Raw genomic sequence first — 121,896 nt, 5'->3', positions numbered from 1 at the left:
TTCTTAAGACACAAGGTGACGACAGAGCTTCCAGTCAGTGCAACCTGGGAATAACCTCACTGCAAGGATGGAGCCGAGGTGAAAGCGCTCAAAGCGCTCACGCCGTGCCTGCTCGCCCCCAGGCGAGGGGCCGGGAGGGCAGTGCTGCAGGCCGGCTCCATGACGGCTCCTGATCCAGACCGCGAGGCACCTGCCCTCCCAGACCGACACAGGAAGACACACTTCGGTCACAAACATCCAAAGGGCTTTGAAATCTGTAAAACTCGATGGCAGCACACTCACTTCTGCACGGAGCTGCCAATCGTGGCCACGCCCTTCCCTTCGCGGGCCTTTATCACAAGCACTTTCCAGCGTGGTTCTTGTCCTAAGGTGACTTCAACAAATGTCCTTTGATGTCTTCGCTGGTTCAGATCACGGTCAAGTTTAAGGCTGGGATCTCCAGGGTCAACACGCTTTTCAGGTGGTGGTCTCGCCACAAGCCCCTCTTGCTCCTATAAATCAAGCCCCAGCCGGGTCCTAGGGGCCCTGGGTCTGGAAGGGAGCGCTGGCTGTGGATAGGGGCAGGCCCACGAGGGGTGGCCCTCTCCCCACCATTCCCGCCACCCCCCATATTCTCTGCTCTCCGGCCTCCCCGTTTTCTAGCTGCCAGGAGACCCCTCGAGGAGCAGCTAAATGCAGGCTGCGATCGAATCACAGCAGGAGGACCTACCATCCGAAAGCTATGAAGGCCACTGAAATTGCATATAAGTGACCTGCTAGGGGCACCCACTTGGTTAGGGGGGGGCGAGGGGGAGGGTGCTGAGAAGCACACACCGGATGGCCGGTGGGTCAGTGGGGGCCTCGGGAACACCGAGAGGGCCTTCAGTGGTGGGAAGGACTTTCCCGTCCAAGCACGAGATTCCCAAGGCCATGCTCCAGCTATGATGCCATCGAAAACACTCCCGTCTTCCGGTCGGTTCTCTGTGATCCTGGGCTTCTGAGGGAGGACACGTGGCCTGTGGACACATCCGACATGGACAGGCACCGCTGCTCCTTGGGCACAAATCACAACCTACAAAGTGCCACCAGCAATGGAGAGACAGGGCAAGACCAGAGGCTGGTCAAATACATTAAACACGGCTATTCCTTTCAACACACAGAAAATTCAAGTAGTTTATTTAAAAACTGCTTAATTTCATCTTGAAATATATGTTTGCTTTAGAATGATCATATTGCAGCATGATTCTCATGCATTTTAAAGTACTTTATTTAAAAAAACATCAACTTGAGGCAGCGAAGTATTACAATCCTCTCTCACTTTATCCGGGTAATGGGCGGGAGGCCTCCCTCTTTCTCCTGAGATCAGTAAACCTAGACTGACCGTTCCAAAGAAGAAAAGCAGAAACTGCTTAGTTATAAAGAGAGTGTGGTTTGAAAAGCATTTCCAAACAGCTGCAGCATGTGACGACCGTGCTTCCCCGGAGCCCGAGTTTGGTTCTCCGCTGAAACCAGAAACACCGCGCCGAGTTGACCCGTGGACCGGACCGACCTTCTTTCTATCCCAAGACCCACTTCTTCACTGTGAGGTGGCTCTGATTCCAGTGGCCAGCGGGGAGAGCAGGCGCAGAGGTCAGAAGGGTGCAGAGTGTCCGGCGTGTGGGCCTGGTGGTGGGGCACCAGAGGCAGAGCCACACCGGGAGCTCTGCCCTCATGATTTCCCCCACAAATGATTTAAAGACAAAGTGCAACGCGAGAATCACAGCCTCTCCAGGGAACTTCGGACAGGACGACGGGTAGGAGGGCTGAGCACGGGCAGCAAGCAACACACAGATAGGCCCGCAGGCAGGGGCAGGTCTGCTAGTTCAAGGGCTACCCCGGCGCTGGCGGCCCATCCCAGCCCGCTGGGCGAGGTGTCTGGAATTGGCCCTTGTGAATTGCCCTGGTCACCCCACGAGAACCCGGGGGCCTTGCCTCCTCCTGGCTTTGGTGTCACTACTACTGCTGCCCGCCGCCCACGAACAGGGCTGCCCGGGCACAATGCAGCAGACTCTGAGGAAAACAGGAGATAGATGCTGTTCTTCCAAGAAAACCACAGTTTCGGGAAGAAAAAAAAAAAAGAAGAAGAAGAAAAAAAATTGTTTGTTTTTTTTTTTCTAAAGTAATCATAGAGAAAAATACTCTCCAATAGCTGCAGCACCAACAAAATGTGATGAGATCTGACAGAACGTCCAAATACCTGTAGGCATCCACAGGGAAAAAAATTTGATAAAAATGTTTTAGTCACTGACTACATGACTGCTATCTGAAGAATTCAGATACGATATAGCAAAATACATCAGATATTTTTTGTTTTCAATTATAACTTTAGAAATGCAAAAATCTTATTTTTTTCTAAATCACTTATGGTCTATGTTGTAAATCTGGTTTATACTTTTAAAACATGCAGAATAATATACCTGCAGAGTAAAAGACAAAGTTGAAATTAAAAGATCTTTTTCGATTAAAAAAAAAAAGATTTCAAATGATTCCTTTTAATTGTGGGAAAAGTAATTAATGTGGTATTTTTGCCTAGTGGCGCAAAGCTACCCTACAACTACCAAGCCTCCACTCTGGTTTGCGCTGCCGCTAAGGCCACAGCAGCCAGCCTGCAGGGGCGGTGTCCCCCGCCTCTCCCTGCCTCCCTGCCCGCCCTGGAATGTGTGTGCACGGGGCGCGGCTCAGACCATCGACTCGGTCTCCACGAGCCCCTGCGGGCCCTCCTTCCGGGACAGCTTCAGGACCGTGGGCTTCTCGATGTTGCCGCTCCCGCCTTCGCCCAGAGCCTGGGAAGACAGGCCCTTCTGCTCTTCCTTGGCCTCTTCAGACCCCTCTGGGTAGATGACCAGGAAGGTGGCCGTCAGGAAGCCCAGGAAAGAGCCCACAGAGGCCACCATAGGGATGACGCGCACAGTCCCGACCGCATCGACCACGCTGCCCAGGGCGGAGGCCACCAGGATCTGGGAGATATAGACCTGGCAGGAGAGGATGGCACAGTCTATGCCAAAGCCACGCTTGGAGTTCCCGGGGCTGTGGTGAACGTACTGCAAGAGAGGAGGACACAGGCGTGAGGGCCGGGGGTCAAGCCGTCGATCATCCTTCCCGGGGTTTGAACGTTAGCTCAGAAGCGTGGACACAAAACCTGCCTTCCCCTCAGCCTGCTTGTCCCCGTCCCCACCCGACTTCTATTGAACATATAGTATTGGAGGTTCTGGCCATTGCGATAAGGCAAGAAAAATAAATTAAACCTATTAAGAATTGGAGTATACGTATAGCTGACTCACTTTGTCATACAGCAGAAACTAACACACCATTGTAAAGCAATTATACTCCAATAAAGATGTTTTTAAAAAAAAGAATTGGAGGGGCTTCCCTGGTGGTGCAGTGGTTAAGAATCCGCCTGCCAATGCAGAGGACACGGGTTCAAGCCCTGGTCCGGGAAGATCCCACATGCCGCGGAGCAACTAAGCCCGTGCGCCACAACTACTGAGCCTGCACTCTAGAGCCCACGAGCCACAACTACTGAAGCCCGCGCGCCAAAGCCCATGCTCCACAACAAGAGAAGCCACAGCAATGAGAAGCCCGAGGACTGCAACAAAGAGTAACCCCCTCTCGCCGCAGCTAGAAAAACCCTGCGTGCAGCAATGAAGACCCAACGTGGCCCAAAATAAATAAATTAATTAATTCATTAAGAAAAAAAATACAAATGAGAAACAGAAGTATTGTCTTTAAAAAGAATTGGAAAGCAAGAAATAAAGCTCATTATCCATGGATGATGTGACTGTGTATGCAGAAAGCCCAGAAGAATCTATAAATATACTATAACAATTAATAGAATACACCATATTTAGGGAATATCATAAAGGCTCAATACTATAAACTTTGAACTCTCTCTAAATTGATATATGTAATCAATGTGTTTCCAATAAAAAAAAATCCCAGAAGCTGATTCTAACATTTAAATGGTCAAGAATACCCAAGACAATCTTGAAGAACCAAGTTGAAGAACTTATACTACCAGGTTTCAGGTCCTATTATAAAACTACTTAAGACAGTGTAGCATCATCTGTCTAAGGACAGACAGACCCATGGAAGAGAATACAGAGATCCCCCCAGACAGACACCTGACTTATGACAATCACGACATGGCAGTGTGGGTGGGGACACTGGGTCACATGGCCATCTCCATCCTTTGTGGGGAAGCCATAAAGTTCTGATCTACCTTAGACCACACACACGAAGTCTACCCCAGGTAGGCCACAGGCCGAGGGTGCAAGTGCAAGGGAAGACGTGAGCTGGAATGTCCCATGCAGCAGGGCCAGTGAGAACCCTAGAGCCGCCCACAGCTGGTGACCCTGCCCCAGGACCTCACCCACCAGCCACCCATGCCCCCCCGGCCACACACCTCCTTGATGTCGTGGTACTGCCCGAGCAGGGCGTAGGGGCAGTAGGAGATGCTCATGGAGACAATGCCCATGGTGCTGATCATGATCATGGCCACGTAGACGTTGGCGAACATGGCCATCACGGCTGTGCCGACGGAGAAGCCCAGCGTCCCCAGCACGTAGATGACCCTGATGCTCAGGTCGTAGTTGTCCAAGTACTTCTGTAGCAGGGCTGCAGAGAGAGAGGCCACCACAGTGACTGACAGGCACCGCCCACTCGCTCCCCTCCCTCTACCGCTGCGCTCAGCCTGGCTCAGGAACCTGGTGCTATCCTGCAGCCCCCTGGGGCCTCCCTACCCTGCAAGGTCAGGCCTTCCTGATCCTTCCACCGATCCAGGCCCACTCGGCACCCTCTGGGGCCCTGTGCCTGGTCCTGCCTCGAGGACTGAGTTGTTGCTGGTTTTCCTCGCGAGCACCCACCCCGTCTGGGTCTGGAAGGACAGACTCCTGCTCACCCTTCCTGACCCAGCCCTCCTGAGAAGTCCTCTGTTAAAGCATCGGCAGCACCGTGACCGTCATGAAGGCTGCCCGCTGCCCCTGGCCGTTATCTTGGTCATCCTCAGGTAAGAGCACAGGCAGGGGGCCCGGCCCAGGCTCAGCCAGGAGACCCCTAACTGTGGCTCTGCCCTGTTTCCAGAAGGTGTGCCGGCATGTCGCTCCCGGGACTGAAGCCTGTCACTCCCACCCCCTATCCTCCAGGACACAGCTGAGCCCAGGGAAAGGCTGCTTGTCTCCTCCAGACACCCTGACCTCCGGCAGGGCCCAAACACACCGTATGCGCTCAGGCAGGACCCAGGATGCCTGCCTCAACCTCCCCCGGCGTCCTGGCCCTGGGCACAGCTCCTGCAGCACCGCCACCCCCCCGAGCCGTGGTCAGACCCCTCCCCGAGGAGCCTGGGCAGGCGCCTGCCCAGAGGACAGCCCGCGGCAGGTCTCAGGACACCGGTTCCCGGTATCAGGCTAAGGTGGCTTATTCCCAAGATGAGGATGAGTGGATTTCAACGCTGCTGTCCCTGAGGGGTGGCCCTGTCTGGTCAAGGCCCGCCATCCACAGAGCAGGACGCCCGCCGGTCTTTCCAGTCATGGAGCACGTCCAGGCAAACGGCTCACCTGACTGGGGGCCGCTTACCTGAGCAAGTCGCACCGGTGGCCGCGTAGATGACCAGGCCCCAGCAGCCCATCTTCACGCCTGCATTGTAGGCCTGCCATGCGGTCGAGTTGGATGGAGCCTGTTCCAGAAACGAGACTGGGGTTAAGGGGGTGGGGACAGCGTGCTGTACCTCCGGGCAAAGGAGGTCATTTACGTCGCAATTTACGTCTCGACGGCAGGCAAGCCGTGCACCACAGTGGCAGCACCACACGGAGGAGGAGCAGCCTCGGCCCAGGCCGGGACCTGTGGCAGATCGTTTGCAATCCCCCCCGGCCTCGCTCCTGCCCTGAGTCTGGAGGATGCGACTTGCAGCTCCTGCCTCTGCCCTCTTGGAGCCCAGAGGCCGCACGAAGCAGCTCAGACAGTCCAGGATGGTGAGGACCACGTGGGGCGGGAAGGCCTGAGCCTGCGCTGGGACCATCCCGGACCTCCCGACCCGACTCTGGGCGACACGGGCACAGGTGCGAGTCAGCTGATGCCGCGGGGACTAGGAGCCACGCCCAGCTGGCCTGGCCACGAGCCAACAACATCGCTGTTTTAACCCTCTGTACATGGTGTCTGTACACGTCTGTACGCGGCGGGAGCGGCCTTCCTGCCTCTGGCTCCTCGGCGCTCCGGCACTCGCCAAAGCCTGCCGTTTGCTCACCGTGGACCCCAGTGTGAATGCTCTCTCGGGCGCACATGACGACTCCCGACCGTGTTAACAGGGGCGCCCGCTGGCTGGCTGCCCACCATGCACCCCTGCAGCTTTGGGGGCGGCCCACTGGGCGCCGGGGCAGCAGGCTGTCACCACAGCCAGGCTCCGCCCCACCCCCAGTGCCCCAAGTGGGGGCCCCGGGAGCTCACCTTGGGGTCCCCCTCGAAGATGACCTGGCCCATGAAGTCGGTGTAGAACACGGCCTCGGCGATGACGGAGAACCAGGTGAGCAGGTGGCAGAGGCAGAGCCGCACCAGCTCCTGGGGCATCTTCAGCATGGACAGCCAGAGCAGCCGCACGGTGGTCTCGCCCTCGCCCTCCTCGCTCTCTGTGTCCCCGCTGGACGTGGTGGCCCCGCTCTGGTTGCGGCGGCGGCAGCGCTGCCGCTGCCGCTTCTGCAGGTCGTACAGGTCGCTCATGCTGCGTGAGGGCTTGATCAGGACCACGGCGTTGGCGCGCCGGTAGCGGTAGCGGTGGGACCCGGTCTTGCCGTAGTAGGAGAAGGTGCTGGAGGCCTGCCGGCGGAACATATGCCGGCGCCGCCGCCCGGAGCCCGCCGTGGCCGAGGGCTTCACGTCCACCTGGCTGCAGCTGCCCAGGCCGCCGCGGGGCGGGGAGCCCCCTCCGTTGGGGAGCCCTGCTGTGCTCAGGTGGTTCTCCAGCAGGGTCTCGTCCTCGCCGGCAGGCTCGCAGAGCAGCGGGGGCAGGCGGGGCGGCCGGGCCCGGGCGAGCTCCTGGCTGGTGTTGCAGGGGGTGCCGGGGTAGGAGGCGTCGTGGAAGATGGAGGGCTCGATGTCGTGCAGGAAGAGCAGCTCGGGCTCCAGGCCCAGCGTGGCGTCTGGCACGTGCAGCACCGAGTCGCTCTTGCTCCGCACGATACCCGCGTCCAGGAAGTCCAGGGCCAGCTCGTGCTCCGACTGCACCTCGTCCGGGAACAGGGTGCCGCCGTCCAGGACGCTGGCGCGGGGGCCGGGGGCCGGTGCGTCGGCCGCGTCCACGCCGCGCTCCTGCTGGGGGCTGTAGTGCTCCTCGTCGATGCTGAACAGGTGCAGGGCCACCGACACCGAGAACACGATGGCCGCGAAGAAGAAGAGCACCTCGTTCTGCGTCCGGAACCAGGCGCCCAAGAAGGTCTGGGTCCAGTCCAGCCCCCCCAGCACGTAGCCGATGGCCCCGCCGAGGCCTGAGGGACGGGGCGGGGCGGGGCAGCAGTGAGCGGCGCAGGCGTCTCGGCCCCCAAGGAGGGAGCCGAGCCGGGGGAACCCAGACGGGTCCCCCCAACAACACGCACGCACGCACGCACGCGCGCACGTCTTCGGGATCCCGGCCTGACAGGTTCCTGCTTCATGAATTCGGACAGAAACAGGCGGCTGCCCGGGAAATGCTCTCCGCACTAACCGCCATCCCCTGAGCTCACATTCCCACATTCCCGTCGGATGGGAAAGCTGCCCGACTCAGGGAGCAGCCAGCGCAGGGCCCTGGACTGGGGCCACCTGGCTAGCACGTCCCCCACCCCAGACCACAGTCACTTGGCCCTGCCAGGACCCCAGCTCACTGCCTGGCCCACCGGCGTCTGGGACAGCAGCCTCCGCCCGCCCTGGCGACCGCAGAGGAGCGGGGCAAGGACGGGGGATGGCGAAGGCAGGGCGGGGGCCTGGAGCCGGGCCGGGGGCGGGGGCGGGGGTGGCGCGCTCTCACCGGCAGAGAAGGCGTGGATGTTGAGGGCCATGTCCTGCTCCTCGCTGTCCACCACGTCCAGCAGGTAGGCGCGGATGGGCCCCTCGGTGGCGTCAGCGCTGAAGTCCAGGACCACCACCCCCAGCACCGTGAGGACGATGCCAATGGGCTGCCGGGTGGGGACATCGCCGAGGGACAGACCTGACAGGGCACAAAGCAGCAGCCGATCTCAGCCCGGTGGCAGGCAGTGACCTCCCGGGGAGACGGCGGCCTCCCACCCGCAGCCAGAAGGGCATGTGCTCCTCGGCACAGCCTCTCCTGACGGAAGGAGAGTTTTGTCTTTCCTGGCTCTGGGAAGGAGGCTGTGAGCCGTAATCACGCACCTGCCTCAGGCGAGTCTGGCCCTGAACCCAGAGACCAACCTGCACCCCTGACAGCTAAGCTAAAGCTGGTTTCACTGGATTCACCGCTGTGGGACCGAGGGGCGCTCTGTGCACAAAAGTGATGGGGGGCCCTGGGCTCGTGGTCTGGAACCCAGGACCAGCCCCTGAGCTCTGCAGATGAGGCGGGTCTCAGACACACCCGCCCTGCGTGAGGGCAGGAAACCTGCTGGCTACCTGGACCCTGCAACGCCCGGGAGCAACACAGGTGCAGCAGGACAGCGGGCACCGGGCCAGAGCTCCGAGCCGCCGCGTTTGGGCCACAGTGGGCCGGGCCCACCTGCACACACAGGTCCTCGAGAAAGCCGCAACGTGCCCTCTAAACTGTGCCCGCAGGTGCCAGGAGGGCGGCACCCCCGGACTCCTGATCCGGGGGCATCTGGATGGAGGGGAGGTGGGTGGGCGCTCAGCTCAGGGAGGCCTTCCTCGGCCGCCCCCACCAAGCTGGCACTAAGCTCGCCCCAGGCGGCCTCACGCAGCCTCTGAGCAACTGAGCGAGGCTCTGGCCGCACAGCAAAGTTTTCTGCGCCGCCCGCCCCAGTTCCTGAGCCTCTGGCGTCAGTGACCCCCGCCTGAACTGATGCAGACTTGGGGCAGGCTCGCCTATGTCAGAACACAGATTAAGCCTTCGACTTAGAAAGTCGTTGCCAGAAAACAGGGTTTTGTTTTTCACCAGTGCTGACGGTTGCTCTCAAGCAAAAGCTATTTTCCCACGTGCAGTTGTTTCAGTTGAAAACAAAACAACAACAAAAAGAAGCAAAACAAACCGCGAGTACACGAAACAAATAACAAAAAAAGTATCACACTAGGTCTGGACATTTTCAATACCAAGCCTAAGAAAAGGAGAAAAAAAAAAAGAGAAAAGATAATTTCTGAAATAATGCTGGAAACAGGACGTGGTGTCAGATACGCATTAAAAACAAACGGATCACAACAGGAAACGCTCCCTGAGAACAGGTTCCCACGGCGTTCCCACGTGGGGCCCGTGGCCTGGCCACCGCCCGGGCGCCCAGGGCTCGGCACAGCTGCCCAGTCTGGGACCAGCCGGTCTGAACTCTTTAAACCTGCACATCTTATCGAGTCCCGGTCAGGGCTCTGCAGGACACTCACCGATGGCAGAGCCGTTAAGGAAAAGTGCCACTCCAAAGAGCACGCCCACGCACAGCACGAGGATGAAAGGCCGCCGGCGGCCCCAGCTTAGGGTGCACCGGTCACTCGCGGAGCCGATGAGGGGGGTGAAGATGAGGCCAAGGACGGGGCTCAGGAACCAGGTGAGGCTGTAGTACTGCTCCGGAAGGCCTGCAACAGACACGCGGGCCGTTACACACGTGGGCGGGCGCGCTGCAGACCACCTGCCCCAGGCAGCTCGGGCCACGCGCACACACCCCTGCCAGCTAGAGCGCCCCCAGGCAGACGTCCCCACCTGCCAGGCCCGGTGTCTGAAATCAGCCAAAGCCCAACGGGGAAGCATCAGGTGGGCCCAGGCCAGAACTGGGCCGTAGAGCCGGTGCCCTGGGACCTGCCCAGGGTGCACTCGGCAGGCGGGCACAAAGCGTATGGCGCAGGACACAGGACCCAGCGGGCCCAGGGCCGCCGTGCACATGTGGAGGGGCTCCTGCAGGGGCGGCGGCACGAGGGCAAGACCCTCTCATTCCTCTGGCCCTGACCAGGGCCTGGGGTCTCAGGGGCTGCTCAACGCCACCCTCGGGGACCAGGCACTGAGCCCGTCAGCCCAGAACAAGGCGGGCGGGGGACTGACGCTCCACTCCCGGGATCCTGGGCCTCACAGCTGAAATCTATCACGAGGGTCCTGCAGAGGGGCCTCGCAGCCACTGACACACTAAATGACCCCAGCAGCGGGCTTCTGAGTGGCTACCGAGGGGCAGCAAGAGGGGAAGGCTCAGTGTGTGTCCAGCTGGAACCAGGGGGTTGTGTCTGGTGCTTAATCCTCCTAACTGCCCAGGTAGGCAGGGATTACTGTATCCATTTCACAGGTGGGCCATCTAAAGCTCAGAGAGGTTTAGGTAGGTAATCTGCCCTGGGTCACAGAGCGAAGAAGTAGGAGCCTAGGACTTAAACCCAGGGCTGCCTGATTTCAAAGTCTACGTACCCCCCGGCCCCACTCTACATGCTTCCTCTCTATAACACAAACCCGACGCCCATCGCCACTGGAACAACGAGAAACGAGTCTGGCTCATTCATACGCAGGACAACACGGCGGAATCCCGCACATGCTGGGTGCACAAGGGTACACACTGTGGGTTCCATTTACATGATGTCCAACGGGGCTAAAGGAGTGTCTGCTGGGAGAAGCCAGGGCGTTGGTCGCCCCTGGGAGGGGCAGGGGCTTCGGGCTGGTATGTTCTGATCTTGATCTGGATGGGGGTCCCTGGTGACAACTCACCCATCTGGAGACTCGGATCATGCACCTCTCTGTATGTCATACTACAATGAAGAGTTTACATAAAAAAATAAAAGCGTGCCTTGGCACGCCAGCGATTGTTAGCTAATGTTTTACACCACCAAAGGCGCTGAGAAATGGAATATTGTGCTGAACTACTAAGAAAAATAAACTGTGTAGGAGGAGGAAATCGTTTTCAAAGGAGGAGGGAAGCACCTTTCAAAATCGTTGCTAACGTGCCCATTAAAATATTTATGCGTTCAGCCTAGAATTCAAGGTGTCAGCCTCGACCTTTACACCACACAGAACCTTAGGAAGGGCGAATTCTGTTCCTGATTCAAGTCAGCAGAACGTACTGGTGTTTCAGGAAATGAGAAGCCTGCCGAGTGTGCTCTGCTGACAAGCGGTGGTCTACATGGCAGGCCCGGGTCCTCGGCGTTCACTGTCAAAGTCAGGCACCGGGGAAAACGACAGCGGTACCGCCACGTCGGCCGCGCCGACACTTCCTACGCTCAAGAACGCACAGTGTCTAAGCATCAGGCTTCTCAAAAACGGCTCCCGCACAAAACCATTTAGCGGGTGCGGTGTAGTCGGTTTCAGAGAGAAAGGAAAGCATTCTTACCCCAATGGACAGACTCTTAACTATTGCTGGGCTTTTCAAAGGTCACAACTTCACTAACAAACGGTGACTAGCTTGGTGACGGGGCTCCGAGCAGAGCTGCAGCACGCACGCACTTGCACACACACGTCGACTCCCTGCCGTGCCTGCCGTCTCCCCTGGGGGCCTGGCCCTCCTGCTTCAGGCACAAGGAGTGTTCCTGACTTCTGCACCTGCTGACTCTCACCTCCCTACCTGGTGCCCCTCAGAACGGTCACCCACCCAGGAGGCTCCCACTCTGAGGGGGTCACCCACCCAGGAGGCTCCCACTCTGAGGGGGTCACCCACCCAGGAGGCTCCCACTCTGAGGGGGTCACCCACCCAGGAGGCTCCCACTCAGCCGGGCTCACCACCGCTGCTGTAATTCCCCACCTGCTGAGCCACCTGTACGCGTGCCCGAGAGACGGGCATCCCTGAGGGCGGAGACCCACAGAGGCACCAACGACTGTTGAACTGAACCAAACCCGAGGGGCACCTGCAGCGGGGTCAGCCTGAAGACCCCAACCACCGACCTCTGACCCTGCGCACTGCTGCTGGCCGGCCCCCAACCCGGGTCTGATCTTCAGCTGTGGTTGGCCACCCCATCCCCCGGTGCCCTCACCCGCCAGGCCTGCCATCTGCCCCAGGCCGCCTTCCCCATCCCCAGCCAGCCCACCACACACATGCCTCCTGGCATCAGTCATCTTGGCTCCCGGTCTTGAACGCACTCAACACTGGTCCAGGAGCAGGGGGCCCGGGCACACGACACGCCTGGGACCGGCTGTGCTTGCCATGCAGTGGGGCAGCGGTGGTTCCTGGCCTCGGCAGCTTCCACTCCCAGGGACACGGGCATTATTAGCAAACTCACCAGGCAACAAGCATCTCAGGGTGACCCGTGGCGCTTCAGGGACTGAGCGGGTCGGGAGGGCAGCACCCTTGAGTCTGAGGGATAGAAGCGGATGGGCTGCCGGGCAGTGGGGGCAGAGGGGGTGGGTGTTTCTCTGGCCATGGCAGGTGGAGCTCTTTACAGAGGAGAAGGCCCTGCGACCCCGGCCGGACCTCTCACAGGGGACAGGGGACAAGGGACCAGGGACGGGAGGTGCGGGACCCGCAGCATCATCCCACGCACCTGCCTGGATGTCGGGGACTCGGGAGGCGTCAGCGCTGGATCCCTCCTGGCACCTCCGCTGGGCGTGGCCGGAGGGGGGCTGCCGGGCAGGGCGGCCAGCAGGGCCCCACTGTCATCCCATCGCTGCTCGGAGGAAAGGTGTTCGTTCCAACCCCTCTCCCTTCTCAAGGTCAATGCTCTGGAACACGACTGGGCAACTCTGCGGCCCCTTTTTGTTAAGAAGGTCGCTACGTTTTTTAACGGTCGAAAAAGATCAAAGTAAGAACATTTCCTGACGTGTAAAAAGTGTCTGTAAATAAAGGTTTATTGGAACGAGGCCACACTTGTCCGCTGATGAACGGCTGCTTTGATCTCCATGGCAGAGCTTGGAGCTGCTACAGACACGCGGCCAGAGCGCCAGGAACATTCACTCTGGCCCCAACAGGAACCGCCTGCCAACCCCTGCTCTAGATGCAGCGCGGTTGTGTGTTGTCCAGGGTTTGTCTCCTTAGTTGTGCTCAGTCGGCCCTATTACTGCGGAAAGAGGGGTGTGAAATTTCCCAACAATGACTGCGAATGACTGTTGGAGTCTGCCCGTCTTTGCTTCACCCGTGTCTTAGGCTCTGTTCATCAGGAGCACACGCACCTCACTCCTGAGCCCACCCTTCCATCCTGTGAGCTGCCCTCTGTACCCCCGGCAATGCTTCGTCTTTATCTGGGGTTAATACTCCCACCAGCCGACTCAGGCTGCCTGTTCCCACCTTTTCACCTCAACCCCTCGGCGTCAGTCACGGTGTTTTACGAGAAGATGGGCGGGTCTCGCTGTTCCATCCACTCTGGTGTGTCTCCTCGCTGGCGTGTTTCGTCACTTACATTTAGAGTAACTGCTCATGTGGGTGACGTCAGGGCTGCCGTTTTCCTACTTGCTTCCAGTCTGCCCCCTCCTGGGGTCTCCGTTCCTCTTGTTCCTGCCTTCTTTTGGTTAACTGAGTATTTCTCCACATTCCATTTTAATTTACACATTGGCTTTTTAGCATTATTTTGTAGTGGCTGCTCTGGAGACTGTATTACATGTCAACTTTCAGTCTGTTTGTGGATATCGTTCACGTCACATAAGAAATTAGTGACTGTCTGTGCCCGTTCACCCCAAGCCCCTTTATGCTGAAGCTGGCACATACGTTTCATCTGCAGCCACGATAAACCCCACGCTGTGCTGTGAGTTTTATTTTAAACAGTCATTTTAAAAGAATTAATAGGAAACTGGTCTTTTATTTTTACCCACCCATCTTACCATTTCCATACCTTTCCTTCCTTCTTCCTCGAGATCCCAGTGTTCGTGTGGTATCACTTCTCTTCAGCCTGAAGAACTGTCTGTAGCTTCTTCAGCATTTCTCACAGAGGTCTGCTGATGACAAATGCTCTTAGAATTTACCTAAATTCTCTTTATTTCACTTTTTGTTCCTAACAAGATATTTTTTTTTTTTTTTAAACATACCATCTCTACCACTTATATCTCTTTTTTTTTTTTTTTTTTTTTTTTTAAAGGATTTTCTTATTTATTTATTTATTTATTTTTGGCTGTGTTGGGTCTTCGGTTCGTGCGAGGGCTTTCTCCAGTTGCGGCAAGCGGGGGCCACTCTTCATCGCGGTGCGGGGACCGCTCTTCATCGCGGTGCGCGGGCCTTTCTCTATCGCGGCCCCTCCCGTCGCGGGGCACAGGCTCCAGACGCGCAGGCTCAGCAATTGTGGCTCACGGGCCCAGCTGCTCCGTGGCATGTGGGATCTTCCCAGACCAGGGCTCGAACCCGTGTCTCCTGCATTAGCAGGCAGATTCTCAACCACTGCGCCACCAGGGAAGCCCCTAACAAGATATTTTTGCTGGATACAGAACTCTGGGTCAACTCCTCTCCCCGCCAGAACTTCAAGACACAATTCCACTGTCTTCCGAGAAGGCTGTGACAGCCCACATGACTGCATACATGTCTTTTCTTCCTCTGGTGCCTTCGAGATTTCCCCTTTGTTGCTGCTTTTCAGCAGTTTGACTATGGTGAGCCTAAGCGAGGCTTTCTTTACATTCATCCTGCTTCACGAAGCTGTAGATTTAAGCTTCCACCAAACTTAGGAGGTTTTCAGTTATTTCTTACTTCACATTTTGATGCCCCATTCTCTTTCCTCTCTTCCAGGACTCCAATTACACGTATATTAGACATTGTCCCACTGCTTCCTGAAGCTCTGCGCATTTCTTTTTTCAACCTTTGTTCTCCCTGTTCTTCATATTAAGTCATTTCTACAGACCAATTTCTCAGTGCACTGAATCTTCTCTCATCATAAAGGTTAATTTTTATTTCAGATACTGCATTTTTCAATTCCAGAATTTCCATTTGGTTCTTTTTTTAAATAGCTTCTATTTCTCTGTTGAGATTTTCTACTCTCCACCTAGAGCCTGCTTTCCTTTATGTCCCCGAGCAGAGTCAGAACGTGTCTGATGATTCCAACACAAGTCATCATCTTGGGGTCAGGTGCCTTGTGGCCTTTTCTCTGGAGTGAAAGTCATGTTTTCCATTTTCTTTTCTCCCCAAATGTCTAACAGTATTGAGTTGTAGCGCAGACATTGTAAAACGATGTGTTGCAGAGACTATATTCTGTTACATTCCTTCGATGAACAATGATATATTTCCCCCCACAAAGGTCAATAACTGGACTTTGATGAATAATTCTGGTAAAAGCGTTTTTGCACAGATATGCAGGTATAAAACACATATAAAAAAATGAACATAAAGACTCCTTCTCTCCTTAAGTACATCTTAGAACAGCCATGACTAAGCTTAACTTGATATGTATTTCAGAGCTTAAAAACCCAAGAAATTAATAACAAATTTTTGCACAGTTTAACTTGAGGCACACGCGTATATTGTCCTAACACTGGAAATACTTTGACATTTGATTTGATACTCTTATTGGTTAAGCTTTTGCCTTTTAAAAGTTTTTCTAGGAGAAAATACAAGAAAAAAGTATCTATCCAGATTACCCATCACTCTTTGAACATTACTTAGGAATAACATGATCTTAAAATAGGTCAATTTTGAAAAACACTGACAAAATGCTGGACTGTTATTCTTATATTCAGGATCTCTTTTTGAAAAAGAAATGAGTATAAAAAAGTCATTTTGTCCTGACATTGGTGGGATGAGATACATTCGTACTGTTCACAAATTCAACACACAAGACTGTCTGTTTTAAATGAGATCAACACTAATAGGTAACAAGAAGTAGAGAAGCCAGCTTTAGGAGATGCACTCATCCTACCCAATCCCTCTCGGGTTTTACCAGCGTTGATATTTTTGTTTTAACAAACAATTAACTTGGCTGGACTCGAACTCAAAACTGTCTCCCCTGTTTTTTTAGCTTTAGCTAAAATCTGTCCCATTTCAGGAATTGCCAAGAAATATGAGCAGAGATGACAAATGGGATTTGGGGCTCCCCGGCTCTAACTCTGCCCTTGGGTTCGGATACCCAGCTGTGTTTTAGCCCCTCTGGGCGGCATCATGTGAGGCCAATCTTCAGGGGAAAAGCCATAAGACAATGAGAAGCTCACCGGGTGCCCGGCCCTTCTCCTATTTTGGATGGTCTCTAGTGCTGACAGGCACTAGAGGGGAAACTGCACGGATAAAACTGTTCCTTGAAGATTCGGCCTCTTAGCTGGAGGGGCACAGACAGTGGCCAAGCGCTTGCTTCTGGCCATGGGCTCATTACCACAGTGGTGACCATGCGCTGAGAGGGGCTACAGGGCCTGGTCACAAGAGAACTGCTTGTCCACACTCTCTCTCTCTGGCCTACACAAACATTCTGTGAACGTCTGTGAGCTGCAAGGCTCTGCGTCAGACAGGAGTAACTGAAGACTGACCGCAGAGGACACAGGGAGTGCCTGGGAGACATGCCCGGGCCCTGGCTCGCCCTCGGCTGCTAAGTGCCCACCGCCCACCCGCGACCGACTGGGCCGGCAAATGTGGGACACACAGGGTCTGGCCGATGCAAAGCCTGTGCTCTTCCCAAGTACATGCTACGACATGGACACGCGTGGAGAGGCTGGCCATGCAAGGCGACAGAGAAAGCCATCTTTGCCGAAGGCGCCCCCTGGAAACCTGGGCTTCTCGCCCCTCCCTGGGAGGGAGCACGGCGTGAGCAGTCTGCACTGCCCCGGGACCGCCCCGCGCCCGACAGGAGCCCGAAGGAGCCCTCACGTGGCAGCTCACGCTTCAGCACCCGACAGGCTGACCCAGTGCCAGTTCCCCTCGGGGAGCGGCACTGACATTCCTGGGGCCCCTGTGCCTGCGGGCCGTCGTGTGTGTACTTTGCCCAAGGAGCTGCTGCGCTGAGGACACTGCCCTGCCCGGGGAAGAGCGCGGCTCACCCCGCACGCAGAGCTTCTGAGGTTCAAGTGCGCGTCACCAGAGTCACACTCCGTCCCGTGTGCCCCTGCTCGGGCTGGAGTGCCCGCCGGCCCCCCCAAAAGGCTCCTCTGCACCGAGCTGTGCCCTGTGCTAAGTTTGCTGAAGGTGGCCTTTCGGGGCCGGGCTGTCGGGGGAGCCTGTGCTCTGTGGGCGCATCCCCTTAGACGCAGAGGCGACCTCTGACCTGTGTGACAGTACCAGGGTGAGGTACGAGCTGCACAGACGTGAACTGGCAAGTTCTGTCAACCTCCTCTGAAAACATGCATGTAACTGAAATTAAAACGGGCACGCAATTTAAAGTGACTCTTAGGAAGTCATTAGGAAAGTCGTCAAGCTGGGTGCTGGTTAGCAATTCACCCCAAACCCATGTCCTGCTCGCCCAGAAACACCACCATCACCAGGCTTCGCGCCACCCAGAGCGCTGGCCGCCCCAGGAGGGAGCTGGAGGGGCTGCAGGTACGCGTGGATTACCCGCTGTGGAGGCTCCCTGGAGCCTGGGCCACCTTCACCAGTGCACCGACCCTGAGAGACCAATGGCTCGGGGCTGGCAGGGAGTCAGACCCTCAGCCCAGCCGCCCCTCAGCTTTGCCCTCCGCCCCCGCCAGCTCCAGCCTGTCCGTCCGTCCGACAGCTGCCGAGGCGGCCGGGCTGCACTTTCCTCTGGTTACGGTGCCATCGTCGCCCCCCACCCGACCCTGTTCAAGCGACTCCTTCCTCATCTCCCGTTCCCTCCCCCTACTGCAGCCTGGTTTCCCCCAGAGCCCCCCCCACCCCGAAACTGCCCTCGGAGATCACCAGGCCACCTACCTGCCAACCCAGCTGGCCCTTGTTTATTAGACTTGGCCGAAGGCCCCAGGAGGGCAGAGGGCGTTGGCACGAGGGCCAGCTCCTGGCACAGAGCCCGGCGAGCGTGGGCACCAGAACCACGTGCTTGCTGCGTGAAGACACTGCCGGGCCCTTCCACCCGCACCCCTCCGCCTCCCTGCTTGGCACGGGACCCCCCACACCCAGGGAAGGCCTCCGCGGAGGGGGATCCGGGCAGAGACCGCAGGACCAGGGGGAGCTGGTCAGGCTGAGGAGGCAGGAGCGCCCAGGAGGGGCCGACTGGACCGACCATGTCCCCAATTCTCCTGAAAGTCACCCTGGGCTGCAGAGGGAGTGCGAGGCCACCAGGAGCTGAGCGCTGGCGGTGTGGGGACAGCCGGGGTCACCCCGCGCTGGGCAAGAAAGACAAACACTTCCCATCACGTCGCCAAAGCAGCCCCGGAGGAGCGAGCCCTGAGAACACAGCCCCGTCCCCGTCCGTCCCTGGCGTGGCTGCCGCTGGGAGCCCCGGACATGGCATTTCCCAGCAAGGCTCTAAACACACGCAGCACCGGTGTGTAGTAAATAATTTTTGTTTTCTTCCCGGCAAAAATGAACAACAATGGTGGGACCAGAAAGGCTCCCCGTTCACAGGAAACGCCGAGGGTGTCACCGCTCGCCGAGGGCTGTGTGAGGTCACGGGCGACAGCGGCCACGCTCAGTCACGCGCGCGCGGCTTCCCATTCAGCTCAGCGGCTTTTTTGATAAACTGGTCCTCCTTGGGGGAGGGGGCCAGGGGACTGGGAAAGCTGCCTATAAATCTTTAACAAAAGATCTGAAATGGGAATAGGAACTACATTCTTTCTCTCAATAGACAAAGCCTTCCCCATCAAGATATGCTTGTATTCTCAGACAAAACCTTCATGATAACATTAAAGCCATGAGAACTCGCTCTCTGTGGGAACGCTTGGCAGCCTGCAGTAACCCCGGATGAACGTAACCAACCCAGTGGGGAATGTGGCACTAAGCAGCCCCCTTGAGGGCCACAGCCGTGAAAAAGCACGGGTCCGGCCGAGGCGCCGGGGCCCGGATGCAGGCATGGTCCCGAGGAAAGGGCCCCCCCTGAGCAGAGAGGGTCTGCACTGGGCAGGGGGCAACCCCTCGTCCAGTCGGATGGAGGGCCACAGAGCTGAAGAAGCCTTCCAGAATCCCGGGAAGGTAGGAAGAAGGATTAAAAAAAAAGAAGCTCAGATGCCTGTTCTGGGGCCTCCCCCTTGGAACAGCAACGCCGGGCCGGGCCCTGTGCGTGTCCGCGGGGGATCCTGTGCGGCCCAAGCCCCTTCCCAGAGTCCAGGCACTCGCCCCGGGCCGGGCCTGGGAGCCCAAGAACTGAACACAGACGTCCCTCATCACAGCATTAGAGCAGGGACGGGTGCCTGAAGGTACAGGCCCCAGAACCGGGGCCACGCGGGGGCCAGTCCCAGTGACGTCGGGGACAGCGGCGACATCAGTGCCGCGGGGAGAGCCATGTGAAAGAGTTCGTCTGGTTTATGCATTAGGTGCTCCCTGCAGGTGGACTTTGGTGCCGAATGAGCTATTTCGGATGGAGAGGCAGTAGTCTGGAAATAGCACGATTCACACTTACCAAAGGCACCATCAGTCAAATTCCGGAAGGTTCCGAAAAGCCTTTCTTCCAGTAAAATAAACACGCTCCAGCCCCTCATGTTGGCCCTGAGGCTGGGCTTAGTTTCCAGGGAGTAAACCGCCAGCCCCACTCGGGGGCTGCCCAGCACCTCGGTGGGAGCACTGGTCCTATGCTGAAACGAGGAGGAGCCTCCAGGGCCCAGCAGGATGCCCTCAGGGTGCCCTCAGCCAGATGCACGCAGGCACTGAGCCTCTGGAAAACCCGTGGGCGCCCCTCCTGCTCTGCCGGGGCCTGGCTGCGGGGGTCTTTCTTCCCCCAGCTCCCAGGAGCACAGCCCACTGCAGACTTGGAGCACCGGCCCCTCCCCACCACCCATCCCATGCTCTTCAGAACAGATGCCGCACTAAGCAAGCGTGCCCAGGGCACGGGTGGGGGAACAAGCCCGCCCCGAGCCCCGCGACGGCCACTCGGCACCCCGGCCCAGGCTGGCCCCTGTGCAAGGCCTGGACGCAGTGGCAGCCAACGTCTCTCCCAACCCTGAGAGTCTGCGACCTGAATTAGGGTCGCAGGGAAAGAACCCAGCCACCACCCTATCTGCTGCGATTCACAGCTCTGGCTTTAATAACAAGCGGGCAGCAACACACCCAAAGCTCCGGTGGAGCAAGGTTAAGGAGCACACGCTAGGGCGGGGGGCCCCTCCTGCGGACGCCGGCCAACCTCCCCGGCGTGAGTCAGTGCTCCCTCCGGCCGGCCTCACGGTACCGAAGCGAGGTCAGTGAACCGGGGGTTCAGAGAGCCTTTGCACGACATCTCCACACGCAGACACGACACACAGAGGTCACCCCCAAGGGCCGGGGACAGTGAAGTGTAGGCGGATAGGTAGTTAGGCACGCAAGTGTGTTACCTTCCTTGTCAACGCAATTCATCCGTAAGCGCGTAATTAATGTTTAAATAATGGGTGTGCTCAGCCAAGGACGGACCCAGAGGATTCCTGGAATTTAGGAGCTGGCTCCAGCACGCCCCTGGGCTGCAGACAGCGGGGCCTTCAGGGTCTGGTCATTACATCCTGCCTCCTGAAAACGCTATATTACATGAAAACTAGCAAGTGTTTGGAAACTTAAAAACTTAAATTCTTACTAAACGTTGCTATTACCTTTATCAATAGAGATCTCGAGTATTTTTAAAAAACCTCTAACCCCATCTCCCTTTATCACATCTCCGCCAAGCGCAGCTGGCGCAGCTCCTGAGGGGCAGGGGCGCTGAGAGCCGAGTTCAAATCCCAGCTCCACCACTGACCTAACTCTGTGGGCGCCTCCTTCCTCACCTGCAAAAATCTGTCAGATAATGTCATCTGCAGATTTGTATAGGGATTCGGTCACTGAAACAGGTGCTGCTAGCATCGTTACCACGGGGTCCGCACACCTCACTTCTAAGAGCGGGAAGCGGGAACCAACACCCTTAGCCCCGCTCTCCTCTCCTAGTTCGCTGCAGACTCAGGCCTGGCCTGCTCTCAAGAAGAGGAGAGGCTCGAATTCTGATTCTACACTTTCTGGCCATGGGCCCCTGGGCAAGCCACCTCCCTTCCTGAGCCGCAGCTCCCTCGGTACAGACGGCCTTGTCCAGGACCCTGGGGAGGACCGACAGGTGACAGGCCACATCCCTGGGCCGGCGTGGGAGCCTCATTCACGGGCCCGTTCCGACACTGCCCTTCTGTTAGCACTCCCAGCATCCCTCCACCCCGCCCACCAGAAAAGGGTTCCCGGGGTGGCCAGGGAGTGTGCCAGCTCCACCCTACCCCTGGTCCTAGACAGCTTGCCTCCAGAACTTTCTCCTCTGCACGGCCACGGCCAGGGCCTCGCCATACTGCAGCGCGGCAGGGCCCCGGAGCTGGTGACACGGGAAAGCCAGCGGTCGCGGTCTGGCTCCCCGTCCAGGCTCGCCTCTGAGCCTTCCTCCCGGCAGCCCGGCTCTCGGGGCTTCCGTGCCCTGGCCTGCGGTGCTGTCCTGCGTGGCGCCCTCGGAACCCGCTGTGAAAGTGGGTGTCCTCTCCTTAAAGCTGGCCTGCCCTCCCCGAGGACAGGGGCTGTGTTGCCCCCGCACGTGTGGCCTCACCGCCAGGGAAGGTGGAACGCTCGGGCCCAGAGACGCAGACGACCTGCAAGGGCTGGGCCAGGCCCACCCTGCCCCAGGCCACACCACTGACGACCACCCCACGCGAAACCAACAGCGCGAGACACCTACCCTGCTCTTCAATTAGGTGATGACTAAAATTCATGAGAGGCCCGTCAGGCCCCATTTATAAGTCATGAGTGTCGGATTACAGGGGGCCGGCTGGTGCCTGGAAAAGCGCTTCAAACCCAGGTGCTGGCTGCGTCTACACAGAGTGCATTTCCGGTCTGGCTGTGGTTAAACCCTGCTTTGCTGCCACAGTCTAGCCCGGAGAACGGTGAAGAACGTGAGGACGTATTCGTAGTTCGGAGACTTGTGGGGAGGACCCGGGGACCAAAGGCCTTCGGCCAGGCCTGCAACGCAGGGCGGCAGCGAGAGGGGGCAGAGTCGGGCTCCCGGCTGAGGAAGAGGAAGAGCGAGTGGGCCTGCGCGGAGCAGCTGCTGGGCCCAGAAACCTGCCATCAAAGCAGGCAGCGACACCCCCAATCGTGCTGTGGAATGACAGCAAAATGCAAGGGTGTGTGAGTCTAGAGGGACTTTAAGGACACATAAATAATTTGGTTGAAACTGATGAAGCCTCACACCCTCTCGCTAGGCTCGGGGCCCCCGCCGCTCCTGAGCGGAGCCTGTGGCCGACCCGTGGCTGTGCTGACCTTCTGCGGGCCCAGGGGCAGGGCTCTTCCAGCCACGGTCAACGGCCCAGCGCGCAGGTGCCCGGCCCTGACCGCCTCAAACTGAGACTCACGCTTTCAGTTTCTGCCCATTCTGCATTGCGTGCTACATACACCTCCACTGCGATTTGCAGATAAAGTACTTCCAACAATCACTCCCAATTCAACATGATGGGTGGCAGTCCTTCAAGCTTCTTTCTGTGATGTTTCCATCAGTTTACAAGCTGTAAGATACACCCCACATCCTCTCTCCGCTTAAACGGGGGACAAACAACCTATACTCACCCCAAGACAAACCCCATCCATACACGATTTACATAATTTATTGATATATGTGTATGCGTTTTGTGTAAGATTTAAATAGCTGGTTTTTTAATGACAAAATTACCATCATCTGGGAAATATTTTGCTGGTGGACACATTCTATACGGATTGCTTTTAAGAGCAAAGAGTAGGACTTCCCTGGTGGCGCAGTGGTTAAGAATCTGCCTGTCAAGGCAGGGCACACGGGTTCGAGCCCTGGTCCGGGAAGATCCCACGTGCCGCGGAGCAACTGAGCCCGTGCGCCACAACTACTGAGCCTGCGCTCTAGAGCCCGCGAGCCACAACTACTGAACCCCGTGCGCCTAGAGCCCGTGCTCCGCAACAAGAGAAGCCACCGCCAATGAGAAGCACGCGCACCGCAACCAAGAGTAGCCCCCGCTCGCCGCCAACTAGAGAAAGCTGCGCGCAGCAACGAAGACCCAATGCAGCCAAAAAATTAATTAATTAATTAATTAAAAAAAAAAAAGACGTCTAAAAACCATTCTTGCTTTACCACTGCTCGTGTGTGCAATACTGGCAAAGGGCAGAATCGCTCAGGTTTCTCTGTAAATCACCTCCTTGGAGTGGCATAGAAGGCCTCCTAGGATCTGGCCCACCAGGGGCCAGAGCTCCCTCAAACGACTCTGCACCAAGCTCGTGCCACGCAGACTTAGTCACAGCTTCCCTAACACGCCACGCTTCCTTCTACGCCTCTCCCCGCCATGCCGCGGCCTGGAATGTGCCAACTCACCGTCGCTCACTGACCCCTACATACTCTTTGCGACCAGGAGGCCCAGGGCCACGTCCTCCGCACAGCTTCCCCATCCCCCGCCCCCTCTCCGTGCCCGGGGGTTGCCTCCTGTCCCGCTCCTGCTGTCCGCATGCTCCCCTTGGACAGAGCAGGCAGTGACCTGTATTCTGACCGCCCTTCCTACTCTTCCTCCTCCAGACCATGAATCACAGCCTTGACCCCAGGCCCCGTGAGCACCGGGCACAGGGCACAGCCTCGGCGCCAGCGTGCTAGATGACCTCCCTTCAGGTCTTCCCTGACCTGGAGCCCTTCGATCGCTGGCATGCGGGCACCGGCATCCCCACACGGACCCCCCACGTGCACGCGGCTCCACCTGAAGCAGAAGCCTCAGGCTGCTCCCGCGCGCCCCCCGGACCTGGCACCACGCCTGGCACCTGGCAGGTAGGTGCTCAATAAGCGTTTGATGGAAGAACAACAGGCACAGAGCTCCTTGGGAAAAACGACTGCAGCTGACATTTCATTGTTTCTAAAATACAATGATCTGAAACACAAGGAAATCCAGACTTCCCAACGCAAACAAAACAGCCCTGCACAACAGTTTTTCAATTATCTCAGTCAAAATTCAGGAGACTTTGACTAACTCCTGCCTATTTATGGGCCTGTCCTCCCGGCATGCTGCCTGTGCTTTGGGGGGCACTGCGAGGGTCCCCCGGCCTGGGTGGGCAGTCACGTCAGGGCTCCCAGGCACGGACACACACGTGTGTCTGGAACTCTCGTCCACTGGAGAGAGCGGGCAGTCTGCCACCTCCCAGCCTGGGCCATGTGTCACCCTTCAGGCTTCCTTAGTCTCTCGTCAGCAGGAAATCCAGTTTTCAGTCAGATATTCTGTAAGGCCCATCCAGTTTTTCTTCACATTTAAAAAAATGGGGGTAAAACATACATCATGTAAAAGTTACCACTCTCACCACTTGTAGGTGCTGGGTTCAGTGACATCAGGGACATTCCCACTGCTGCTCAGCCATCCCCACCGTCCCCCCAGGACTGAAACTCCGTCCCCACTCACTCACTCCCCGTGCCCCTCTCCCAGGGCCCACCTTCTACTCCCGGGGCCCTCGTGGAAGTGGAATCACACAGTCTTTGTCCTTTTGTGTCTGTATTGTTTCACTTAGACCGAAAGTCTTTCAAGGCCCATCCTCCAGCCCTGTGGGCGCACCTGCCCCCTCGCTCGGTGGCACTCGGGGGCACGGGACAATGAGGACACTGAGCCCAGCGCTCTCTACACAGCGAAGGACCGACTGCCGGACAATCGTCCCCCAAGTCCCAACGGGAGCAGCCTGAGCACCCTCCCCCAACACCAGGGGACCCTGGGGAGCAGAGCACACCTGCCCCTGCCCTCGGGCCTGCAGGCGGGCAACCCAATATAAGCCTCAGGCTGAGCCAAGTGCCACGCAGGGTGGGCAGGTCCAGGGGAAACCCATCCCCAGAGGGCCTCTGATAACATTCTCCAGGACTGTACAGCATCAGTTTCCAGCGATGCGAAAAGAACTGTTGGATAAGAAGCACAACAAAGAAACCCTCCACCACCTGAAGGAGGATGGCCAAGCCTGGTCCGGTTTTCTCTGAAAATGAAAAATGGAAGCATCAATGCGGAATTCAAACTCAAACACTCTGAGCTGTTCTCAGCGCAGGGACCGAATCCCCACACAGGGGAGGTTCCCACGCACTGAACCGTGGTGGCACGGAGGACTGGCCCAGAACCAGACGTCTCAGGACCCCCTGCCCACTGTGACAGCAAGGGTCCTCACACATCCCAGGCATGGGCCGGCGGCCTGAAAGCCTCTGGCCCCAGGGACTGCAGGGCCTGTGGGCATCACCTCGGCTTGGGCAACGAAAGCAAACACAAGCTGGGCGCTGTGTCCTTCCCCTGGGCTCTGGTCCCCAGAGCCACCACTCGCGCCTCGACCACTTGCCCATTTCCCGGGCCTTCTGGTACGAGGCCTCCAGACTCCTTGAGCTGTCCCTCTTTCAGGCGACATGGTGGCCCGATTCTCTGAAAATAGCCTGTAAGTGACGCAGCTTCGTGGAATCAAGGAGTGCCAGGTGTGTATATATATAGCTGATTCACTTGGTTATACAGCAGAAACTAACACACCATTGTAAAGCAATTATACTCCAATAAAGATGTTTAAAAAAAAAAAAAAAAGGAGTGCCAGGTGACCGCATGAACCAGAAAGGTATGACTTAGGAATTCCTGTGGCACAAAGGAAACTGTTTGAGGGCAGTGAGGTGCTAGATCTGCTTTTACAAAACAGAAAGACCAACCAAGAATACCACCTGCAGAAGGCCCCTGGGGCGTCATTAGACACAAAGGGGATTCCTAGGAAGGCGGCGGGCACATCTGAGCTGCACAAGTGCTGCAGAGTGCAAAGCACACCTGCTGGAAGGTCCACGTTAAATGTGTCATGCAAGAGGCAACTCGCAACAGGTCACCTGTGGGCAACATCGTGCTCACTCAAGGAGGCCACAGGGGACCTGCGTTTTCACTTGGGATACAGCATGAACCTGCATCGCCCAATTCTCACCAGAGACTTGTGTTCCCGGCGCTGCCCTGTGGATTTTGAACACTAGCCTGAGTCAACAGCACAAGAAGGCACTGGGCGGGCCGGGCTGTAACCTCTAACTCGGGGTGGGGTGAGGGGGCCGGGGCCTGGATTACAGAAGGGTGTTGCTGCGGCGGGTGATTCAGTGGGGCTGCCCCCGGGTCACGTTCCCACTCTGCTGCAGCAGCCCTGGCCTCGCCGTCAGTTTCGCTCAGCAATCCCGGGAGTGGAGGAAAATGACGAGCACTTAAGGCACTTAAACTTCCAATGTTTTCTTTAAGGCAGGCTTTTAAAGGGTAGGTTTTTCCCACAGGAAGAAAAGGTGAGGTTCAAGTTGGGACAAATCATATCCTAGGAATCCTGATTCACGTTAAGCTAGGACAGAAAGTGGAAAAGTGTTTTAAGAAGAAAAACAGACATATACAAAATGAACAAAGTTTCACCCCTCCTGAATGTGACAGACAAGACTAAAGCTAACCTTCCGCATAAATAACCCTACAAACCACTTGGTCATTCCCAGGCCATCACGGCACCCCCGACCATCATCAAGCAGGAGAGAAATTGGCGTCTCACTGTCAACTGAGAGACCACAGGACATTCCTCTATGACTCTCCTTTTCCCTCCAGGACACTTCCTGAACCAAGAAGGAAACAGCGGGTGGGGGTCTGCTTCCCAAGGGAAAAGGCTGTCTGGGAACAGACTGGCTCAGCCCAGGAGGGCGCCTGCCCCTCAGGGAGGTCTGCTCAGGGCTCTGGGCAGGCTGTTCCCAGACTCTCAGAGGGGACCCCACGTTCCCACTTGATCCCAACTCTGAGGCCAGATTCATCAGCTGCACCTGAGGGCACACACACATTATACACACGCGCACACATGCACACATTATACACATGCGCGTGCACACACACAACACATGCACACATTATACCCATGCACACACACGCACATATTATACACATGCACACACACGCACACACATGGCGTGCAAATGACGGGCACCTACCTCCAGTGCCAGGCACGCAGTAGGAGTTGGTCTGCAGAAGCTCCTGGGCAGCCCCTCCCTTGCCCTCAGACCACCGGCCCTGCAGGAAGCAGGCACGGATGCTGCAATGCCTGCTGGGGCCTCTGGGCCCCCAGCCCCCAGCACGTCACACCTTCACCCTCTTCTTCGCCTCAAGTTTGTGGATCTTACCAGAACCCCCTCGACACTAACAAAACAGCAGTTTTTATAGGTGCCCCTCTGATCTCCTTTATCTGACGCTTTGAGCCTGAAGCCTAAGAACATACTTTTACAGGCCCCTCCAAAAGCTGCAATGTTTGACGAATGGTGGGAATCCAGCGTGTAACAGACGTGGCCTGTCAGGAAGCGGGGGAGATGACGGTGACGCTGAAGGCACCTGTGGCCAGCCCCGAGGTCAGCGGGACGCCTCCTGCGAGGGCGGAGCCAAGGCGGGCCCACCTCCCCCCCAGGGAGGACACAGCGTCGGCCTGGAGAGAAAGCCACAGGCCTTCTGCTCTCACCTGGACCTGGGTTCTCTACCTGCCCTGGGTGCTCTCTGCTGCTGCTGGGGGCTGGTTGCGTGTGTCACACGCGCGGGAACCTCCTGGCAAAGGCGCGCGAAACCGGCTGCCTGCAGGGGCAGCACCAGGTGCTGCAGGGCAGGAGGGGGCAGCAGGTCTCACTACCGGGACCGCTGGACTTGGTGAAAATGCTGTATATTCGAGAGAGCAGAACTGAAGTTTTTAAAGGCACCCTCCCCGGCGAGGGAGGATTTAGAACCACGGTGGCCGCACTGGGCCTGCTCCGTGTTCCTCCCGAGTTCCCGGGGCGGCAGTCATGGGACTGCTGGCCTGCAGTGTCTCCCACGAGAGGTGGGCGTTCCTCCCATGCGGTCTTCTGTCCCCTCTGCGGCCGACCAGAGGTCTCGGCCAATCGGACCAGGGAGGGAGGGCTGTCCTGGCGTCACACCCACCTCCTCCTCTGCTCTCGCGTGGGCCTTCCGTCCTCCACAGCCCAGCAACGCGGCATCGCCTTCCAGCACTGAGGGATGGCACTGCTGCCAGTCCAGAGGTTCCGGCACAAGAGGGGCTCACTTGGAATCAGGGGCCCTCAATTCAGGTCCCAAACTGGCCGGACAAAAGCCCTCCTGCGGACGAGGCCAAGAGTGCTGCAGTGTCCTTGGTGGCGGGGCCCGCACTTCACGCCAGCGGCCAGCAAACACAAACGGTTTACAGTGTTCCGATTTAAACTGCACTTTCGGGCCTCCCTGGTGGCGCAGTGGTTGAGAATCCGCCTGCCAATGCAGGGGACACGGGTTCGAGCCCTGGTCTGGGAAGATCCCACATGCCGCGGAGCAACTAGGCCCGTGCGCCACAGCCACTGAGCCTGCGCTCTAGAGCCCGCGTGCCACAACTACTGAAGCCTGCGTGCTACAACTACTGAAGCCTGCACGCCTAGAGCCCGTGCTCCGCAACAAGAGAAGCCACCACACTGCACCGTGTCAGGAACCAGGAGTAGACATTGGTTCGGCAAAAGAACCATCTCATGAGAATGAAGTTACCTGGTTTGTCACCTGCGGAGCTCCCTGGGTGGTGGGTGCCCCAGGTAACGAGCTGCTCGGCCCAGTTTAGGTTTTCTGACCTGTCATCAGTGGGGTTGCTCCTGCCCTGGCCCCCAGGACCGCTGGAAGGAGGAATGATCCGGCCTCCTCCGAGGGCGTGTGCAGAGCCCAGGCACGTGGCTGAGGCTGGCTCCCCGGTACCCACCCCACCGCCGCGGCCTGAGCTCACAGACGGACCACGGAAGTTAACTCTAACCTAAATGCAGATCCCAGCTGTCATCCTCAACGCCAGGCGATGCGAACCTGGGAAGAGATGGTGGGGTTTCAAAGCGGCCGCCGTGAGACGGGCTCCTAAAGCACTCACGCCCGCCCGGCAAGGCCGCCGACCTTCGGAAGGAGCCGTTTCGATTCCAGCGACACCCTCAATTATGAAAAGAATTATTCCAACCAAATAGAAAATACAGATTCTAATAAAGCCACTACCCTTCAGTATGCCACAAAATTACCACGTGAATCCCAGATGACTTGAGATGGGCGGCCGCGGGCTGGGACGCCCGCCACTGGGGCGAACCACACAGGGGGGATGTGGCAGGACCTTCCCAGAGCAGGTGAAGTGCACCCTGGCGCCCCCCTGATGGGGCCCGGCACCCAAAGCTGTCAGGATCTCCATGGTCTCAGAACCAAGACCACGTGGGGCTCCGTTCCCTCCCGATTAGGGTGTGTGCTTCAGCTCCCGGAGGAGGACTCAGAATTCAGTGTCTCCCCCGGGAAGTGGAGCCAGCAGGGAGGGGACGAGCTCCCCACCTCGGTGCCCGCTGGGGACAACAGAAGCACGTGGAAACCAGTCATGATTCCACCTCCCAGCCTGTGACCCCCCTGGTCCTCAACACAGCGGACTTGAAATGCAGATGGAGGGAGGGGCCAGGCTGAGGGCTGGGGATTTAAGCTGAAACCACTGGCTTCCCTCAGCTCTGCTCACCGCGCAGCCCACCTGCCACAGCAAGCAGAGAAACGGGCTCTGTTCGCGGATGGCCGTAAGACCACAAACCAGAAAGGTCTGTAACAAACAGTGAAACCTACAGCTTCCACTGCCAGGACGCTGAAGCTGAAACACGGGCCAGACACTTCAAGGTTTATACACACCCGACTTCCCCCCGTGGGCTCCCCCGAGGCAGGTGGACCAGGCCTCCCAGCCTCTGCTTCCTCACGTGGGATGGTGACTAACGCTGTCTCTGTAGTATTTACGTGTGTCCTCATCTGAGTGGTCGGGCATCTCTAACGGAGACTGGCCACATCCACCTAAAGGGCAAGCACACGCAATTGGAACGAGAGGCAATGCGTATGGCTCCGTTTGGGGTGGGCACTGACTAGTTCCCTAGTTCCCCACAGGCCTTCTGTGTCCTACACGCCAGCAGGTCCAGAGGCCTCGTGTGCCCGGGTCGGGGCAGGCCGTCCGGGACCGAGGAAACCAGGAGTCCGGGCTTTGACGAGGCCATGTGGACACGTCTGGCATCTAAGACACGTCACTCGTTCTGGCATCTAAGACACGTCACTCGTTCTTTCCTTCCACACACACACAGTGAGCCTCGCCACTAGGTGAGCCGGTCTGAACCTGCCCTGAAAGGGGGCGGGGCAGGGCGGGGACCTGCAGGAACAGGGACGGGACGACGGGCGCTGCGGGCGCTGCTCGGAGGACACGCACTCGCTGACCACGAGAGCCTGGCCGGGGGACGGGGACGGGCTGCGCGTCATCACATCTAAACCGCCACTCACCGCAGAAGCGGTGAGCAAGTCCCTCGGACAGAACTAGACGCCCAAGGGCGTCTCTCTGATAAAGGACTTTTTAATGAAGAACTCTCGCAACTCATTAAGAAGACAAACAACCTGACTGAAATATCGGCAAAAAACGTGAACAGACACTTCATCTAAGATACACAAATGCCCACTAAGCACAGGGAAAGCTGCTGAGCGTCGATATTCATTAGGGAAACACAAATGCTGCCAAGGATGTGGAGGCTGGAGGGAACGGTCTTCTCTTATCAAGTAACCCTGGCACTTAGCGTACGGCCAGCCGCCCACTCCGAGGTCTCTACTCATGAGAGATGAAACACAGGTCCGCACAGAGCCTTGCAGGTGATGCTCAGAGCAGCTTTATTTAAAACACCCCCAAATGGAAACAAACCAAATGTCCATCAGCTGGTGAATGAACAGAGAGAAGGGGGGCGGGTCCATCGTGTACTACTAGTCAGTGCGGCAGGGTGGACGGCTCAACCACAACAGCACTGCAGAAACCAGGCCACAGACTGTGTGGTTCTGTTTACACGAGTTTCAGAAAAAGGGCAAAACCATGACAGAGGCAGGCAGGTGGCGACTGGGGGTCAAGGCGGATTGACGTGAGGGGCCACTAGGGAGCCTCCTGGGACGACGAAAATATTCCTGGTCTGAACTGTGGTGTTGGTTCCAACTACAGACATCTGTCTATCAAGGGGATCAAACTGTCCACGCTGAGTGGGAGAATACTGTCTCAGCTTTAATAATTATTAATATACAAAATCCAATAATAAACACCACACCTCTGGGCGTGACAGACAACTTTAAGAAGCTCTGACTCAAATCAGAAAATTCTAATTACTATGTTGCCCCTAAGAATATAATGAAAGTACAACCCTGAGAAATACACTGGCCATCTGTCGTCTTAAGCCCATCTAGGAACAACTCTCATTAAGCATCATTCCTTTAACCTATGCAAACAGCCTCTGTCCACAGTCCTGCTCTGCCCATGACCATGACCTTATGCAGTGTTTAGGGTCAATGACAAGGGTCACCTTCATCCCCTCTGGGTCAGTTTGTCACGGCCATCTGTAATGACAATCCTCCCTCTTTCCATCATCATTTCTGGATGTTTATATGGAACAGACGTACCTGAGACTTTCAAAAGCTACATTTAATGTCTAGCCTGCATATCATATAGTAAAATATATAATACGTATTACCCTGTAATATCTAAAATAGATACAAGTCTCATGTAATACACGAAATACTCAAAACCAAACAATGAAATGTAAGTTGTGTGGAAATTGAGACTCACAACCTGTAAAGTGTGAAAGTTCCAAGGAGCTGTGTTGGTTCCAGGGTTTTGAGCCATCATACACATAACTTATCACCAAGGAAATGTGGAAATAAGAGCTCCCAAATCTCTACCTATTGTATCAACTTATTTCTCAGTAATCAGAGGTTCTGAATTCTGTATTTGTCACCATAACCAGGGTGAGATGACCTAGAAGTTAAATAATGGTGCCCGACGCTGCCCACCTGAGCTTAGCCACATTGCTTTCGTTAAGGCCTCAACCCACGAACCCACGTCCCTGCACATCAAAGGGACAAAATAAATGCTTGGTAAGATTAAGTGGCACCGGATGTACCCCATCCTGAGGTCTGGCCACAAAGGTGGTCTCCAAGCCTCTCACCCCACTGCCGCCCTGGAGCCGCCCACCCTGCCCGGGAGGGGGTGCCCCAGACTCTGGGGGCCGGCATCTCACCCCAGCTCTTCTCCTCCCAGCAAAGGCGGGTCACTCCCCCACCTCCAGCACGAGGACTGAGCCGCACGGGGACAGACATGGCGTCCTGTCCGCCCCCAGTGGCCTGGCACACGTGGGCACCCGAGGAAGGTGAGCAGGACAAATGAGAGATGATCAACGCACGGATGAAAGAACAAAGAGTGACCCACGTGGTGCACGCTCCACCACCCCCAACTCTCCAGAAAAGGTTCTTAACTCAGCCGGGCCACGGGAAGCCTTCTCAGGCCTCATATTTTTAAAGATGAAACATAGAACACCCGGGATGCCAAAGGGAAAACATGTTGAAACACAGCAACCTAAACCCTGAGAGTGGCGAGCCTGCTCCTTTATTAACGTGCCTGGCAAGGCAGGTACGGCACCTGCTGTGCTGTGAAGCGCCCAAGTGCACCTGCCCGCAGCACGCCCTGACACCAGCACGGGGGCCGTTCATCACTGAAGGAGCTGCATGCTTCTCTAACTGATCTGCACCACCCTGGGCCTTAGCTTGTGCTCTCTGAACAAGACACATCTTACCATGTTCAGAGAAACTTTCCTGTAACAGCCAAAATAAATAGATTTTTAAAATATTTTACTAGGCACATGTGGAATTCTAGAATGAAACACGCTTCTAAATAGTTTGGCCCCTTATCCAGCTGGAAAATTACAGATTTTAAAACTTTCTTAGTCAACAGGGAAGATTAAATACCCTGGCCACATTTTTAGGGCCTAAGGCACCCCTGGTGGTAATTTGGAAGGGATGCCAGCGTTTTCATATACCAGGCTTAGTAATGCTAATCTGAGTGTTATCGCTGAGAATCCGAGTATTTCTGGAAATACCCATCATTCAGCCACCTAAAGTCCAAAGTAAACACAGATTTAAGTCGATAATAACAACCATATGATAATAGTAAAACAAAACAAACAAACAAACACAGCATTCTTTGGTGTTGTCTACAGCCAGGCCTTGTTCTGAGCGCGTGTGTGTCTCCTGCCCAACAACCCAGGCTGGTCTGCGACTGACCTCACTTTACGGAGAAGGAGCAAGGGGCAGCGGGGTTCAAGGGCTTGCCCAGCTGGTGGCCGCGTCTGGAGGCACCTCGGGGGAGGTGGGCACGCGCTGGGTCAGAGCTTAGGGACGCCACACACGCCCAAACGCCCAGCCACCACCTGGCTGGAACCTGACTCCACGTGAACATCCGAGGACCTCCCCCCACCCCGCCAGGGAACACGGGGAAAACCCATCAGAGGAGGCTGAAGGGAGAGGAGACCGGGGACAGCCGTCAGCCAGTGGGCGGTGCTCCGTGTGCCGACACTCGCAGGCGTGTGAGGCCCGGCGCTAGGACCCCACGGAAGCCCAGGCGGCACTTACCGATCTGCAGCAGGATCGGCGTGACCAGCGCCGTCTCCAAGGCGTAACAGAACTCCCTGCCAAACATCACAGCCCCGTGCATCACCCACAGGCGCACGGGGATGCGGTCTATGGACCCCTCGCTGACGGTCTCCTCGTGCGTCTCCGCCTCCGCGCTCCCCGGCTTCTGCAGGTCCGGCAGGGGCACCGGCAACTCCTGAACTTGCAGAGATTCTGAGTCGGCATTCTGCGGAGCCATTTTCATTACCACCAAAAATATATATATATATATTTACTCTATCTATATAAATAATTCTATCATATATCTTTAAGGATAAATTAAGACGTCTTCTCTTTCTGCTTCAGTGTGTTCCTCCAGCAAGTAATAATACTTATATTCCTCTTTGTACAAACAGGTTATCTCGAAACTTCTCACAATCGGATGAGACACGTAGCAGAACAGAACGATTTTTGGTTGGATTAAACATATGGCTTGCTGGTTTACTGTGAATTAGAGTTAAAAATCCATAAATGCCATTCAGTTAATACCAGTTTCATCATCATTACTGAAGAAGTGCTGAAGCTCCTTTCCTTGCTACAGAGAGGTGGGCAGGTGACACACACAGGTAGGCCGCCGTCGCTCCCCATCGAGGGGCTGGCTGATCTGCAAGAGAGGAAAAGCCCTGCCCCGTCAGACGGGGCCTCACGGCCTCCCACCCCGGGCGCCGCGCGCCCCGCCCGTGGGGCTGGTCCTCCGCCTCTTGGAGGCCATGGGCCTCTGTTCCCTGGTGCTTACCCTAGGTCATCTGCGGAGAAAACAAAACCCAATTTTTAGAAGAACAACATTTTCCTGCATGGAATCAATCGTGGGGGGAGGATAGAGATGGGACCACAAAGGGAGAAAGGGAGACAGAAAGAGAGCTCAGCGTTTCTGCTCCTCGGCAGGGACAGCCCACTGGGTGCGGGGACCCCGCCCAGGGAAGGGGCAGACGGCAGGCTCAGATCCACCCTGAGGCGCTGGATTCCTGTTGTGGGCTGTCTACAGCCGTGGTCCTTGACCTGTTTGTTATGAAGCCTTTTGCTAATGAAATGAAAGAGTGCCTCTCCGGGGAAAAAACATACACGCGTGCCAAACACTGAACACCACGTTGAGGGGCTTGAAGACCCCCACCCGCACAGGACATTCCATGGGGCCCTGGCACCCGTCCCTCAATCCTATGTTTCCACCATCCCGGTACCTATGACCCAGCTTTGTGACACTGTCTCTACCTGGATGAACACACCACTACCAAGTGTCGACTGCCAAGAACCTAACTAGAAATGTCCCCTTAGAAAGGTTTTAGGAAAGCAACCATCTGCCCTGTGCAAGGCCAGAACAAGGATGCAGTAACACCCTTGTTCTTCTGCACATGGCCTTCTGACACGGCTTCCGTTCAACCTGAGGTGAAATCACACAAAATGTGATTTTACATTAAGGTAGATCGGTAGCTGAGGTCTTACCGAAAATTTTCAACAATTGTTTTAAATAAACATATTTCTGGTTAATAGTCACTTAACCCAAGATGATCTTAACTCCTTCTCCCCTTCTCCCCAGAAAGGACCAGAAATCAAGGGGTGGCCTTCGCCGAGTGCCCTCCTCAGGGAGCCCTGGAAGTGATGGCGGGTCCCTGGCCTGACTGCCGGCACCGCTGAGCTGCTACCCCGGGGGTCCGGAACCCCCATCTCACTGTCCCACCAAGCTGGGGCCTCCTCATGCTCTCTTTCCTTCAGCCCAAACTTCCCGGGGAATCACAGGTCCAAGTGATCCTACCTACATATTTGCTTCTTAGGCCCCGAGTTTAACGACAATTCCAAACTGCAGCCTTTACCTGAGATTTCTATCAGGTTTATAAATGTCCTCTACTGTATAATCAGTATCTGGATTAAAACCAGTGTTTCCGGGCTTCCCCGGTGGCGCAGTGGTTAAGAATCCACCTGCCGATGCAGGGGACACGGGTTCGAGCCCTGGTCCGGGAAGATCCCACATGCCGCGGAGCAACTAAGCCCGTGCGCCACAACTACTGAGCCCACATGCCACAACTACTGAAGCCCGTGCGCCTAGAGCCCGTGCTCTGCAACAAGAGAAGCCACAACAATGAGAAGCCCGCACACCGCCATGAGGAGTAGCTCCCGCTCGCTGCAACTAGAGAAAAGCCCGCGCACAGCAACAAAGACCCAAAGCAGCCAAAAATAAATGAATGAATGAATGAATGAATGAATTTACTTGAGGGAAAAAAAAGTGTTTCCAAACTGGCACCCTGCTACAATCTTTTTACAAAACATTATCATGAAACGCTCTCACATATACAATGTAAACAAAACAGTATTAAAACAAAACACCCAGCATAAACACCTGCCAACACCCTACGGTTCTCATTCCACCCCTGCCCTTCGAGTGATTACCATTCTGAGACAAAAATCTCGGGACCTTCCCTTGAGTCAACCTGTCACTCTTACACCAAAACAGGGTCAATGATTTTAAATGCCTTTTTCCACTAGACAAGATGGGTCATTTTTTTGTGAAGACAGAATATCCAGATGTGTCTTTAAAACCTATATTGATTGATCAGCCGAACGACAGTAACTAGTTTTCTCAGAAATCCTAAGGACTTAATTATAATCATCAAACCCTTCAGCTCCGTCCCATCACCCCTTGTACCACTGTGTATCTATCCTGAGACTCAGGCCCAAGATACAGCAAACTCCGCTAAGTCGTTTCAGCAACGGCTAAAAATTAGGCAATAAAGCTCTGTAATAGTGCACTCAAATTATTTTAAGGCCATGGGTCTCCCCCGGGGCCAACCTGCGCCCTTGGGGACCCTACCCTGGGTGGTGCCTGGAGATGTTTTTGGTCGTCACGACTAGGGGGAGGAGTTGCTACTGAGCCTCACGGGTGGAGGTCAGGGATGGGCTCAGCGCCCAGAGCATGAGTGTTCCCTAAGGTTATTACTAAACAGGAAAAAGGTTCTCCTAAAAATGCTGAAACCCTTATCACACTCTGAATCAATCAGCTAGCCCAGAAGCTGCAAACTCAACTTCACTTTGAGTTGAAGTGAACTCGCTTCCCTTTGTTTTCCTAAACCAGCCTCTGCTCAAAGCAGAACAGGAAACGCAGGTGAGCTCAAGGCACTGGCTCCCCGAGAAGGGGGCGCACCTAGGGTCAGGTTTATAAGCAGGAAGAGGTGCAACCTGTTCCCTCCCAGTCGATCACCTAGGCCACAGGTGGTGGCATTTCCTGGTATTTATTTGCAAAGAGAAGGTGGGTAAGAGCCAGCGAGGGGCTGAGAAGGAAGCTCAGCCGGCCGCCTGGCCTCCATCATGTTCAGGCTCTGGGTTCCAACCCCAGGCCCACGGCTGCACTTGCTGAAGGGCCTGCGGAATCGGCTAAAGATGGCTAAGCAAGAAGTCTTGATTTTACTGGGAAAGCCAAGGAGGTAGAGACCAAACCCTTGGGGAGCAAAGGGCCCTGCGTCCTTAGGAAAGCCGCATGCCGACAGACCACCAGGTCAGTGCAAGCACGTCCCCTCTACAATGCAAAGCAAGTCACCACACCCGAGTCCCTCCTCATGTTTGGGGTTCCCATCAAGTTTCTAAGAATGGTCCAACGGTGGCCTCTGGAAAGAACGTGAGGGAGAGGGAGGGAGCCCCTGGGTGGACGCCTCCCCTCGCAGGACTTCTCCAGGGCAGGGTAACCGTCTCCCTCACAAACAGGGGCGGGCACAGCTGCCTAACCTGTCGGCAGAGTCTGCTTCACACTCGGCGTCCTGCTGGCCAGTCTGGCGGCCCAAGGGCTGTGCACTTCCAGACGCACCCACGGGTCCCACTTTAACCCCGGCCACGAGCACCGTCTTCTCAAAAGGGGAGCCTGCCCGGGGCTGGGGCGGGGCTGTGACCTGATGGGGGGCTCGTCCAGCATCCAGATCCTGCCCTGACGCTGTTTCTGGTGGGGGGGCGGGCAGAGGGAAGAACTCAGCCTTCAGGGCAGGAGGGCCCTCCCCCCTCGCTGTGTCCCGTTTTCCCTATGGCCACGCGGTTGTCTCGACATGATTTATTTACAAGTCCACTCCCAGCACTTGGAGATTTCTCCCTTACCGTCTCACACTGACTCCGTCTGCACTGGGTCTGTATGTCTCGGTTCGTTCCCTGTTCTCTCCGTCCCGCGAGCCCGTCTGCCCACACCCAGCAAGGCACTAATGCAAGGACAGAGGCGCCAGTAGGTCCTGAGGTCTGGGGAACCGCTTCCCTCTCGTGGCTTCTCTTCCCAGAGCTCTCCTTTTCACTCCTGCCTGTTTATTTGCAAGAGCTTTATGAGTGTGTGACCTTTAAGAGCTTGACTAGCTCTGGAGTAGGGGGGAAATGTTGGTATTTTCGGTGAGATTCCACTGATTTTATAAATTAGCCGAGGGAGAACTGCCATCCTTAGGGCCGTCTGTCCATGTACCCAAGTCCACCCCAGTGCCCTTCGGGAGGATGTCAAAATATTCCTTCTACAGTTTTGCACATTTCTTGTTAAGTTTCTTCCTAATTATTTTATCTTTTTTGTGGCCACTGTAGATGGGATTCTCTCTTCCTTTGTATTTTCCAACTGGTTGGTTTGCATATGTGAAGGAGAGGAGTGCTTGTTCATTTCCTCAGGTATAATTTACACACGGTGGTGAAGAGGTACCATTCCATCAGTTTTGACTAACTTATATGGAGACACAGAACATTTCCAATGCCCTGGGAAGTCCACGTGAGTCCCTTCCCATCCAATGAATGCTAGCGATTTTTATACTTTAATTTGATAACCTAGTTCTTTAACTGAGTGAAAATGGGGGAAAGGGAGACTACAACCAAATTAACAGCAAATCTAACCATTACCAAGATGCATCTAGTCCCCCGCTCACCTGAGTGGAGAATTGGACTCGGCCCCCCCACCCCGCCCCGCCCAGTCTGAATAAGCACAGCACCTGCACGGGGCGTGGGACAGGGACCCTGGGGGCGTGCGTGCACCTTTCCTGGGCTCGGAAAGCCTCCCCCTTTATAGCCTCCCCACGCCCCCGACTCTGTCTTGAGGGCCCCTCCCATCAGTGCTCTGCTCTGCCCGAAAACGGAAGGAGGGCAGCTTTGAGAAGAAGAAAAGGAAGACGTGAGTGGGGTAGGGACGCCTGCACTCAGGGTGTCACCACGTCCAGGGGACCGATCAGACACCACAAAACCAGATTCACTGCTTATGACGTGGTGCCGCGAAGCAATTTTACAGCAGGCAAACCGTTTTCTTTAAGGAAGCTATTTCATACAAAGGCTGGTGTTGTTAACTATAATATCTAAAGCCATGAAAATGCTCTCTCTTCTGAAGCACCTAATGTAAAATGCCCAAGCTAAATGACAACACACTGAAGCAATTTAAGGAGGATTAGCCTGCTCCCTCCCGAAAGCACTGGCAGCTGTGTACTCCTAAGGGCCTCCTCTCGGGCTGCTGAAAAGCGTGGAGAAGTTTACGCTGTGACCTATTCCGGTGTCTGCTCTTCAAAGAGACCAGACAAGCTCTGAAGACAGGTTTCGCTCTGGAGCCTGCTGCAGGGCCTGCCGGGCTGTCACGGACAACAATCTGGTTATGATTCGCAGGTGCACTGAGACAAGTGAAACTACAACTGTTCCAATCAACAACTTCCCCTACTGTCCTGTTTCTAATTTAAGGGTAACTGATGCCAAAACACGTGACTTCCTACAATTTGCTGTGTGGAAATGCTGGCTGTGTCACGTCATCAGAAAAGTTAACTGCAGAATAATTTTTGACAGGCAACCCCAGCTTCGGTGACAGTGAAGAGGCTACGTGACAGTCACAATACTCCATGTGAATGCAGTAACGAAGGTCAGTGACCCACACGTGCTGGAAAATGGACGGAGAGGGGTTAATGCACGTTTGTTCCCTTCATGGGCCCCCACGTGCAGGCGTGCGCGCAGCGTTCCGGGCACGGGAGACGGGCGGCGCGTGCTGTGCGGTGCCTGGTAGTTTTGTGCACGCACCATTTAAAACAGGCATCTCTACCCTCGAAAAATCCACTACAACTGCTAGTATCTTCCTAAGACATCGCCAACTATTAGCCTCAGCTGAGCCCATGTAACTTTCCTAACTTTCCTAACTTTCCGCAGCACAGAACACTAATCTAGGATGACACAGAAGCCGGGGAAACCGGACAAACAGCTGCATGCCACACAGAAGACCAGCTTTTGGACCAAGAGTTAAAAAGGTATAAAATCAAATCAAGCAAGGTCAAAGTATCCTTGATAAGAATGGAAAAAACATTCTGGTAAATTTGTTTATAAAGTTATGTCCTCTCAGGACTTCCTTGGTGGTCCGGAGGTTAAGAATCTGCCTACCAAGGCAGGGGACGCGGGTTCGATCCCTGGTCAGGGAACTAAGATCCCACATGCCGCGGGGCAACTAAGTCAGTGTGCCACAGCTACTGAGCCTGCGCTCTAGAGCCCACGAGCCACAACTACTGAGCCCACGTGCTACAACTACTGAAGCCCGCGTGCCTAGAGCCTGTGCTCCGCAACAAGAGAAGCCACCACAATGAGAAGCCCACTCACCACAACGAAGAGTAGCCCCCGCTCGCCACAACTAGAGAAAGCCCATGCGCAGCAACGAAGACCCAACGCAGCAACAAAGACCCAACGCAGCCAGAAATAAATAAATAAATAAATAAATAAATTTATATTTAAAAAAAAAAAAAAAAAGATGGGCCAAAGACCTGAACAGACACCTCACCAAAGAGGACACGGAGATGCCAGTTATGCACCTGAAAAGATGCTGCGTATCATCTGACATCAGGGAAATGCAAATTAAAACAATGAGATACCACTCTACGCCCATTAGAATGGCCAAAATCCAGAACACTGACATCACCAAATGCAGGAGAGGATGTGGAGCAACAGGAACTCTTGTTTATTGCTGGTGGGAATGCAGGATGGTGCAGCCACTTTGGAAGACAGTTTGGTAGCTTCTTACAAAACTAAACACACTCTTACCATGCGATCCAGCCATCGTGCTCCTTGGTATTTGCCCAAAGGAGCTGAAAACTTAGGTCCACACAAAAACCTGCACATGGATGTTTATAGCAGCTTTATTCATAATGCCCAAAACTTGGAAACAACCAAGATGTCCTGCAGTAGGTGAATCGATAAATACATCAATGAAATAGTATCCAGCACTAAAAAGAAATGAGCCATCAAACCATGAAAAGCCATGGAGAAGCCTTAAGTGCACCTTACTAAGTGAAAGAAGCCAATATGAGAAAGCTACACGCTATAGGATTCCGACTACATGACATTCTGGAAAAGGCAAAACTATGGAAACAGTAAAAGGATCAGTGGTTGCCACCCCCAGTGTGTGTGGGGTGAGGGTGGAAAGAATGAATAAGCAGAGCACAGATTTTTAGGGCAGTGAAACTACCACTATCTAATGGTAGATACACGGCATTACACACGTGCCCACACCCAAGAATGTACACCACCAAGAGCGACCTTAACGTCAACTCTGGTCTCTCGAGGATTAGGACGTGTCAATGTAGGATCAACCATTTACCAAACACACCACGCTGGCAGGGGAAGCTGAGAATGGGGGGGAGGCTGTGTGTGTCTGAGGATGGGGGTTTACAGGAGGAACTCTGTGTTTTACGCTAAATTTTGCTGTGGACCTAAAACTGTTCTAAAAAATAAAGTTTAGTTTTTTAAAATGTTGTGTCCTTACATTAGAAAAACAGAAGACACAGTCAAAAACATCTGACCAGAAAGGCATTAAGAGGTGGTCATGCCATGACTTGGGGACCCTTTCTCATACCTGAAATTATCCAGCTGTGAACTGACCTGCCTCAGGTATTATGTGTGTCACTTGCAGAAACCCAGGATGGTTTCCTGTGATCACTCACTCAAATGTGCCTCCAGTCTAGTGTATTTGGGCTAAAGAACTATAAAATTCACATAGACTTAAACTAGCCATGGTTAACACAGCTCAGCATCCACGTGGGTCAGTGTGTGCTCTGGTCTGAGCATCTGTGTCCCCCTCAAGTACACATATTGAAACCCTAACCTCCAAGGTGATGGATTAGGAGGTGGGGCCTCCAGGAGGTGATCAGGTTATGAGGGTGGGGCCCTATGAATGAGATCAGTGCTCTTAGGAGACCCCAGAGACATCTATGAACCAGGAAGCAGGCCCCCTAAGACAGACATCCCCCGCCTATGGTATTCTGTTATGGGAGCCAAGTGGACTGAGGCACTGAATCCATCTGAAGCAAGTAGATTCCTGGTTTCCACCTGGGCCCACCGAAACAGAACTCCGGGGAAGGGCCCAAGAACCTGCAGGCCAACTCGCTCCGAGTGGGAGCCACTGGCTGCAGGCGCATGGCCGGCCGTGCCCCCTTCACTGTCAAGGGTCCCGGCTGGACAGCGCACTGCCCCTCCAGACAGAAATGACCAAAAGCTGACCTATGACTTAACTCTTCATAACGCAGCCTTTGAGCGTTCTGTGTCACAAGACCTAGTCAAGGACACTTCAGAAACCAAACAGGACCCACGTCAGACCTGACGCCCCTTTTGATCTGTGCTCCTTTCGATCAGTCCGCTGTGAAGTCAGGGGGAGGGGGGGACGAGGAGGGATGTGACGGGTGTGTGGGTGTGTGTGTGCGTGTGCGTGTGTGCGTGCGCGCGCCAAACATTCGGAGTATTAAGAGACTGAATGGAAGGAAATCTGGAAAGGGGCCCCAGGCGGCAGGGGATAAAACTATTGCTACACTGTAACAAGTCAGTCTAATTAAAGCACTTCTCAAGGGATGAGTATCCGGGCAATGAGCGGGAACAGCCCAGGCCCGGGCACTCCAGCGCGCTTCTCCTGGGCTTCTCTTCTGTGACTGCACAGCCCAGCCCTCCACCCTGGTCCCTCCCCAGACAGTGCCCGGTCTCTTCAGCCAGAGGGCACCCCGCAAGGCAGGTGACGGCTCTCGGCATACGCCACACCCACTGTGAGCTCTCAGAGGGGGGGACTCAGCCCCTCTTGTGTGTCTGCAGGACAGACAGACAGTCCCACTTGTCAAGGTCCTGGCAGCGTGGCATCCTTGGAGATGGCCTGGGCCCTCGCTTTTCCTTCCGGTGCCGTCAGACCCGGGGGGCACCCAACACCAGAATCCCCACCTTTCTCCCACCCTGGCACCCCGGGGAAGGGAGAAGGCGCTCCCTGCAGGAGGTAAGTGGGCCTGGGCCGCCCATCCACTCGCTGACAACAGGCGCCAACCGAGGAGCAGCTCGGGTCACCCTGGGTGGGCACAGGTACCCGGATGGCTTTATAATAATGAATTCGCAAGCACGGAAGGCAGAGGACCAGGCTAAGCATAGTTACGCCATTCAAAAAAGAAAACCGATTTTTAGAAATCCCTCCCCCTTTAGAGAGACGAACAGGATAATCACAGAGCTCAAGGAAAATCCATTTCTCTTCTGAATAGGAAGCAGAAACCAGCGTGTCAACGCCAGTGAATAGCAGAGATCATTTTTTATGCGCCTTTAAACTGGCATACTGCAATTTAAGTAAACTTTCAAAATACACACTCTACTTAAGAACTATTTGTTAAAAGTCACCCCCCAGCGCCCCCCCCCACGGATAGATCACAGCATCTCACAACGTCATGCCTATGTGGGATTCTTCAGGAATCACTGTCTTTAATGAGACAGGACACAAGAGCAGTGGCTTTCACAGTTGGGGTTTACATGCGGCGCACCCCAAACCATCGCCGTCCTGCCTGGCGGGGGTCCCGGTGCCCTGTGTACAGCCAACACATCTAACACATCTAAGCAGACGCGTGCCCGAGCAGCTGGGAGGCCTGCGCTGGCCCTGCCTCCTCAGAAGTAATTTGTAGGCATCAAAAGGCCTTCCGCCAGCCCTGGGCTTCCTGGTCCCCAGGACGGCAGGAGGACCACCTCTGATTCCCCCACCCCGGCCAACATCTATGACCCCGAGGGCGGGCAGAGAGCAGGATGGGATGCAGGGGCTCAGATGGACCTAAAGGACAAGTGAGGTCACATCTAAACCAGAGGGGAAGCGCCTCGGCCACGGTGCTCCCTGCAGAGGGTCTGGCAGGCACGCCCGAGCCCATCCGTGTGCACCCAGCACGCTGGGTGAACCTGGGCCAGCTGCGCACCCACAGCGGTGAAGCGCATCGGGGGCAGAGCCCTCCTGGAAGGGTACCAAGAGGCTCCCGAGAACAATGACCCTCCAGTTGTGAAGCAACCGGCCAAGGGCAGGGCGCTGATGGAAAGGATGCCAGGCAGCTTGACTCTCTCCACTCCCAGGGCCTTGGGTTTTCTCTGACAGCACACCCAACTCCAGAAGCCCCTTTTTCATCCAAAAAGGGAACATCAGAATTGCCAAAAGAGCCACGAACTCCTACCAAGAATTCCTAGGACCTCCAGAGACAGGGCACGGCTGCAGGTCCCTCATGGTCACAGCCCTGCCCAGACATGGAGGACTGCATCATCTCTTAGGCAAGGAACCTACAGCAGGATGAGGGGGTGAGTGGCGTGGAGCTCATGACAAACACCAGGGAGCCAGCCCCCTTCCTGACTCCAGTCCAGAAGGAGCGAGGAAGGCTCGGCTCCCCTCCACCAGACAACCTCGGGGGAGCCCCGGTCAGCTCTGATGCCAGGTGTGTGGGAGCCCCCTGCCTCCCCCCCCCCCCCCCGCACAGAGAGCACCATACAGGACTCCGTGCTGCCCCTGCCCCTGTGCCCCGGGGGCAGGGCAGCTGCCACTCCGGACCATCTAAAAGCACAGTGTCAGGTTAAAATAAGCAGAAAGGCACGTGGAAGCAAACTCAGCAAACTCTAGTGACAGCTTACATGACAGAAAACGTGTTTAATATTGGATCCTATCAAAGCACATACTATCCTACTTCCTAAAATTGAGAGGGCACGGCATGAGGACGGAAATCAAGCACGCTCCCAAACAGAATATCCGTCTTCACCTTCTACTAAAGCAAACTGTTACCCACACGTGAAGGAAAGCAAGGCCTAGCATCCAACACTCAGAAAGCTCATCTAGGAGGAAATTACACTGAAACAAACAAGACAAACAAACTGCTTTGTCCCCAAAGAAAACATCCTCTGCAACAGTTACCTTCTTTGAAAAATACAGAAAGACACGCTCACCTAACTTTTCACCTCTGACCTTTACTCGGTTTTCCTTCATTTGCACAATCAGGTGAGTAGGAGGTTTTTTGTTTTCTAATTAAAAAGCTATGAGAGGTTTTTTTCTTCCCCTTCTTCTGAATGTTTCTAGCATCAATTTGCTAGTTTAAGCGGCTGGGGTCAGAATGAAGCTTTGGCTACCATGGAAACAGCAGCAAGCTTTTAAACTGGGCAGCTCCTGGAACCCCAGCTAGCCTAGGAAAACTGAGCTTCAGGGTCCACCTAAAATGCCAAGTGGGCGGCCACTTCCAACAGTTCTAGGCGAGACTAGTATTTCTCCAAACTTCTCATCACTTCATCTCAGGCGCAGGGCCAGGTACCAATAAACGCAGGCTCTGTCATCCACGATATGGAAGAGACAGGCAAGCTGCCTAAGGAGACTCGTAACAACCAAATGGTACTTTTAAAAAACGAAAAGAAAGATTCCTCACATTACATGCATATAATCAAGAACAAGGAATTCCCTGGCGGTCCAGTGGTTAGGACTCAGCACTTTCACGGCCGTGGGCCCGGGTTCAATCAATCCCTGCTCGGGGAACTAAGATCCCGCAAGCCTCAAGGCACGGCCAAAACAAAAAGGAAAAAGAACAGACCTCAAAGACAGGGGTATAATTAAGGGATACCACTAAAGACTGCCGAGATGTAATGAACCCTTTCTGATGGTACTTACATGTGGTATCAAATCAAAGCAGTTTCCAGACTCTCCGTGTACCCTAAGGCAAAAAAGGATGCAGTGCGACAAAAGGAGAACTGGAGACAACTCAACTGTCTAACAATATGGGATTATGTGAAATACGGTCCATGTGTCAGGTAAACACAAAATGTGAATGTTTTTAAAGAGAGGAAGTACGAAATATATTTGAGGAATGTTAAAATCAAAACTAGTTTTTTTTTAAAAGGTACACATTTTGGTGAATGAAGGGAACATACACAGCTTTAGCCTGGGGTTAAATTCATTCTTACTCTGAGACCATAAAAACAAACAACAGGGGCTTCCTTGGTGGTGCAGTGGTTAAGAATCCACCTGCCAATGCAGGGGACACGGGTTTGAGCCCTGGTCCAGGAAGACCCCACATGCCGCGGAGCAACTAAGCCCATGCGCCACAACTACCGAGCCTGCACTCTAGAGCCCCCGAGCCACAACTACTGAGCCCACATGCCACAACTACTGAAGCCCATGCACCTAGAGCCCATGCTCCGCAATGAGAAGCCACTGCAATGAGAAGCCCACACACCGCAATGAAGAATAGCCCCACCTCGTCGCAACTAGAGAAAGCCCGCACGCAGCAACAAAGACCCAACACAGACAAAGATAAATAAAAATAAAGTAAATTAAAACACCACCACCCAGCATTCTGCAGTCACTGCCCCGACCCTTGCACGCCTGAACGTGGCTGAAGGTCAGGGCTCCACACAGGGGGGATGAGTCATGCCTGCACCATTTACAGGACAGCCTGGCACTGCTGAGCTACCAAGAACGTGGTCTAAAGCCACACTGCAGACCTTGTGAAGTCTCTACACCCTTCAAAAACCCTCCCACCGACTCATGGTCACCTACAGTCGGTTTTACCCGGAGGGAGGCGCGGTCCAAGGACAGTCCCCATCGGGGAGCCCCCGTGCTGGGCCTCAGGCCCACTGCAGGCAGGCGACAGGGGAAGGCAAGGCAGCGGCTTCCTCGGCCCAGCTCAGGGAGCCGGCTGGAGCGCACAGGACAGCTCCCACGAAGGGGGAGGGGCAGGAGGGAGCTTACCGAATGGCGCCAATCGGACTGCGAGCTCACGGGATCTGTCCTCCCCTCTACAGACAGGGGTAACCCCTTCACCCGGAGGGCCCCCGATGTTCTGTGAGGAAGAAACCCAGTTTGGTACCTGAACCCCCCTGCTGCCTGGACAGGTCAGCTATTCAGAACCAGCGCTTTCCTGGGATCCCGGAAGCTGAAGTGCTCAAAGTAAGCAGTACCATCACCTGTGCAATTCATCATGACAGTCCTGGCTCCATCAAAAATGACTTCTTAAAAACTGCAGTGCTTTCAGTATGTATAAAAAGCCTTAAGATGTAAATACCCTTTGATCTTGCAATTCTGCTCTTTGGAACTCTTTGGAAAGCAAAGCCCTGTACAGGGATACTGATTACACCACTGAGAAACCTGCAAGTGTCCAAAAAAGACCTGGTCACATAAAGTAAGGCAGATCCTGACACAAAATCCACATTGTGGGATTACCTGTTGACATGGAAACATGCCTAAAATTAGGTACAAAAAGCAGATTACAGCCCTTTTGGCTCTCTGAGCAGCACCATGGCGGTCGGAAAAGAACAAGCGCCTTACGAAAGGCAGTAAAAAGGGAGCCAAGAAGAAAGTGGTTGGCCCATTTTCTAAGAAAGATTAGTATGATGTGAAAGCACCAGCTATGTTCAATATAAGAAATACTGGGAAAACACGAGTCATGAGAACTCAAGGAACCAAAATCGCATCTGATGGCCTCCAGGGTCATGTGTTTGAAGTGAGCCTTGCTGATCTGCAGAATGATGAAACTGCATTTAGAAAACTCAAGCTAATTACCGAGGATGTTCAGGGCAAAAACTGCCTAATTTCCGTGGCATGGATCTTACCCATGACAAAACGTGCTCCACGGTCAGAAAATGGCAGACCATGATTGAAGCTCACATTGATGTCAAGACTACCGATGGTTATTTGCTTCGTCTATTCTGTGTGGGTTTTACTAAAAAACACAACAATCAGATTCAGAAGACCTCTTATGCCCAGCACCAGCAGGTCCGCCAGATCCGCAAGAAGATGATGGAAATCGTGACCCGAGAGGTGCAGACAAATGACTTGAAAGAGGTGGTCAATAAATTGATTCCAGATAGCACTGGAAAAGACATAGAAAAGGGCTGCCAATCTATTTATCCACTCCATGATGTCTTGGTTAGAAAAGTAAAAATGCTAAAGAAGCCCAAGTTTGAATTGGGAAAACTCATGAAGCTACATGGTGAAGGCAGTAGTTCTGGAAAGGCTACTGGGGATGAGACAGGTGCTAAAGTTGAACAAGCTGATGGATATGAGCCACCAGTCCAAGAATCTGTTTAAAAATCAGACTTTTAATGGTGACAAATAAAAGACCTTATTTGTGGGGGGGGGGGGGGGGAAGCAGATTATAAGTCAAGTACACATTATGGTCCCATTAAGTTTTGTTTTTTTTTTTTAAACAATGATCAGACATTGAGGATTCATTTTTTTTAAATTAATTAATTAATTAATTTTTGGCTGTGTTGGGTCTTCGTTTCTGTGCAAGGGCTTTCTCTAGTTGTGGCAAGCGGGGGCCACTCTTCATCGCGGTGCGCGGGCCTCTCACTATCGCGGCCTCTCTTGTTGCGGAAGCACAGGCTCCAGACGCGCAGGCTCAGTAGTTGTGGCTCACGGGCCTAGTTGCTCCGCGGCATGTGGGATCTTCCCAGACCAGGGCTTGAACCCGTGTCCCCTGCATTGGCAGGCAGACGCTCAACCACTGCGCCACCAGGGAAGCCCCCCATTAAGTTTTTTTTAAAGGCATGGATGCAGAGAAAAAGGTATTTTGAGTGATTCATCATTTTATCCATCTATCTATCTATCTATACTTATTGCTTCTGTAGAACCCCAAAATTATTTTTTAATTTAAAAAAAAGTAATAGATTTTTCTGGTTGCCCTATCCAAACATCACATAAGATCTTGATACATGGAATGATATTCAGGAGTGTTCTACAACGAAGATGAATCTCAGATGGCCTAAACAGTGCAGAGAGAGGTTTGCAATGCCACGCAGCCTGAGAGGGTTGGATGGGGAGAGGAGGGGCAGGGGTGGCAGGTTTGAAAAGCCACCTGTGGACTCACTGAACTGCTGGCAGGTCCACGGAAAGCTGATACAGACTCGAAACTGAGCACCAAGAAGCATCTCAGAAGCTTTCCCCAATCTGACATCAGCAATAAAGTGACTCAAGATTGTTCTATAACCGCACCCAGGAACACAGCAGATCCCTCCCAAACATTCTGGCACAAGGAGGCTATTCCTCCCTCCTGTGTCCCCGGCGAGGCCCTTCACTCAGTGGCTACTCCAGCTTCCAATCACAACCACGGGGCTTCTCATTCGATAGCACCTATGGCCCCTCTTGGAGCTCAGATTTAGCTCTGCTTTATTTAGCCTTCTCCCCACTGGACTGACGTCAGACACCCGCCCCTAGCTGCACCACCGCCTACTTTGTTCATCACAGATTCGCCCACAATGCACTGCACTCAGGGGTACTCGTGGTCAGCCTCGACTACCAGCAAGGAGTCAGGGTCAACTCTTTTCTCTCCAGGCCAAGAGTGGCTGGCAAGACAGAAAAGCCCTGCAGCAAGGTCTGAAACAGGTCCACTTTGGATTGAGGAGCTCTACTTCTTGTCCAGGGGTTACAAAGCATCTTCCCCTGCCTGCAGCCCAGAGGGCACCAGACTCCCCAGGCCCAAGGCTGCAAACACCAACAAGCCCCTTTCTTTCCCATTCATTAGCCGTGGGTGCTGACACCCCAGGACTAAGCACCGCCCTCCGTCTGGGGGCTTCCTCCTGCCAGAGCTGAGAACACAGCCAACACACAGCAGCGGGGGCTTCCCCGGTGGCGCCGTGATTAGGAACCCGCCTGCCAATGCAGGCGACACGGGTTCGAGCCCTGGTCTGGAAAGATCCCACATGCTGTGGAGTAACCAAGCCTGCGCACCACAGGAGCCTGCGCTCTAGAGCCCTCGCACCACAACTCCTGAGCCCGTGCGCCACAACTACTTTAGCCCGCGTGCCTAGAGCCCGTGCTCCACAACAAGAGAAGCCACCCACAGTGAGAAGCCCGTGCACCGCAACGAAGAGTAGCCCCCGCTTGCCGCAACTAGAGAAAGCCCGCGCACAGCAACGAAGACCCAACACAGGCAAAAATAAATAAATGAATAAATAAATTTATTTAAAAAAAAAAAACAGGGCTTCCCTGGTGGCGCAGTGGTTGGGAATCTGCCTGCCAATACAGAGGACACGGGTTCAGGCCCTGGTCTGGGAAGATCCCGCATGCCGCGGAGCGGCTAAGCCCGTGAGCCACAACTGCTGAGCCTGCGCGTCTGGAGCCTGTGCTCTGCAACGGGAGAGGCCACGACAGTGAGAGGCCCGTGCACCGCGATGAAGAGTGGTCCCCGCTCGCCGCAACTGGAGAGAGCCCTCGCACAGAAACGAAGACCCAACACAGCCAAAAATAAATAAATAAATAAATAAATTTAAAAACAAAAAAAAACAAAAAAAAAACAAAAAAAAAAACCCCCACAGCAGCGGGAAATAGAGTCTGAGCCCGAAAGGAGGCCCAGAATTCCCAGGCACCTGCCAGCCAGCGCCGGTGGAAGGGCTAGACAGTTCCAAGCACACCTAACACAAGGGCGAGAAGTACACATGCTGCCTTCTGCAAAACGATACCCCACACTACACAGTGCAAATCCACACAGGGGCTGCCAAACGTGGCTACAAGTGCTTCCTTCTACCGTTCTGGGGGACGAGCAAGCTCCACCAGGCTCCCCCACCTGGGTGCCTGATGCTGACCCAAGTCCAGTGGTGACTGGGATGTAAATATGGTCAGGAAGCCACAGGTAAGACCATAAATACAAAGAATGACCACCGATATTGTCCAAAGAGTGATACCTTTCCACTAAGCTGGACGAAAGTTCATGAGAGGGAAGCACAAGAGTATTTAAAATCTGGGGAAATAGTTAAAAACAAGCCTCCTTGGGCACAATGGAATCCTCAAATACATAAACATACTGTATCTAGTTTATGTAAACTCCACATGACAGTATGACCTGAACGTGTATTACAGTCACCGCATGTGCCTGTAAGATGAGAGGGATCAAAACAGATTAGATTTTACCTCTACTGAAAACGAAAGATAATGCTCTTAAAAGTCACTGCTTTTAAACACAGCACTCACTTCCCATCCATGAATCAGTTACACTGCACCCTGGACTCCCACCCACACACACACCTCCCTCAGGTCAGCCCGGCACGGCGTCCTGATACCAGGACCTGTGGTTCAACCTCTCGAAACAGGCGTTAAATTTAAGAACACACAGCACTAACCACAGGACCTTACCGCTTAGGATGACTTTCCAGATGTATTAAACATAAACGCAAGGCACGTGCTTCCTCATTGTAAATAAGCTTGTCTTCCTATCCGGATTTTTTCTGTGTATATGTGTTCTACCAATTAACTACTTTTGCAGTTTTAATCCTACTTTATCTCTTCTACTTTGTTTTGTGTAAAAGGGGAAAAATGAAAAGCTGGAATCCCTCCATAAATAAATAAATAGATAGATGGGTAGATTGATTGATTTAAGGGGTACAGAGTTTCCACTGGGGGAGAAGAAAAAGTTCAGGGGATGTATAGTGGTTGAGAGACACCTAGAAAATGACCTGGAGAGTTATGTGAGCAAGAAATCAGATTTTCCCCTGTAGAAGCTCCGTGCATCCCCCAAACAATTCGGCCAACCACCAGTGTTTTAAACGTGGATGCTGAACCCACAGGGACGCTGGGGCGTGGGCAGGGATGAACCCTTGTGTGACCGCGGGGAGGCAGCAGGAAGACCCAGGACACACACTGCCTCCCAGCCCCCCCCTCATGCCACGGCAGCTCCGTGTGCAGCTCAGGGGGTGAGTCAGGAGGGAGGGACAGAGGCAGACAGAGAGACAGAGACAAAGGAGGAACAGCGAGTCGACTGACCCAGGAGGAAGTGCTCGGTGCTGACTGAGACCGCCGTAGGGCAGGGCACCACGGGCGCCCACGCTCGGGCAGGGCAGGGCCACTCGGGCCCATGCGATGAGTGACGGGCGCCACCTCACATGTCCCCACCTCTGGCCCCCAGGGCAGCCCACCTGAGTCCCCTCTGCCCGCACCGGCCCGGCCCCGCACCCTCACTGGGCTCCCAGCCCCCAGTAACTACGTTTTAAACTCGCTTCCGGGCCTCTGTCTCCAGTCTTTGCCCGCCCACCCTCCCACCAGTCACGCTCGAGTCCCCACGTCTGTGCCCAAGCTGCAGGACCCACTTCCGGACTCACCTCTGCCCGCCCGCGCCTGCACCCAACACTCGTTCCTGGACCACTGGGCGGGCGCGTTGACGTGGGGTCCCCTGGCACCGTCCTGTCCCCAGGGAGCACCCCACCTCCAATCTACCCAGTCCAGAGTCGAGCGGGGCTGCCAGGTAGGGGAAACGGGCTCTGGAGAAGACCCAGAAGTGGTTTCCTTTTACTGACAAATAACACCCTCAGGAAAGCTCTTTATTTAAGTTCACTCTCAGTGTGCTTTCCTTTGGACCTGAAACCTCATGACCACTCATAAATAATACCACCTACTGGGCTTCCCTGGTGGCGCAGTGGTTGAAAATCTGCCTGCTAATGCAGGAGACACGGGTTCGAGCCCTGGTCTGGGAAGATCCCACATGCCACGGAGCGGCTGGGCCCGTGAGCCACAGCTGCTGAGCCTGTGCGTCTGGAGCCTGTGCCCCGCAACGGGAGGGGCCGCGATAGTGAAAGGCCCGCGCACCGCGATGAAGAGCGGTCCCCGCACCGCGATGAAGAGTGGCCCCCACTTGCCGCAACTAGAGAAAGCCCTCGCACGAACCGAAGACCCAGCACAGCCAAAAATAAATTAATTAATTAATTAAATAAATAAATTTTTAAAAAAAATTAAAAAAAAAAATACCACCTACTGCACATTCTTGTTATTTATATCACTTTCCCTTTCCTGCACGCTGTTAAGTCTTTGAAGACTGCATGGCGAGGCCAGTTTTCCCTCTGGAAGGAGGCACCTCCACTTTTAAAGGGACAATTCATAAAAAGTGAGGGCTCCGAGGACAAAAGTCCGCATTCCTAAAAAGCCTGCCAATCATAAAATGAGTAACACCCGAATGTATTACAAAACCAGCTCCCCGTGCCAGGTCTCCCCTCTCCCAGCGCACGCCAGTAACAAACAAAAAACACAAGGATAAAGACCTCTTTACAAGAAGAGCCAACACGATTCCATCTGTTAACAAAAACTAACTGTTGCGTTAAAGGTTGCAAGTTCAAACACAATCTGGCTATTGTAAGCAGTGCCTCAGTTTATCAATGTAACAATGACTCTCTTTGAAAGACTGATAAAGCTCTCAGCAAATAACTCGCCCTCCAGCATTTTTAAGATACTTCGCAGGATAAATATTAGCTTGGGACCTGCCTACATGAGAAGTGAAAGCTGCCAAAGAAGCAGTTCTACAAAGAAAAAAAGAACAGCAGCAACCGGAGGGGAGCAAGCCACCCTGCCCCGGGCCCCTGGGCCCCTGCCCACCCTTCCTGGGCCCCTGACAGGTACTCTGTCTGCAAACCACCCCGGCAGACAGAAAGGACCAGAGAATGGAGTTAATTAAAAGGAGAGATTTTAAGATGACTGTTGGGATGAAAGTGAACATGGAGCGTTACAGCTTAAGTTTGATTTAAACTTAATTTCTTGACAGACAGGTAGGTCGCGTGGGTGGCCAAACGCAGGCAGCCAGGGGAGGAGGGTGGGCCAACACGACGCCCAGGGACCCCGGTCGGTCAGCACCCCCATGGCCAAGTCGGGTGGGCGCGCAGCACAGCTGTGCGGCCATTGCCCACGACTGGCTCCAGATGTTACTCACCCTGACTTCCCCCGGGGGGGGGGGGCTGTTAGCTTAAAACTCAGCAGGAACTGGATGCAAACTCAACAGCGGCTGCAGCACAGGGGACGCAGGGATCACCAGGGGACGCAAAAGGCTCCCCGGAAGCAGGTGGCTGCAAAAGGGGTGGGCCAGAAGACTCAGCCGGGGCCCCACAGGCCTGGACCCCTCCGTCCCGGCTCCTCAGAGGCCACGCTCCCTCTGAGACAGAGCAGGCCAGGCTCAAGAGTCTCCGCACCCCACGAGCGAGCTCAAAACGCTCCGGAAACAAGCTGAGCTTCTGAACGCGACGGCAGGAAACGGTGCAGAGACGTGGATGCCAAGCCGCTGGTAACAGCTGTGACTCGGACACTCTGCCTGCGGATCCCACACCTGGAGGTGGCGGCCACACCGACACACGGTTTGGGGGGTGGAATAATGCCACGATGCATCATGCAGAATAATGCAACGATGCGGAGTAACGCTGCTGCTTCAGGGCTGTGAAGCAGGACAGGCACCTCTGATTACATTCGGAGAAGACTGTGCTGAAAACTCGCTGGCGAATGGAACCCTTTGTTTGCCTCCATTGCAGAGGATGCGTTGTTCAGGTACTTAGTCCTAAAGGACACAAATCACCAAAACAACCAGGAACCGGCTAACTGAGAATTTAAGTTTGGTTTGAATGGCCCAGAAGAATAAAAAAGTAATCTAATAATGACGACACCATCAGTTTTCTGAGGATTTTTACCCAGAATGCTCACTAGAAAAGATAAATATTTATTAGAAAAACAATTTAGGTTAAGGGCCCTACTCAGTTGTCAGAACCAAGTGCAGCCTCTCTCTGTCAAGGAAGGTCCGGAGCCGCTGACCCACAACCCTGCCTCCTGCACAGTACCTGCCCCACCACTAGGATGACCAGCGAGGAGGTGTGTAAACAGGTGCTGGGGAGTGGGCGTGCGGAGAGCAGGGCGGGCAACTGGACGTCTAGGTGAAGGTTTCCCTCTGACCCTCCCACCCCCACTTTCAGGTGCCTTGAGGGGAGGCGCCCTGGCCTAGACCACGCGGTATCCTGTGTCCGCGCTGCCTGCCCCCAGCAGCCACGGGGCACAGGGCTCCCAGCAAGAGCAGGAGGGTTGGCTCCCTCCACCGCGACCCGCCCTACCCCTCCATGGGGACACACACGTGTGGACGGCACAGCCCAGCGGGCAGGCCTGGGAGGGGGTCAGGCGTGCTGTCCAGAGCCCCAAGGCAGACCGAGGGCGCGCAGGGCTGGGAGGGCAAGAGCTCGAATTCACCCAGGTGGGCCATGGGGCTTCAAGGAGCCTGGAGCAAATGTGAGGACGGACACGAAACTCCTCTGGAAGCAGGACAAGAACCCACAATCGTTGGGCTCCAGGTCAGAGACGGTGGTGGCTTGGAGGAGCCGGACATGGTGCTGCCCTTCCCCCACCCTCAAAGGAGAATCGGGGCCAGGAGGCCAGGGGCGCCCGACGACAACGACAGAGACACCGGCCCCTCCTGCCCTCCCAGGTGCCCCCATACCGGGGCTTCCTCAAAGTTCTGAAACCTGGCCGTCTGTCCTGAAGGGGCCTGGAGGAGGGCTCTGTGAACCCGCAACAGCCCGACGTGCGTGCTCCCCTGTCTCGACCAGAAGGATCTACAGGTGTGCCACGTCCCACGCAACCTGCGACCAGTGACACAGCTCCCCTTAGCCTGTGGCCCCTCCTCCCTCCCTAGGCTGGGGGCATCACTCACTCCCCCTTCTCCCGCTGACTTTCCAGGCCCCTTGCTCCTCTGTCCCCAGCACAAGGCGTAGCCAGACTGAGGGGCACCTCAGACATCGTCTCGGCTCAGCCCTCCTGGTACCCCGCCCTCACATCTCCCCTCTGCTGTCCCTCTGCTCTTGCCTTCCTTGCCTTCCAGAGTAGCCAACTTCACCCCTCCTCGCCCAAGGCCCGGGCTGCACGCAACAGACGACCTCCTTCCCTGTGGAGGTGGCTATGCCTTTGAGCCTGAACAAGTGGCCACAGGTCTGGGGCCTGCGCTAGTCTCCTTCCCTCCTAAGGCTCCAGGGTTACTGTTTGGCCGCCTGGAAGTGGCACAAGCTGGATGAGGCCGGAATGAGAGGTGGCAGAACAGGGTCTGCACAAGTTCAGATGGCCTCCGTCCAATCCAGCAGGGCGGGGCCTGGTGCAGGGGAACCAGCGCTGGGCGGCCAGCAGGCATTTCTGGCCAGGCTGCAGGTACAGGGGATCATCGGTAAACCACCGCACCACCGGAGCTCTGCTACTTCACAGCTTGCTACATCCGATCTCCACAACCTCACCACCAAACGACCCTGCACGTCCTGAGGTGTATGCAGAGCCTTCTGGGGGCGGGGAGGGTGGCGAGCCTAGGCCCCCAAGAACATCAAGAGCCTCTATGCTGAGAAAAGCTGGGGGCACTTGGCGCTTCTCCCCATGGGGAGCCAGCAGCAGCCCCCTCCGAGCAGGTCGGTGTCTAAGGTCACAGGAGCTGCCCCCGTCCCCGAGTTTTGGGCCTCCCCCCCAACCCCCGCTTCCCGTCCAGTGCCCAGGGACACACGGGAGAGGCAGGCAGCACGGAACACAAACGAGGAAGCCTGCAAGATCTCAGCTTCTCCAGAAATCCCAGGTCAACACTGCTCCCAACTCTTCCTACACTTTTAGGGGGACCCCGGGGCCATGGGACAAAGGGCAGCAAAGGGGCTTCAGTCCCCTCAGCACACAGCTATAGGGATTCTTCCATGATGACCGCTCTGTAGCTTAAAGGCACAGAAGAGGGAGGGCAACGCAGACCCGGACTTGCCCCCAAGTCGAGACCCGAGGCAGAGCGGTTCCAACCCCGACGGCAGCATGAAGTCAGGGTGCAGGCGGATGGCGCAAAGGCGACAGTGCCTGGGGGTCCAGCACCACAGTCCGTGCCAGCCACGCGCGTGTCTACGCAAGGCACAGCCTCCGCTGTACAAGTCACACACGTGCTGCTTGGACCCTGTGCCCGTTACCAAGGTTGAGAAAGTCAGCCGTGGGACGTCTCTGTGTGGTCTTCACAGCACAGCCTTGCCTTAACAAGGGCTGAGGTCACACTGCCTTCCCCAGCTTTTGACAAAAGCTATATAAGCACCTGCTGTACCCTGAGATTCAGTGATGACAGTGACCTTCTGCAGTTCAATCGTGAAAATGCTGAGGTTTGTGATCTACGAAGATGCCAGGAGAGCTCGCAGTCACAGGGGGAGCTGAGAGGCACGGAGCGCGGGCCCCAACGAGGCCGGCTGGCCGCAGCGACAAGAGGGGCAGGTGGTGGCTTCAGAGGCGGGCGGAGGGGCCCAGCAGGCGCCAGCCAGCTCACGGCATACCCCATCATCCCGGGATGGAAAGTTGGCCAGGGCTGGTGAGGACGTCTGGTGTCTATAAAAATATTCCTCCCGGGGGAGCCTCTGGAAACAGAGACTCCGAGATACTTTCATTCTTTTCCTTATTTGCCGCTCTGAAAAATAAGCCGTTCTTCCTATTCTGAAATGGAATACGGGTCAAAACCTTCTACAGTGAATAGTGACCCAAAGAAAAAGGTCACCAGATCCAAAATATTTCTCGTTTGGCCAGTGGCCCAAAGTAACTCTATTCTGTTTATTTGGTTTCTCTCCTGGGGGATAAAAACCTAATCCAATATACCAAATTGGCCCCTGTTCGTCTAAGTTCTGTAAAGAGGCTGAGATGCAGGAAGCTTCTCGCTCCCTCTGGCGGGTCCCCCTGGACGCTGCCCCCTCCCCAGCCCAGGGACTCCTCTCTGTCCCCACGGGGCCTCACATGGGAGAAAGTGCCCACTTAGCCGTGTCTCTCCTGGGCATCCACCCCACGCACCGGCCCCCAGCTAGGCCAACTCCGGAGAACGCGTGACTGGAAAGGCCTGAGAAGAACCAGAAACGGAGCTGAGTGGGGCTCAGGGTCACCGTGGCTCCCCAGGCCAGCTCCCTCCACCGCCCGCGTCTCACCATCTCCTCAGCATCTCCAGCGAGGGAGAAGGAAACGAGGGAGAAGGAAACTCGAGTCCCTGCCTTCATCCCGGGTCCTCAGCCCGAGGGCTTCTGCAACAGCAACCGCTGGGACCACACCCAACACCCAAAATCTCAACAGGCCTTCCTGGGTCACGACCCCACTTAACACTCCGAGCTGAGGGCCACAGCCTCACGCCACGGCCGGTCGCTGCCTGGGCTGCCATACAGGCAGTTACCCACGTCTGTTCAACCTTCACTTAAAGCATTGCTGAGTGCCCCCTCCAGGGTGACAGGCCCTGTGCTCGGCCCAGACCACAGCGTGTCCCATTTTTCTGCAGAGGGACCCAATTCAGAGGACTGGACACACACTCCCAGGGTGTAAATCCCACCCGAGCAGCTGGTCTTTAAACTCCTGCGAGTCTGCATCTCCCGCGGTGCACATCTGTGCCCACGTCCACTGAAGGTATTTCCCGAGGACCTGCACAGCCCCAGAAACAAGGCCAGCAAGGCGAGGGGGAGGGGGAGGGGCAGGAGGCACGGCTGAAGGCCCATGACAGAGGCTGGTACAAAACGCTCAAGAGGCAGAGGAAGGAGCAGCTGAACGCACAGGTTTGTACACACTTCCTGAGGCCTACCCGAGGGAGCCCAGGATGTGTGTGAATGTGAGATTTTAGTCTTCCCCAAACAGTCCCTGAAGATGCTCCATCAGGAGTTTTAGCAATGCTTCTAGAACCAGTGGGAGGGCTTTTCACCCTCTGATGTCAGTCCACAAGTAGGGGAGTCCACAAGACACTGCTTCTCAGGACACATATGAGGGCTGTCAGCCGGAAGGGGCAGTGGGGAGGGAGGGTGTGAGGGGGTCACATGGAGGGAGGGCCGTGGGGGGCACTTGGGGTCCCCCTTCTGGGCACCTCCTGAGCGAGAGCTGCCTCAAAGGCACAAGGAAGACAGGCCTGGCTCCAGCCCTTTGGCAGCCCCTGGGCTGGGGCCCCAACGCCTCCACCTGTGCCCGCTTCCCAGCCCCTGGGCTGGGGCCCCAACGCCTCCACCTGTGCCCGCTTCCCAGCCCCCAGGGAGGCAGGAGTCTCAGCTCACCGTCCCTCTGCTTCCAGCTCCCTGACAGAAAGATGGGACTTGGGAACAGACAAGGAGGAACGACGGTGGCTTACAGCAAATGCCCCTCTGCGCCCCCAGGAAGCTTCCCGGCGGGGAGCCCCGTGCGCTCACTGCAAACAGACCAAGGCAGAGCGAGGTACGAGCATGCAGGGCTGCAGACATACCTTGCTGCATCTGGAAAAACGCCTTTGAAGTACATTCTCTACCTAAGCCATCTTAAATCCTCTCCAGAATAAGGCAAATATAAGCCAAATAAGTTACAGCTGAAAAGCAAGCGTTTCCCCACTGAGGCACAATGAACACAGTAAACTGCATTAACCTGCACCTGACAGGGCTCCTGCCCCCGGCCTGGACGCCTAACCCACGGGAGCACGGCCCGTGTCTGCAGCCAACCAGGACGCTCCCGCGGTCCCCCAGCAGCAGCCCTCCCCTCCACGCCGCTGTCTCCCACCTCGTGCACACCTGCCCCCAGCAAAACAGAAGTCACTGCCCTTCGCAAACTGCTCACACCTGCGTGCAGCCAGCCCCGCTGAGGTACCCTCCCTGCCAGCTGCAGGGGGCGGGGCGCTCCTCGTGATGCTGTAGGGCTCTGCCTTCAGCATCCACCACGCTACACCAAGAACGCTCCAGAACAGCAAAGCGGCAAACCAGGTCCCAAGACCACTGCCGGATCTGAGGAAGCCACTGTCCTCTCCAGGCCGTAAGCACCGCCCCTCCTCTCCCACTTCCACGAGCTCGGATCCCGCTTAAAGCCACACATGGAGAGCACTGTCATCACAGGAGAAAGGCCTGCAGGGCTGGCAGGAAGCCTGCAACAGACAAGCTATAAACTCAGCACACCTCACTCTGCCTTCAAGACTAATTTTAACAAGGAGAAGACATAACCACAGCTACAAACTTTCCCTTGGGGATATAGTTTACAGCATCATGACTCAGCTGCCCTGACGGCCTGACAGGTGAGGTCACCTGGGTGTGTCACGGGCGTTTTCATGAGTGAGCCACCATCAAACAGGGTCAGGAGAGCCGGATGCGCACCTCGCCCAGGGCCACCCTCCCCGGCCTCCCTCCTCCAAGGCCCTCCAAGCCCCCTGAGCCCCCCTGACCACCCCAGGGCTGGCCCCCTTGTTAACCCTGCGTGGAACATCTGGATTTCCAAATTCCTCCCAAGGAACGTGGAACATTCCCAAGGCCAGGATGGCCGAGCTGGCTGAACAGCCAATTAAAGGCAGTTAACTACAAATAGGAATATTATGTATTTGGTTGAAGAGATTTTTTCTTTGGGGCACCTGATAAGTCTATCAAGAAAAGACTTCAGGCCGTAAAAGGCTCACTGTGCCACCTCCCACCACACCACCCTCCAAGGGCTGCAGCAGGCGCAGCTGGGCCAACGGCTGCTGGGCTGGGGGCTCAGACGGGCAGCAGCAGACCAGCTCCCTAAGGGTCCCATGGGGGGTGAGCCACGGGCCCCAGGGCTCTTGTGCTGCCCCACCCCGTGCAGGCCCAGGCCCCTCCCAGCTCCCAGAATTCCAACTCTCCCAACCGATCACAACTTGTGCGTACAGGCCGGCCGCTCCCTCGCCCCGACCCCAAGCTAGTCCCCCCCCCGGCACTGGGGAACCAGCTCCCACCCAAGGAACCAGAAGCTCACTTCTGTTCACAGCCCGCCCTATTCCACGGCCCCTGCCAGGACGCGGAGCCAAGCGTGCCGCACAGCCCAGCTGTGGGTCCCCCTGCCGTCCTCCTCCAGCACCACCTCCCTCCGCTCCCGCCCAGCTCGGCCCGATGTCCCTGCGCCCAGGAGTGTTGGCTCTGCCCCTGCACGAAGGCACGCGCTCCAACACCCAACCCAGGAGTGGACGGCCCCCGGAAGGCCCGATTTCCCACGCGATCTCATCCCTTCCTCTCGGGAGCCGGCAAGTCTCTCCACAGATACTGGGTCTTCAACTGCTTCGTGCGGGTGCAAAACTGTAGCTGAAACTCTGCAAGTACTTCCTAGGCGCCAATTACTCTTGCAGATGTTTTCTATATGTGCACTCACTCCATCCTTACAACAGTTCAACGTGGTGAATACTATTCTTAGCCCCAATTTACAGACGAGAAAACTGAGGCACTAGAGGTCACTTGTCCAGAAGGCTGCTAAGTGGTGGGCACACGGGAACAGCAGCCCTGCCAGCGGCGCCGCCTCCCAGTGCTGTTATGAGCCAATCAACAGTGCTGCTAGTGGGCTGGGAGAGACAGCAGGAATCAGAGGGGAGAGGCGAGAGCCCCATCCTGGTCTTGCTTTTTCATGGGAATCCTCCTCCTCCAAACGAAGAGGTCAGGCAGGCAGCTGGACACAGGTGTCTAGAACCGCGGCTCACTCACGGGGTGGGCCAGGCGGTGAGCGCGCACACACTTTGGAAACGTGGCGTGAAACGGCGCAGAGCGGCTGCTGGGTGGGAGGTGGGGAGCAGGCGAGGGCTGTGCTTGCTCCTTTCAAGGAAGAAATTAAAACCTGGCCTGATCAAAAGTCTTAGTTTAAAACAACCTTTACTTCACCTTTCACACACAATAACAGCCATTAGCGTGAAGCATAAAGTCACAAAGATGTGATTTGACTTGTGGCTTCCCATCAAGATAGGATTCTAATCTTTAAGGCTGCAGATGGTAAGAGATTGCTGAGAATTATCAGAAACTGCTGTGCTTCCTTTTCTGAAGAGTATGCAGAGGTGATCTGATAAGCGGCTGGGACTCTGGGTTCTTCCCCACTTAGAGGAGGTGGGCTGGAAAGGATCACACGTCCTGTCTCGAGAAAAACTAAGTGGCCCAGTGGCAGAGACAGGAGTGGGCGGGGGAGGGGGGTCCCGGGTGGGTCTGGGCTCTGCAGAGGGGGCCCGGAGGAGGCTGGTGGTGAAGGCCAGAGGAAACCCCAGGCCCTCCTGCTCTGCCAGGCAAACAGACTCAGGGCAAAGCAGGCCCCTGAACTGGGAGCCAGCCCAGCGCCTTCTCTGCGCAGCAGGCCCAGGACACAGGGGCACCAAGGGGAGCCTGGCACTGCAGCTTCAGACCTAAGAAACACGCTGTCCCTCACGTTATCAATGAAAAGGAGCTGGTGGGGGATTGGAATCCTAGACATCCCCCCAAAGAACTTGAAATAAAATACACATTCCTGGTGGCGCAGTGGTTAAGAATCCGCCTGCCAGTGCAGGGGACACAGGTTCGGGCCCTGGCCCGGGACGATCCCACATGCCACGGAGCAACTAAGCCCGTGCACCACAACTACTGAGCCTGCGCTCTAGAGCCCATGAGCCACAACTACTGAGCCCGCACACCACAACTACTGAAGCCCGTGCACCTAGAGCCCGTGCTCCACAACAAGAGAAGCCACCGCAATGAGAAGCCCGCGCACCACAACGAAGAATAGCCCCCGCTCGCCACAACTAGAGAAAGCCCGCGCGCAGCAACAAAGACCCAATGCAGCCAAAAAAAAAAAAGCAAAACTTAAAAAAAAATACACATTACGATATTAGACTCTGCTATACACATTACATACATATAATGTGTATTATGTACAGTACGCTATACTATACAGTTAAATAATGTCATAACAGATAACTTGCTATAACATAATACACACACATATGAGAGAGTATACTGTACTATAACGTTACACCTTACATAAATGAATACAGCCGTCTCGCAGTACCCACGAGGGACTGGTTCCGGGACCCCCCACAGGTACCCGAGTCCCTTACACTACAAAACTGCATGGTGTGGTCGGCCCTGCATATCTGTGGGTGGGAAACCCGCAGGCGCGGGGCGGCCCGCTCTCCGAGCCACGGCCACATCCACCCCTGGGATTAACCACATAAGGGGCAGCGCAGACAGAGGTCTAACCCAGCGCCCCTCTTGAGGGCTTCCCGGCACTAACACCAAGGTCCCGCGAGTGGCAGCTGTGAGCCTGACCCTTCCACCTCGGCTTAGCTTGGGCTGGGAATTCCACCCGCCCCCCAATGTGACATTGCTCAGTTCTCCTGGACAACCGTGACTCTCGGAGGCTCTTGCTGCTAATTTTAACTACGCTGCATTCCCCACAAAGTGAACTGGAGCATCCCAATGTCACCGTCATGACAGCATTCCACAGCTGCTCTAACTGGCGCTCGGACCACGGCTTCCAGACTCTCCAGTGCCACTGACGGACCCCGAGTGCAGTGGGCCCTCGTCCCGCATCCCAGTCACAGCAGCCGGGAAGCACCTCGAGCCACCGCCCTCGGGGCTGACCTCTGGCACTGCCTCTCGCGGAGCGCCAGCCCGCTCCGCCGCTCCAGGTGACAGACCAGGCAGCCCACCGTGCAGGGCCCTCCACCAGGGCCCGGGGGACCATACTCGGGGGTGTCAGGAGACCCATGAATCCTCCCTAACACACACAAAAGACGGTGTCTTTTTGCATTTTTGAGAAAGAGGTCCATAGCTTTCAGCAGAGTCTCAAAGGAATCCATGACCCCAACCAGGTGGAGGGAAGTAGTCACTCAACTGCTCAGAGGGATTCTTGCTGTGACATGGCTGTTGCATCATCTTCTCATGATTTTTTAAAGTCAGTCCTTCCTTTTGTAATTTCCTTTAGAATTTAGTTGCGCAATTTAGGTTCAAACAAACAAACAAAAAAGGCAGATAGAAACAAAGAAAAGTAGAAAGATCAATTCTAAATTTAGGAAAACCGACAAGGGCCAGCCCATATTACTGCAGAGCTGAGAATTTTCTGGAGCGTGCACACACACGCACACACACACTCACACACACACACGGTGACATCAGAAAGTAAAGATCAAACCACAATTTCTACAACTGATCCTAAAGGAAGAGACAAAAATACAAACCACTGTAAGTAAAACGACTGTCATTCTGTCAAATGAAGTAAAGTCAGCCTGGCGAGCCCTGATGTCTGGACTGGAGTCCTGGATAAATGTTATTTACTTGGTTCGCCAGGGCGGTAATGAGCTTGTTTTGAACCTTCTGTGTATTGTATTAGCTCATTCATTTTGAAAAGTAACCCAGGACAGGGCAAGCTGGGGAGGCACAAGTGAGAAAAAACAGGTCAGCAAAACACTGGTCTCACATTTCATAACCAAACACGAGCTGTACTCCAGAGAATACCTTAATCTGATCTGCACTTAAACGTGGGGTCTGGGCATTGCCCATCTCCCTCAGACCCAGAGAACAGTCCTGCTCTTCCCCTGGTGCCCGGCTCCAGAGCCGTCCACCAGGCGCTGGGACCACGGTTCAGACCGCGATCCAGCCCAGGCTCTCCTCCCTCTTCCAGCCCCTCACTGCACCCCCAGCGCATGTGCATCACGGGGCTCAGGCTGCCCTCAAGATGCTCCAAAGCTGCCCTGCACACAATGGAGCCCATCTGCAGCCCCGGGAAAGGAGAAAGTGGCCTGTGCACAAGGGGCCTGAACCCCCCAAGCCCACTGGGGGGCCTGGGTTTCTCAGCGACACTGCCAAGATTCCAACTTACCATAAAACCCACAGCTGTCAGCTCCCATGCCAGGCGGCAGAAGGCTGGTCCCACATGCAGGCGCACTCTGCCCAGGGGCAGAACAGGAGAGCCGAGGGCACTGGGCTACCAGGCTCCCGCCCTGACAGGTCACCACTGGTTGACCAGGGCCCCCTGTGGAAGGCCACCCCGTCTCCTACAGACCCCTCCCCTCGCATGGCTCTGGTCACTGCTCCTCCTGGTGCCCCTCGGCCCAGGGGTGGCTTCCAGAGGGGCGGCTGTGGTCCCGGAGCCCTGCCCACCCCTTTGAATGGTCCTAACTCTCCTGGCTCTGCCTGTGGAGGCCACCTGCTTCCCGCCACCAGCAGGATGAGAACGATACAGCCAGAGTACCCCTCCATGACCCTGACACACATGCGGTCACCCCGGGGCACGGCAGCTGGCAATGGCAAATCCCCGCGACCTCCACACAAGTATGAAGGAGGGACTCTCTGAAGTTCTTGATCAATTTGTTATCAAATCAAGACAAAACCCATCAGCCTTGAAACTAACCCTCAGCTGCAAGACAGTAAGTAGGAAGTGCAAGCAGATTCTGAGGCCTGCGTGCCCTAAGGGCCCAAGGTACACGTGACTCATCAGAACTGGGTTCACACACGTACGCGCAGCCACTCGGGTCAGTGGCGAGGAAAACAGAACCTAAAGGCAACTCCACATAAACTGAACATGTAGACCCTATTTAATGCAAATTAGCAATTCACTGTAAAGACGGCAATTTACTTATATCACACCCACAACGTGGAAAAAACGCATGGCGCTCTGCAAAGTACAGGATGGAAGCACAAAGGCACCACTGCCGACGGCCACATGTGCTCCCTTCTGACTTCCCGGGGTGGGGAGGCAGTTATGCTGGGAAATGAACACTGTGCTGCAGGCATAAAACAGTCTTGCAATTTAAAGAAATACATGTAAACCTAGACAAGAGCTTCCTGAGGTGAAAATCTGCAGAAGAAAAAGTGAGAATGAATGGTTTGCAAAAAGGTTGAGAAATCCTGGTTTGGGGCTTAAGACGAGATTGTGGCAAAAATAAGAACCGTCCAGGCCAGACTCTGACCAGGAAGACCCTGAGCCCGAGGGCCTGGGTCCCAGGTCTAGGGGCCCGTCCCCCGCACCCGGCCACCAACAAGGCGTTCCACCAGGCCGACAGGCACGGCCTGCTTCCACCCTCAAAAACGGGCAGTGGGCAGGCGAGTCGGGGTCGCTGGACACACGTCTCATGCGCCCACTACAAAGGTAGGGACCTGTCGGCCTCTGCCCGCCGTCACCTCCCTCGCCGGCCCAAGAGCTCATGGATGCGGACTGAGGAGGCGGCCGGGGAAGAGGACAGACAGCACGGGGAGCGAGGGGAGGCACCTGCCAGCGCCGGTCCCGAGACCCCGTCCCAAGGGGCAGCAGAGGGAGGGCAGGACAGGCTGGGCCTGACAGGCAGGTAGGGCACAAGGTCCCTGCTGGTCCAAGGCAGGACCTGCGGAGCCCCGAGGGGCTTCTCCAGCTAAAGCGCTCATCAGCACTGGTCCTCTTAGCGACCAGCCGTGACTCTAGGACTCCCACTGTGGGGACAGCCATGCTGTGATGTGACAATCCAACCCCACACAAGGGGTGGAACCCAGGAGGACCCCATGGGGGCCTTCCTGGGGCTGGCCTAGCCCCATATCCTACCCCCATATCCTCTGCTGTAGCTCCTCTCTAACTACCTAGATAACAGTATCTGATGCACATTTCCTGAGTTGTTTTACGGATGTGAAAACACCCCACCAAATGGAAGATGTAAACTACTTGACGACCATGAGCACACAGCCCCCAGGCCTCCCGGAGCCTAAGGACCGATAATGTTAAACCCCGCGACCCCGCCCTGTTACCTCACCATCAGCCAATCAGAGAACTGTGCACAAGCTGATAACACACCCTGTGACCCCCTCCCTCACCCGGCTTTTAAAAATGCTCTGCTGGGGACTTCCCTGGTGGCCAGCGGTTAAGAATCCATCTGCCAATGCAGGGGAAATGGGTTCAGGGGAAACGGGTTCGAGCCCTGGTCCGGGAAGATCCCACATGCTGCGGAGCAACTAAGCCCGTGCGCCACAATGACTGAGCCTGCGTTCTAGAGCCCGTGAGCCACAACTATGGAGCCCACGTGCTACAACTACTGAAGCCCACGCACGTAGAGCCCGTGCTCTGCAACAAGAGAAGCCACTGCAGTGAGAAGGCCGCACACCGCAACGAAGAGTAGCCCCCGCTCGCCACAACTAGAGAAAGCCCGCGCGCAGCAATGAAGACACAACACAGCCAAAAAAACAAATTAAAATAAATTAAATTTTAAAAAAGAAAAATGGTTTGCTGAATTGGGGAGCTCGGGGTTTTTAAGGCGTGAGCCACCTGTTCTCCTTGCATGGATGGCCCTGCAATAAACCTTTCTCTGCTCCAGACTCCGACGTTTCAGTCTGTTTGGCCTCACTGTGCGTAGGGCACCTGGACTTGCGCTAACGCGGGAGCTTGCTGAAGGTGAGCCAGCACCAGCCATGACCTCAAGAGACACCACGTGGCACACACGAGGTGAACAGGACTGCCCCCAAGGCCCTGGCTTAGAAGAGGACAGGTCAGCCTGGAGAGGAGGGACACTCCAGGGCCCCGTGTGGACCTGCTCCAAAGACTCCGAGGACACCCAGGCATCCGCAGGATGCCAGCTACTCCCCGCCCAGGCTGGCCAGCTGTTTGCTGAGCACCTCCCAGGAGCCGGGCCATACCCAGGCCTCCCTGGCTTAATCCTCCAGGGCGCCCCCAGCAGCCCGGTTCACAGGTGAGGACCATGAGCAGGGTAAGGGGTGGGTAGGGACCCAGGTCACCCCGCAGAGCAGGGCACAGGCCCGCAGGCTCCACGCTGAGGCCTCGCACATGGGCTTCAGGGGGGCCACCAAGCCTAGATGTCTGTCTTCTGCTGGCAAGGGGGCTGGCGTCCCAGGAAGCGAAGCAGGCCTGGGCCACCACGCAACAGCCAGGAGAGAAGCCTCTGGCTGTGCCGGGGCCACAGGTCGGAGTGCGAGTGAGCCGCACAAGACAGCGGGGAGACGGCACGACCCAGGAGCAACCAGGGAGCGTGGACTGGCCACAGAGGGCCCTTGGGTGCTCCAGGGCTTACGGACATCCTGAGCCCCATTGGTCCATGACAATTATGCCTGTTTCTGGGCAGGGGCCCTGAGGCTCACAGAGGTTAAGTAGGGCGTCCCGAGTCCCAGAGTCCTAAGGGAGGCTGAGGGGTCCAGTCTCTGCAGGACCTGGTGCCTCACTGCCTCGGGCCTCAGCCTCCTCACTGCAATCAACTGGCAGGTACCACCCAAGGCTGGTGCTCGGCCAGAATTCCCTGAGTCCCAATTTCCAGTTAGGTGAGCTGTGGCCAGTCCCTCGATCCCATTATTAAAGATAAGAATATCTCACTTCCCTGGTGGCGCAGTGGTTGAGAATCCGCCTGCCAATGCAGGGGACACGGGTTCGAGCCCCGGTCCGGGAAGATCCCACATGCCGCGGAGCAACTAAGCCTGTGCACCATAACCACTGAGCCTGCGCTCTAGAGCCCCCGAGCCACAACTACTGAGCCCGCGTGCTACAACTACCGAAGCCCACGCCCCTAGAACCCGTGCTCTGCAACAAGAGAAGCCACCGCAATGAGAAGTCCGCGCACCGCAACGAAGAGTAGGTCCCACTCACCACAACTAGAGAAAGCCCCCGCAGAGCAACGAAGACCCGACACAGCAATCAATCAGTAAATAGAAACGGGGACAACAACTCATCAAGGGCTGTTTGAAGTTTAAATGTTATCAGAAGCTGTGCGTGAAAGCTGCCCAGCACTCAGCAGATGCCAGGTCAGACGGAGCCCCTTCTCGTCCCCGCCACCTGCGACCCTGCGACGGATTCCGCGGCAGAGAAGCCGGTCTGGAGCAGCCGCCTTCCCTCGGGGACCTGGGGGGTGTGCAGGCTTCACCAAGCAGCTGCAACTTCAGTCTCATCTCCTGAGCTGCCCAGGAGCCCCGGCCACAGCAAGAACACGGGGACCCTGAGGAGGGGAGACTGGAAACCAGGCCAGGAGAGCAGCTGGGTGGGTGGGGAGGGACACGCACTGACCGGGGCAGGGGGCTTGGTCGATCCATGAGCAAACGCACTTAAGCCACGTCTAATCCATGTGCTTCGATGGGCACGTGCTGAAGGCAGCTCCTTCCCATCAGCCGAACCGCAGCGGGCAGGGCACAGTGGGGCCCCACAGATGCCACTCGCAGCACAGAGGAAAGGATCTGAGAAGTTCAAGGACTCCGTGCCGGCCAGCAGCACATCTTGCCCCGTCCCCCGGCTCTGGTGCAGAGGCCCTGGCCCTCCCAGCAGTCCAGGCGGTCAGGCTCCGGCAAGGGCAGCACCATCCAAGCTTGGTGGTGCCTCCTCCCCGGCCACATCACCATGGCAACCCAGGCGGGGTCGTCACTTATGAAAATAGATGTAGTTCAAGGGGCATCCCATCTCCACCATCCAAAGCAGCAACTGCGTCCTCAGGCCCTGACAGTCAGGCTTTATTTCTTCCTGAGCCAGCTGTAAGAGCCTCCACCTTCCAAGAAGCCCTCCCTGAACAGGCTCACCTGAGGGTGATAATAATGACCTGGTGTGTTCGGCCAGCAGAGTCATCACTCTTGCTTGTGTATTACTCTTCAGCTGTCACCTCTCTGCTTCGGCCAAAACTGCTTTTGCATCTCCCACTGTCCCTAGCAGATTTTCTAACAGAGGCATTCAATCCCGAGATAGAACTCCAGAGGGACTCCTTAAGGCCTCTGGGCCTCAGTTTTCTCGTCTATACACCGGGGATACCACCCCTCCCGTGCAGAGCGATCAGCAAATTCAGAAGTTAACTCGGAATCCAGGTGGCACCTCGCACAGAACCCGGCCCACCGTCCACACTCACAGGTGCCTGACAAAGATGCCTGGGGGGATCCTGGGGGCCGTGAGGACCCCATAAACACTCAGAGAGGATGGGCGATGCCCCAGCACACCAGTGTCACCAGGTGACCCGTTCATCAGAGCTAATAACAAGAGCCCCCGAGGCTCAGCTCACATGGTGGCCTCGCTAAGAATGCGGATTCTTCCCTGTACAATCCACGTGGCGATTTAGAAAGTATGACTGCTACAGGTGCCCCCACCCCTCCCTGGGTCAAGTGCACCCAGGACCCCCACCAAAAGCGAACGGGGTCGGCAGAGGGGCAGGAACGTTCCTGCTGCCCTCACGGGAGCCCGCCTGGCAGTGGGGCAGGTGGTGCTGTGCGGGGGGGCGGGCCTGGAACCCCAGGCCACGCCCGCAGGGCTCCAAGCCCAGGTCCAGCTGTGTGGACAGGAATAAATCCCCGGATGGACGGGTTCTGAGGGGACCTCCTTAATACGGAGGAAGTCCATATTAAACTTGTTAAAACTCTCCCCAAACCATATGGTAGCCAGGCAGACGGCACGGCCTGCACTCACTGGGCTTCCAGGCTCTCCCAGCCCCTCGAGACTGAATCAAAGGCCTATGTGAACTTCACAACCACAAACTGCCACCTTCCACGGGGCTCTCAGCCACAGGCCTCTTCTTATCGGCACACAGCCTCTCTGCAGAAGTTGCTCAAACGGTCAGGAACTAACCAAGGACTGATAGCTAGCTGGTGACACTGCCCGTCCCTGAGCCCTGGCCGGCAGTGCCCCATCTACCTGCACCTCCAGGACGCCGCACAAGCCTTCTGTCTCTTCTCACCGTCTGCTGTGTTAGTTAGTGTGACTGCCACCGGCTTCTTCACTTGTTGAAAAAATGGTCCCAATTTTATTTCGCATTTGGTGAGTGTTAAATATTTCATTCTGTGGAAATGTACTGATATTTTCCACACGTAGTCACAGCACTGAAGAGAAAACCATGATCCCCAAACTTCAGAAACATGTACATTCATCTGGGTGGAGGCGTCCCGCACCCCCCAGGGCTCACGGTGCCACGGAGGAGACCCAAGACCTCGGGCCCAGCACCCCCATGGGTGAGCTCCAAGGCTCAGCCGCTTACTGTGTGGCTTCAGGCGAGTCGCTTAACCTCTCTGGGCCTCCTCTTCCTCTCTAAAATGCAGCACAGACCTGGCCGGGTTGTTAGAGAAAGAGCCGAGTGCTCTGCACAGGACCCAGCCCTCCATGTGTTACTTCTCCGGGCCTGCTAAGTGCCAGGAACAAATATGCATTATGCTCCCCAGGTTCTAACACAGAGGCTGAAGCTCCGAGCCGTGGGCGGCTTCTGGGCCAAGGTCACCAAGCCAGGGATGGCATGGGCTCTACGGGCTCTACGACGCTTCTGCTGCAGAATAAGGCACAGGGCCCCTCCGGATCCTCTTAAGAATTAAGAACACTTTCAACATCTCAATAATTCAAGGATGAGCTAGCTAGACATGTTTTAGACAGCCCTGAGCTTTGTCTCAGCTGCCCTGTCCCACTAGGCTCGCTGAGAACCTGGCCCACCGTCTGGCAAATCCAAGAAAAGGGCAGCCTCAACCCCACAATCCTCCCCAGCACCAAATCGCAGCTGCCCTCGGTGGGCACCCGGAATGACGGAGAAGCAGCGCTCGAGGCCCCCGGAAGGCCCAGCTCCAACCAGCAGAGGGCCTGATGGGGAGGCTTTTTGTCCACCAAGCTTTTAATGCGACAGTTTTACGTAAGTGATATGAAAAAGCCACTAACGGTGACTCTAGTATCCCAGTTCCCCCAGCACGACATGCACACTGAACCCCGCTGTGCAGGGTCACCTGGGCACCCTGATCTCCCGTGAGCAGCCCAGGCCTGTCTCTAAGCCCTTGTTGTAAGGGCCTTAATCCTTGATTTTAGCATCAAGGCCCAAAATGCCAAGAAAATGTAAACTGGGATTTGTGCGCCGAGCTCAATGGAGGCTTCTCACCACCCCCCCCCCTCCACAGGGCGGGTGAGGCTGCGTGGCCTGGCCCATCTCCTCACTACCTGCATACACCCCAGGATCCCTGGCACGTGACCCCACCTTCACTTATCTCTAGAAACAAAGGCTCTGCCTCACAATCTGAGGACCCATGTTGTCCACATTCAACGCGAAGCATTCCTAAGTGGATTGCTAACGGCTGGATCTGAGGACAAACGATGGTAGGACTTCAAGCTGACCCCCGTGAGCAAAAGCCCACAAAGCTGGGCAAGCAGCCTTGCCCTCCTCCCCACCACGTGCATTAGCAGAGACCCCTGGTGACTCAGGATCTCTCGTAGGTCACAGGCTATCCCCCAACACCGCGTTCTACAGCCCTCGAGCCAAAGCACTTCCTGTTTCAGGGCGTGAAGGCAGAGCAGTCTGCTGTCGTTTAATTACTAAACTTGCTTTCATATCCAATTTCAATTGGCTTTTAGGCTAAACACAGTAAGGGTCCATGCTTTGAGAGCATCTCCAGCTTAGCTAAGAGAACACCAGCCCAGGACTTCCAAGCAGCTCTGAGGAAGGTTTGGGAACTAACACCAACCTCACCCGCTTCTCAGGGAGAGAGGCCCCACTTCCACAAACCCTGACCTGTCAGGCGCCCCTGTACCCCCAGGGGCCCTCCCCCAGCCCAGGGGCCCTCGCCCTGGAGGCCAGCAAAGAGCCCGCTCTCCTCCCTGCAGACACACTCACTGCGGCCGGAACCGGGAGCTGGGAGCTGGGAGCCAGGAGCCGGGAGCCAGGAGCCGGGCAGAGCAGGCCGACAGGATCCCCGCAGGGCCAACGAAAACCTCTTTAACTCAAAGCACTATTGCAGAGGCTTAAATTTTAACCCAACCAAATAAAAATGCATTGCCACTAACCAAAATGCGCACACTTATGAGCTGTATTGTCTTCTGCCCTTTAACTCAGTCCATCTAGGAAACATGCAATCAAACATTCAAGTACACATGGACCAGCACGGACGCCACCATTTAGTGACGTAGTGGCAGATACTCTACCCCTCCATCCACCGGGCACGGTAAGGTGACAGAGCAGCACATTCAGGCATGTGTGCAAACGCAAAGGCGTCCTCAGGGTTCTCAGGTGTGGCTGACTTTCAGAGTCTGAGTTCACAGATCCTCAGCGCTGAACTGCCTGTGACACGGCCGGTGGTGAAGTCCCAGCCCCAGTGCCCGCCTCCTCCACCAAGGTCACCTTCACACTCTCCCTTCCTCAGCCCCTGTGGTGGGGTGTACCTGGCATCAAGGACAGGTGGGTAATTCCTTTAACTGAGGCACCTTAAAGGGACCCTCCCCACACACACCCAGCTAGCTCTTTAAGACACGCTCTGCCAGTGTCTTTATTTTGTACGTCCAGTAATTATCAAGATCAACAATACATTTCCTCCTCTGTGACCAATTCTGCACTGACAATATTTACAGTGACAAAAAATTCTTCTGGATTAACACAGCCTCACGATCACAGAAATGTTTTAAGTTGCGGTTTATGTGTACTCTGGTGACAGAGAAGTGTGAACGATCATCGATAAAAGGCTTTCAAGTAGCAAAGTGCGTGGCCTTAGAGTAAAATCCATGAGCAGGGCTTCCCTGGTGGCGCAGTGGTTGAGAATCTGCCTGCTAATGCAGGAGACACGGGTTCGAGCCCTGGTCTGGGAGGATCCCACATGCCGCGGAGCGGCTGGGCCCGTGAGCCACGGCTGCTGAGCCTGCGCTTCTGGAGCCTGTGCCCCGCGACGGGAGGGGCCGCGATAGTGAAAGGCCCGCGCACCGCGATGAAGAGCGGTCCCCGCACCGCGATGAAGAGTGGCCCCCACTTGCCGCAACTGGAGAAAGCCCTCGCACGAACCAAAGACCCAGCACAGCCAAAAATAAATAAATAAATAAATAAATAAATAAATAAATAAATAAATAAATAATTTAAAAAAAAAATCCATGAGCAAACGTAGGAGCTCAGGAAGAAACGAAGATGCACATGTTAAAACTGTTCAGAACAGTTTGCTCCTTTCTTCAAAGGGTGATGGTAGGCTTTCAAGTCATTAGAGTGTTTCATTATTTTAAACGACAAGGAAAAAGTTTAGATGTCAACTTAAGAAAACTGCCCATAGTTTCTCAAAGTTATTTTACAGAATGGGGGCAAAAATATCTGAAGATCTCTGCTTTAAGGCAATATACCTCTGAAACAGTCCCAGCTTAACAGGTGCTCACAATGATGAAAGCTCAGCCTTCCACACCCTCAGCTGGTGCTCTCCCCTCCGTCCATGCCCTCTGGATAAACAAGTTCATCCCAAACCCCTCCCCTCAAAATAACTGATGGGAAAATACTCCTTTTTCTTTGCAAACCAAAACTCATACTCTTTTGGATAAATATATATTTTTTAAAATGGTGACTAAAATGTTGACAACGAGGAGCTTATTTACTGTTTTCTGGCCTTGCAATACCCAAGTGGTCGCTTAAAATTGTGCAGTGAGAGCTGTATGTAAAAGTACAGCAACCACTACATCTGGACCAGAAATGCACTCTCTTTAAGTGTTTTAAGGGTTTGCTATGAATTTTGCACTCAAGATTTTCCTTTCTTTGAAATGGGAAGAATTTGGTTGCCAACCGGTTCACCTGGCTCCAGGATTTAAAGGCGAAACCCCAGGAGAGACCCTCCAGCAAACTCCAAAAGCTCAAAACCAGCTGCGCCACATAATCCCAGGTTGGAAAGTACTTTTGGAAGGCGGCACAATAGAGCACCTCTCGGGCACTGGTTCAGGAATGCAGGTTTCCTCACTGCCAGCGAAATCCTTCAACAGGCTTGGGAGGATGCAAACACCAAGGACCCAGGTGGAACAAAGCTTCCCTCACCTGGGCTTGGGGCCAAGCAGAGGGGGGAGTGAGGGCAAGGCAGCCTTGCTCAGTAACTTGAAAAGACTCTGCAAATCCTCCAGCTGCGGGAGGATCCCACCTTGGGATAGCCAGCACCCCAGCCCTGCATTCGGTGGGGGCAAAATGCCCAGCACAGCGTGCGCCCTCGTTGGGGGCACCCTGCGGGCCCTGCTATGGACCCTGGAGACCTCTGTCTTGCGTGAGGTTCCAAACTAGCCAAAGAGAACTCAGAGCCCTTCTCTCCAACCTTGGGAACCTGTTTCCGTTCCCACCATCTCTCTCAAAAAGCTAGCAGCGTACTTAACCCAAGATGAGCGCACTCAACAAACGACCCAGACAGACCTACTGCCCGTGCGCCCGGGCAGCACATCCATGTCGGCTACGGTGGGAGCGACAAGTGTCCAGGCCCTGCTGCAGGACCCGGGTGTAAAAGGAACACTTAGTGCCACGGAGACAGCGGGGATCATGCTGTTGCCCCGCAAGCCTGTGGGTCTTAATCTTCTTAAAATGCCTCCTCTAAAAGTCACTTGCCAAAGGAGCAGCCGCACAAAGCAATGTCACCACTGCCCAAGTGGCAGCAGGATGGAAATGACTGCCGTGTACACTGCTGTGAACAGAGGCAGGGAAGCCTCCTTTGCACCCACATTGAAAAGGTCCACAATCTCCCCGTTCGCGGAAGTGCCTTGTTTCACAAAGGCTTAGCATTTGATACCCTTAAAAAAAAAAAAAAAGCCACTCGAAGCACATTTTGAAAGTTCCATGTTTAAAAAGATCCTTGTTCATTGATTTTGGTGGGATAATTAAGCTGATCTAAACAAGGGGACCTTGTCCAGGCACGGGTGGGGGAGGGGCGGCGGGCCTGGCCTCGGCCTGGGAGCCCCTGCTTGGGGGGGGGGGTCCTCTCCCACCCCCTCCTTTCTATGTGGCCTCTCTTCATCTGGGAGGCTTTTTCCCTCTGGTCAGATTTCCACTCAGCAGAGCTAAAATGCTCTCATGTTTCCTGGCTTGGAGTCGAGGCAGCCCTCCTAATGGGGTTCTGCTGAGTACACCTTCATCAATGGAATTCTGTTGTGATCAAAAAAAAAAAAAAAAAATCTAGGAAACCAGAGGAAGCGAGTGTGGAGCGGCATGCTCGCCCGTCCTCAGTAGGGACACGGCTTCCAGCGCATTCCGGCTCCACAAATTACAGACACGGCTCTGCCAGGGGTGTTCCCGAGGAGGGCACTGCAATTTGGGGTTGTCTGCCACCTACGGCGCTCACCAGGCACCCTCGCTCCGTGCCAGGCTGTTAGTCACGAATCACCCCTGCCGGCTACACAGGGCCGGGCTTCCGGGCCCCACAGGACAAGCGCGAGGGCAGAGGGTGCCGATGACTGACGGGGACCAACCACAGGCAGAAAATGAGAGCGAAGCCCAGACCCCGGGGAGGCCCGTCCGCTCTCCTCCCCACCCGTCCCTCTGACAACACGGACAAAACCAATCCAACACCAAGCAGCCTAAACGCTGGCTAAAATACCTTCCTGGGTTCCCCTTCCTCCACTGGGGCTGGGGGCGCTGCCACAGCCGCAGCCCCTCCTCCCCTGCAGCCCTGCAGGGCGGGATCTCCCGGCTCCGAGAGGGCAGGGTCCTGTTCCCAGGCTCCTCCCGCCTCCTCTCCAACAAGCAAAGTTGAAGGCAGAGAGGGCCCCAGGACGTTAAAAACTGCAAGCCGCCTCAGAGATCACCCAGTCCAATCTCTGCTCTGCTTTCACGATGCGACAAGGGCCAAGGCTGCAGCATGCATCTCTGCAAGGGAAGCTGGCAACTCTCACAGGCCCGGAGCCCCCTGGGCAGCCTCCCCGGGGGGACACCCAGTCCACACAACACCCGACACTAAATACCTCATATGCATTTCAAATGCATCTCGAACGATCACCTTCTTCCCTTTACAGCTGCTGCCCATGAAAAACAATTAGCCTGAATGGGACTGAAAGTCCTGATTTTTAAGACAACCTACTCCCCACCCTCTCTCCAGAAGCCCTGGCGTTTTACGTCTGCCTGGGTCTTCCCACCTGGGGCCCACATAGCTCCAGGCCAGTCACTGCACCTCCCCACCTTCAAGGGGATTCTGCAAAATCTCTCAAGCACTGAATAAACTCTTACGCCTTCTTTTAATACGTAATTCAGATCTAGCAGAAAAGTGAGAAGATTATTCCTTTTTTTAAAGGAGGCTGGGGTCACTGTTTCTGATGCCCAGCCATTTAGTACACTTCATCGGTAAACCAATGCTCCAGCTTTTTATAGTCTTCCTTTCTCTCCTACTACAAGCACAAAATGGAAGAGATGAAAGATTTCCCCTGTGGGTAACCCTACCTGTCCGTCACTGACGGGAGAAGCAGAGACGCTGAGGTGCAGGGAAGGGCAGGGCTCACTCACGGTAATGCCGCAAAGATCGGCCTCGGTTTTCCCAGGAGAAACAGGCTTCGATTCGGACAATCATGTGAACCCACAACAACTGCTTCGATCACTCATCCCGTACACCCTCCTGCCGCCCCAGGCCTTAGGCTACGAGATGCCCCCAAAACCAGAAGCGACAAGGCCCCTTTTTGCGGGAGTCAACTAGGGTATCCGATGGGGCTGGGTGGCTCAGTCTGACCCATCAGTGCCCCCACTGGAAAGGAAAAAAATCTCACACTCCCTAGGAGATCAAGTGTGTGTCCCACCCCCCCCCAACACACACACACACTTAGAATCACTATGAATGGTTAACCAGGAGGCTGTGCTTTTTTTTTTCAAACCACCGCCCCTCCCATTTTGACATACCTCCTCTGAAAAAGCCCTTTGCTGGAATGTGTTCCCCCGGAGCCCAGTCAAGAGCAACACACCTTGGGGAGGAATGGGTTAAGCTCAAGAGCTCTAGGAGGGCGAGGCAGCACGGGAAAGGGAAAGCAGTGCAGAGATGCAGATAAATGTGCGGGGACTTCTGCAGGGCAGGGGCTCTGGACCTGGATGCACCGAGGCACTGGCCCCTCTCCTCCAGGCACAGCTTGGCTGCGGGAAATAGAGGTGTCTTCAAAGGGACAGACCAGAGGACAGTGCAGATAAGACAGAAACACAGGCACAGCCCCGGGGGTCAGCTCGGAGCCCCAAGTGTGGAAGCCCGGCTAGACGTGCAGAGAGCGTGCGTGTGCTGGGGGCAGGAGGGGTTCAGGCAAAGGGGACAGAGGCTGAACTCTCAAAAGTTGGCGACATCAGGCCGAGGGCGCAGGGAAGGGTCGGGACCTAGGGGGCGAGGCGCCAGGCTTCCTCCGGGTAGAGTAACCCGAGAAGACGGGGGGTGGGGGACGCTGAGGGATGCGACCGGGACAGGGTCCATGGGAAGGTGCACACCACGGCGAGGGGCCCGGGATGCTCCAGGAGGCTGGGGGGGACGGAGACGAGGACGGGCAGGTGCAGTCGGGGAGAAGGGAGAGGGCCAAGGACGGGGGCGGGTGTCCGGGCGGGAGGAGGCTCCCGGCCATGGCGTGGGAGCACCCTCCCCGGGGAAGACATGCGGGGCGGGCCGGGAGCGGGACCCGGAGCTCGAGGCCGAAGCCGCGGCCGCGCGGGGGTGGGGTGGGCATGGGAAGCAGCAGGTGCCGGGTGCCCAGGTGCGGGGTCGGGGGCGGCTGGCCGGCCGCTCACCTGTCTCCTCCGGCCGGGGCCGCGGGGCGGCGGCGCGGCGGGGCGGCCGGGCCGGGCCGGGCAGGGGCGGCGGGGGCGCGGCGCTCCGGGGGCGGCGGCGGCGGCGGCGGCGGGACCCGGCGGCGGCTGCTCCTCGGCCGGCCGGCCGGGCAGGCGGTCAGTCACCGATAGACCCGGGGTCAGAGGGAGCGCTTTCGAGGTTGTGGCCGGCGCGCCGGGACAACGCCGCTTTATCAGGTCGGAAACAGCCGCCGCGCGCCGCTTCCGCTGACGCAGCGCCGGCCTGCGCTCATGACTATGCAGCAGCCGCCGCGGGGGTCGGGGCGGGGCCCGCGTCGCGCGCGCCTATTGGTCTCCTTGCACCCCGCCCACCGCTCTGCCCCGCCCCGCCTAAGGAGGCCCCGCCCCTGGACCGGCCCCGCCCCTGGCCGCATCCAGCCTCCGGCCTCGGGGTAGGGGCTGCCGCGCCCACCCCACCCCCCCGGCCCCCGCTCCTCGAGGCTTGAGCACCAGACCCTAACCTAGAGCCCTGACCCCCGACCCCGGCTGCGTGCCTCTCGGTAGCCGCGGGAGGTAGAACCTGCAACCCCCGTCTCTCCCTCGTTCACCCCGCTCCTCCCTCTCCCCAAACGCCCTCCTCGCAGAGGGGCCTGGAAGAGCCCCGTGGCCCGCCACCAGCCTAGCCCTCTGCAAACACCCTCCTCCCAGCCCATCCCCCGCCCCCAGCCCTTGACGGGAAGGGTGGGCTCCGCCGCCAGGTGCGACGGCAAACACCCTCCTCTTACCCTCCACTAGGTTGTCCCTACCTCGCCCTGAGCCATCTCTCCCTCCCCGCGCCACCCCCACCTCCCACGCTCAGTGCGCCCCCGCTCCCCACCCCCTGCCCCTTCCAGTCGATGAGCGCCCTGGAGAGCTGAGGAGGACCCCGGACCTGGGGCCTTCCACTCGCAGCCTGACTCACGGCACGGGCACCCATCCGGTATCAGCCAGCAAGCAGAGTGGCTGTAATCCCTAGGATGGGGCTGCTGGGAACTCCTGGGGACAAGGCCGGGGAAGGCAGCTTGATAAACAAGAGAAACAGATGATATAATGGGCTGAGGTCAGACAGCCCTGCGCCCATGCCAGGGTTTAAGTGGCTTTGGAGAAATTACTTCACCTCTCAGAGCCTGGGTGTCCTCATCTGTAATATGGAGATCATAAAATCCATCTCATGGGGTTGCTGAAGGGATTGAGACATAAAGAGTGCACTGCACAGCCTCCAGAGCAGTAAAAATGGGGAAATCTGATAATACTAAGTGTTGGCAGGGAAGTGGAGCAACTGGAACTCTCATACCCCCCTTAGTGGAGCTGCAAAGTGATGCAGCCATCTTGGAAATCTGTTTAGAAGTACTGGATTCTATGTAAACCCTATGACCTCCTAGATGCATATCTTATATGATCCTTTTTCTGTCCATAGCAGCACTGTTTGTAATAGCCAGAAAGTGGAAATTACTCAAATGCCTATCAACCATAGAATGGATACATAAATTGTGATATATTCTCATAATGCAATGACAATGAATCATCAGTTACTACATACAACAATGTGGATGAGTCTCACACGTGATTTTGGGGGGGGGGAAGCCAGACCCTAAAACATGCAGAATTCCATGTAGATAAATTGGTAGAAATGTATAAATGGTGGTAGAAATTAGGATAGTGATTAATCTTGGAGGAGGGAGTGCCAGAGCCAGGACACAGAGGGAGTATCTGGGGTGCTGGTGAGGTTCCGTTTCTTGATCTGGGTGCTGGTTACATGGATGTGTTCTGTCTATGAAATGTTCTCCAGCTGCGCATTCGTCATGTGTGTGCTTTTCCGTGTGTATGTGATACTTCAATGAGGGGTTACTAAGAACATCAGGAGTGTATATATAAAGAGCCCAAAGTGGCCCCTGACATGTTGTGAGTGCTCATAACTATCTACTGACCTGCCCTGTTGGGTTTTGGCTCTTACGGCCAGAGGATGGAGGCAGAAGCAGCTCCACCTGTCCTGTGTGCCAACTGTATGGTCGTGGGCACCTTACTTCACCTTTCAGAGTCCTCATCTGTTCATGAGACTTCTGATAATACCTAGCTCACAAGTCATCGTGAGGATTGAATAACGCTTTTTAAGAAGACTTGATATAGTAAGGAGCACAGCATAAGGACTTGATAACTTTGTTTAATTATTCACTAAACGCTGGTATTTATTGAATCTTCTTTACTTTCATTCATTCAGCAAATAATTACTGAGTGCCTGCTATGTGCTGTGTACCATGCCAGGTTCTAGGACGAGAGCTGGCAGCAAGATCTGCTCGCTATCCTTGAGGATCCCATAGTGGAATGGGAAACACAGATGCCCGTCCGCCATAGAACAGATACATAAATGGTGAGATAGTCACACAATGGAATGATGGCAATGCAGCTTACTAGCCGCTGTAGCTGTGGAGCCTAGCATAGGATCTGACCCTCAGTAGGCTCTCCATAAATGTTTCTGAAAGTGTAAATAAATGCATGAGATACAGAAACATCAGATGAATTGCCTTCTGTAAGCCGGAGCTCCACACAGAGATTGGACAGAGAGCAAAGTTAAAGAAAAGCACAGCTCCAACGTGCACGTGCCCAACACTGAACGTGTGCATGTACGTGTGTATATGTGTGTACATGTACACGCATGTGCACGAGGACCGGGGACAGGGCCACTCTGCCAGCGCTCCATCCCAGCCTAACCAGCCGGGTCCTCATCCAAGTGCTACCACCAAGTAAGGTGTTGTGGGCTGCATGCTTGTATCTCCCCAGAATTCATCTTGAAACCCTACCCACAATGGGATGATATTTGGAGGTGGGCCCTTGGGAGGTAATAAGGTCGTGGGGATGGAGCCCTCCTGATGGGACTAGTGCCCTTGTAAGAAGAGACAGGGGAGAGCTTTCTTCCGCTCTCTCCGCGTGCGTGCACCCAGAAAGTCTGGGTGAGGTCGCAACCTGGAGGAGGACCCCCCCCCAGAGCCCCATGCTGGCACCCTGATCTCAGAGTTCCCAGCATCCAGAACTGGGAGAAATAGGTGTTTGCTGTTTAAGCCGGCCAGTCTATGGTATTCTGTTGTAGCAGCCTGAGCTGACCAAGATGGAGCAGAAAATGTGTCTGTGGCCTGCGGCCCCACCATCCAGCTGCCCAGCGTGGCCTGGGAATGGGGCCGACGGGGCCCCTACCCGGCTTCTCCTCACTCCCCCTGAATGGCTGCCCCCCCCCAGTCGTGTAAGGAGAGAGCTGGACACATGGGAGACCCTCTTGCCCTGGACTCTGGCCTGGCTCCAGAGCAGGGTGTGTGTGGGCACCTACCTGTCACAGGTGTGCAACCCGGGCAGTTGCACAGGCCTTGTGCTCAGAAGAGCTTCACACCTGCTTTGCTTTACTGCTCGGCTGTCACTCTGTACATTCTGAATAATCTTAAACAAATGATGGAGGGAATCCTGTGTCCTCATTTGTAAGCACATTGACCCGCAGGGACACTTGTGGGGAGCCTGGGGCATGACAACATCTCCATTACTGCTTGTGTGAGCTTGCCTTCTCCCCACCTCACCTGGGGACTCTTGGAGCAGGGCTATGTCCCTCTCATCCATGGACCGCCCCCACCAAGGCCTAAGAACTATCAATATAAAACTGTAACCTTGACCATTTCTGGAAGTTTGCCAGGAATCAACTCCTCCAGGAAGCCCTCCAGGATGTCCTGCCATGGAGGAGTGAGTGGCTCCCTCCCGTGAGCTCTGAGGCACTCTGCCCCTTCACCAATCATCCCCAACTGTAACTGGGCATTGTCTGCCTCTCTAGTGGTCTGTGAACCCTGTCCAAGGGACGGGTACCAGGCCAGGTTCACTGATACATCCCAGAGCCTGCCCACAGTATGGCTGCAGACATATTTGGATGGAGAGGGTGACAGATGAGAGAGAGAAGAGGAATTTCTTTTTTTTTTTTTAAATTTCTTTATTTTGGCTCCTCCGGGACTTAGTTGCAGCACAGGAGATCCTCGTTGCGGCATGTGGGATCTTTAGTTGCGGCATGTGGACTTCTTCTTAGTTGCGGCATGCGGACTCTTAGTTGCAGCATGCATGTGGGATCTAGTTCCCCGACCAGGGATCAAACCCAGGCCCCCTGCATTGGGAGCGCGGAGTCTTACCCAATGGACCACCAGGGAATTTCCCTTAGGAATTTCTTAATTAGGGCCCATGCAGAGACTCTGGGGGTTCCATGGACCCCTGAAACAACATGAGCCAACGTTGACTGAGCACTTGCTGAGGACTGGACCCAGCACTCTGTGTGTTTCCCACAGTCACATGCTTACATGGGTCAGGAGCTTTCATCTTCATCTTGTGACCCCACCTGGTTCAGGTTCAGGACACCTGCAGCAGAGGGCATGGGGCCCCTGTGACCCTTAGCATCCCTGATCCTGGTGCCAGGGGGCAGGAGGAGGATGGGAGCTTGGGCCTGGGAGACGTAGGAGGGAGGGGCAAGATTTGGGGCAGGTCAGGGTTTGGGAAGTGAAGGGGTGATCCGCATACAGGCTCAGGGGGGTCACGGGGCCTGGGTTTGAACTTTGACTTCATTGTAAATGAGCCTGAGTCTGTGAAATGGAGGGGACCTTACCTGGAGGAGGTGGCAGTCAGGAGCACACCTGGGAGCCGCCTGCCTGGGCTGAAAGCCTGGCTCTGCCCTCAGCTCCCTGGACCTGGGTATTCTTAGCTTCCAGGAGGCAAGAGTGACAGTTCCCGCCTCGAGGGCTGTTGTGAGAAGTGGATGAGCTACCACCCATCGGCATGAGTGAGCAGCATCTGAGAAGCACTTCCCAGGGGCTAGACGGGGATGGGAGCTGGTGTGCCTGGAACTCGGTAGCCTGGGATGGCTCAGATTTCACTGTGATTGAGACAATAAGCCTGCTCATTAATTGAGGGCTTACTGTGCTCCTGACCCCTTCCCTACCTTACCAGATCTCTTTAGGGAACTGAGGCAAGGAGCTCTCTCCTGAGACTGCGGTCTACACGCTGACACAGACGTGTGCCAGCTGGACACCCTTAGTGGACGCCTCCTCTGCTCCTTTGCAAACCTCTCCTTTGTTTTGTTTTGGGTTTTAATTTATTTATTTTTATTCTATGTATTTTTGGTTGCATTGGGTCTTCGTTGCTGCGTGCAGGCTTTCTCTAGTTGCGGCGAGCGGGGGCTACTCTTCATTGCGGTGCACGGGCTTCTCATGATGGTGGCTTCTCTTGTTGCGGAGCACGGGCTCTAGGCGCGTGGGCTTCAGTAGTTGTGGCTCGCGGGCTCTAGAGTACAGGCTCAGTAGTTGTGGTGCACGGGCTTAGTTGCTCCGCGGCACGTGGGATCTTCCCGGACCAGGGCTCGAACCCGTGTCCCCTGCATCGGCAGGCAGAGAATTCTTAACCACTGCGCCACCAGGGAAGTCCCCTCTCCTTTGTTTTTTTTAAGCAACAAACACTTTTAAAAACAGACTCGTTTGCAGAGTCCCAAGATCTCAGTTAGTAAGCTCATTTATAACTATGTATTTCTGAGCACCTGCTCTGAGCCAGGCCGGGTTCTCAGGGTGCTGGTTTGCAGCTGTCTGTCTGACAGCCACCCTCCCTCCGGAACAGAGAGCACAGGGGCAGGATCCCCTCTCTGCCACTTCCTTGTGTGACCTTGGGAGACAGACCTCATCTCTTTGAGCCCAGAGGTGAAAGCAGAGGCTGGGAGCCCCCAGAGGGTGGAGTGTGGACGTCCAGGGATGCGGGGTAGGTGGGCCCACACCCTACAGGTCCCAGATCTTAAGCAAGGCAAAGTCCCCCAATTGCCCATGATGGAACCCGAGACCTGAGAGGACAGTGCCTGCCCAGCCCCAAGGGGGACAAATCCATGGCGGGACCTCCAGGTGCTGGAATTGGCAAGAGAGTAGCAGGCTCCCTGAGGTCACAGAGGTGCTTGGGGTCATACGGCTTCTCAGAGGTATATGGCTGCCCGGAGCCATCTAGGTGCCTAGGGTCATAGAGGTGCCTGGGGTCCTATGGCTGCCCAGGGTCATACAGCCTCCCAGGGCTACTTGGGGGTCATATGGCCATCTGGAATCATACAGCTTCTTGGGGTCATATGGCTACCTGGAGTCATACAATCACCTGTGGTCAGACATTTGCCAGGAGTCATATGGCTACCCGGTCATAGGGTGACCCATGGTCATGTGGCCACTCAGAGTCATAGAGCTACCGGGGTCATATGGACACCTGGGCTCACACGTGCATCTCCTTGGAAGTTCAGGCTCCTTCCAGACCATTCTCTTGCCTCTGTGTCCTGGGTGAGCACACACAGACACATACACACCAAAGCTGGAATGCCAGCCTCTCAATCCCCTTCCCCACTCAGGCCTAAGGAATCACTGATGTCTTTATTAAGTGACCCCTCCTGTCCAAATCCTTATGGGGCCTGTAGTCACTGCAGAAACCCCCGGGTACACCTGGGCAGCCGGGCTCTGGCAGAAAGGGACCCAGGAGTCCTCAAGTGGGGACAGCTGGGTGCCAGTCCATCTGGGTTCCACTTCCAGCTTTACCTCTTCCTTGCCAGTTTCACACAGTCCCTACTCTCAGAAAGACCCCGCACTTGGTTTAATGTGCTGCCGCCACCTCGATTTTGCAGTTCCTAATAACTTTTGAACATGGGGACCCGATTTTCATTTTACTTGGGGGCCTAAAAATTGTGTAGTCGGTCCTGGCTGTGAATGAATCTCTCTGCTTCTCCGCGCCTTAGTGTTCTCATCTGTAAATTGGGTGCATGGGCTCAGTACTAATGCTTATCTGGCTTGGACCCGAGAGCCCGGGGAATGATAAAGGGTGATCGCCAGAACAGACTGAACGCCAGCTCAGGCCCTGCCTGGTCATGGTCCCCTCACACCCGCAGCAGCCCTGTGCTCAGCGTGTCAGTGTCCCTGTCTAACCAAGGCACAGAGAGGTAAGGTGGCAGGTCTGGTGTCACACAAGGGGCAAGAGGCCGAGCTAGGATTTGAACGCAGACTGCCTGGCTCTGAGTCCTCGTGTCTTCTGCCCAAGGTCACGGAGCAAGGAGCTCCCAGACTGTCAGGGTGGGGAGGGGCTGCAGCATCCGCTCGGCATCTCGAGTCCACTTGTCGGGACAGTGAGGGGCAGTCAGAGTGCCTTCAGCTCAGCCATGAACCAAATGACCAGGGTGACCTGGAGAGGAGGGAAGAGGCAGCCGCCCACGGCAGGTGGAGGGTGGGGCACCTGGCAGGACCTGTCAGAACGAAGGGTGAAGGCAGGTGATGCGTGAGGCCACCCCAACTAGGGCCTCTGGCGCAGGCCACAGCTGCTGATGTCAACAAGGGCAGGGCAGGCCTCTGGGGTGCTCCAGCCACGTCACGGTCCTCAGCCAGGACTCCCACCCCCACCCCTGCGTGGTCGGCAGCTCCCTCAGTCCTGTGGGTCTCCTCTCTCCTCTTGCCTTTGTTCCTCCTGTCAGCAGTTCCCTCCCTCCTCCTCCTTGGGTCTGCCTGTCCATGCATGCCTCCTCCAGGAAGCCCTCCCAGACCACCGCAGCGCACAGTCATCCCTGCCTCCCCCGACACACAGCAAAAATAAAGCTGGGCTGGGAGTTCCCTGGTGGTCCAGTGGTTAGGATTTGGCGCTTTCCCTGCCGAAGGCCCGGGTTCAATCCCTGGTTGGGGAACTAAGATCCCACAGGCTGCGCGGCCAAAAAAAAAAAGAACAAAGCTGGGCTTTGATTGTGTCCTGAATCACCATTTACAGTGCAGTCCACACTTTATAAGGCACTTTTCCTGTCCACGGTCTCATTGGAGCCTCACAGGAACCCTATGGAGTCAGATTTTTTTGTCCGCATTTTGCAGATGGAGACCTAAGAGACAAGGGAAGGGCCTGAGCTCACATGGGGGGTAGTTGCACCAATGGCTAGCACTTACTGCTACCTCCCTGGGTGCCAAGGGCTGGCCCACGTATTTTCATTCATTCACGCAATAAACGTGGGCTAGCACTGGGTCTGGGCCAGGCACTGTCCTAGAGGCCGTGGGAGCCAGAGTGAAGGAAACAGACCAGCACAATCCCTCCTTCTGGAATCTGCACCCCAGCTGGGAGAAAGACAATGAACAGGCAACACACAGTAAGGAGGTGTGGCAGACACTGGGCAGAAGCAGGAGGGAGGGAGTTCCGGGGGGGGGGCGGGCAGGTCAGGTGAGACCCCTTACAAAGGGGACTGTGGGAGAGGCCTGAAGGAAGGGAGGGGACATCCCTGAGGTTGCCCACCCTGGAAGCAGCCTGGTCTCATGCTGGGGGCTGGGCATTCCCCCCAACCCTGCAAAGTGCAGGGGGGCCTCTTTGGGCCCCTGGTGGTCCAGTGGGTAAAACTCCGTGCTCCCAATGCAGGGGGCCTGGGTTTGATCCCTGGTCAAGGAACTAGATCCTGCATGCATGCCGCAAATAAGACCCGGTGCAGCAAAATTAATTAATTAATTAATTAATTAATATTTAAAGAAACTAGCTAAGTCCGGTTGCCTCCTGGTTCTGCTGCCCTCGCGTCCATTCACACATCCACGCGTTCACCAGTTCACACGGCCGCTCATCCAGCAAATAGAACAGGCTGTCTACAAGGTTTCACTGAGCCTGCGTGAGGGAAACAGACAGTCTAAGTCCTTGCTCTCAGGGGCTTATATTCTAGTGGGGAGACACAGCAACAAGTAAATAATAGGAGCCCATGGTTATAAATACTATGGAGAAAAAGAAAGCCGAGGAAGGAGGCCGGGGAGCGGGGGCTGCTCTCCACAGCGGGTGGCCAGGAAGACCCCCTGAGCTGGAGTGGAAGTCAGGAGGGTCTGGGCAGGAGGGAGACACAGGGAACTTAACGTTTTAAAAGGTCTTTCAGGGACTTCCCTGGTGGAGCAGTGGTTGAGAATCCGCCTGCCAATGCAGGAGACACGGGTTCCAACCCTGGTCCGGGAAGGTCCCACATGCCGCGGAGCAACTAAGCCCGTGCGCCACAACTACTGAGCCCACGCGCCTGAAGCCCGTGCTCCGTAACAAGAGAAGCCCTGCTTGCTGCAACTAGAGAAAAGCCTGCGCACAGCAACAAAGACCCAACGTAGCCAAATAAATAAATAAATACACTTATTAAAAAATTTTGGGCTTCCCTGGTGGCGCAGTGGTTGAGAGTCTGCCTGCTAATGCAGGGGACACGGGTTCGAGCCCTGGTCTGGGAGGATCCCACATGCCGCGGAGCGGCTGGGCCCGTGAGCCACGGCTGCTGAGCCTGCGCTTCTGGAGCCTGTGCCCCGCGACGGGAGGGGCCGCGATAGTGAAAGGCCCGCGCACCGCGATGAAGAGCGGTCCCCGCACCGCGATGAAGAGTGGCCCCCACTTGCCGCAACTGGAGAAAGCCCTCGCACGAACCAAAGACCCAGCACAGCCAAAAAAATAAATAAATAAATAAATAAAAATAAAAAGATTAAAAAAAAAAAAAAATCTGAGACTAAAATTTCAAAAAAAAAAAAAAAAAAAAAAAAAATTTAAGGGCTTCCCAGGTGGCGCAGTGGTTGAGAATCTGCCTGCCAATGAAGGGGACACGGGTTCGAGCCCTGGTCTGGGAAGATCCCACATGCCACGGAGCAACTAGGCCCATGAGCCACAACTACTGAGCCTGCGCGTCTGGAGCCCGTGCTCCACAACAAGAGAGGCCGCGACAGTGAGAGGCCCGTGCACCGCGATGAAGAGTGGCCCCCGCTCGCCGCAACTAGAGAAAGCCCTCGCACAGAAATGAAGACCCAACACAGCCAAAAATAAATTAATTAATTTTAAAAACAATAAATAAATAAAATAAAAGGTCTTTCAGGGCAGAGGCAGGGCAGGGAGACCATGGGGGCTTCTGTGACCGTGCAGGGGAGAGCTGCCGGTGACAGTGAGAAGAGGGGTGGCTGGACACGCATTGAACCGCAGGACTGACTGGTGGACAGGCTGTGGAGTCATTACTCACAGTGAAAGTTTATGTAAGCCTCCCTAAGCCTCAGTTTTCTCACCTGGTCAATGGGGTGCTAGGACCTTACTGCCCAGGCTCTGGTGAGGAGAAGCCAGGAAAGCGTGGGAAGCCTTACGGAGGCCTGGTCAGTGCTGGGCCCTGGTCTAGCCCGGAGGGTACAGCACGCAGTAGGTGCTTTACAAACGGTGGTTTCTTATTTTTTATGTTTTGTGCGCGCGCATGTGCGCGTGCGCGTGTGTATGTGTGTGCGTGTGTGTGTGTGTTTTGGCCGCGCCACTCGGCTTGCAGGATCTCAGTTCCCCAACCAGGGGGTTGAACCCGGGCCACGGCAGTAAGCCCAGAATCCTAACCACTAGGCCCCCAGGGAACTCCCTGGTTTCTTCCTTTGTAAAAGGAGGTGGGAGAGGGCAACACTGAACCCAAAGGCAATGAGGTGCTGGTAGTGAACGGGGGCCACCGTGCTTGGGTGGAGGCAGGCCTCTTGGGGGACAAGGTGGTAGCCCTGTTGGGTGGCTGCCTGTGGCAGGGTCGTTATTGTCTGACCTTGTGGCCGGAGAGCCCAAGAGAAGTTGCCGGGGGGCTGGAGTCCAGAGCCAAGCACGCGGCTGCAGAGAGCACTGACCCCACTTCCCCGGGCGGCAGTGCCAGCAGGCCTCTTTTCCATGGTGTTTACTGAGCTCCTCCGGCTCCAAGGAGCTCCGCGTGTGGGCCGAGTTGCCGGGGCCGCCCGTCCCCCTGACAGCGTGCTGGGAGCCAGGGAGCGATGGGGGTGGCTGAGTGATGCCTCCCGGGGTGGGGTGGGGGGGGGGCAGGCTCATCAGCCCCTCCTGAATCTACAGGCCCAGGAAACCACCCCAGGCCCACCCCTGACCGGGGCTCAGAGCTGGGGGCTGGGATGGAGCTGAGCTGAGACCCCTTTCTCCAGGCTGCCTGGTGAGGAGGGGGTGGAGCAGATGCAAAGGGGTCATGACTCAGGAAACAGGGACGGGCTCAGTTTGGGAGCAAAGAGGGTCAGGGTTCAGTCGGTAAAAGTAGAGCTAGTGATAAGGGGAGAGTAGGATCAGGGCTTAATGTATAACCAGGGTCAGGGTTCAATGTTTGACCAAGGTTGGTCTGAGAATGTGAACAAGGGTTAGGTCTGAGAATGTGAGCAGGGATTAGGGCTCAGCATGTGGCCAGGATCAGGGCTCAGTCCATGGGCAAGGTCAGAGTTCAGCCCGTGACTGGGATCAGGGTTTAGTGTGTCATTAGGATCAGAGTTCAGTGTGCATCAGGGGTCAGTCTGTTACTAGGATTGGGAGGAGTCTATGAGCGGGGTCAGGACTCAGTGGTGACTGACCGCGGGACTCAGCACGGGGCTGCTGCCCTTGAACCTGACGTGGCAGCTACAACCCTGCGGTGGACTCAGGGCTGCCTGGTCTCTTTTCTCTGCGCAGTTCAGCCCCATTCAGCTTCCTCTCTCTTTCATTTACGAATCTTCTACTCGAATCTAAAAGAGTGTGGATATATGTATATGTATAAATGATTCACTTTGCTGTTCAGCTGAAACTAACACAACATTGTAAATCAACTATACTTCAATAAAAATTTAAAAAAAAGAGACATGACCATTATAAAAAAAAAAACAAAAAAGAATCCTCTATTCTGCTAGGCATTGTTCTAGGTGCTTCAAACTCCAAGGTCACTTAGCTACAGTCACAGCCCTAAAGGACATCCCATCCCCTGGTGCCTCAGCCAGGTCCGCATCCTACAAGATACTCTGGGGCCCAGAAAGGACCAGTGACGTATTTCTCCTCGGGACTCAAGGCTTCCTGGAGAAGGCTTTGAAGGCTGGTTCACTCAAGGGAGTGGGCAGGGGGGCATTCCAGGCAGAGGGTACCGCTTGAGCAAAGGCTTGGGGGCTGATGGGCTCAGAGCAAGGGAATCTGGTTGCCAAGGTGAGCGCTTGGCCAGTGTCAGAGCTGGGGGCCGGCCCGGCTGTGGACAAATAGGGCCCAGTGCTCAGAGAGCGACGTGCAGACTAGCCTTGCTGGGACAGGAGGCCATGCTTGCACAGGCTCAGAGGTAGCCCCAGCCAGTTCCCTCCGGGTGACAGGGTGTTCGCTTTGGTGGGCCCTCCCTGCCCCGGAGGCGGCCCACGGTGGGTGGGTCAGATGCAGCAGACAATGGGAAGGAATGAGGGTTCGAGAGGCCGATAAACACGGCTGTGGGAAGGGGCGGGAGGGCGAGGGAGGCTGGGCAGAGGCCAGGGCAGCAGAGCGGGCAAGGCGGCACACAGCCCTGGGAGGGCCACCATCAGCAAGGGACATGCGGTGGGGGCCTGGGCAGCAGGGCTCCCAGCTGGGCATCGTCTCTGAGTGCTTGGTCCGCTGGCCAAGTCCCTGCAGCCTCAAGCCACCCCACCCCCCCAGCTTGCAGGCCCAGGCCTGGGGCATCCTCCCTCTGCTCTGCCACCTGTGCAGGGGTGTGCAGGACGGCTGGGCCCCGGCCTCCAGCCTGCCCAGACCTCGGCTTTGGCATCCGGTCTGGCCCACTTCACAGACACCTTCACAGAGCTGGAGTCACCTTTTTCAAGCGCAACGGGACCAGGCCCTGCCCTGCTTAACCCCCTTCCCTTTTTCCTGCTCCCCCTCACCCCCGCCCCTGGACCAGGCCACCAGCTACTCAGGAACCTTCCCACAGCCTGGCTTATGTGTCCCCACCCTACCTGAGGGCAGCCGCTGGGCCGAGGCAGGGCTCCAGGGGTGATGGTGGGGCTGTCAGAGGGCGGGGCTGCCTCCCAACAGCCCACGGCGGGGGAGGACTCCGAGGCCCAACAGCGGGGAGGGCTGGGGGTGCTGGTGCTGGCTGGGGAGGTGGGCTCAGAGGACGCAGCCTGAGCCTGCAGGTGGGGTGGCGGCAGCTAGGGTGCAGGCAGGTTGGGGCTCTTGGGGGACAAGGTGGTAGTTGGAGCTGCACCACTACAACAGCTCTTTCTATCCTCAAAGAGCCCATTCCCCTGGACCAGGTGTTACCATTATTCCCTTTGCTCAGATGAGGAAACTGAGGCCCAGAGCAGTTGAATGATGCACCTAAAGTCACCCAGCCATCCGGCAGGACTGGGGCTAGCTTCCAGGCTGGCTGACCCCAGAGCCGGAGCTCTGAACCCCGAGAACTGTCAGGACCATTAGGAGCGGAATGTGGGGGACTTCCCTGGCCGTCCAGTGGCTAAGACTCCGCGCTCCCAGTGCAGGGGGCCTGAGTTCGATCCCTGGTCAGGGAACTAGATCCCACGTGCCACAACTAAGACTCGGTGCAGACAAATAAATAAATAAGCATTAAAAAAAGAAAAAAAGAGTGGACCGTGGTGCCAGGCAAAGGGCCAGACATGGGACGGGGGCATATCTGAATTCAGAGGCGACTGGCAACGGGGGCTGGTGGGTCCTGTCCTGGCCCCTCCCAGACCCCCAGAGGGCCCTGCCTGCTGCATCCCCTCCCGCCCGGGGCACCTCGCACTGGTGTGCTGGTCACTCTCATAGACACAGCGTCATCGAGCCTAATTAACCACGGCCGGCACTTATTGACCATTTACTCTGTGCTAAGCCCTTTCCTCCCCTGCTCATGTGAGTATCACCCTGCAACCTGGGGGCCAGGTCCCGAGCTCCACTGAAGGACGCAGAACAAAGGTTGAGAGCAACACAGTGGCCTGACCCCACTGCAGGTGACAGCAGAGCTCTGACCCTCTGTCCATTGCCCCAGGCTGTCCTCAAGGCCAGGAATAAGGTCACCATCGTCCTGCACGGGTGGGGTGCAGGGATGGAACGAGGCCCACCTGGTTCCCACCCAACCTGCTGGGTTGGTTTGGCTCTGCCAGAGCCCCATGCCTGGGGAGCCCTCCAGTGCCACCGCCCCCACTGGCTGTCTCTAAGAGCAAGGACTTTGAGAGCCAGCTGTGCCCACAGGGGTACAGGTCCTTGGGATACACTCCTTAGTCTCGGGCAGGGACGAGCGAGGTTCGAGAAGCCGGGCAAAGCCTCAAGTCTGTCAGCCGGCGGGTGAGAGCAGGTGAGCCGCAGTGATGGCCCAGGGCCCACGCAGTCCCTGCGGCAGCTGTGCCTTCCGAGCCCTGCTCAGGACGCAGACAGCCCAGTCTCCATGCGGGCAGCTCACGTGCTGGCTGGGACCTCCGTTTCCACATCTGCAACTCGAGGCAGTGAACACCCCACAGAAGCCCGGGGAGGGGTCCGTGGGGTGATGGCTCTTAGCGCAGGCCCAGCGCCCGGCCCCCAAGAGACTCAGCCCCTAGTTCTGGGGTTGGGGTCAGAGGGCGCGGGCTGAAACCAGATGCAGATTTTCAAGTTCCCACCACCCTCTGCTAGCTGTGAAGCCAGACAGCCTGCTTCCCCTCTCCGTGCCTTGGTGTCCCCATGTGTAACGGCCCATGGCACTAGCACAGGTGTTTGGGGTCATTCGATTCTCTGACACCTCCCAGAGAGACATGGGGGGACCCCCAGGCACCTGATGGGGACCCACGGCCACGCACACACACTCTGCCCTCAGACTCGCAGGCGAACACGCCCATACACGTGTGCCCACACAAAGGTGGGCACACTCACCTACGCGTGCCCACAGAGCCAGCCCAGATGCCACGCCCACCTCCCACTGTCCACGGGCTCACACGCACGGTCTCTCTGTCGCCTACGCCCAGGCCCAGGCACACCTGGAACCCGGCGCAGGTGTCTGCTCTGCTTCCCTCCTGGTCCCCAGCACCATCTCTGGGCGCCGGCTTCTAGAGAGAGTCAGCCCGGCGCCCGGCAAAGGCCCTCCTTCCTGCTGTCCCCGCCTGGGCCCCAGTGGGGGTCCCCACAGGCTGAGGTCATTCCCTATCCATTCTCCACCTTGAACCTCACGGAGTTCCATTCGCCTGTGCCTAGTGCCCTGTGGACCCCCGGGCCCAGCAGCAGCCGCCAGAGTCTGCAGGGGCCCCTCCTTTCTGGGTGCCAGACTGTCTCTCTACAGGGGGTACCCCGCCACACACTCCTTATGCCACCTGCAGTCCTGGTTCCAGCACACACCACTGTGTGACGCTGGGCTCCCTCCACCTCAGTCTCCTCACCTGTGAAATGGGGGCGCTTGGCAGGCCCCACCTGTGTGCCAGTGGAGAGCTAAGGAGTGAAGGGCACACAGCGAGCGTAGGGGGTCCCCCTGATCTTGCCCCCTGGCAAGATCATGCCAGCTCTGGAGCCAGATGTGTCCTGGGTCACCTGAAGGAGGCCCCTGCTTGTCCCTCAAGGCCCCATCAAGGACACTGGGCCTGGACTCTGTCAACGGTGTGTGGGAGGAACTTTGGCCCTTACCTGGCTGAGCCTCAGTTTCCTCATCCATAAGATGGGATAGCATTGCGTCACAGGACTTGCGGGGAGGATACAAGAGGTAGTTTACGTGAAGTGTCCTCGATAAAGGAAAACAAAGATGGAGACAGCAAGGATGAGACACAAAATCTTATCCCCGAGGCCATAGCCCCCCTTAGACATGAGGTCCTTCTGGACGCTTCTCAGACTCCTTGAGGCTGATGGGGAACTTTAAGCATCCTGCCCAGTCTCTGCAGGGTGACGCCCTTGATAACCACAGTACACGGTCCATCTCTGATTCTGAGCTCTTGGGGTTTCAGCGGGCCCTCACTGTGGCCTCAGAAGAGTGGAGGAGGGCTTCCCTGGTGACGCAGTGGTTAAGAATCCGCCTGCCAATGCAGGGGACACGGGTTCCATCCCTGGTACGGGAAGATCCCACATGCCGCGGAGCAACTAAGCCCGCGTGCCGCAACTACTGAAGCCTGCATGCCTAGAGCCCGTGCTCTGCAACAAGAGAAGCCACCGCAGTGAGAAGCCCACACACCGCAACGGAGTAGCCCCCGCTTGCCGCGACTAGAAAAAGCCCGCGCGCAGCAACGAAGACCCAACGCAGCCAAAAATAAATAAATAAATAAATAAATAAAATTTTTTTAAAGAAAGAAGAGTGGAGGAAACCAACCCGCAACACCAAGCACCCTGGTTCCATCTCCCCCCACCCCCGTCCCCGCCCGCTCACACACCAGGGGTCCTCTGTGTGATTCCCTGCTCCCCAGAGGAGCCATAGCCATAGGGTCTGAGGACCCGGGCCCCTGCTGCCGGCCGCGGCCTGGCTCTGAGCGTCCTGTGGCACAGTGTGGGACCTGCCATTGGTGAGGATTCCACACCCACAGTCCCTCCCTGCCCCCACCCCAGGCCCTACAACTCTCCCGGGGTGAGGGGGGGCAGGAGAATGAAGAAACTGAGCTCCAGGAGGTGAGACTCACAGAGGAAGTCATGGGGCCCTGCCTTAGTTCACGTGAGCTCTTGGCTACCGCGTGAGAGTGACTGGGTCTCCATGCCTCAGTTTCTTCACCTGGGAAATGGGGCAGGGTTGTAGCGTGGGCAAGGGCACAGCCAGACCTTGCTGCTGCTTGTGTTACTGCGACCAGGGCTCAGGGAGGCCTCCTGGCATGGGTGGTGTTTGAGCCAGGTGGTGAGGAGGGGCTGGTCTCTATTAACAGACAGGATAGGGAAAAGCATTCCAGCAGAAGGAACAGCATGTGCAAAACTGTTGAGGCCTGGAGATCTGCTCAAGGCCAGACAGGCCCCTGGGAGGCCTGGAGCCAGGGTGGGTGGGGGCGGGGCAGGGTGCAGGGGGCTGCAGGAGGTTCCCCACCTGCACGATGAGGGTGCCCTGAGCGGTGGTCAGAGGTCAGCCGCGCTCCCAATCACACACGCCGTTCCTCCTGCCACGGTGCCACCCGGCCCTGCCCACACTCTCCACTGCGTCCAAACTAAACAAGGATGCCGCCTTGCTCTCACAGACTTTCCTCTCCACCATCAAGTTGCAAGAGCAGGAGCGATGCCATGCTTGGACCAGCTCCAAATCCACAGAGAGGAGGCTGGCTGGAGAGGCTTCCCTGGGGGAGCGACTCCACAGCTGGGACCTGGGGCAAGGAAGAGCCCGGGGGACAAAGAGGGACAGAGGGTGAGAAGGTTTTAGGTTAGGCTGAGCCTAACCTAAAGGTCCAGCCCCGCTCTGCCCTCCCCTGCTCCTCTCTGAGCCTGGTCACCACTAACCGAGCTGGTCAGGTCCCTGCAGAGTTTCTCTGAGGATTAGAGAGACTGCCCGAGCTCAGCAGAGTGGAGACCGCTGTCCGCAGTGGGGTTTCCAGCGACCCACTCCCCACAGAGCTCCTTGGGGCACCTACTGCGGGCTTTCCTGTTCCTCAACCCTCATCACAGCCCATTTTACAGATGGGCACAGTGAGGGGAGAAGAAGCCTGCCTGGGTTGTGGCTGGGAGGAAAACAGCATCCCGGCCCCGTGGTTGGGTGGCCAGGAGGGAAGGTGCCAGGCTGCTCCGCGGGCAGGGCGGGACCCACACTGTCTGTGGGAACCATCACCTGAGACCTGGAGGAGAAACATCGATACCCCTTGGGCACCCACGGCCAATTAGTTGAGGAGGAGGAGGAGGAAGCTGATGCAAGGGCCCAGATTTTGAAATCTGACAACCGCCCTGGTGAACTTGATTCACCCACAGGCTGGGAGCCGCCTTCTCCGGAGCCTCCCTGCCTCCAAGTCACACAGCTGCCCCTCTGCGTGTGCCCCGCTGCGGTCCCGGCCCACTTCCTAACCGCCTGGGCCTCCCTCCTCTGCGAAACGGAGGTGTTATGGGTTGAATTGTGCCCCCCAAATTCATACGTCCAAGTCCTAACTCCCAGGACCTCAGGGTGGGACCTAGTTTGGAGATGGGACCTTTACAGAGGCCATCAAGTTAAAGTGAGGTAGGGTGACCCTAATGCAATCTGACCGGTGTCCTTCTAAGAAGGGGAAATTTGCACAGGGCTACGTGGGGAGAACGCCGTCTTGACCACTGTCTACAAGCCTAGGAGGAGGGCCTGGAACAGAATCTCCCTCACGGCCTCAGAAGGAGCCTTGATCTCAGACTTCCGCCTCCAGAGCCCTGAGACAATAAAAGTCAGCCGTTTCAGCGGCCCGGCCCCCTCGGTGGCTTGGGTTAGATAGCCCAGCAAACTCCTGATAATACAGGCAGGTAGTTGAGATCATTTACATCAATGTCTGGCAGATGCCTCCAATAAGTGGGCTCCATTAAAAAGCCCATCACACCCTTGACAAAACAAAAAACAACTGTTAAGACCTGTATTCAGCCCTGGGGGAAAGCAGGGATCAGGGTTTACCTCTGAGCCACTGCGGGGGAGGGCGGCTGGGAGGCAAGGGTGGGATCTGCTCCACCACCAGGGAGCCCAGCACAGGACTCAGGAAGTTTGTGAAATTCCTGGCTGCATTTGGGAGGGTGGCTGCCTCAGTGATCTCCCCATTTTAACACCTCCAACCAAAGGTTCCCAAGCACCTACTGTGTGCCGGTCCCCTGTGGGCGCCTTACTCCCCATTTTAACACCTCCAACCAAAGGTTCCCAAGCACCTACCGTGTGCCGGTCCCCTGCGGGCACCTTAGCACACTCTCTGAGCTGTGCCACAGCCCTGTGAAGTGGGACCTGTTCGTGTGCTCCCATTTTACAGATGAGCAAACTGAGGCTCAGAGGTGCGTTATTCAGCCCGACGCTGCCTGACCCTGACACCGCGTACCCTGCCTTGACCTAGGCTTCAAGCCCAAGCCATCAGGGGCTGCTGGAGTGGACAAGTGAGGTGGTCAGGGGAGCGTCCAGGAAAGGCTGACACTCCAGACAAAGGGGGAAGGGCATTCCCAGGAGAGGGAATGGCTCCTGCGGCCCCAAGGTGGGTGGGGCTGTGGCACAGTGGGGCAGATGGAAGGTGGGGTTAGCAGCTAGAAATGACACTGAGTCTTAAGAAGTCCACATGGGGCGTGAAGGACTTTCTCTGAGTCCTTTTCAGTCAGAGACTGATTTAGATTTGGAAAGTTCCCTCTGTTGGTGGTGTGGACAGTGGTCTCCGAGAGAAATCAAATGCCAGACACATAAGCAACTTTAAAAAAGGAAAAGGAAATCTTATAAAAAGGAAAAGGAAATCATGCAATTTTTTTTTTTTTAGAATCCCGTGGTGTGTTTATTTGGAAATCATGCAATTTATTTTAATAATATATTTTATTTAACCTAATATAATAAAAATTACTGAGAGAGTTTACATTATTTTTCTCACACTCGGTCTTCGAAATCCCAGCTTCAGCACGTCCCAGTTCAGACTGGCTGCACTTCAAGCGCTCAGCAGCCACCTGAGGCTGGTGGCCACCGCCTTGGACAGCGCAGGTGTGGGCGAGGGGCTGTGGGGGCCGGAGTGGAGACAGGGAGGCCGATGGGAGGCCACCGTCCGGGGGAAAGTTGCCGCCGTCTCTGGATTCCACCCTCAGACACCAGCCTAGGCAGGGCACACAAGGAGGGACTTGTAACGACTGGTCCAAGATTGCACAGAAGGCAGCACCAGGTCTGGGCTCTGTTGAGTGTCCAGTGCGCAGGTCACAGAGTAGCAAAAGTTGGTTTCAGCCCAGACAGCTGGTGTCCCCAGCGGGCCAGGTCACCCCCCACTCCAGACTAATGTGAGGCTTCCTGTCGCAGCTGGAGGGTGACCCGAGGCCTGACCCTGGCGGCCCTGGCGGATGAGCCCGGAAGGAAGGCCGCCTCCTTGATGCACTCCGAAGTGGGGAGTGCTGGGCTGGCGGGGGCTTCCCTCGGGACTCCCTCGGGAAGCACTTCACACGCTGGTGGGCACTCGGCCAGGGCGGCCCCCAGCAGCTGCAGGAGGCAAGGGCCTCGGGGGCAGGGAGGGAGGGCCAGCACCAGCTCCCGGGGCTCCTGAGGAACTGCCACAGCACCTGGGTCTGGGGGTACGCCAGGGTTAACCCCACAAGACAGCTGGGGCTCTCAGGGAACATGCAAGCAGGCCAGCTGCCCCAGGAATCAGGGCACCAGAGAATGGGGTCAGGAGCACATCCTCGCTGTGGGGTCTGGATGAGGCCCTTCACCTCTCTGGCCTCTGCTTGCTCCTCTGTGTAATGGGGGCATTGGGACGCCTCTCTCATGGGCCAGGGTGAGAATTCAACGAGCTCATGTGTGAGCATGTGGGTCCCCACGAGAGAAATATCTGTGGTCACATCATGGACGTTTCAGGCCCCTCCTCACTTCTGGTGTGAGGCCTCCTCTCACCTGAGCTGAACCGTGCTCCCAGGACCTAAGCCCTACCCTGCTCTGGGAGTTCACTCCCTCACGCTTTGTCCATCCTCCTTCAGAATAAGTACTCGGGGTCCTCCAAAGATCCCACAATGCCTAGCCTTGGGGTGCCTCCCTCTCTCCGTCCTTTCCCCTTCCTCCCCATCCCCCAAACATATATTGAGCACCTACTATGTCCCAGATGCTGTGCCAGGCACTGGGGATTTCCCTGGGAACAAAATAGACAAAGCCCCGCCTCCTGGAGCTGACAGCCTGGGAGTAAGCGCAAAATTGTGACTGCCTTTAGTCCTTTGGAGAGATGCCTGGCCGGCAGTAGGAGGGCAAAGAGCCGAGGGATGGAACAGGGAAGTGACTATTGAGAGCTAAAAGAAGCGTGGAGAAGGAGGTGGGATCGGGAGGTATGGGGGAAGAGCAGCGAGTGCAAAGGTCCTGTGGCCGTATCTCCACTGCTGGGTGTGGGGAGGAGCTGAAGGCAAGGGCAGGGCAGAGCTGGCAGGCCTCCGAGGGTAGGCTGGAGCCGTGGAAGGACTGAGCAGGGTTGGTGTGTACTGACCTAAAAGATCAGCCTGGCTCCTGGGACAGTGCTTGGAGGGAGCAAGCGCGGGGCGAGTTGGACCCGACAGCAGGGGCAGAAAAGGCGAGAAGCGGGTAGCTGCGACACGCAGGAGGCTCAGCCCGGGAGCCCGGCCCATAGGCGGTGCACCCTCTGCGCATGCCCAACCCCGGAGCCCGGCCGGCAGGTGGCCCGCCCTCTGCGCATGCCCAGGCCAGGAGCCCCTTCTACCGGCGGCGTGCCCACTGCGCATGCCCAGCCAAGGGAGCCTTGACCGCGGGCGGCGAGCGTTCAGCGCTGTTCCTAAGGCCGCTGAGTCCCTCGACCCCCGCGGTCCGGCCTTTGCCCCGTTCTGGGATGGATCGAGAGGGAGCCCACTGTGGCCATACGCCTGAGCACCCTCTCCAGTATCCGCTCACTCAGGAATAAAGGCGGCATTGTCCCCTCTGCGTTACTCTTTTATCTGCTCACTGCGAGTTAAGTTGGGGCAGCTGGGGGCGCGTCATCTGCTCTCCGCACAGGTGGGTGGTGGTGGGGAGGAGCCGAAGTCTAGGTCCAGACCTGGGCGGCAGGTGGGTTGGAGGGGGAGCATGGTGGCGGGACGGGGGTTACTCTCCAGGACTTTGTCTCCCTCCTGAAGTTCCAGAGTTCATTCTACAGGTCGGGACTAGAAGCTGGTAGACCCCTGATGCATCCTTCAGGCCCTGCCTCCCCCCACCCCCCCCGTTCTCACCCCTCCCTCCCCCTGGGATTTTTGCTTCCAGTTTCAAATATATCAGGCTCTATTTCATCTCCATCCCCCTATCCTGAGCTGTCTGTTGCCAGGCTGGCCCTTTTGGGAAAAGTGGAGGAGAATGGATCCACCACCCAATGGAGAGCTGTCGTTTGATGGGGGACAGGGTTTGGCTGCAGCTGGGCTGTGGGCATGGGTAGAAAGGGCTGGACGTTTAGGGAAGGGGAGGGGCCCCATAGGCCTGTCCTCCTGTGCCTGTGAGGCCAGGGGCACCCGCTTCAGCCTCATTTTCCCCAGCTGCCTGCCTGGTGGGGACTCTGCGGAGCCAGACCAGCTTAGCCTTCAAGTTGTGGGTCCTGGTGTTACCGGTTCGTGTGCACACACACAGTGAGGCCAAGCAAACCCAAACATCGGAGTTTGGAGCAGAGAAAGGTTTATTGCAGAGTCCAGCAAGGAGAACTGGCAGCTCGTGCTCAAAATCCCCGAACTCCCCGATGGTTTTCCGGGAGAAGTTTTTACAGATAGGATTTGGAGTGAAGGCTGCAGGGTGTGTGGCTTTCTTCTGATTGGTTGGTGGTGAGGTCACAGCGCGGTGCTCCAGGAATGTTGATCTCCGCCTGAAGTTACCATCCTCTACCTGGGTGGAGGGGGCCTTAGTTTCCCACGAAGAACTCAAAGGTATTGATATGTATATTCCCTGAGGAGGAACCAGGACCCTGCCCCGGGGCTTGCACTATTGTTTCTTGACTGCTCCTGCCTGCATTCTCTCCCTTTCCTGATTAGCAACTCTTTGAATCTGCCCTTTGGAACTCAGGGAAGGTCAAGGAGGCTGAATGAAGCCCATTTCCTACAAACAAGAAATGGGGGGACACAGAAAGGCTTCTGTGTCCAGCAGGGCCCCACAGGTTCCTGCTCAGTTTCACTGGGGCCTGTGGCCAAGGACCCGGGCGGGCAGATGGGCGTGAGGATGAAGCCAGGGGACTGGGACAGAATGAGCGGCAAGTGGGGCTCTGAGCCGGCACCTATTTCTGTTCACAGTATCAGGACTTTGCAGGAAGAGGGAGTCGCTGGGCTGCGACGGTGCTCAGAGCCAAAGTTCTGGGGGGATGGCAGGGTGTCACGCAGCGCTGGGAGATAGGCCATGCTGAGCAGAAATGAGAACTCATTCTAAATTCTCTTGAGTGGAGGGCAGCACTTGATCCGATAAGATCCATCCTGAGCACCCCATAATCCCCTTAGCTAGCTTTCTGGTGACTGAGCGGACGGTGAGGGGCCTTGACTGGGCCTTTACAGGCTTTCCCTTCCCCCGACTACTGTCACAGCCTTGAAACGCCACCCTTGGGGTCACATCCCTTTGATCCTATAACGTTCCTGGATTTTCCAGCGTTAAGCAAACACTAATGAGACGCTGCCAGCCGCTGACGCTTAAATAAATGGATAGCAACATTAAATGTTTAAAAAAAAAAAAAAAGGTGTCCTGTGTAGCAGGCTTTGTTCGTTCTTTTTTTTTTTTTTGCATTATCTCTTATTTATACAGGAAATAAATCCTCTTAACAGCCCATTTACAGACTAGGAAACAGCAGCTCGGAGAGGTTAGGTAACTTGCCCAAGGTCATCCTGCTGGGGGGGTGGCAGAAGCAGGATGGAACCCTGCTTATGTGCTGATGGGGCTGAGAGCACCCTGATTCATCTTTAGAACCTCCACCCTAACCCTGATGGGAGCAGCAGACCCCTGAAAACAGGCTGAATGAAGTTGATTAACTAGGCCGCTGAGATGGAGGGGAAGGGAGTCTGCTCTTGGGGTGGGGGTGGGGGTCCCACAGTCCTGGATTCAAACTATGCCATGAAAGAGCTGTGTGCCCTTGGGCAAGTTACTTCACCTCTCTGAGTCGCGGTGTCCTCCTCTATCAAATAGGTTACTAAGCTATGATTTAAAAATGTGTTGTGAGAATTCAGTGTAACATGGGGTGGAGATCAGGAGGAGGTGCCTCAGGCAGGACCACCCCCAGTCCCCCGCCTGACCCCAGCCAGCTGAGGAAGGGCCTGCGTCCCTGCTGCAGGGGGGGCCCATTCTCTCATTCTGCAGGGAGCAAGCTGAGCCCAGAGAGGGCACTGGCTCACCCTGCATGGTACAGCAGAGGAGGCCTAGAGAGATGGGAGAGAGCGGCTCACCACTATGGCTGCAGCCGGATCAAGGCGATCCTTTCGACGGGGGGCTCCGGCCTCACACCACACTCGAATCTCCCTAGACTTGGTCCTCTTGGATATCGCTAGGGTGTTGGTGGTCTTCTGTGATCCTTCTGTTTTTTAAGTGGAAGGCAATGCTTAGCCCAAGAGTAGGTACTCTCAGGCCGAACATCCCACCCTGTCCTTGGCGGGATTTCCTGAGGCCCATGTGTGCTAGTGCCTGTTTACTCTCTGTGACCTAGGAAACAGCCCCTCCCCCCCCTCCCCCCCCCCCCCCGCCGCCCTCTCCTGGTGAGGCTTGCCTGGGAAGAGCAGAGGTGAGAAGGCTTGCAGATAAGGCGCACCCTCCGATCTGTGAGCAGCGGGGAGGTCTGTAATTAACGTTTCAGCGACCCTGATAGCATCGCTTCCTGTCTCCGGGACTCTCCCTCTCCCGGTTTATCTGCTGTTCTGTTTGTAAGTGACGTCCTGACCTTAGCCACACCTTGATTACGAGGGAGACACCTCTCCCTGCCCTCTCCTTTCCCTGTCCCACCTTCTCTGCCGCTGCTGAATGTTCAGGAGCTTTTCATTCAAAAGGTGATCATACAAAACGTTTACTAAAAATAACCGAGTCAAACATTCCTAGACGTCCTGTGCTATTGTAGACCTTAAATACTTATTAAAAATGAGAGCATACCCCAAATAGATTTTCATAGAATATGATTTTTTTTTTTTTAATCCAGTTTTCAGTCTGCAAAATGTGCTGAAAGAACCAGGTCCCCAGGCCCTGGTCCGGGTGGCCTGGGCAGCAATCCTTTTCTCCCACGTCCATCTCGGGGTGGGCTCTGCGCTCAGCCAAAGCTGGGTTCCGATCCCTGAGCCACACCTTCGGAGCCGACCAGCTGAGTGAGGGCTCCTGCTGGTGGTGGTCAAGCCCCAGGCACCCCACCCCTCCCCCAACCCTCTGAACCCTGAGTGCCAGCTCCACTTTCGCCCATTTTATGGAGGGGGAAATGGAGGCCCACTGTGGTCCCCGCCGAGACCCAGAGCCGTGTCTGAGCAGCAAGCTGGTCAACCCCGGGTGGCCCCACGCTCCCTCTTGTCCTGCTTCCTCTCAGAACAGACGTGGCCCTGCCACCGCCGGGCACGCCTCCGTGCCTGCGCCGGCTCTGGGCTCTCAGCTGGCACAGCTCGCCCTCCCAGCTCAGGAAGGGCTGCAGCCAGGCCCGCCCAGCTGCCCGGCCCCGAGGGGAGGGGGCCGAAGGCGCCCAGGGGCCGTCCAGAGCTCTGCTGCTCTCTGGAATTCTTTGTGTGGTCTCAGTCTTCCGGACCACAGGGTCTCTGAGGTCCCCGTGGCTTGGGGGGCGGTCTCCTGGAACATGGGGTCCCCGAGGTCCCCTGGGCTGTGCTGAGATGAGGAGCCACGACTGGCCCTCCAGGTCCTCCCAGGCCCGGAAGGCTGAGCTGAAGCTTCCCTCGCTAGGGGGACGGGGACGGGGGCGGAGGGCCAGGAAGCCGCCTCCAGGTCAGCAGCCGGTACCAGCTCACTACAGTGTCAGAGCCAGCAGGGAACTTGGCCCCCAGGCTCGTCCCCTCCTCAGCCTCGGTGTCCTCATCCACCCGATGAGGTGGGGGACCTGCCCTCCTCGAAGGTCTGGAACAAGATCGCCAAGACCCTGAACCCTAATAGGAAGGACGCCAAGGTGGCCCTGATGCGGACGGCTCGTGGCTTCTTGGGCTCATGGCATCGTCTGCACTGGGGGAAGGGCTGCTCCCAGGCGGGCCGGAGGTGGGTGGCCACGGGCAGGGGCCTCGGTGTTCTCATCCGTGAGTCAGTGGTGATGGGAACGTTTATTAATTTATTTATTTTTTTTATTTTTTAAATTTTTTTTTTTTTTCTTAATGTTATTTATTTATTTATTTATGGCTGTGTTGGGTCTTCGTTTCTGTGCAAGGGCTTTCTCTAGTTGCGGCAAGTGGGGGCCACTCTTCATCGCGGTGCACGGGCCTCTCACTATCGCGGCCTCTCTTGTTGAGGAGCACAGGCTCCAGACGCACAGGCTCAGCAATTGTGGCTCACGGGCTTAGTCGCTCCGTGGCATGTGGGATCTTCCCAGACCAGGGCTCGAACCCGTGTCCCCTGCATTGGCAGGCAGATTCTCAACCACTGCGCCACCAGGGAAGCCCCGGGAACGTTTATTGACACGAGTGGCTGGTGCAGCCGAGGCCTTGGAAGACAGGAGCGCTTTGCCAAGGCTGGGCAGAGGGTGCTGGGGTGAGGGCAGGGACGGCGCCTGGGATGTCCCTTCTCGGGCACCTGGTCGCCGTCCCCAGGGTCCGCTGGGCAGCAGGCCTTGTGGCCAGCGCTGGGACGAGGGGGCACTGCCCCGCGGACCCGCCCACAGGGATCACCAGTCTGTGGGGGGAGGCGAGGGGAGGAGTGTGCCTGGAGATGATGGGCCCTGGGCCGGGGTGGGGGGCCCCTGCAGGAGCCCTGAGGGGAGCGGTCCTGGCTGGAAGGGGCAGGAGGGGCAAGACAAGGGATTTTCCCCTGGAGCCTCCGGAGGGAACCAGCCCTGCTGGCACCTGGATCGCAGGACTCCTGACCTCCAGAACCGTGAGAGGTTAAATGTGAGTTGCTTTAAGCCACTAAATGTGTGGTGCAGCAGCCCTAGGAGACTAAGGCTGGCTTTCTAGGCCCAGAGGCCAGCCAGGGCCCCAGGCCCTGCCCAGTTGCCATCATGGAGCAGGGGTGGGTCAGGCCAATCCCTGGACCCCCAGTGGCGGTCACCAGGAGCCCTTAGCAGACCCCCGCCGCAGGCCCATCGAGAGGGGTGGGCTTGGGCTCAGACTGGTGCAGGGCAGTGATCCCCTCGGGCCACATGCAGGCCCTTCTGGAGGCACCCCCCGCCCCCTGTGTGGTGTTGGGGTCCCTATAGGAATGGCAGGGGTGGCGGGTGATACGGAAGTGGGTGGAGTCTCCTGGCCACTCTCTGGGGTACACGGGGGTCTCCCTGGAGGCTCCAGCTGGGGGTGAGGGCTGCGCTTCCCATGCTGACTCACCTCAGCCGCCCTTGTCTGGGCAGCAGGCTCTTGCGGGCAGTGCTAGGCGGGTCACAAGCAGTACAGCTGGTACTTCTGCTTAATCCTGTCAGCGGTCTGTGGGGTGCTGTTACCCCTGTTTTTCAGATAAGGATTTGTTTTTCTCAGATAAGAAATTTTAATAGTTTTTTTTTCTTTGTTTTTTATTGACATGAAATTCACATAAAATCATCACATTAAAGTGTACAATTTGGTGGCATTTGGTACATTCACAATGTTGTGCAACCACCCCCTCTATCTAGGTCCAGAATATATATATTTTTTATTAATTAATTTATTTTTGGCTGCGTTGGGTCTTCGTTGCTGTGCGCGGGCTTTCTCTAGTTGCGGCAAGCGGGGGCTACTCTTCGTTGCGGTGCGCGGGCTTCTCACTGCGGTGGCTTCTCTTGTTGCGGAGCACGGGCTCTCGTCACGCGGGCTTCAGTAGTTGTGGCTCGCGGGCTCTAGAGCACAGGCTCAGCAGTTGTGGCGCACGGGCTTAGTTGCTCCGCGGCATGTGGGATCTTCCCGGACCAGGGCTCGAACCCGTGTCCCCTGCATTGGCAGGTGGATTCTTAACCACTGCGCCACCAGGGAAGTCCTAGGTCCAGAATGTTTCCATCAGCGCAAAAGGAGACCCTGTATCCATTAAGCAGTCACTCTCCATTCCCTGCCCCCACCCCCGGCAACCACTAATCTCCTTTCTTTTTTTAAAAAAAGATTTTATTTTTTATTTATTTACTTATTTATTTTGGCTGTGCTGGGTCTTAGTTGCGGCATGCATGCAGGATCTAGTTCCCAGACCAGGGATCGAACCCGGGCCCCTGCATTGGGAGCGTGGAGTCTTACCCATTGGACCACCAGGGAAGTCCCTAATCTCCTTTCTGTCTCCGTGGGTTTTCCTGTCCTGGACATTTCCTATAAATGGAATCATGCACTATGATTTTGGGTGTGTGTCTGGCCTCTTTCATGTAGCATAATGTTTTCATGTTTCATCCATGTTGCGGCGTGTGTCAGTGCTTCCTTCTTTTTTGACGGTTGAATAATATTCCGCTGCATGGCTGTTTAACTGTGCTGAAGTCGGGGTTTGAACTCCTCTTTGCGGAGTCCTGGCTGTGCTCTCTCCCGTAGGCTTCACCACCCCAGGCCTGCCCTCTCCTAGCGACTGGGGGCTTCTGCCCCCTCCAGGGTGAGTGTCAGGCTGGGCTGAGGAGGGGGTGGGTGGGGAGTGTGAGGTCCCTCCAGACTGAGATTGAGCACAGGAGATATTCTGCAGATAACCTTTCGGCCTGAGGTTCCAGAATTGGCAAATCCTACAGTTCCACGGTCTCAGAGCTCTTGGATCTGAAGATTCTTAAACACTCAGCTTCTGAGGTTCCAGGAGCTGGAGAGTTCAGAGCAGATACCTGTCTCCACCCTCAGCCCCACAGCAGACATCACTAATCGAGCTAGCTGGGCCTTAGGGTCCCTGCAAGGGCCTGGGGTGGGGACCTCCACCCAACTGGGGTGAGACCTATTGGCCCCTGCTTCCAGCAAACTGTTCATCTCCAGCTGACCGTTCCCTCCCTCCTGGCCTCCCACCCCCCTTCTCATGCCCCCAGGCTCCTCCCTGTCCCCTCCTACCCCGGGGGACCCTGGTCTTTCCAGCCCCCGTCCGTCCTGTGCCTGAGGCCGGGCCTGTGGACAGCCGGGGTGGACCCCGAGGGAGGGTCCTGCAGGCTCTCCTGTGGGGAGAGGTGGTGGGGACCGGGGGCTTTCCAGAGGCTGGGGGAGGCTGCCCAGGGTGCCCGGACTCCTTGGCCAGCAGCGGAGAACCTGGCTGGAGGGCAGGGGAAGACCCCAGGAGGTGACGTGGCACCCTGTGCTCCCTCCTTGCCCACCTGTGCTCCAGGTGTCAGCCCCTGGGTCTGTCCTTTGGGTGGGGGATGGGCTGATGGAGGGGGGGGTCCCGGGGCGGGGGGTGATGAGGTCACACATGGTGTTGGTAATTTCTCTCGTCCCCTCCTCCTGACATCTTGTGGACATCAGTTCCACCGCATCTGTTAAAGGGGGGCTTGGAACTGGACCTGTGTGCTGGGGGCTCTCAAACTGGGCACTTGGCGCCCTGGGCTCCTGCCCATTAGGGGGTCTGTGCTGCCCTTGTGGGAAGACAGATTCCATTTCTGTTCCTCCTCGTGCCTCCGGCCCTGTCCTCCTGCCTCCTGCAGCCTGGGAGTGGGGATCCTTTGTGGGAAAGGGCGAGCCGTGGCCTGGAAATAGCCAAGTGTGCACAGAAATAACCCTGGCCTCAAAAAAGAACATGGAAAATTAAATAGGGAACATTAGCATTCGCCTGGCCCTTTCCATGGCCATTATCTCATGGGGGAGACAGCATTTTTATCCTCATTTTATAGACGAGGGAACTGAGGCTGGGGAGGGAAGTGACCTGCCTGAGGGCCTTCTGCCGGGCAGCTGGCCTCTGACCCTGTGCTTCCCACGACAACGTGGCTGCACCCCACCCCCCCGCCCCCGGGGCTCTGCCACCCCCGGAGATGCCCTAGCCTGCTTCTCTGAAGGCCAGATTCCTATGCATCCCTCAAAACTCAGCAAAATGTCCCTTTCTCTGGAAAGCCTCCCCAGCCCCCTGGCTGGCACTGGAGCCCTCCGTGGTCTCCACCAGGACCTCGCCACCCTGGAGCGGACGGTGGGCTCCGCAAGGCAGGGACCGTGGCTGCGTGCTTCACTCTGCGCCAGGCAGCACGGCGGTAGGTGCTCGGTAAGTGCTTGCTGAGTGGCTCATCGATGGATTGTTCCTATTAACCTGTGAGTGGAGGTCAGGTGAACCCCTCACCCCCTCCCCTGCATTTTCATCACAACAACCTGAGAAGTTCAAATTAGCATTAGCGCAGCCACTTTACTGATGAGGCTCAGAGAGGTCAACTCACCTACCCAAAGGTCACACAGCGACTAAGGGCAGGATCTGGGATTTGATCCCGGCCCCGCAAGCACGGATCTTTCTGGAGAGCCCACTGTGTGCCTGGCACTGGGCTCAGGTGGGCCTCTGACTGCCCCGCCTGTCAACTCCCTTCCCTTCTTGCACCCTGCGGCCCACTGTCCCTTGGGATGGCTCTCACGTGTGGCATCTGAACGCCCTTCCTCACAGCCAGCACCCCCTCTGTGGGGTCTGGCTTGTCTCTTGAGGGCCCCTCCCAGGCGTGGGGAGACATGCTGCCCCCAGAGCATTGCACCTCACCCTGTGAGGTGCCGCTTGCAGCCACCAGGGGGACCAGCAAAGGTGGATCTTCACAGGAAGACAAGTGCTTGGTGCACCGACCAGAAGTCGGCGTTTCAGGGGCCTCCGGGAATGCCCGCAAACCACAAACCTCCCTCTCTCACCTCCCTCAGCCTGGTCCCCCATTTCTCGTCTCCTTGGCAAGCACCGAGGCCTGAGGCTACCCCTGTGAGAGGCTGGGGTGGGCAGAGGCCACAGGCAGGGGACACGGGGGCAGCCGGGAGGTTCTAGAGCCATCGCAGTGAAGGAAGGTGGATGCAGGGAGGATGTCAAGGTCCTGGTGTACAGAATTAAGGTTCAGGGTCCTAGGGTTGTGTCCATCTCTCCAGCCCAGCGAACACCTGACATTTGGGGGAATGCGAGGAGCTCCGGGAAGGGGACACAGGCCGAGCGGGTGGGTAGATGGGAGGATGGGAGGGAATATCTGGAAGGGGAAGCACATCTGAGGGAGGAGTGGGTCAGCCCTTGTTCCGGGAGGCCCACCGGGGGTCTTGGGCCCCAGGGCCCTCGACTTGAGCTTCCTGGGGCTCCCGGTGGGGAACGTCGGGAGAGGCCGGTCCCACTTGACGTCTCCAGGAATCCAGGCCCTGCGCCAGCCCCGGGGACCAGACTGCCCTCCTGTGAGCCGGGCTGGGGGCTGCAGCCTGCCCCGACGGGGACCGCTGCGTGGAAGTTTGGTGGGCAGGTGAGGCATGGGCAGCGCCACGCCTCAGCTGTCGGGCCAGTGCCTACTGGTCACTCCCCTCTGTGTCCAGTGCAGGACCTGTCCCTTCTGCCTAAGCAGAGGGTCCAGGGACCACCAAGCGACTCACGCCCAGGGCAGTCTCTCCCTGGCGTCCACCTGTCCATCTGTCTGTCTCCTGCTTCCTTGACGCCTGGAGCTGGTGCCAGCGCTGCGGTTGGAAACGCAGAGCACCGCTTGCCCGGCCATCCCAGCCCTTGGGCGCCTTTCCGTCTCCTGCCACACAGCAGTCTCAGCTGCCAGGCTGTGTAACTCAGCGCAACTGTCCGACCCTCTCTGGGCTCATGAGATGGTGAATGAGGTTCTTCACCTGGGGCCCCAGGATGGCCTTGGGGGGCTCTCAGCTCCCCTAGATCACGCGCCAGAAGAGGAGGCACCTCTCAGGGGAGCCCCAGCTGCCCACAGAGCCCACCGTCCCAGCCTGTCATGGAGTCAGTCGTTGGCCTCGTTCCACAGCCCACAGGGAGGGGCTGGCCCACTGTCTGCTCCTCCCCCTCTGTGACCACCTCGCCCAGCCTCCCCTCTGGCGGGTGGGGAGACAGACCTGGAGTGAGGGGCTGCCTTGAAGGTGGCCGAGTTGAAGGGGTCAGGGGCTTCCTGACTCAGTGTCACTCTTCTCTCCAGGAGGGTAAGGAAGCTGCAGCTCCTCTGAGCAGCCTTCCAGGATTGCCAGCTCTGGGGCCAGCCCCCGAGGGTCAGGTGGGGGAGGTGATCAGGAGGGTCCCTGCCCTCCTTGGTCCTGGCCGGCGGCAGACACCTCGGGCGCCTCTCCCGGGCCAGCAGCGCCACCTGGTGGCCGCAGGCCCCCAGACGCCTCCATCCAACCGGCGTTGCCAGGGGATCAGCCAGAGGAGCTGGGCCAGCCGGGGAGGCGCTGGCCCAAGATCAATGGCAGCTCCGAGAGAGAACCCAGGCATCCTGCCCGCCTGAGACCAGAATGTGCCCCCCCACCATGGGTGCAGGCATCAGGGGGAAGCTCAAAGACAGGGCTTCACGCAGAGGGATGAGTGAGGGTGGAGGGGTCTCAGTCACTGTGACCAGTGTGCACGTGTGTGCCCGGGAGGGGAGGGCAGGTGTCCTGTTGGGAGGAAGACCTTCAGGTCATACCTGGCACAGGAAGGTAAAGGACGCTGTTGAAGGAATGAAGGAAAATGAATGAACGTGCTGGGACCTTCCTCGGGGAAGCCCTGTTGCCCTCACTAGCTCACTTTAATCACCACTTATTGACAGCTGAGCACCGTGGGAAGACACACACACACACGTATTACATACAAACATACACGCACAACGCACACACACACATACACATGTATACAAAACGTATACACACACAACACACATGTACACAAATACACACATAGAACACAAGGCACACACATGTACACACAAAACATGCATACACATATGTGCACAACACACACAATAAATGCATATACAACATACATATACACTTACACACATGCACACAACATATGCACATATACAACACACACAAATATGCACATGTATATGTGCATGTACTTATATACATACACTGCACTCACACATGTGCACACAACACATGCAATGCATGTATGTACAATATACGCATGCGCACACATACATACATACAAATATATGCATACACTTCAATACACAATCACATACATACGTGCACACAATACACACACGTCCCAATACATGCACACATAACATACACACATATGCACGCACACACAATTGTTTACTTCTCACAATTGCACCTGAAGGCAGAGGGTGTAAGTATCCTCCATGACAGAGAGGAAGGAAACTGAGTCTCAGGCACAGCGTGTGACTTGCTCAAGGCTGGAGAAGCTGGTGTGGCCAAGGGGCCTGGCATGGGCCGGACGCCCTGTTACCCCCGCCATGGGCTGGACTGCGGCACCCACTCCATGAGCCTCTGGCAGTTGGGGTCCCAGGAGCTGCCTCCCGTGGCTTTGCTCTGGAGAGGAAAGGTGGAGTGGAGTTAGGAGTCCTGGACCTCACCCCTGTGGACTAGAACTTGACCTTCAATCCCCGGCTGGACACTCGCAGGGGTACCCATGGGGGTGGGTGGGGCAGGAAGACCCTCAGAGGTCCCAGGACTCCTCCATGAAGCGGTGCCCCAGCCACTGGTACAGCCTGGACCCCTGGGGTACACACCTCATCCCTACTTCCATCTGAGACCCCTGTCAGGAGCCCCCGCTCTGCCAGGGGTGCCCCGGGAAGGCCTCCCTGTGGTGTGACTGGGGACCCCACGCCTTGTGAGGACACCTCCCTGCCCAGGACCGGGGCCCGAGAAGCTGAGGGGCTGCAGGGCAGGGGGAACAGAGCCCCAGGTTGGTTCACAAACACACACAGAGCATCATCCCCTATTGCAGTCGTTGCTGACCTGGGTACTGAGGGTCTAACACCGCAGGGAGCCGTTCTGAGCTCCGGATTATGGATGAGGAAACTGGAGCCCAGAGAGGGGCAGGGGTGTGGCGGGGGTCTCATGGGGATTTGGAGGGACTCCTAGGCTGCGCCTCGAGCCAGATGGGGGCTGTCTCAGTTTGGGGGGCACCTGCGGTCTGGGCAGCAGGCTCCTACTTACAGGTGGCAGAGCCAATGCTCGGAAGGGTCCCAGAGTCAGCAGATCAGCAGATGAGCTGGTCTGGGACCTGTGTGCATGGTCCCAGTGAGTGGGCTTGTGTCCACGCACCCACTGGAGCTCAGTTTCTTCATCTGTAAAATGGGGGTGAAATGCCCTGGCCCTGCCATCCCGTCGGGCACTGGATGCTTGATAAGCTCCCAGCACCACAACCTCAGGAGAGGCCCAGCCCGAGGGGTCTGGAAGCCAGGTGGACAAAGTGAGGACCAGGAGGGAAGAGCCTTGAGCGCCTCCTCCTCCGTGAAGTCCTCCCGGATGCCCCTATGTGGCTGATCCCACGTGGTGTGGTGGGGGGCTCTGAGCTCCCACCTGCCCAGCTGTGCCCCCAGGCTGCAGACTCCCCGGGGCCTGCAGAGAAGATGCTTCAGTGCAAAGCACAGAGCGTCAACATCATCTGAAGAACCAGGCTGATGGGGGTGGGTAGGTGGGTGGGTGGGGAGTCCCTGAGGGATCAGCGAGGGGCCAAGGGCACCGGTGGGGCGGGCATCCAGTCCGGAGGGCACAGCTGGGCCATGTGGTCTGTCCTGCAGTGGGGTAGGCGCTGGCCCCGGGGGAGCCGGGCAGAGAGGGAGGGACCCGCAAGGAGGACAGTCAGGGCTGGTCCTGGGCAGACTGGCCGGGCAGTGGACCTGCTGAGACCAAGACACAGAAGAGAACAGGACACCCCCGGGGAGGCTGTCGGGGAGCCCTGTGCCTTCCTCCTGCCGGTGGAGGCTGGGGAGGCCCCAAGGGGCAAGCAGCCAAGTGGAAACGGTGGGGCTGGGGTGGTGGGCAAGCCAGGGAGACAGCAGGGGCCCAGGCCCGGTAGCAGGGGAAGGCGGGGGCCATTTCCCCAGTCCCCCCACCGTGCCCCCTTCCTGCACCTGGGGGCGCCCTCCTGTTTGCTGACACTCAGCTGACTGGTCCCTGACCTCCCTGGCCCACAGCTTTCCTGGCTGCTGTCCAGGGGTCAGGGGTTGGGGGTGGCCTTGGCCCTGGGGTCAGGCAGGTCCGGGTTGGGCATTCTAGCTCTGTTTTTAAGGTGGCATGGGGTAGCCTTGGATTGGTCCCATTGCATCGCCCAGCCTCAGTTTTCTCCTCTGTGAATTGGGAACAGAGACCCCTCGGGCATGGGGTCAGCCCCAGTGGGTGGAAGGATGTGAGGGGTGACTGGTCCCACGGGGGTCTTCACCTCATTCAAGGTTCCCCCTCACACCTCCCTCCCGGGCTCCCCTGTCGGGGGCTCGGGGAGGGTCGCGTCCGGGGGTAGGGGCACCGAGAGCCTCCCGAGGGGCTGAGGAATGGGGGGCGGTGAGGGCAGAGGGAGGAGGGTGAAGAGGCAGGGGGTGGGCAAAAGTGTGAGGACATGAGGGTGGGACAGCCATCTCACAGGGCCGCCACCTCCGCTCAGGCATCAGAGGCCTCCAGGAAGCCGGGGCGGGCGCCCAGGGACATTTCCTGCTATTAATGGAGCTTAATCTAAACAGGCCCTAACATTTACCTCTAGACGCCTCCGGCCTCCGAGGGTGCCGTACAGCGAGAGTGATGAGCCCCACCCCGGCCGTGCCCTTCTCACCCCACGCTTCCCGGGCCGTGTGTGGGGCAGGAGCCGGGGGCCTGGGGGCTCAGGTTTGAGGCCCCTGCCGGATGCCCAGAGCCTCAGTTTCCCTATCTGGGGGATGGGGGTGACAACCCAGGCTTACGCGGAAGTTCGGAAGGTGGACAGCTCGGCAGCACTTGCCGTGTAAGCCCGCTCTGCAGAAGTGCAGACTCCCTCGGTGTCTACCAGCTGACGCACCTCCTCCCTCTCCCTCCAGAGCATACCTTCGGGGGATCTGCCTGCACGCTGTGGACAGTCTGGCTGCGCTGCCCACGCCTGTGTTCTCTCCCTGGGCAGGCGGAGTTGGGACCAGGCCGGGGCGAGGGCCCGTCACTCTGCTGGTCTGTGCCCCTAACCAGCTACTGTGCCCACCCACGGCCCACACCTTACCACCTGCATCCCCTCCAACCCTCGCCCTTCAGAGGCCCCTGCGCCTGCCCCCAGCAGTGACGGCAAAACCACGACCCCACCACCACAGACTTTCCCGTGGAGCCCACTGTCCCCAACCACAGGACAGTGAGCGAAGTTGGGGGGACGAGGGGGCCCCCACCTGGCTCAGTGCCCCACGGCGACCCCTGCCCGCCAGCCAGGGCGCTGAGTCAAGGGCATGAAGGGAATAAACAGTTTTAATTCAGGACGAGGATTCCTCGTTAAGGAGAATGTTTACATCAGTTATAAATACACAAGCCACCTCACGTCACTTGGGCTTTTCAAAAATCTGGGAAGGGAGGCCATGTGGAGGGGACTGCAGAGACTTCACACTCTGGCCCCTGTGGGAACAAGGACAGTCCCAGTCTGGCCTCTGGAGGCTCCTGGACCCGTGTCCCCACGGAGGGAGTGGGGAGGAGCCAGCCGTCAGGAGGAGGAAGCAAGTGTCTGAGGAAGTTGTGGGGTCACGTGCAGTGAATCCCTTGCCCCCAGCCCCCTGCCCACCAGCTGCAAGGCCACGGAGAGGAGGGAGAGGAGTGGAGAGTGGGGGAAACTGAGGCCCACTTAGCGAGGGCTCTGCATGGGGGCCATCAGACAGCTCTGGGGTGTGATGGAAGGCTCCCTTGGGCCCTGGCATCCTTTATTCCCACGGCTCTTCCACTCCCTGAGGAACCCAGGCTGGATGGTGGGATTTCACATGTGGGACAAGGGGAGGGGGCTTGGCCACCCTGGATCTGGATCCCAGTTCTGCCCTGGGCTCTTACTTCCATGAACGGTGGGGATTAACGAGACACTGGGTGTGAAGCAGGGCCAGACAGACCTGGGACCCAGCAGGTGCCCAGTCAATGTCTGCTGAGACCCACGCTGGCTCACCTACCTGAGAGACCGCCCTCCTCCTTGAGGAAGGGATTGTTCCAGAAGAATTGCAACCCTTCCGCCCCCAAGCACAGCAGTCAGCTCGAGTCAGCCACTCACTCTTTAGTATAAATCAGAGTGAGAACCTGGGATAGAATCAGGGCTGCTGACCCTGGAGGAAAGCCCACAGGTGGTGCTGGGCTGGGACAAACACCTCACACTGACTTCCCCTCCTCTGCTCTGTGACTGCCCAGGTGCCGGCTTCCAGGCCGGGGAGAGACAAAGCTCTGTCAGAGCCTCCCGGCCTGAAAACCCACCATAAGTGCCACTCCCTGGGGTCAGCGTCGCCGTCACCGTGGGCTTCTTGGCAACGACAGCCCTCTCCCGCACCCTCCTTTCCCAAGAGCCAGGCCCCTCCTCTGTTCCATGGAGCTCTGGGCCCCTCTCTGAGCTGGGAGGTGGGGGGAGGCCCCATGGGGCGCCCGGCACCCAGTCAAGGCCAAGGATGGTGGTCCTGGTGCTGACAACCACACCCCTTGCTTCCTGAGCACCCGGGCCCAGGAACGAGCTCTGGGTCCAGCTCCCCCACCACCCCACTGAGCAGGCCTTGGACTCCCCCGGGCTCCAGCATCTCCCACCTTGGCCACCCCACAAGGTCCTAGGGCCAAAGGAGCCAACCCCACGGGGCTCCAGCAGATAGTACTGGTCTTGCAGTACCTGGGTACTCTATGACCCTGGCGAGGTCCTTTCCCTCTTTGAGCGTCAGTTTCCTTGTCTGCAATATGGGGATATAAATGGCCTTTCTGCCTCCCATCCAGGCCTTGCACCAGGGCCCTGAACTCGGGGCCAGGATACTCTGCCTGGAGCCACTGAGCATGTAGGACTTTTTTTTTTTTTTTTTTGCTGCACCGTGTGGCATGTGGGATCTTAGTTCCCTGACCAGGGATCGAACTCATGTCCCCTGCAGAGTCTTAAACACTGGACCACCAGGGAAGTCCCATGTAGGACATTTCTCTGCAGACAAAGGGCAAACCTGGGGCCCAGATTCCATCTCACCAGTTTCAGTGGTGGTGGCCATGTGAGAGGGTGGAGCCTGGTGGCTAGAGGTGCCTGGGATGCCCAGAGCTCCTCTCTCACAACAGGCGCCCTCCCCCCATACAGCAGTCTGGAGAGGGCTCATGGGAGCTTGAACATTCCACTAGAAGGCACGCAGGGGCTATCCTGGAGTCCAGCTCAGAGGAGGCGACCAGAGGCCCAAGCCAGAGAAATGCTCCCTCCCCGGGAAAGGCAGGGAGGCATGATGAGCCAGGTGAGAGGGAGAATGAAGCGTTCTGAGTGTGGGGAGACGGTGGCCTTAGGCCAGCAGGCCTGGGTTCCAGTCTCTGTGTCTTTGCCCTTGGTTTCTCATCCATAGGATGGGCTGTGAGCCTACTGCCCTCCTGGCCCAGCGGGCAGGGTCTTCCAAGATGGTTCCTAAAGTGGGGGGCTTTGGGAAGATTTGAGTGGTCTTCATGGGGCAGGCAAGGGGATGTTGGAGGAGGTGGGGCTGAGCTTTGACTGGCCATCTCCCACTCTCGGCACCTGTACGTGCCACTCAGCCTCCCCCTCATGGCTGGTGGGTGGAAAATAGTCTCCCCTTTGTAGGGTAGTTTCTGGTTCGAGTGTCAGCCCAGATATCACAGTACTCACAGCAAAGCACCCCACGGTGTCAGGCTGTCTTTCTGTGTGATTTATGGATGCCTCAAATGGAGGTCCTGCAGACGTGAACCCTTCACGTCAGCTCACATAACATTTGTGTCCTCTAACACTTCCTTTCTGTTCTTGTTCTTCTCTCTTTGTTGGGGAGGGAGAAAAAGGAGGAGGGAACCTCTTCAGGTTATCTTTTTAACCCTCTTTGAAATTCCCAGTATCTAAAACATCTTTGTCCATGTTTCTCAGGAACCCCTTCTAGAGGTTGAATGGTCCAAGTGAGAAGCAGCTCCTGGCTACCCCTCTGAGTTTTCAATGGACACAATATATACCTTAGGGATGGCAAACTGTCAGCATTCAGACCACCGCATCCTATCTAGAGCCCATGGCAGACATTGCTAATCAATCATAGCACAGTGGCCTTAGACACTTCCTCCACACAGTGCACTGGGCAGCCATCACCAATGGATCAGGTGAACCCAATTTGCCACCCGGGTAGAGCAGATATCCGTGCTGTCCCTGACCTGGCATGACTGTCCCAGTCCAGCCCTGACCTTCGGCCCCCTTGCAAAGTCCTACCAACTAAGCCTCAGGCCCATTAGCCAGGGCCTGCGTGAGGGCTCGGGGTCTGGCGCCGAGGATGTGATGGTGGGCTGAGTCCTTGGAGCTCTTGCGCATGCTGACCACGTCGCAGCTGTTGGGCTCGCGCTCCGCTCCGTGCCGGCGGAAGAGGCCACGGACAGTGGTCTGGAAGCTGCTGGTGACGAAGCAGTAGACGATGGGGTCCATGCAGCTGTTGAGGCTGCTGAGGGTCACGGCCACGTGATAGACCACGAGGCTGGTGTGGCGTGGCACGTCAGGCCACAGCGCCACAGCCACCTGGCGGGCGTGGAAGGGCGTGAAGCAGACGAGGAAGATGACGAGCACGGTAAGCAGCAGCTGCACGGCCCGCACGCGGCGCTGGCGGCCCTGGCGTGGCAGGCCCGGCCGCGACAGTGCGCACACGACGCGGCCGGTGAACACGCTGATGACCAGCAGCGGCAGCAGGAACTCCAGGACGGTCAGCGCAAAGACGCGGCAGCAGGGCCCGCCGGTGGCCGTCACGCCCAGCACGGACAGGGTCACGGCGCCGGCGGCCAGCCACACAAAGGCGCACACGGCTCTGGCGCAGGCAGGCTGGCGCCAGCGGCGGCAACCATCGGGCTGCACGATGGCCAGGTAGCGGTCCACGCAGATGCAGGTGAGGAAGAGGATGGAGCAGTGCATGTTGAGGAAGTAGCCAAAGACGTGCGGGAGGGCGCAGCGCAGGCAGCCGCGGGTGCCGTAGAAGACAGCAAAGCGCGCGGGCAGGGACAGGCCCACCAGCAGGTCGGTCACCACCAGGTTGATGGTGTAGATGATCGACGGCGTCTTGGCCTGGGTGCGGCAGCCGAAGACGTACAGCGCCAGCCCGTTGAGCACCAGCCCCACCAGGAAGATGACGCCATGCACCGCCATCAGCGCCAGCCACAGGCCTGGGAAGGCGGCGTGCAGCTCCTCGTCCAGCAGAGCAAACAGGTGGAACAGCGGCGTCTCCAGCATGCTGACGTTAGTCCACGCTGCCGCCGCCGCCGTGGCATTGGGGGCAGCCATGGCCGAGGGCCCCGCGGAAGACGCGGAGGGCATGACAGGGGCCAGCGCACGCCCGGGGCCTGCAAGGAAGGAGACCGGGTTACCCTGGGGTTATTGGGGCCCTGCCCCGAGGCTGCACCCCACCTGGCTCATCTGCCCACCCAGCACCCCAACATTCCCGCCTTTGTGCCTTTGCCTGGCCTGGCCCTGGCACTGGCCAGTGTGGAGCTTTAGCAGAATGCTAGTGCTCTGAGACTGCTCCTCGCTGTAACGGGAGGTGAAAAGCCTTGCAAGACTGTCACCGGGACTGAAAGATGACAAAGGCGACTGGTGTGGCACAGGTAAGATGACGGGCCAAGTGTGTGGTGTTTGAGTCTGGGCTCCAATCCCAGTTTCTTCCTCACTCGCTGTGCAACCTCAGGCAAGTCGCTTAACCTCTCTGTGCCTCACGTCCTAATCTACATCACTGGGACTACAGAGCTGCTGGGAGGATTAACCGAGCACAGCAGCGCTCAGCGCATCATTAGCTGGTGCCAAATCAGCCACAGTTCTGCTAGGACGGAGCCGTGCCCACGGTCACCCCAGGCCACAGCTCCCGCACCCATGCGTCACAGCCCCTGTCCTCCGGGCCACCCATCTGTTCTCACCTCCTGCAAGGCTGGCACCAGGTCAATGCCCTGGGTGAAGGTCCTCATAAGGGTCCAAGGGGCTGGGACCGGGGAGCTGGGAGTCAGCCCCCGGGCCGCCCCAGTTTCTCCCCAGCCCTGAGAGGCGGCCACCTTTGCTGTCTTGGAGGCCCACGTGGGGTGGCTCACTGGGGCTCGAGCCTGGAGCCTGGTCCCGGCGGCGGCAGCACAGCGGGTGTGAGTTAAACAAGCACTGTGCCCCCTGCCTGGTCCCGGCCTGGTGGCCCAGACACTGCGGTGGGGGCAGGTTGGGGCTGGGGCCGCCCACCCTGTTTCTGCTCCTGCAGAGCTGTTTAACTTGCTGAGATTTATCCCTTTGTTTATAAACGAAGGGTTAACAGGCTCCCACCCCCGCCCTGGGCCAGGCTGATCCTCCAAATAAGGACATTTCTGGCTTTTTCAGGAGAAAGGAGAAGGCTTTGGGGAGAAGCAGGGAGGAGGGGAGGGCACATGGGACATCCCAGGCATAGTGCGCCCTCCCCCACCTGCAAGGGGAGGGAAGACCCCTCGCCCTTCCTGGCGGCCAAGGGAAGTGAGGCGTCCGCTGTGAACAGGCCTCACGCTGCCCACTCCCCCCGGACGGCTACTGCACATCCTTGAGCAACAGGCTCCTTCTGGCAGCTTCCACCCAGTGGAGGTCGTGCCCGCTGGGGGACTGGGGACCGAATGCCAACCTGGAGGGGGTGGGCACAGCAGGGGACCTCTTGCTAGCTGAGGCTCAGGTCCCAACCCGGCCGGGGGGGAGCCCCTGGCAGGGCAGGCGGCTGTCTCTATCCTCCAGCTCAGAGAGGGTGTCCTCGGCTGAGCCTCTGTCTCTGGGACGCCTGCTGGGCGTCTGCTAACGGCCCTGGGCGTCTGCTAACTCTCAAGGCTGCCGGGAGGAGTCGGATGCCGCCCAAGACTGTGTCCGGCCCCTCTGGCCACCTCCAGCGCAAGTGGGCCCAGGCCTCAGCTCACGGGGTCCTCTGGGAGGGCTGTCCTCTGCCCGGTGTCCCCAAGCCCCTAACACACAGGGTCCTTGGATGTGTTTGTCCAACGGCAGCTCAGGGAGACAGGGAGCGAGAGGGACGTCCGGGGCAGGGAGAGACCTTCTGTGGGCGTGGGGGGTTGGGGAGCAGCGAGGGGAGGTGATGAGGCTAGGCTGTGGGGCTGGCATCCTGGTGCCTCAGGGCTGTGGGGCTGGCATCCTGGTGCCTCAGGGCTGTGGGTTTCGTCCTCGGGCAGCGTGGGCCCCCGCAGTCCCCCAGGAAGGAGATGGATGCCTCCCAGTGCGTCCCTGCTCTACTGTGGAAAACACGATGCCGCGGCCAAACCCCAGGAGGAAGGGCCCAGGGAGAGAGGAGCTGGCCCCAGACACACGCAAACAGGTTTTTCAATTTCCTTCCGCGTGCTTTTCGGTTTTCCAATGTGTCTGCATGAGGCCTGCATCCATGTGACAATCAGAGACAAATAATAAACACCACAGAAGGTTTCCTCTGGCATTCAGTCCCAGGATGACGCGGGCCCCGGGGAGCCTGTCCTCCCAGGAAGCCCCCCAGGGACAGCCTGCTGGCATGCTGGCCAGCACCTCGCTGAAGGTGCTGGCGGCGGTGTGGGCCAGGGCTGCGCGCCTGGGGCTCCAGAGCGGGGGGGATGAACGGGATGCCCCAGAGGCCGGGCAGGTGAGGACAGAGGACGTCAGCCAAGCACGCCGTGATTCTCAGCTCCGAGAGTCTGAGCCTGATCCGCTCACACACTGAGGTCAGTCCCGGAACACGACGAACCTTGGCATCTGTCACGCCGGCCCAGCTCAGATCACGGCCACAGCCCGGGCCCTCCCCCCTGGCTTTCTACACCACCATCTCTTCCCCTTTGCTCTCTGCTGAGTCTGACTGTCTCTGTCTGTATGATAAGACCCCCGCCACCCCACCCTGCTTATGCCACCCCCAGCACACCCCTCACCTCTCACGGTGATAACACACTGATTACTCACTGACCGCTCTCTGGGGGCATCTACTCACGATCCCTTTTGTTTCGCAAGATGAGGAACTCAAACCGTGAGACCCCGGCCCCTGTGGAGGTGGGCCTGCTGATGGCCTCGGGGATCCACAGTCCAGGGCCCTCGGCTCTCTAAGGCCGGGGAGGCACTGGGCTGGGAGTGTCTGGGCTGAGCTGCCTCCACCCCACATGGCCTCAGGGCGGACACTCCTTCTCTGGGCCTCGGTTTCCCCCATGGTCTCCACTGCCTCAGCTCCTGGTCCTCCTTGAGGCTCCACGGGATGGACCGCTCCACCCCCTGAATCTGCTTTGGTCAAGCGCGAGGCCTCCCGCGGGCCCCCCGACCCCAGAGCAGAGCGCCCCCCTTCCATGCTCTCAGCACTAGTCCTGCCCTCCGTGGTCCTGCCGGTCCTGCAGTCTGGGGCTGATTCGCTCTCGCCTCCACCATGTCCGCCCCTCCCTCTGTCCACACCCAGGGCCCCATACCCCCGCCTGCCAGCCCGGGCTGGGTCTGTCCACACTCCCGTGGGAAGATGGGGCTCAGTGTGGTGTGGGATGTCACAGCTGGTGATGGCAGTGGGCATTGCGGGGAGCACTTTAACAGTAAGAGTAACCAGTGCAGGTGCGGGTTGGGGGCTGGCCTCCACTCACGAGGGGTCACCCCGGGTGTTGATTAACCTCTCTGAGCCTCAGTCTCCCTGCCCGCAAAGTGACGTAACAACAGCACCTTCTTTCTGCAGCTTCCGAGTGGGTTCATGGCATCGGTTCCCTTGCAGACCCAGGCACTGGTGATGGTACCTCCTCACCCACCTGGCTCCTGGCCTCCTCCACTCACTCAGAGGAAACCGAGGCTCTGGAAGGGACAGGCCAGGACTCGAACCTGGGTCTGCCTAGTGCGAGCCCACAGCTGGGTCCTTGGGCCTGAGGGAGGGTGGGCACCCAGGCAACGGTCCCCTCGTCCGGCAGGTGCACGGCGGGCACCCACTCCCCGCCTGCCTTCCGCCCTGCTCCACTCTAAATGCAGTGAGGGGAATGAGGGGAAAGGAGAGAAGCCTCTGCTCTTCTGTGGGGACAGCCTGACGCTGGCCCCCACACCCAGTCTGAGTGGGGGGCACAGACCTGGCCTTAGATGGGCCCCAGGTGGTGAGCAAGCAGAAGAGTCCCAGATACCTGGGTTCGAGCCCAGCTCTGCCACTCCCTCGACCCTGGACCTTGGCCAGTCAGTGAGCCTTTTTCTCCTCATCTGCTAAATGGGGTCACTAGTGCTTTCCTCAGCCTGAGGAAGCCAGTCTGAGGGTGGAGGCATGGCCCTGTCCCCTCCCCGTTCCTGGCAGGTGCCCTAGTCCTGGCTGAGGTGCAGCGAACCCTGCAGCTGGGGTCGGCTGGCTGGATCCCGGTGGGCAGGGGCCACGTCCTCGTAGTGCCTAGCACCGTGCCGGGCTCAAGGTCTGGAAACTGCCCCAGGGCAACTGTCCCAGGCTGGGAGCCTTCGCACATCTACCAGCCACTGCCCTGGCCTGCTCCGCCCACCCACGCTCAGGCTCTTCCCTGGGCAGAGCGGAGGGCACGCGGACCTGCTCTCCGGGGGCTCAGGGTCAGAGGGGGAGACACACAGTGGGTTGGGGGGACCGGAGCATAGCCACTGAGAGTCTCGACTCTGGTCTGGATGCCCCACCCAAAGCCTGGCTCCATCTCAGAACCGGCTTGTGACCTTAAAGCCTCTGAGCCTCAGTTTCCTCATCTGTAAAGTGGGCAGAATTGGAATCCATTTCTGAGGCTGTACCAACACATTGTCAAGAGGTGGCCCTGTAAGGGTCCTGAGAGGATTTTGGCTGGTGGGGGGATGGGAGATGGGCCGAGTATAAACAAAGGTGAGGGTTAGGGAAGGGGGGTGCCCTGTGGAGAACGGCAGCAGGAGGACGGCAGGGCGGGCGGGCAGGCAGGCCTTGCAGAGTGGACTCTGCACAGCCCCAGGCCCCAAGGGCGAGTGCTGGTCCTGGGTGGACTGAACAGCTGGAGTGCAGCTGTGCGGGAGGGGAGGAGGTGGGGCCCAGGCTTCGGGTCCCTGGGGGCCTCCCTCCTCCTGCACCTCTCTTCCTTCCTCTT

The 121,896-nt window shown here is 56.8% G+C and overlaps 2 protein-coding genes and 1 pseudogene across 3 annotated transcripts in view; 1 reads left to right on the top strand and 2 right to left on the bottom strand.

The window, feature by feature from the left end:
* Positions 1-1,138: 1,138 nt before the first annotated feature.
* SLC45A4 (solute carrier family 45 member 4) lies at positions 1,139-77,620 on the bottom strand. Its single transcript, XM_057532336.1, has 9 exons — positions 77,527-77,620; positions 33,977-34,091; positions 33,449-33,644; positions 9,535-9,723; positions 8,006-8,185; positions 6,457-7,490; positions 5,590-5,689; positions 4,421-4,632; positions 1,139-3,059 (listed from the first exon to the last, which is right to left on the bottom strand). The coding sequence occupies exons 2-9, from the start codon at positions 34,073-34,075 to the stop codon at positions 2,697-2,699; spliced, it is 2,373 nt and encodes a 790-aa protein (XP_057388319.1). The 5' UTR covers positions 34,076-34,091; positions 77,527-77,620; the 3' UTR covers positions 1,139-2,696.
* Positions 42,295-47,771, top strand: LOC103010992 (40S ribosomal protein S3a-like; annotated as a pseudogene).
* Positions 77,621-113,153: 35,533 nt separating the features above from the next.
* Positions 113,154-121,896, bottom strand: part of GPR20 (G protein-coupled receptor 20) — a 15,481-nt gene continuing 6,738 nt past the window's right edge. For both annotated transcript variants that reach the window (XM_057531655.1, XM_057531656.1), the window contains exon 2: positions 113,154-117,207. In XM_057531655.1, the coding sequence (XP_057387638.1) occupies positions 116,099-117,181 (1,083 nt within the window). In that variant the 5' untranslated portion in view covers positions 117,182-117,207 and the 3' untranslated portion in view covers positions 113,154-116,098. The remainder of the gene's footprint in view (positions 117,208-121,896) is intronic.

This window comes from Balaenoptera acutorostrata, chromosome 17, assembly GCF_949987535.1.
Source record: "Balaenoptera acutorostrata chromosome 17, mBalAcu1.1, whole genome shotgun sequence".
NCBI classification, from domain to species: Eukaryota; Metazoa; Chordata; class Mammalia; order Artiodactyla; family Balaenopteridae; genus Balaenoptera; species Balaenoptera acutorostrata.
The sequence above is the reverse complement of the archived record's forward strand: the minus strand, read 5'-3'. Positions and strand labels throughout refer to the sequence as shown.

Excerpts from the sequence above, each read along its gene's own strand:
- SLC45A4 (XM_057532336.1), bottom strand. The coding sequence starts at position 34,075 with ATGGGGAGCGACGGCGGCCTACCTGTGTGTGTCACCTGCCCACCTCTC. Across the intron at positions 7,491-8,005 it reads CATCCACGCCTTCTCTGCCG|GCCTCGGCGGGGCCATCGGC; the intron begins GTGAGAGCGCGC and ends CCCGTCCCTCAG. Across the intron at positions 3,060-4,420 it reads AGTACCACGACATCAAGGAG|TACGTTCACCACAGCCCCGG; the intron begins GTGTGTGGCCGG and ends CCTCTCTTGCAG.